The 143286-nt window shown below is 43.1% G+C and overlaps 8 protein-coding genes across 12 annotated transcripts in view; 6 read left to right on the forward strand and 2 right to left on the reverse strand.

The window, feature by feature from the left end:
* LOC137900310 (protocadherin alpha-C2-like) overlaps positions 1-1601 on the forward strand; it is a 4508-nt gene extending 2907 nt beyond the window's left edge. Inside the window, exons 2-3 of the mRNA XM_068744374.1 lie at positions 1207-1302; positions 1575-1601. Coding sequence (XP_068600475.1) covers positions 1207-1302; positions 1575-1601 — 123 coding nt within the window. The remainder of the gene's footprint in view (positions 1-1206; positions 1303-1574) is intronic.
* Positions 1602-10366: 8765 nt separating this feature from the next.
* Positions 10367-21466, forward strand: LOC137900795 (protocadherin alpha-C2-like). The gene is made up of 4 exons (XM_068744937.1): positions 10367-12910; positions 14807-14865; positions 16248-16333; positions 21114-21466. The coding sequence occupies exons 1-4, from the start codon at positions 10367-10369 to the stop codon at positions 21425-21427; spliced, it is 3003 nt and encodes a 1000-aa protein (XP_068601038.1). The 3' UTR covers positions 21428-21466.
* Positions 21467-43490: 22024 nt separating this feature from the next.
* hrh2b (histamine receptor H2b) lies at positions 43491-44728 on the forward strand. Its single transcript, XM_068744896.1, has 2 exons — positions 43491-44117; positions 44249-44728. Exons 1-2 carry the CDS (start codon positions 43491-43493, stop codon positions 44726-44728), a joined length of 1107 nt encoding a protein of 368 aa, XP_068600997.1.
* A 3975-nt stretch (positions 44729-48703) lies between these two features.
* Positions 48704-57397, forward strand: kcnip1b (Kv channel interacting protein 1 b). 4 transcript variants are annotated; one of them, XM_068744078.1, is made up of 8 exons: positions 48704-48791; positions 55151-55308; positions 55908-55977; positions 56066-56136; positions 56222-56329; positions 56417-56521; positions 56601-56663; positions 57350-57397. In XM_068744078.1, the coding sequence occupies exons 1-8, from the start codon at positions 48704-48706 to the stop codon at positions 57395-57397; spliced, it is 711 nt and encodes a 236-aa protein (XP_068600179.1). The 4 variants fall into 4 exon arrangements, with proteins under 4 accessions (XP_068600179.1, XP_068600181.1, XP_068600180.1 ...); XM_068744080.1 differs by having other exon boundaries at positions 55184-55308; XM_068744079.1 differs by lacking the exon at positions 48704-48791 and adding an exon at positions 52392-52449.
* Positions 57398-59481: 2084 nt separating this feature from the next.
* On the forward strand, positions 59482-62676 carry npm1a (nucleophosmin 1a). Of its 2 annotated transcripts, XM_068744429.1 has the most exons (11): positions 59482-59646; positions 60443-60522; positions 60611-60730; positions 60850-60943; positions 61082-61197; positions 61276-61370; positions 61502-61550; positions 61626-61706; positions 61845-61931; positions 62040-62114; positions 62247-62676. In XM_068744429.1, the coding sequence occupies exons 1-11, from the start codon at positions 59598-59600 to the stop codon at positions 62304-62306; spliced, it is 906 nt and encodes a 301-aa protein (XP_068600530.1). In that variant the 5' UTR covers positions 59482-59597; the 3' UTR covers positions 62307-62676. The 2 variants fall into 2 exon arrangements, with proteins under 2 accessions (XP_068600530.1, XP_068600529.1); XM_068744428.1 differs by having other exon boundaries at positions 61502-61706.
* A 1042-nt stretch (positions 62677-63718) lies between these two features.
* Positions 63719-66676, reverse strand: LOC137900666 (claudin-7-B-like). The gene is made up of 4 exons (XM_068744790.1): positions 66316-66676; positions 64939-65103; positions 64769-64853; positions 63719-64642 (listed from the first exon to the last, which is right to left on the reverse strand). Exons 1-4 carry the CDS (start codon positions 66536-66538, stop codon positions 64492-64494), a joined length of 624 nt encoding a protein of 207 aa, XP_068600891.1. The 5' UTR covers positions 66539-66676; the 3' UTR covers positions 63719-64491.
* A 7268-nt stretch (positions 66677-73944) lies between these two features.
* On the reverse strand, positions 73945-88058 carry fgf11b (fibroblast growth factor 11b). Its single transcript, XM_068744789.1, has 5 exons — positions 87866-88058; positions 79812-79922; positions 79012-79115; positions 74172-74370; positions 73945-74081 (listed from the first exon to the last, which is right to left on the reverse strand). The coding sequence occupies exons 1-5, from the start codon at positions 88056-88058 to the stop codon at positions 73945-73947; spliced, it is 744 nt and encodes a 247-aa protein (XP_068600890.1).
* A 24316-nt stretch (positions 88059-112374) lies between these two features.
* Positions 112375-134233, forward strand: nlgn2b (neuroligin 2b). Its single transcript, XM_068745033.1, has 8 exons — positions 112375-112891; positions 117592-117645; positions 121589-121738; positions 130268-130453; positions 131953-132218; positions 132305-132458; positions 132835-133201; positions 133318-134233. Exons 1-8 carry the CDS (start codon positions 112375-112377, stop codon positions 134231-134233), a joined length of 2610 nt encoding a protein of 869 aa, XP_068601134.1.
* Positions 134234-143286: the final 9053 nt, after the last annotated feature.

A 143286-nucleotide genomic window follows, 5' to 3' on the forward strand; every position in this document is an offset into this window, starting at 1 on the left:
CTGGTATCCTGTACATAATGCTGGGGGTCTGTCAAATCTCCAGCAGCTCTCCGCTGCACGGTCGTCTTTACTCGGTCCAGATGTTGTTTGCTTTTGTGCAGATGAGCCCAAGGGCTGTGCTGCAACAAGTAATCCGCTGACAGATTAAACAGTCTGATTGTGTGTGAATGCACAGGTGCATGGAGAGAGAGAGAGAGAGATTTCTGTCTGATGTTTCAAACCTACTGATGAATTTGTCTTTTTTTTTCTGTTTTTCAGTTCTCAAAATGAAAGGAAGTCCATTCTACAACTGGAGGTATGCTGGTTGCTAACTACATTCTGTGGAGCCACTGTCATTTTCTATCTTTTTTATTTGTCATGCATCCTTTTTTTGGGAGGGGAGGGGGATCAGAAGAAGTAGAAGTATATATATTGTTTTAGTTCCCAGTGCAGTGTAGTAACCCTTCGGCCAACACACCCTCCTAACTGGATAGAGCCTAATTCAATATCAGCGTCTGTTCCCAGTCTGACTTTGAATGTCTGAAATCTAACTTTGTTCCAGTGCAGTGCAGTACAGTGGGCATCTATATTTAAATTGGCTGGCCTCTCAATTGCAAAAACCTATCATCTTTTTTAGAGTGGAGATTAAGATAAAATTGGCTACTGGTCAGACTTTGCATTGTTGCACATCTGGATAGCTTGGCAGGGATTCTGGGCAAAGTGATGGCAGAGGCAGAAAAAAATGGATTATGGAAAGAACTGTCCTGAAAGTGTTCTCAGAATGTCCCTTGTCTGAGAGCAGTGACTGTATCAACTATCTCCACATCCTTACACACATATATATAATCATGTATTTTAAATTTGTAGAAAATGTTCCACACAAATTGTCTACTTTTTTTTCACTCCACAGATGTAATTCCAAATTACGTGATGCCTGCTTGTGCATGCTTTATTAACAATGTCTATCTATGCTTAATTTCTATACATCATGTTTTATATCAGATGTGTGTTATAAAAATTCAGAAACCTCAACAACACTGATTAGAAATGAATTGAAAAGCAAATTTGAACCTAAACAGAGACACAAGTTTTGGATGTTAAATGTCCCTGAAACCCAGTGGCATGCTAAAGATGGTGGCAGTAACCAGTTAACAATCCGCCGTTGCATGAGTGAGGCCTTTCTACAAGTTTATTTCGAGGTTGACTTCCCGTTTCGTCTAATTTTAGGTTCTGTCTCTTTGCAGGAACCCAGAAGAGAACTGTCCTGATACAATCATCTCTTCATCGGAGTCTCTGGCTGACACCGAGACTCTCAAAGCGGATGTAAAAACAGCCGTCCTCCCACGCTCCCTCTGCTCCGAGCTCATTCCAATCCCACATGCGCCAACAACCGATCACCTCTGCTTTCTGCATTCTTTATTTCTTCTAAGCATGAATCTGCATGGTTCTACAAAATGTACAAAATAATTGGCATTCGAATTGAAATAATTTATGATGAAATATATCTGGATATTTCTGCCGTTGCCTCACATCGGAAATAAGTCCCTTTTTTATGCTCTGAAATTCCTCAATGGACACTTTTGCCTTCTCTCCAGGGTTTATGCTATGTGCTGTCCTTCTAGAAACCATTTGTATATGTACCGTAAGTTGCCATCATGTCACCTTTTGTAAGGAAACATTTAAAACACGCCTATTTACAATACACACAAATCAGGGCGAATTTCTTCCAATGATCTGTCACTGAACTGCATCTGGTTAAGTTAGTGATTCAGGTTTTGCACTTTGTGTTATTTCTTTCCTAAAACAATAATATCTATGAAGTAACGAGTCCAGCCGGTCAGCAAGGATTAACTGGAAACATGCCCACGGTTTTGATTTTATTGTTTCGCCTTTTTTTTTACAGTGTTTGTTGTGCTCAACAGTGATGAATGTGTTAAGAATTGTAACAACAAAAAAAGAAAGAAAGAAAAAACGGGAGACGTGCTGTGTCTCTTCGTATTTGATTGTAGATAATGTAGTTCTATAGAAACGATGATTAGATCCAAGCAAAATAAGCAAAATAACTGAACATCAGGTGTGCAATTCAGACTTTATAAATATATGCGTGGATAAAAAAAACAACAACAACAATATCGCGTTCTATCAGAGTGGCAAAAAACACACAGTGATGTTAACCTTTATTTATTTAAAATACTGCCTCCTCTTGTTGGAATAAGTGAGTAATTGTTTGAGGAAGGTGTGCATTTTTATAAAGAGGTATTATGTTAAAAATTACAAGGGTCAAATATTAATTCTCTTTTCTTGTTAATAAGGTATTTACACACTTTAAGATATTATCTTTGCAGTTGTCAGACTGATAAAACTGTCAATTTAAATAGGAATTGCATTCATTGTAGACAGAGGAAATAATTGTAATAAATTGTAAAATATACAACGGCAGTGGACATTTAAAAAAAATATTTTGTCATGATAAATACTCTGTTTCATTTAAAACAAAATAAGGACATAAATTGTATTACCTTTGCCATGGTACAAGGAAAATATCAGGTGCAGGCAAAGTGTTGTTTTATGAATAGTAGTTTTTCTAAATTATTTACGTATTAAGTTTTAATGCTGCTTCTGTGAGCTTCTTCGATTTGTTTTGCATATTTGTAGTGTAGTGCATACCGTGTTGTTTCAATAGTCTGAATAAGTTCAAAAGAAAGTTAGTGTACTTTTCTTGACTTTGGAGGTAGCGCTGTTGCACTACAGTAAAGCCCAGTACCTCAATTTGTTAGAAATAAGAAGCTTAGGAGGATCACGTCTTAGGCTGTTAATGGTCAGAGCCCTTTGGTTGAGGTTAGAATGTTGGCTTATGTGAAGAGGAGAATTCAACATTAATTATAGATGCAGTATTCTAGTGCTGAGTCAACGAAGAAAAGACTATGCTAAACAAATTAGTTGCTTCAAAAGTATTATGCAGGTGACGGCACTAATTTTGATGCAACCACTGAGAAATGCAGCCCACTATTTCCAGATGCATTAAGCTACACACTCTGAGTCGGTGAAATCCAACCAATCTTTAACCCCGTCGCTGTTTCCTGGTGTTGGTGATGCACCGGTCTGCGCAGACGTAAACACAGCTGGCTGGCTGTTGAGTTAGTTAGCAAACAATTCCTGAACTGGTTGCTTCCAGCAGCGCTTAAAAAGAATACATTGCACATCCGATGAGCTCCTTGTGTGCCTTCTACATTTTAAAAGATGTATATGACTGTTGATGAATGAAATAATGGCATGTCATATAGTATCACAAATGACAGTTTTACCCCCCAAATGATAAAATACCTTGAATTACTGAAGTGTTTTTGGCTATGGGCTCAGCCCTTTTGACTCAGAGCAGATGCAATGCGAAGAACCAATACATGTATTTATTGCAACCTGAATTGCTTTATACTTTGTTGGTTTTTTTTATACTGTATTCTTTTTTGATATCTTCTGTATTCACTGTGATCGAATGGCTCGGGAGGTGTTTGTGCAAACTTAAATGTTTCTCATTTGTGCTCAAGATTCTGCTTTTCCTCTAATTTGACAGTCAGATTGCAAACTATACTTCAAGAGTTGCGTCATACCTAATCCAGTTCCATTCCACTTAGTGGGTCAAACTCAGTATGGGAGAGAATGGACTTGTTTTATTTTTTCATGTCGAGTTAATCGTCAGATTTTGATGTTGCATATGTGGCTTAAATGTTCTGCCTGATCATACTAGTTTGAATAAAGCTTTTTAATCTGTTGCGCTGTTGTGTCTGTAATTACAAAAAAATAAAAAAAATAAAAATACAGCAGTGACTTGTGGAATGTGACACACCCGCACATTTGTTCCAGTTTCACTCTTTAACGTACAGAACTATTTCTTGGGAATCAAAAAGCAAATGAGGGACATATTCATAGAAGCAGACAAATAAGAGCTTTGTCTGGATTAGTCAAAGCCTACAGCCAAATTGCTTGGTTTTGCTATTCACTATGACCTCACAGCCCTCTCAGTCTGCAGTCCTCTGACACTGATGTGCAAACGCCACATGAATTTATAAGAATATACAAGATATTTGAAGTGTACTGCACTGCCTACCTTAATAATAATTGCATGAAATGCATATATCTATACTAATTACTGCCAGTGACAAAAGGTAAATGATATTGGGTCAAATATAGTATGTGTAATTTAATTATCTTGATTAAATTAATTGAGATAAAAAACAAAAGTTAAGCAAAATGCATTTAATATGTAATAAAGGTGTAATAATCTGAATTTATGTTGCATATTAACAGTTTGGTGTATATGTGGCTGTCTGGTAGAACATGAGACAATAATTGATCAAATTGAAAATAGAGTTCTATAGCTACACCTCAGACTTAGTATTGTTGTGCTTCTGTGGATTCTGGGATATTACGGTCATTTCTTAGAAGCAATAAGATGTCTGATAGCAAGTTTGCCTTCATCTACATTACAAATAACTTTTTCCAATCAGATAGGCGGGGATATTTTATCAACTAAAATGAGTGACAGAGGAAGAATTCTGATGGAAATACCATAAACAGCTAATAAAGATGTAATAAGGTAAAAAGAAATTGAGATGTGACTTTTGAAGTAGTCATAGTTATATGATGTAGTAAACCAATGGTTAACCCTCATCTTACCAGCACTTTGCAACTGTGGTGCTGCCATACTAAAAGCCTTAAGGTTTTCTGGTTTCTTGTGCTTTAAATGGATTTGAAGTAGGTCAGAGGAATACGCATTGCACCTGTGGCTACATTCATCTGTGCTGAGTATTGCACAGTATGTAACTCTATGCCATCAATTCACATCCCTGGCGGCTTGCTTTCTCAGATCCAGCACTGTCCAGGATGCTAAAAGTGTTGCGCAACAAAGCTGCAATTTACTGCTGTGCAAACAGGACTGTGTTAAAAGATTTTTTAAAACTTTTTAGTAAATAGCGTTTTATTTTGAATGATAAAGACTTTGCCCTGCAGGGTGTTGTGCCAAATATTTTCTTCCCATAATAGTATTACCGTTAGTCTCCCCATGCATCATTTCAAGTGTTAATAATACATGCGACAGCTGTGACTAGGCATCATCATCTCTGATTTGTTCATCAATTAAACAACACGAGTCCTGCTAAATAAATTTTCGATAAGGTTTCATGTCCTCTACTAAGCCCTCTGTGTGCCGGCCCTGTTTCTTTGTTCGGTGCACACGAGGTTAGAATCTAGTCCCAAGAAAACCGGCCAGCCTCGAAAACCCAGTACATTTCATGCATGTTGTTACGGCTATACACAGCATGTATATGACCGGAGGATTGGGGGTCAGAATCAAGTCATTCAACATTCCGTTGGGGCAGGTTTTGAACCAGGAGATGCAGATTTGATCATTAAAACCAACCAAATGCAAGGGAGCGTATCTAGCAAAGTAGGTATATGAGGATTTCTATGAGGATATACACTACATAAATGTAGTATCGTGTCACATTTCTGTACTCTGGGCCTTTCAGATATTGCCTCTGGGCTGGATGTTTGCTGCAAAATGCAATTCAATAGACTTGACTTGCAGTGTGCAGCATTTCCACAACGCATTTCTGTCTGCCAATCAGAGCGAACAGCATTGGAAAAACGTTCTGGTCTCAACGGTGAACTAGCGAAAGCATTATCAGAAGATGATTTATAGCAAGGAAGAGCCATGCATTTAAGCGTCCCCTTATAAATCATCGGAATGTGTTTGTGCAGTGATGCACAGCTTTCAGATTCTACTTTCTGGGCTTCATCGTAAATCACTTTATAATCTTCACAATCAGAGGAGTGCTCTTGTTTGCACGGAGCTACTGTTGGACCGGCATATCGATTCGGTAAGTGTGCTGCGGAACTGAGGGTTGGCTGTTACATTATTGAGTGCTGGATTAGAATATTACAAATGCAGATTTCCAGAGATGGGTGCAAGCCGTTTAAAAACATTTTAACTAGATTATGCAGATGTGTTCAATCCGGTCTAGATAATCAGTGCAAACCCCAGCCGTTATGTCTTATTTGATGAGATCTTATAAGAGGGGATGTTTCAAAACTCTGATGTAATTTGGGCACGGCACGCAAATTCTTTCTGCTAGACAGGTTAATCTTGTCTATAAATGTGCAAATTATTGTCTTAAATCTTTCCACAGCTGTAGCCAAATCAGTTGTTTTCATTCGTAGCAAATAGACTTGCAACAATATCGGTCAAAAGTGTTCGAAAATCTGAGGGTGACCATTTGAATGAGTGAGTCAGGGCCAGGGAGAAGTCAGTGTGGCTGGCGCCCGTGCACAATGGGGTCATGAGTCGTAATACCTGGAGCCTCGGTCTTCACCAAGCTGCAAGGATAAGGCAAAAAAAAAAAAAACGTCTTCAGCACACGTCAAGTAGTATCAAGTCAGAGGAGGAAGTGATGTGTCACTTTTGTGGCCGGGCTGTGTGAAGTTAACGCCGTTATATCACTGCAGCAGACATGGATGTGAAAAGGTTGTCAAATTCTATATCTGCTCTTGTCTTGTTGCTTTTATCTTACATCTGTAACATCTTGTTTGGATGAGGCGATGCTAATGCAGATTAGAGAGAATTTATGCCTTCATTAGTGTAATATTTATGTATAGAAGTGTATGCATGAATAAGAAACAGGCCTGATATTCACCAGGGGAGCCAGGGATGGAAATAGTCCATGCCGATCTGCTGGTAGGGCTGTCAGAGAACCACGGTGGCTTTAAGAGCAGTGAGGCTTCAGCTCCATCTTGACTGATGCCTGTGAATTATTATTATTTTTTATGTCGGAATGCCGTTGCCTTTGGGTCACCACTCTACATATTATGGACCACTGCATAGATTCATAACTGTAATATGTCTGTCTAATCCTGTTCTTTCTGTCTTGTCATTCTGTCCCTCTCCGTCCTGCTCTGTCGTCTCTCTTTTTTTTATATGTATGTTTTTATTTTATTTATGTATTTATTTTTCTCTGTGTCACTGGCTCGCTCTGGTTCTCTCCCTTTTTCCTCAGCCAACCGGTCAAGGCAGATGGCCGCCCACAATGAGTTTTGGTTTCTGCTCAAGTTTTCTCTCTGCTAAAAGGACGCATTTCTTTGCCTCCATGTCCAAAATGTTTGCGCATGTGGGACAAGTAGGGTTCTAGAAGAACAGGTATGTCCCTCCTTTAGCTGAAAAGTGCCGTCCGATAACATGTTGTAGTGATCTGGCATTATACAAATAAAACTGAATTGAATTAAATATGTGATGCACAGATGCGCAGACAGTGATTTGCTTAAGGACATTGCAGCTGTCTTTGCAATCACAGCTCCAGCCTGCTGCCCAATAACCTCACACCACATTGAAATGCATATCCTGTGAATAACATTTTCTTTAAATAAATAATTTAAACTCCAAGGCTACATTAGTGCACTTTCCTTTGTCTTTGCTGCACCCAACAAGCTTTCCACAGACTTTTTTAATACGTTGGCAATGCAAGCATAGTTTTGTGTCGGCACAGAACATCCAATTTATTATGATGATCAAGGCTGGCAGTGAAACATTCATCAAATTGCAGTTGCTATGGAAACCCAGTTTTTTGCTGCAAAAAAAATGGCTCCCAAAACCAAGCAGGTGAACAATGAATAGTACATTGGTACTGTATATCATATTCTGTTTAAATTCATGGCTTTCAGTTGAGGGTCATATTTCTCCCACTCACATGAAATGTACTTATCCAGTATACCACCAGTGGGAATCGCCTGAATCCTTCAGCCACTTGGGGAAATTGAGAATGTGCTTTTTATAATTAGCTGCACCTGTTTTATTCCTATTCCTATTTTTCTGCCCCTTGTTTTCATTGTCTACTGCTGACATGTATTTCTATAGCTTTAAATTAAGCATGCATTATGAAGGAAATGATTGTGTTAAATTAGTGCATATTAGTTAAGATGATGCCACATAGATTATTCAAAAGGCCCCAGTATGGGTCAACTCCATCAGAGGCATTCACCCGTTCATCCATCCTGCTGAAGGCTATAAGGACAGCCGTGCCCTGCCAGATGTCGTGACCGACTTTGCTTTTCTGTCTTGGAGAGATTTCTCAGAGTCCTGCTTCAGCAAAAAAAGAGTCCCCTCAGTGTGAGAGTGAAATGCTTTCTTTATTTTTGGTGAGTTTGATGCTTTTACCAAGACGCAGTTTGCTACTGTCATTAGCTACGGATTATCTGTGGTGTGGTGTAACCCTCACTCTTTCCCTTTTGGTACATGAAACAATAATTGCTGATTCACCCGCTGCCAAAATGTCATCACTAAACTATGACCCACATTTTAAACAAGAGATCCATGTTATTGATTTCGTGTTGTTGTGGTCCAAATGGCCGTGACTTCTGGATTTGACACCAGCAAATAACGGTACTATAATAAATCCACCTTAGGTTTCATCATGAAGTTTAACTTAAAGAGTTTTTACATCCTAAGATCTCATGTCCATTTTCTTTAAGCGCTATAATTCGGCTTGTTTCTTGTACTTTCAAGTTGAATTTATTGTGATGTAGGACACAGACTGTGCAATATTTTTTTTATTTTCTATATCATATGACAAAGGGAATGTGACACAATAAAATACAACATTTACATTTAATACAGCACTTTTAGAGCTAAGTTTAGAACTCTGTCACATATAGGGATCTTGGAATTTAACAATTAGAGAGTGACCGTTATTTATTTATTTACTCAATATTATTTAATAATTTATATAATGAAGTTTTAGTGGTGCTTCGGGTACAGTTCAAAAGGAGGACGTTTGGAAGTTATCAAAGCTTTACAAGGCTTTTAGGTATAACCATATAACACACTTAGATAAGCATCCTTCACGTATTAAAGAACTTGCAAACTCATAGGTATAGAACGGTATCTATATTATAATAAGCCTTCTTTAATTTTCACCGCCAGCTAAGTTAATTCCTAGAATAAAGAAAAGGGGTTGTGCGTTTCCTGAAGAGTGCAAGTAGAATGGCTCTTAAAAGCCTGACTCTAATTCTATTGTAATTTTAATTTTGCATGGGCTGCATTCGGCGCACCATCCGCGTCTATGCTTCCTCCGCCCTATAGACTAACCATATATCATGTCTCTCTTCCAGCTATAGAGGAAACGAGACTTCTGCTCTGTGGTCCACCACGGGCATCTTAAATACGATTATGTGACCTGACAGTCTGAGGTCTCCCTCCCGCTGACAGTGTTCCGTGCGGAGGGAAGGTTGTGATTGTCAGTGCGATGCTCCCATTCTGCTGCGCCATGCCCAAACGCGCTCCATGCGCTAGGCTGCGCCGCACAATCGCTACCGGCAAATTCGCCATCCGTACCACTCCAGCACATGCAAAGGCGCGGGGGGGGGCATGAGCCAGTCTACATATGACCTGGTGTTTTTCCGCACATGTGCTATTTTGGTGGAGACGTTCATCTTGATTAGACTCCAATGCAGGTTGTCTTTGACCTTCGATTCGAAGCAACAGCATCCAGACACGTGACGCCGGTAAACCGAGCGTTTCGGTCACATCCCACCGTGCATGCGCCAATAATGTGTCGCGCAGCAATTCCGCTGTTGAATTAATGACGGGCACGTTGTTTTGTGTTGTGTTACCGTTACTTATTTTGGAGGTTCTTGTGCCTGTCGTCTTTACGCAGCCAGACCCTCCACCGACATTATGATGGAGGGATGAGAGGAAAGAAGAAAAGGGTGGGGAGCTGCGCCACAATGAAGATGAGTGAGCCGGAGTCTGGGTGCGCGCAAGGGTGGGATAACGAGTTCCAAATGTCAAGTCAGCTACATTAATTACTCAACTTCCGGTTAATGTTTACAAAATAACATAATAATATATATGCAGCAAAGTTTTAGGTTTTTAATTATGAAATACTTTGACTTATAGCATTATAAGCTTGGAGTGCTAAATACGTTCTTTCATTTTTTGACCTCTGTCAAGGGAAAAACTGAGATTGACGAGAAGTATAGCAATTTTATTCTGAAACATCACAAAGTTCCTTTCCGGTTTGGTTTTGTCATGTTTCGACTGCTTTGACTGATCTCACAGCTCCAGCGGCAGCGGAAACACGCCCGTCAGCAGCGCGCATTGGAGACACACACAAACACGCACACACACACACGGAAAAAAAAAAAAAATCACGGACAAAGGAAATATGGGCGCGCTGGAAAGAATTCACCTCAGCCGGGCAACACAATGGACGATCCGCTTCTGTTTCATTTACCGGGAGACCAATTAGCCCACCTTAATGAGGTGCTGGGACGGGAGATACTGCAAGCTGAAACGGCGGAGGGCTGCGTTTAATCCGTCTGCGGATCCTACGAGCTTGCGATGGCTGTGGCGGGGATATGCAACTGGATAGGGAACAATGTGCCTTTTTATTTTGTGATATTTTCCTTATTTTGTGGCCTTTCGTTTGGACAGTTGCGTTATTCCATTTCAGAAGAACTGGAAAATGGAGCGCTGGTCGGTGATCTGGCGCACGACTTGGGGCTGGATATTCGAAAGCTCAGTGCCAGAAAAATTAAGGTAACCGCCAACGGCGGCAAGCGCTATGTGATTGTCAACCCCAAAAATGGGAAATTGCTTGTCAATGAAAGGATCGACAGGGAGGCGCTGTGCGACTCGTCCATCACCTGCCTCATCAACCTGGAGGTGCTGGTTGAAAACCCCACTGAAGACCACCGCGTCGAGGTGGAGATTTTGGATGTCAACGACAATTCGCCGCAGTTCCCTAGAGATGAGTACCAACTGGAAATAATAGAATCTGCGTTACCGGGCTCTCGTTACCCGATTGAAAACGCCCAAGACCCAGACGTTGGGTCAAACTCAGTTCGTGTGTACCAGCTTAGCACAAATGATCATTTTGCGCTGGTGTCTAACAAACCGTCCATGAATACAAAGCACATCGAGCTCGTGCTCAAAAAGCCCCTTGATCGTGAGCAGACGCCTTATCACCAGTTAATCCTGAGTGCTGTGGACGGTGGGACGCCAGAGACATCGGGCACGGCTAAAATCAATATCCGTGTCCTGGACTCGAATGACAATAATCCCACATTCGACAACTCGGTGTACAAGGTGAAACTGCTGGAAAATTCTCCCAAAGACACTCTGGTGATTAAGCTGAATGCGGTTGATGTGGACGAGGGCACGAATGGGGAGGTGTATTACTCGTTCAGCAGCTACACCCCGGAGAGGGTGAGGCAGATGTTCAGCATGGACACTCATACCGGAGAAATACGAGTCCGGAACAATGTCGACTACGAAGAAACCAACTCCTACGAGATGTACATCCAGGCAATGGACAAGGGCCCCGGAGCCGTGGCGTCCCACTGCAAGGTGGTGGCGGAGGTGGTGGACGTGAATGACAATGTCCCTCAGATAGTGCTGTCGTCTCTGTCCAGCCCGGTGAGGGAGGACGCCCGCGCAGACACAGTCGTGGCCCTCATTAGCGTTACCGATCGAGACTCCGGAGCCAACAAGCAGGTGAGCTTAGAGATCCCAACTGGCCTTCCTTTCAAGATCAAGTCTTTCAGAAATTACTACACTCTGGTTACCTCAGCCTTCCTGGACCGTGAGACCACCGATGCCTACAATGTCACTCTGAGTGCCACAGACAGGGGGACCCCCCCTCTATCCTCGCAGAAGACCATACAGGTGGACGTGGCTGATGTTAACGACAACCCGCCACGATTTGAGCAGACTTCCTATACCGTCTACGTGGGTGAGAACAACGCCCTGGGGGCGTCTCTGTGCACTGTGAAAGCTCAAGACGCGGACATCAAAGAGAACGCGCGCATCACCTACACAGTGCTTAACGACAACAACCACGGCATCCCTGTCACCTCGTATGTGTCTGTGAAGGCCGACACAGGGGAGGCTTACGCCCTGCAAGCCTTCGACTATGAGTCACTGAGAGAGTTTCACTTCCAGGTCAAAGCCCAAGACGGGGGCATCCCCCCACTCAGCCGCGTTGCCACAGTCTACATCTACATAATGGATCAGAACGACCATTCCCCGCTGATCGTCAACCCTCCTCGTAACGGCACCCGGTCCTTGGAGACGGTGCAGAAGAATGCAGAGCCCGGTGCCTTGGTGACCAAAGTGGTGGCCTATGATGCCGATGCTGGCCCAAACGCCTGGCTGGTGTACGTCCTCGACACAGCCACCGACCTGGACTTGTTCAAGGTGCACGAACACACCGGCGAGATCAGAACAACTCGCAGGATCCAGGAGGACAACTACACCTCCTTTGCTCTAACCGTTGTCGTGAGGGACCATGGGCAGCCTGTCCTCTCCTCTACCGCCACCATCAACGTGGCTGTCATGGAGGTGCCTCCCAAAGCGGCCCCTGACCCCAAGAGAATCATCCGACCTCACAGCATGCTGCTTTTCTCCAATGTGACCCTCTACCTGATTGTGGCTTTGAGCGCCACCACCTTCGTTTTCCTCGTCACTGTGGTGGTGCTGGCTATCGTCCGCTGTCATGCCTACTGCACCCAGCCCGGGTCCTGCTCCCCTTGCTGTGTGTCACAGAAGCCCCCTCCAGACGGCGGGAGCAGCAGCGTGAGCGCTGGTGGGGGAGGCGGCGGTGGAGCTGGGGCGCAGCAACCCAACAGCAACGTGGTGCTTCGGAGAGACCTGAAAGTGGAGCCTCATTACATCGAAGTGCGCGGGAACGGTTCCCTAACAAAGACTTACTGCTACAAGACCTGCCTGACAGCCACCTCTGGCAGTGACACGTTCATGTTCTACAACACAGGACGTCCCATCAGCGGCACCTGGGGCAGCGGTGCCGACCGCTTCTTCACAAGTGGAAGCGGATTTGTCCGCAGACTGAGCATGCCTGATGCTTCGCTGCAAATGTGCCCAGAGGTGCGTCATTACTTTCCTGTGTTTACCTTTGTCTATGTAGCTGTGGGGCCCTGACTCATCGTGTTTACAATATTAATGGCTCTAATGAGGATAATGTTTCTAAAACGATATCAGACCCTTTTAATGTACGTGCTCAACATGGCTTTTTTGTTGCTGTTGTCATATTCATCCTGTGCTGCAAATGAATTTACTCTCGCAGGCCTCCTTCTACGCTGTGCTCAGGTCAAACCCCGAGCTCACGCTGTGAGTGTCAGCTCTGATGCTTTTCAGGGTCCCGTGTGGCTTCTGATGATTCAGAGATCTGTGTTGCAGTTTCACACTGAGAGCGTTAAATGCATGGCCTTCACTATCTGTGTTACGAGTAAGACTTACGCTGCAGCAGTTGGAGTTAAATTGCCGTGATTCAAATCCAGCAAGACTATTTCTTGCTGCCTCTGATGATGAGAGAGACACAATGCGGTAAACTATAGGTGGATTTATACAGATCGCCGTCATTGTCAGCCAGCACCATCAACGTGGTAAAACCAAACAAGCAAAGAGTGGAGATGACAACGATGCAGATAATCAGATGATAAAGATCAAAATGTTTTTTCCTTATATGAGCATACTTGCTTTTCTTAATTTGATGTTTTTATTTTCTTTTACGAGACAGAGGTCCATGACACTGTTTTATATCTTATTTTTTTTAAACCTGTCATTGAGGCAAAGGCTCATATGATTAAGAGAGTATCTCTGGGATGCATTATTTTAATTACCAGGTGCCAGCCGCTGGTACATTAGTTATGAGCGACTGTCTTAGCAAGTCGGGTGTAGCAGTGTAAATTAAATTAACCTTCAGCCTCTGTTCCTCGGCCCTGCAAATTAGATTTACTCCAAGAGGCTGGGTCTGCCAGCACAAAATAGTTCCCATCTGAACTGAACTGAGGAACGTAATGTGCCATCTTTATCCGGGACACTTGCGTCAAGGCTGCAAACCACATGGTGCTGGCAGAATTATCTTGAATCGCAATATTCATAGTTGTTTCTGGACGGTGCATGTGCAGCATCCATTCATGACGAACATAATTATGAAACAGCGAGACATAATTAATGGCCATGAAAGGCAGTCTCATTAAAAATGGGACTTTTGACCCCACAAAATGCACAGGGTTCTAATTACAGACAAATGAGCTAGAGTCCTATTATTCTTAACATGTTGACTCATCTTTATGCTATTAAAAATAATGATATTTAAAATGCATTTGAATATTTAGGCGAGTTGTTTTCATTTCCAAGCCTGGTTTTAGGCGAAGGATCGTCAAAAAGGTTGTTTATTAAAGATGATAAGAGAGAGAAGATGAAGTTACTAAAAATCTAAAATCTTATTATCTGATGCTTTACATTCCACCAGATATGACACCTTGTCCAAATGGCTGCTTTGCTCTTTGCAGGCCAGAGCCACAGGATGCAGCTGTCCTGCAGGCAATAATTTTCCACAAGTCCTCTGGGAGTTCTGAGCACTCAGCCCCGGTTCATCAAGAGCAAACAGATTTACTGAAGTTGCACTCAAAGACACACAACAGCAAAACAAACACACCCACATTTTTGAAAAGGGTCTAACTCTCCCAGATCTCACGTTTATACAGCGGAGTAATGATGAGGCTGTCCAAAAAAGGCATCAATAAAGCTCTCAGTTGTGGCCTTTTTAAAATTTATGTGTGTGTGTGTGTGTGTGTGCGCGCACATGCTCTTGCAAAGGACATGATTGCAGCGTTCCTATCACATCCAGAGCTGGGATGTGTATCATGATTAATTGATGAGACTTTGGCCCAGCCGGGCTCTACAATGTACGAGATCAAACTAACCTCTCTCCCTCTCTCTCTTTCTCTTTCTCTCATATACCTCATGCTCGCTCAGCCAAAAGCTCCAAATGCTGACTGGCGATATTCTGCATCTTTGAGGGCAGGGGTGCAGAGGTAAGCATTTTCCATACTAGGCTCATTTGCAACTTTTGATCATGACATAGAAGTTACACCTATTCATCCCGCCGTCTCCACCCAGGCTTTGCTGCAGGCCCTACTGGAATGTGCAGCTCACGTCAATTAATGCATAGAGCACCGTTCCTCTGCAGCGTAATGCAATATAGGCCATCGACATTCTGAGCGTCGCCTCCCCCAGTTACAGGCTTTACGCAGGATGCATGAAGGACAAATGAGCTATGACCTTTCTCAGATTATCAGATGTGCACGTGCTTCTGCGTGTGCACAGACAGACGCTCAGTGTGCGCATGTGTTTCAATGTTTCTGTGTGTATTTCTGTGGGTTTTTTTTTTTACAATTTATCCAGTGATGAGGTTCGGCAACAGAAAACAGAGGACATTTCAAACTCCAGTCATTGTTGTTAAAACACTGGATGCTAATTTAATACAATGTCGTAAAGGCGTTTAACATTACATGGCTTCCAACAACGCTTACCGTTCTGCTGTGAATTTGACTGCATCTCCATTTGATTTAATTTGATATTAATGTTGATTCATGTCATCATGATATGGATTAACATGAATCATAATTGCAATTTGCTGCTGGCGTCTCCGATATGGCAGGGGCTCTACGACACGCGGGGATACATTTGATCTCTGAGCCTCAACTGGAACGTATCACGCGACACACAGCAGGTAGCACCGACTTTACTGACCCACACTCCTGGTGCAGTTAATGGATGAAGAGAACAGCAGGCCCATCTATCCCATCTTATTCTCACACATTAAATCTGCACCTTTGATTATGTAATAGCAGAAAACCCTGCACTGCTCAGAGTGTAAATGTAAATGTTCACGATGAATCAGTGCTCAACAAAAGTGTGTTTGCAGTTTAAGGTCGATGCAGTGTGTGCTGCATTGCAGGGTAAGTCATCCTATACAGCAGGCTCTATATTCATTATGGATGTATAGGAGGGGGGGGGGGGATTCACCGCCTTGGCTAGAAACTGGATGTCTGCCTCTGGCTGTGTTTGTGTTCATCAAAGCTTTACACGAACTGAAGATTTAAGATCAGTTTTAATGATTCTATGCGACCGTACGTCCACACAGTATGCTTCTGTTAGTGAATATTATGACTGCCTTCCTTGTTTCAAATAACCATCTTCTTCTGTTTTCACTTTGCTTTGTTTCTTTAAAATCAAATCAGTAAAAAAAAAAAAGATTTACACAGAAATATCCCCCTGAGATATTAAAGAATGGATGTCCTTTAAATTGTGTTTTGTAACGCTGAAATTATAATAGCAAGGCCACACCTCATAGCACAGAGGTTCATTTTGGATTGCTGTTTCTCAGTTTTTCTGAATGTGTTCTGCCTTTCAGTGCGGTCCACATGGAGGAGTCCTCTGTGATGCAGGGTGCACAGGGGATGCTGGTCCAGAACTGGCCCACGGTGTCCAGCGCTGCAGGTGAGCAGAAGGTCGAGTCCAGTTCTTTAAATATGTTCATTTGAGCCATTGAAAAATGATTTGTTTGCCAGGACTGAGAAATGACGTTATAATCATGTAAATGATAGAGAAACACGGAGCTGTAATGATGAGGCTTAACGTTATACAACGAGCCGCCTGTTGAAATTAGAGTGAAAGGGCGTAACATTCTGAATGAACATTTCATTGGGATTATTTCAACAAATAAACAATGTTGTTGATGCTGGTCATTCTGGCGCTGTTCCTTCTTGGCATTCCCGACTGGCTCCTTCAGCCAATCCTCTTCCTCCCAGCTGTTGCAAGCTGCAGTGCTCTCAGTGTAAACAGCCCCAACAATTTTCCAGTGCTGGTAAACAGTATCCAATGATAAGAATTATACCAACAATGAAGGTTACCACAGAGCTTGCAAATGCATTTTCATTTTAAGTGTCACATTACCCACTTACACATTTGAATTAATTCATCCATTGCCTTAATCATCATCATCATCATCAATCCATGGCTTCCACCATGGATTAAAGAGAAGTGTCCATTGAATATCTACATCGTCTTGGGGTGATGCTCATGCATACGAAGCTTAATTTAGGTCCCTAATGCCTGAGGTCTTCGTGCAGAGCAGTGCTGTATCCGCCCCTTTTAAGCAGCTGGCAGCATGGAGGAGTTGCTAAAACATAAATGTTAAAAAAAGCAAGCAATTTCGAACAAGAAACTAGTCGTTCCGACTAGGTGGCAACATTTAAAACATGCAGCGACACAAGCGGAAGATGTTTGTGCTTGGAAACATTGTGTTCCTGAGGAGGATTATTAGAGAGACAAGCTGTTCCCGTTTTTGGCATTGGTGTGCAGAAATAATATGAGAGCAGCTCGATGCACAGCCGTAGGACTTGCAGGTTGGTCTACTTTGTTGGGGCTTCACTGTGTCACATTTAAATGTCCACAGTGAATTGCTATCATTATGAAGTTGTCCGTTATGCTGTGATGTGTCTAAAAGCGGCTCCCTCAAAACTGTGTTTATATAAGTGACCCTGGTCCAGATGAGGAGACATTTGTCTTACGCCAGAGGGAAAGAGACGTTATTATCAGTATGTCAAGAGACAGCAGTAAAAAAAAGAAAAAGGGAGAGATCCTGTGACATGAAGCAGTTTAGGGGTGTGTTTTGCTCCAGCAACATGTTTTTTTTCTCAATATGCTTTTTTTATTATTGCGAAATATAAAACCTGCACCTCTACTGAAACAAACTAGCAGTGATGGGGTTAATTTTCCTGCAGAAAAAACACTGATAAAGTCATAAATGATAACAACACACAATTGAAATCATTTTTGCAGCTTCTGTTTAGATTTTTCAAGAAAACTTTTCAAGCCTTCCAGGTTTAAGGGTTCAAAAGGCTAAAACAGAGGAAGGAAAGGAAGAGGACAAATAAATGGGGGGGGGGGGGGGTAAGAGGATTGGCAGATTCCTGCAGTAGTGTTGTTGCTAGGGAACACCATGTGACCTGTTGCCTGGCAACATTGTCTAACGGAGAGATTGCTGCAGCGACCGCACCCTCCATCAGTGGGAAGTGGGCGAAGGCAGTTTCTATGGCAACCAGTCACATCTCTGAATGGAAGATTTATAGACAGAGTGGGGAGCGGAAAACAGAAGGAGACTCGGCAAGGGCAGGTATTAAGAGGAAACAGGGTAGCAGGTAATTGAGGGGGAATCATCTAATAATGAGATGTGTCCCTTTAAAAAAAAAAATAAAAGCATTACACTGTCAGATTTGTGCTCCAAAGTGCCAGAGGGATTAATTTTAGAAGGAACTGTATCCTGGATGAGACAGGAAATAACATAGCCTCTTTTAAATGTAGGACACCAGGTTACATGAAACGGTGCTTCAGACACCCACATATCTACGGCAGGTGTCATAGCAACATCCTCACTGACCCGCTTACCAGCAGTTACACGATAATCCATCTCAAATGCATGTTTGCTATGAAATATAGGCTAATGTGAAGCAACTGCAGAGTTACAAATAATCCTCCGCGTTGGAGAAACCGTGGCACCAAGGAAGCAAAGTTCTGAGTCGTTGTATAGGCTCCTGCAGGCACTGGAGGGATCTGCTCTTTATGATTTATTTATTTATTCTTTTCCACATGCAGGCTTTGACACATGTATCATCTCAGATTAATACCTAAATCAGGATTCTAATTAACGGTGTCAGAGGTTTGGATTTGTCGCAGCCCATGCAGAGAGCCCTGGGATGTCCCAAGATGCCGAGACAATAATTCAATTTATTTGACTCTGCTCAGCCACTTGACATTTTGGCTCAGTTGGTCACGCAGAGGGATTTTTAACTCATCGAGCGCCAGCCGGACTGTTGAAGGGAAACATTTACATTGCGATAACAAAACAGGAATGAGTTTGCAGCTTTGCCAACTTTGCAAACCGACTCTACAATGATTTGTATCCTATACATCTACAAATTGTCCAGTACTCCGCTAAGTAGGTCATAGCTCAGAGTAACATTGATTCACACTCATATTGATCACATTAAGATATTGGTATCTTAAATTGTTTTATATTAATACCAAACCGTCCTGGATTAAATTTGAAATGTGTTTTCAGTTTACAAGGAAACATAAAAAAAAATTATATAAAAAAAGACTCTTTGTAGATGTTCAGTCAGCTGCTTTACACGACTGTCCAAAAATAGTATTCTCAGACTCTTCTGACAAACTGTCGAATCACCATCTTTTAAATAGCAGCATCAGGTAAAACTAAATGGTTATATAAAATGGAGGTGCGATGCAATGCAAACTGTTACTGGTCCAATAAGCTGTTCCACACTATTTTGCACATCTTTAAATCACAGGCTGTCTGTTCAGTTTATTTTAGGCATGGCTGTCCTCCTCCACAGGAGAAGCAGTCCTGTCCTCCTCACTGAGCCAGGGAGAGCGACTTGAATGGGACTCGTTTCAAATACCGGATCCTCTTCCCGTGTTTAATACCCAGATTAAATACAAACAGACAGACCGTACCATCAAATGTCATTATCCTAGGAACCAGACTAGTATTACAGTATTAAAGAGCTAACTCCGCTAATGATAAGATAAGATGATAACATCTGACACTGACTAATCATTAAACAAGCTAAATTACACAGGTCAATTAGCTGCACTTGGATTTTATTTTATTTTATTTTTTTTTAAGAACATGTCAAAAATTATGTAACATGAGAGGACATTATCTCAGACGAAAAAGCTACGTTGAATGTCAAAATCCTCGCCAGTCACGGCGAGACATCCTTTATTTATCGCGGTCTTTCACATGCTAATTTTTTAATGTCACTTAAAAATGAACACTTCTATTTTTGCAAGGGGAAAATAAATGTTTCATGCACGTCTGTGTTCATGTTACGGTGGGATGTTGCTACTCGTGTCTTGATATTAAAACCTTAAACTTAATACAAGTGAACAATAAAAAAAAAAAAAGACAAAGAAAGAAAGAACACAGTCCAGTCCAGTATGCTCCTTTGTGTTTAATAAATTAAACTGGAATTTTTGGGAGGAGATTGAAGATTTTTCATCCAAAAGGCTTCTTCAGTTCTGAATGGCTGGTGGGGAATTGTATAATATGCATTATGTATCTGTTAATTACAACACTGCTCCTTCACAGCATCACATTTACATCGTAAGACCTGATCAATGCTCTTTCGCTCACGGCTCCATCATGAGCTCGGTGGTTAAACTGAGCAGCAACGCACATTGATCCATCGTTCAAGGTGACAGAACCCACAACCTCTACGCTTCCTTATATCCGTGTGTATCTGACAATTGATGAGCTCATTGTTGCCACTCAGTTGGACGAAGTGTGAAAAATAGCTTACATCCCAATGGGATGGTCATTGAAACCATTTCGGTGCTCTAGTAATGCCATAAATAACCTACAAAGAAAAATCAAAGAGAATTTTTTTGCAAGGGCCTGTATTTGATCTAAATAAAATCCAGACTGAAAGTAGGTCATTGCAGAGGGAACTGGTGTGGGCCTGAGAGCACCGTGTCTGCAAAACCCACCCACCCCCATCTTCCTAACTGCCTCGATCCCTCCCTCTCCCTTATTCCTTTCTCTCCTTATCTCATCTAGTGTCTTCTTTCATTTTCATTCTGACATCTTCAACTTTTTGACCTTAATAGCTGCGTAATAGATGCGTCTCATTTTCCCTATGCACAATATTCTTTAATTGTCTTTTTTTTCTGACTTACTATGCATCTGTCACATCCAAGCCTCGTTTCTAAATGTTGAATCCCTGTCTCCGGCCTCCTGTGAGAGCGCCATTTAATCTGCTGCCATCATCCAAATACAAATGCGAATCATAATGCCAAGTTTAACATCCCTTTGGTCTAAAGGTTAGTGCCTTGGAGTGTTGCCTGAATTGCAGTCCTATAACAAATGTCTACTCCCTGTGGCTGTTGCTCCATTTGGAATTTCACTGCCCCCTTTTGCTTAATATGTCAGATTTCATGAGCATCTTAGAAGCCAAATAAATAAATCTGAAAAAGGGGGAAAGCATTGTCGGCATAAGAAGCAGATACTGAGAAATAAAGGTACCGGTAACCGGCTGCAGATGGTAGTTTCACATGTTACTATAGAAACATGACAGCTGTTGAGATTTTCTCATCTAATTGTTGGCAAGAAAAAGAACAAGCCATTTTCAGTTGGTGATCAAATACCGGTAAATAATATCAGACATGGTTTCCCTGTTTTTTCATCCTATCTGCGTAGACGGAGAGGGTGGAGGGGAGCTGTCCCCCCCAGTGGGTGCGGGAGTCAACAGCAACAGCTGGCACTTCAGATATGGTGCTGCACAAGGCTACTGCCCTCAGCAGCCCCTGAAGCCCGGGGAGATTCCTCCTGAAGCCTTCATCATCCCCGGATCGCCGGCCATCATTTCAATCCGACATGATGGCGGCCCCGTGGACGACAAAGGTGATTTCATAAGCTTTGGCAAGAAGGATGACGCCAAGAAGAAGAAGAAGAAGAAGAAAGACAAGAAGGACAAGAAGGAGAAAGGAAAGGATGATGGGGGTGATGACTAGAGAAAAAGGGGTGAAAACAGAGCCACAAACGAACCAATCACAGAGCCAGAAAAAAAATACATATTATAGAGCTGAGGGGGCCTCCTTGCATAGACATGGTACAGTTGCCAAATCCTCATTAGACCAGGTCTGACTACTCGATCTATATAAACTTGATTTAAAAAAATATATATCTTTCTTGGCTCATTTGGCCCATAATTTTGGACTGCAGAAGTCCAAAGTTTATGGTAAATGTCTAAATTTAAGCAGAAAGGCTTTTATTAGACCCCCCACCACCACACACACACTCACACACACGCGTATCTGAGCATTGTCAGCCAGGGTCACCCACATCTCGGTCTTTATGCAGTCCCCTTCCTTTTTGGCTCACCTAGTTGGAGGTCAAGCCAAATTAAATACATGAAACAGAGGCTTTTGTTTCCAGTAGTATGGAGGCCTTGTAGAAATTCAGAAAATGTGGTGTTTTTAAAAAATTAAAAAACGAAGAAATAAATAAATGAAATTGTAACAACATACAGTACGTATGCAATTAGCAGGATGAAGTTGCTTAGACAAGCAGGACCACACTCGAATGATTCGCTCTTTTTCAGTGTAACATGGCACATTGCTGCGGCTGAGGCCGAGGGCCTGGACGGGGTTGCACCAACTATGCGCAAGTTTGTTCCCAGGTTAGGATATACAGTAGATGCTCAATGACTGCCAGATCATTTGCAGTTTGCTAGTTACTAAATTAAACGAGGGGGGGGCTGTACAGCCGATGCTAGATGCTATAAACATAAGATTAAAGATTAGGAGCCAGTCAGTCCCCTGCTGATGGGTACAATAACACATGGACTTGTAGTTGACTAGATTTGCAAAGAAAAACTAATTGGAAGGAAGAATACAAAATATTTGACTCTTAAAGGACGTAATTAGTTTTACTTGTTTAAATCAATTCTCTACAAATCCTGCAAAAAATTCAGGCAGCTGCTGGTTTCACTCAGAAACGAAAGACCAGAGACCCAAATCATTGTTTCAGCCTGAAGGTGCATGAATTTAGTATCACATTTCCATTCAGGAAAAGCTGGTCTCGACGTTTTCATCTTAAAATTTTGAATGGGAACCAGACTGTGCCTGAAAAAACAAAACAGTAACCAGTCATTTGTAGAAAATAGGTGTAAACATCCAAAATATTTCTCCAGTCCTTTAAATTACAAAATTGCTCAAGATTAAAAATAAAGAAAAAAAAATACGTGCAAAAAACAAAAAAGAAAAATGTTCAAAAAGAACAAGTAAAACAGTTTGCTTTACTGTTAGTGAGTGCAATTGTGTAACTTTGTATCATTTGCACCTGCTTTATGGCTTGCTTAACTATTTAGTTGTTACTTAAGGTTACGTAAAAGACTCGTGGTGCCGCCGCTTCTGCTTTAGCGATGCTTGATTTGGGATCACTTCGGATCCCGCTGGGGAACCGAGACGTGCAAGCTGATGCAACCGGCCCCTGACCTTGTCTCTTGGAACATGGCGCAGGTCAATGGGGTCTTGATCCCATTGTGTAGCAGCACACTCGGTGTGAAACACATACACAGGACATGCACGTGACAACAATACACACACACACACACACACACACACACACGCTTCTGGAATCTCCAAGACTAAAGGCCAGGGTTGTTCTTGATATTGGAGTGTATTATATGAGCGGGACGCAGGAGCGATGCTTATTGCTTCATTTCTGTCCGAGCCGGATCCCTCTTCTTCTGTCTATGAATGTTAAGTAGTTGTTCTTCAAGCCCTGCACCGCTGCCTCGACTGCTTCAGTGCTTGTAGGATTTGCTTGCCCCCGCTGCCTGTTTTCTCCCTCCGCTCCCGTTCCTTCGATTCAACACGGTTTGATGACATCTTTCAAGTCGCCCTCCCTCATTGAACGCTTCCATTATAACACGCATATTTGTGTATTTTCATATTTACAAATATGAACATACACGCGACGTGCGCCCGCAATCGCACGTCTTTTACGTGGTTTCTCCCAGTGTCTCATCTGATCGCTTACTGCCGACGCCCCCGTCATCCCTCGCGTTGGTTCAGCGCATCGCTATGTAAGGATGTCTGACAGGTTAGCAGGAACTGAGATTCAGCCACGCTGGATCTGATGAGACGAGACGGCGAGGCGAGGCAGAGCTGCAGAAACGGCAGCCATTGTGATGTGTCGCATTGATAAAAAAAAAAAAAGAGTCCACGTTTGCAGCTCAGCAGAAGTGGAAAGAGGCCTGACCCAGAAGCATGGGGAATTCACTTAAGGTATAATGAAGGTCAGACCCTGTTGATGCTGGTTTTTTGTTGTTGAGAGGATGCCCAATATGTTACATGGTGAAACCAGAGCAAATGATACCAGCAAGTAATACATTAAATCCCTGCACATAAACAGTGTTGCAGTGATGGAAGTGTGAACTATGAGAAACCCTCAGCTTCTTTTTGCTCTGACATTGTGAAACCTGTTAGAGAAAGAGACAGTGGGAGCTGTTGGAATAGCATCAGCAGGATGAAGTGTGCCATAAACTCTCACATCTGTGTTCCTTTTCTCAGACCACCGTTACCAGTCACAGTTAGAGGTATATAAGTGCTGCTTTCAGGCTCTGTCCCTCTCATGACCCCCCCATCCTTCAGGTGTACTTATGTGCTATCGGATCACCAAGTGGCTGTTTGCATGTTATAAGCAAAGGAAACAGATACTATATAGATACTATTTATACATAGATATGGTTTTTTTCTTCCCCCCCCCCCCCCACTGGGAAATGCATATACGTCTGATTCTCAAAGACACGACATCTACAGAGAACGACATTCATACCCCCCCCCCCCAATGCTATTGGAACAGTATCCTGTGGAAAAATCCAACTTTTCAGATATACATAATGCTATTGTGTGTGTTACGTTATGAAATTTCACTTCTGTTTTTTTTTCCCCCTTATATTTTCCATCAATAGGAAAATCTACCCATCAACTGGTGTTGGGCTTCAAAATGATGATCAAACAAATACTATAGCTTTCCCTGTTCCAGTAGAATAAAAAGCAAAAGATAAAAAAAAAAGCCAAAACTCATAAAAAACTGTGAAAAAAAACTCGATGTATTCTCTGCTTGTGTATAGTGAATGTTCCTCGGTTTCTGGGTGTGGCAGTGGGCAGCACACGCCAGTGGACTGTGACAGTGTGGATCTCTTAATATGGTTGTTTTTTTTGTACACCTGCTTCATCATTGTAAAGGTGATAAATAGTGATTCTTATGATTTAATCAATCTGTAAATGTGTTTTGTTAATAAGTCACAAATAAAGTTTTTCTTAAATATCTTAATATTTTGGTTGTGGACTGACTTGATTCCAACTAAAGATGGTCTGAAGTGAGAGTTAGAAGAGCTTCTTCCTCTTTTTACGCTTCCTGTTTGCAGTTTAATTGTTGGTACTTTATTTATTTTTTATCAACTCTTCATCCAAAGGTGCAGCTTCCACAGCTGTCTTTCGGATTATTTATTTAACTGTTCATCAAATGTAAGTGAATGATGGAAGGTAATGTTTATTGCCATTCTATAGTATCAGAGTATCCAGGATACATGTAATAACCCAAAATCCCAGGAAGTAAACCATCAGTGACTTTTAATAAATAAATATATACAGTATATTTGTCCTCCTATAATTTTCCATCATGGAACAAAACATTCCTTCTTGCCATGTTAAACTATTTACCAAACTATTCATTCATGTTGGCATTAAAGCTCAATCACCTCGCTAACATCTCAAGTCCCACTCAAACAAATTAACGCTTTTGTTGTTTTTTGCAGGATCGACTTCTCACACTTTTAGAATACATTTGAAGAATTTTCGTTGTTACAGTTGCGTCGGAGGAGGGAGAGTGTTGACGTCTGAGCCAGAGGCTCCATCTGCCTGCAGACTGGGGAAGTGGTTCATTCGAACCGCCCTCCATCAGCAGCACTCAAAGGTTCACATGAACCTCGCTTGCAATAATCTCTGGTCACTTACTGCCACCTAGTGGTCCAACAGGACCACACTGAATGCAAGAGGCAATTAATGTATTCCCCCTTTATTTTTGCTTTAGCCTTTATGTTTGTCTAAGCAGCCGCAGTAGCAGCTGGATTAAATTAAATCACTGCATTAAATTATTGGTACATAAATATCCAAGATGAAAAAGCCCTGGTTTTCAGCGATAGAATTAAAATACTCTAATAATTAATCATACTATAGAGCACAGAGGCTAAATAAAGTTAGGCATTTTTCTATTGCCTCTTCATACAACTATTTTTTACTATTTTACATTTATTTTTTCTTTACAGATAATTGTTGTAAATATTCCTGCATTTTCCAGCTTTTCAAGCACAGTAATTTACACACGGTCCCTACCCAGTGATGCAAGTCACTTCCCCCTCTCTCTCTCTCTCTCTCTTTCCTTGCTCTCTTTTTCTCCACCCAGCTGTGGATCGGGATGCATCAGTGCTGGAGAGGAGGGTAGTGGCAGAAATTACAGAGGGGATGAGGGTGTGACAAAAAGAGAGAGAGAGAGAGGGGCAGGAGAGAGACACGATAGAGAAGAGAACATGTAAGATATAGCAGGACAGTGTGTGTGGGAGGACAGCATCCTGTAGCACACTGCTGTGTTGTGAGTCTGAAGTGAGCATGGAGCAGCAAAACACACAAACAAACAAAAAAAACAGGAGAAGACGCAAAGCGGGGCACAGCTTGGTTTAATGCCTGATCAGTAAAAGGTAGATTAATCCAGACTCAGAGCATAACAAAAGAGGAGCTCACCGAGGAGCACTGCTTTGCAGAACTGACCGGCTGCAGACGGCTTTGAGTTCGACTTCTACCACCAAAGGATTTAAAGCATGAAGGCAAAGTCAACCCAGACCTGCGAAGGGTGCAAATCAGGAGGTGGGAAACTGGCTCCTGAACTTGAGAAGCTGAGACGACTTGCTGGATCAGGCAAACGCTCAGGTATGTTCACTGGACAGAATCACTAATGCATAGAGGAACACAGTCCTGTTGAAGGGAGAATCACGGCGTATTAACGTATGAAGTTGTCACTTAGTGTTAGGTGGCAATTCTGACATCCGTGGACGAGGGCTGGTTGGGGAGGATGGAGGGAGCTTTTGTCAGGATATGTTTGCTTTAAATTCACGTCGGGTTAAACTTGCGAGGCACAAAAACGCCGTGTTCTTCAAGTAATCAAACGTCCTTAGACAAAGAGCTACAGAGTATCACCTTGGTTTTACATTCCACTCATTAAAATGATCTCTGCAGGCATTTGCACACATGCAAACACACAAAATGTGTGAAAGGATGATCCAGCTGAATGCATGCTCGGGGAGTCTGTGTTGTAGCAGCACTTTATACGTGATGGCTTCCTTCCAAGGTGAGACGAATTTGGAGGACAACACAGAGAAAACTGCTCGCCATGACAAACATTTCAATGAGGGAGAGTTCAACACTAGAGCTACGCTATCAGGTTTTATACAGACACCGAGAGGGTTGTCTGTGCCGTTGCGTTTGAAATGCTAATATAATATAGAAGACTTGTTGTGACAGCTTCCCCTTATTCTCTGCTTTAATAGATTCTCATTCCTATCGCTCGGTCAGTCACGCCACGTCGACATAGTTTAGAAACAAGGCCGTAAATCCCTTTGTCTTATCTCAACTTTGCAATTAAGGCCTGACAACTCCAGCTATCGTTAATTTCTGCAGTGTTTGGCGTACTTCCTTGTCTCGGTTGGAGCTCTGTTCGTTGTTTCGACGTATTCTGCTTACTCGTGGGTTTCTTTTACAGCATCAAACTCAAATGCCTTCCTCTGCAAACGTGTTCCTCTCTCACTTTCAGACTGATGTAATGGTGTGGAAACGCCACTGCTCTCTTGCTCGATCAGACTTCTGAGGATGGGGAGACGAGCAGCAGACCTGACAACTCCGGTTCCAGTTTTGGGTGTCCCCGCCCTGGTTGGAGTGCGTGGCTGGAGGACGACATCGGGTGACAGAACTCTGCTGCAGACGTGGGGACCTCAGTGTAGCGTCGGCATTCAGACGTCCCCGGGAATAGGCAGACCACCAGCCGCACAGCAAACAGAGTTAACCCTCTCCACGCCGTCAGACAGCGTTGCTCAAACGCCCAACAGCTGCATTGCTAAGGAAACGGAGTTCAAGGAGATATGGCGACTAACTGGAAGAGACAAGGAGAAGAGGGCAATTTTAAAACAGAAAAGTGGGGAATCGAGAACCAAAAAAGAAGTTACTTTCAAAGCTCATGAGTGCGAGACCGCCCAGGATGTGACCTGCAGCCAGAGGAACTGTAAAGGGAATTACTGCTATGCCAGGGCAATCAAGACCAACCCACGCTTTGCTGCGGATGCAAGTGGCGTCAGGCTTAAATTGAAATCCGCTACTCGCTACGCTAATGGCAGTGTGGTCGACTCAGAGGCGATGGGTGGAATTAGTGTCGATGGCGGTGACGCAGCGCCTGTTAACAGTGCAGCCTCTCATCGAAGATGCAAAACCCGAGTGGAAGGTCATTACGCCGAAGCGTGTGGGAAGGTGCTGCTTTTATCTGCTGCCCAAACCTTCAGCATGCCAAGAAAGCTATGCAGCCACTGCGGTGGGAGTCAGTCCGCCTCCGCTGGGGCCACGATGGGGAAGAAGAACTCTGCCGCTAATGGCTGCCTCGGTGAAAAGGGTCACACCTCGCTGGCTGCCACGCGGTTCCAGATGCCCCGTGGGGAGAAAAACCTCAAACCAAACTGTCGTGAAATCTCTGACAGAGACAGCAGGACGCACTTTACGGTGAATCCACGACTGATTTATCTTAGCGAAGAAGTCGAGTATCAAAAGAGTCAACACCCGGCATGCCCAGTACACTCTAGAAGCAATTTTATAACTGCAACATCCAGTCATCCCGCATCTGCCTTGGAGACAAAAACGATCACCATCACCAAAGCCACCATCGAAAAAAGCCAAGATGGTTCCAGTCCGAAAGGTCTTGCAAAACCACCACAGCATGGTGGTAAGATGACCCGGCCGGTGAGCCTCGTGCTGACTCCACAGACGGCCACAGCTACCAAATCAAACAACCCACATCCACACACTGATCCTAACCATGACTCAAGAACCCAGCGTGATGTCACTCTGACACCTCCTCGTTTGCACGTTCCTGTGGCTCTACCTGGAAGCACACCCATTGCTCAAACGCATAAAACGGTTAAGACCTTTGATGCCGACAGCCTGCCGGCTAAAGTTCTGCACATGATGCATGCGACACAAGCAAACGATACAACAAATACAACTACTAGCCCTCAAGTGAAAGTTGCATGCCCCACCGTGTCGCTGGCGGCTGAAGCATCAGACTACTGTCGTAAACTGGAAACGACGTCCCAACCCCCTCCTGTGAGTCCACAGTGCACTTCAGGTGATGCGGGTAATAAACCGAGAGAAAAGCAGTGCTCAAATATTGACAGGAAACAGCCCTCCAAAGCAAATGATATTGACATGGTTGTGAACTCAACTGGGTCGCCATGCCCTCCTCTCAGCACGTTGAATGCTAATGCAGATGGCATCGCACATAATAGCTCGAGGCATACATCTGTGGTGGCACAAATTCACCCAATTCAATCTAAATGCTCTAATTCCGAATCTATTCATGCGTCTGCGGCATCTCAAAAGACAAGCGGTGATGCAACAAAACCCCTCGACTCAGGGGCTCCCTTGCTTTCAAGTGCAGATCCCATATCTCCATGTCGCAGCGCTCGATGCGAAAGTATAGCCCTCAGGAACTCTGCCATTCTAAGACATTCCTCTCCCGCTGCTGCTGCTGCCTTTTCATCAACGCTGACAGGAAACCGAAGGCGTGTCTGCGTATCAGGTAAAACAGACACAACAGGGCAAAGCAGAGGGTGTAGCGAAGCGGCCCGCGAGGGTCGGCCTTATTATAAAGAAGGCACCGCTGCCAGCGACCCTAAATCAACCGCCATTCCCATTAGCCAGTCGTATGAGGATGAAGCCAAATCCGATGGTAATGTAATTAATGAATTAGTTGCATACGTGTCAAAAGAACACGAGAATTCTAATTTGTCACGGGTCACTAGCCGTCAGAATTATGTCTCCCTAATCAAGGCGAGCAGCTCTTGTCTGCCGGGTTGCAGAAACACAAATCAACACAGGCTCGCACATCATCGAGGATGCACCGAGGCGGGATGCACCGAGGCGGGACGCGGCATGGCGAGCCCACCACTAAAAAAAGGCCGGGGGACAGATCTGAATACAGAAAAACATGCCGGGGTTTTATCATTCAGGTGTCAGAACATTAAAGTTAAGCCCGGTGCAGACGACCAGACACCCTTTGTCCCAACACAAGGGAGGTCCGAGCCCCTTGTCTCCAGCTCACATGTGGATCCCATCAGCGAATCTTCAGCCCACAAAGTCACTTCACCACAAGGACACACTGTTCAAGAGACGTCTTTCACAGCGATGTCTCCTTTTAACAGCGAGGGAAAGCTTTTAGCGCACGCAGGCCCTGAATGTGAAGCCATACCGCCTTCACCAACGAAACCATCGCCGTCCCATCCGCGTCTCCGGTCCTGCAAGGAGGAGGAATTTGCTAGGCTGGATTCAAAGGTTGGCGTCGCTCGCCCTCAGCCGGGCCCAGAGGACGGCGGCCCGGCTCACTCCCACCCGGCTGGGGTCGGCCTGCTGTTGCCTCCTTCCCCTCAGTACTGCAGATCAGCAACACTACAGCAGAGGCTCGAGACTGTCGAGGCCAGCCTGGCAGCCAACAAGGACAGGATCACGACTCTGCTTAACGTTATCCATGACCTGGAGATGTGCCACACTCCAGCCAGCTGGTAAGAGTGTGTGTGTTTCTTACTTGTGTTTCATATAGGATTGCAGCATTTAATCCACATTGTTGATTAAACAATTAGCTTTTATTTTAAGCACAGCAGTAACCCAGCGGGGTGGATTTATTAACCTACTCTAAATCCGGTCCAGCAGAATTTTGGTTCAGGGAATTACTGAATGAATATCCTGCAGTGCTGATCTTTGGCCTTCCAGTGACTCGTCGTTTTGCATGAGTCGTCAGTGAATCTGTGATGATTTAAACAACAACAACAACAAAAAGGTTTATGTGTGTCTGCAGGCCTGCAAACACGAGTACTGTGTAGTACTGCACTGTAATAATGATCTGGTAAAATAATAAACTATGACAGATCCTGGTCATCTCCTATGATGCGGTGGAGTAAATACAGAGGTAATCTGTTTGTCTTTAATGAAACTGTTAATCCTAGAATTTAATATAATACATAAGGTGTATTTTTTATATATATATTCCATTTGAATGCAACAAATCATCAGTTTCTGCTGGAAATAAGCCCCACACAAGTGAAATTCATTACGATTTGTATATTTATTACATGATCTGAGCTGCAACTAAAATACTTCCTGTGATTTGTACCTTTAAACATGTTGCAAGTTTCCAAACAGGCCTGGAAACTGTTTCATTTCAAGAGGGCATGTCTCAGAGAGATTTATTTAGCCATATAACTCTTCTGAGACAGATAAAATTAAAACCACCTCTTGGCAATGTGTCCCTGTCAATCACTCTCCGGTGAGCTAATAAGTTGTGACTGCCTCTGAGGTCATGTTTCAGAATAACCAACTACTAATGAGCACCCGATGTCTGACAGGGTGCATTTCATACAGCTCCTTGCTGCCAATGGTCTGATTCGATACCAGACATAAAAGACGAGCGGAGAGGACATTAAATTGTGGATTGGGAGAGAGGAGACATTTTAACATTGCTCTTATATATCTGCTGTATGGAAAGTAATTCATTCTGTGTTATCCCAGTTGGCGCTGCTACAGAAGTGGACAGGACCTCAAGAACTGCTCAACATGTCAGAAGACTGCTTGTATTGTCTATAGGTGAGCAGCATTTTTTGTCTACGAGCAAAGTTTACTAGAGCTCGAATTCAGCTCTTGCACTAGATTTATTATGAATTTATGAGACAAGATTGTTTGCATTTAAAGCATTCCCATGAGAGACATTATGAGGATACTAAGAAAATGATCCATCCATCCATTTCCTTGTAAAACGAGACAACCTCAATCGTGCTTCATCTGCCTTGCCGGTGATGGCCGTTGCTGGAGACAGGCGAGAGGCGGGGTACACCCCGGACAGGTCCCCAGCTTATCGCATGGAGAAATAATTTAAATAAAAAGCAATATTTCAGAATGCATTGTTTTGAAAATATAAATGTGACAGGAAATATAATTTGATTCAGAACTACTTTGGCAGGCAAAATCCAACAGATGCATCAATGAAATCAAGGACAATTTCAGGAAGTGTCCTTTACATGAGACAAACAATTCAATTAGGCCTGGCCCATTTGTCATTTGCCTTTTGCTGGGCAGTTGTCTGCCAGACTGCTGCCTTCATTGCACTTTAAATTAACGACTCACTGTACGGGCGGCTTACCAAATGAAAATCCCCACACTGCTCATTTGTTTCTACTTCATATTAATACATAGGGAAATTACATTTTCCTCTCTGATCGAACCATAAATCTTTCTTGAGCTTCTGTGAAACATATGCAATGATAATACGCGACTTTATTCACAACAGAGCAGCTTAATGGAGATTCTCTGAGATTCAGGTTGGCAAAAGAACAGGTTGTGCTCGAGCAGCCTGCCTGATTGATTTATCATGATTAATTAAATGTCTGACTTTACTGACATTCTTCTTATCGCTTTTTATTTGCAGACGAGGTGGATAAATTTCACATAGAAATGAGATGCATTGCATGTCGAGGTGAGGTGCGAGAGGCTGTGGAAATTATGTAAAGAAGTCCTCTTGAAATGAGACTTTTGATATTTTCATCATTCATATTCCATCTTTCATGTCGGTTTGCACCCATTAGCTGAACCGTTGCATCAGATGAAGCCATTAAAAAAATTGATAATAAAAAACTATTGTCTCAGAAATACAGTATGTGGAAAGAGTTTATGAAAGGCCAAGAAAACGAAGTCTTCACATCATATGTGTTAAAATAAAAAAAAAGCCTCATTCCCTTCAAAGCAAAGTCTGAAACGTCTTTATCCTGAAATATTCCAAACAGTCCTCTTGATGTACTTATTTTCAAAACCTCTTTTGCATGACAAAAAGATGTTGCATAACTTGATTTGCTGACTGGAATCTGGTCCATAAAGGCCAAGCGGATGATAAGGAACTTCAAATAAGATGTGCCTTCAAGGAAAAAGAAAAGAAAAGGTGATATCCTGCCAGAAAGTCACCTCGCTGCATCCAATCAACTGCTGTGAACGACAGTCCTCCCACATGAAGACGACCACGGTCGCTAAGCAAAGCGTTGTCAAGTTTTAAAAAACGCAAATTGGATCTGAGACACAATTTCTATTCTTTGGCAAGAGCTGATTTTTTTTACATATTCTGTTGTGTCACATCTGTGTTTTCTTGGGTTTTAGTAATTTTGGCCTCCGTGTCTGTCTGTCCAGTGTGGAGTATGACTTCAGGCAGCAGGAAAGACGGTTCATGGAGGTTCTGAATCAATCAGCAAGAGGAAATGATGCTTTCTCCATGCATCAGCCGTTGAACTTTAGCCTGCTCAGAAAAGTCCTCATTAAGAACTTAAAAAAGTCAAAGATGAAAAGCAACAAACTGTATAAGACTCTTTTCAAATCCCTTCCCAGGAAAAGTGTTGAACTTGTGAAATGACGTGTTTGACAACCAATAACTTGCGTTCAGTAACCAGCAGCAGCCTTCCTCAAGGACTTTTACCATACCTTCCTTCCCCAGTTTTTGTTCCTTAGTCCCTTAATTTGAATTAGATGTTTAAATTATTTAGTGGCGTTCTGCTCCCCTGTGCACTATGAAAGTAAATCAGCAGGACTTTGCAATTGATCTTTGAGACTTTCAGCTACTATCAGTAAAATGTGTGTAATTCTATTGTTAATAGGGCTGTTTAAAATGTCTATGATGTAATCTGGGTGGTCAGATTTGTTTTTCTAATTACATGTATGAGAATTGCACTATTAAGATTAATGTACCATGAGTTCCAGTTGATGTTACATTTTGTCTCAACTGACCCCTTCCCTGCTTGCCTTCAGATAAAATGTGCAATACAAATCCATTTTGAAATGCAATTTTTTTTTTATTATCAATATTATGTGTTTGTAAACCTGTTTGTTTATCCATATTTCCAACTACTAAAATTCCCTTTGTACTCTTTATGAATGAAATAAAAAAACAAAATTCAGCCAAAATGTGCAGCATCGGTGTATTTTTACCTTTTTTGTAACTGAAAATCAGCCATGATGGTCGGGGGGAAAAATAGAAATATTCTTAATTCCTTTAACTACTGCGCTGATGGTCTCCAAATCCCCAAACAATCTGAACTTAATAAAAGGTTTCTGTACAAAACAATGGCAGGAAGAGTAATTCAAATTCAGAATGTTCACACACAAATCCATGCACACACTTGTGGATGGAAAAACACATTCTACGTTATACATACTCCACACACACACTGTCTGTCCAGTCTCTGCATTTTCCATTTCACTGTGTAAGTGTTTCATTACCAAATCAATTTATTGAGCCGCCTTCAGCCCCCATCTGACATTTGACACGACATTTATGCAAGCAAATGTAAGCAAATGTTTGCTATTTATAGACATTATAACAAGCGTGCGTAAAGAGCTGCAATAAAGACATGTGATTAAGCAGATGGAAGACAGGTGGTCACGGCGGTACAGGTGATGTGAATGAACTGATGGCCAAGGAGGAGATAGATCTGTGGAAACAGGAGATGTTATTCTGTGACATGGAAACTATAAAACTAGACTAGGCAGCCGCCGTGACAAATGTAGTCTTTTCTCAGCACAGGAAGCTCAAAAAATGGACAATAACAATCTTTTTATTTTTCTTTAAATTTGACATTCTTGGATGAATAAAGTTTCTACACAACAATGGTGAAATGCAGCACAAAAGCATACATAAACATGATTTATAAAATCTATCTATTAAAAATGGCTTCAATCAGCAAAAAGCATCATTGCAGATTCTAACCGTGTCTCAAATGACTCCCTGTGAAGTGAAAGTATTACCGGTATAGTAGCAATGTCAACACCACTGGAAAGTAACACCAGTCTGCAGTTCCATGGAGCTTTCAGCCTCTTTGAGCTCATTATTTTGGTTCACTGGTCTATCTGGTTGAGGCCCAGCAGCTCTGACCAGCCTTTGCATAAAAAGCCACAGGCAGCGCTGACAGCTCAAACTAGCTGGACACCACCTTTACGCAGAAAAATGTCAGAAAGCTAAAATGAAGGAGAGGCTGGTAAAGACTGCTGCACTTAATTAAGCCAAAAAGGATGCTGCGTTACATATATAATGTTATAGTCCAACTGAAAGCGCATTTGTCCAGGGGCTGATCTATAATAATACTGTAGCGATCACGGGGGCCGGTCACTGTGTGTGTGTGAGGCGCAATGCATCATGGGAGTGACTGGGTTGTGCTTTTGGCACCATGAGTGAGAGGGGTGTTGCGTTGAATGTCCTCAGCACAACATTCATTTGTGGTTAAGTCTTCCTGTGTTGCAGCAAAGGTACCTGCTGGCACAAGCTCAATTCCAGTGTGGTTCCTCTGCTTGAGCTTGCTACAGTACTTTTGTGTTTGTATTACGACTCTAACCTAGCTCTAATCCCTTTTCATTGATATTGCGAGATTTCAACGTTCCTACCCAGGGGGCTAATGGGGAGTATGAAGTAAATTGCATTAGGTTAGAGGAATTGCACATCACTGACTGACTTTTCTCAAAATAAATTTAAGCAAAATTCCAACACGCTCGCTGTGAGGCTATAATAATGACATTCAAATAACACGTTAATTGGCAATGTTAATCAATGTTTAGCGAGCATGCGTCGCTTTTCTGACTCTCGAATCACATACTTGTGTACATTTGATCCTGAATGTTTACCACACAGTCGGCTCAAATCGCTCACTGCTGCAGTGCACTTACTGGAAATGACAATAGTTGCAGGTATTTTACTAAAATGAGGGATTTAATGTGCTCATCATTTCCTGCTAAATGGTACATTGTTGGGGCCCCAAGGTGCACTGCTGTTTTTAGACCCCATTTTCACAAGCCTGAGACAATGACATCTTGCTACCTTTCACCTATAATGCACACTAAAATGATGCCATCTAGCTAACATGCTGGTTTGCTAACATGCTTGCTGTGGTAATGCCTGCTGCCATGGAGGGGTTTTTAATTGGCAAGCTTAATGTGACAATGCTAATGCTGAGCTAAAATGCTCCCTTTGCAAATGCATTGACTCTAAATAACATAGATTTGTTTGTTAGCAACAAGCACATCATGCAGGTGAGTCTGACGGTAATGCAATTCATTCATACTGTTTGTTTGTTTGTTTTGTTTTGATCTACCGAGATATTGGTGAACCTGAAAATGATGCATTCATATGTATCCAAAATTTCATTGACATTCAACCACTGACAGAAGGTACAGCATCGAAAGCATGTCTGTGTTTTAGAAATATCAGTCAACCGGACCAAAGTGGTGGAATGATAAATTCCAGTGCTCTGATAGGAGCTGCAATAAATAAGTCTGTGCACATTAGAAGTATGCTAAAACTACACACACACACACACCATCCTGAAAATGTCACAGGTTCTGATTTACATGTTTTAATATATTTCCTACAAGGTAAGAAGCTGCATTGGGAATTAATGATTTATTCATGCTTTACAATCCAGAGAAATATTAGCTCAACGCTTGATAGCATTTAATTTCACTCACAGCATCGAACAAGCCAGAAATGGTTCTTGTCTTTTAAAATTAATGAAAAACTGAAGAGATCTCTTTTTGACATTCATCAAAAGGTTTTAATTTGATTAAAATTGGACATTATTATACCTGCTGTAATCACCTCATGTGAGACAGTTTCAGAGAGGACACATTCATTTACACTGCTCCGCTTTGCTCGCAGGGAAACTTGCTGTGCACTGACACACATTTCTGAAATTCTGTGCAGATTGCCTTGTTATTCTTCTTTTTTCCAGTACAGTGAACAGTGACTTGCTTCAACTACAAGATGCTAATGACATCTCTAAATGTCATTAATAACATCAGACTGAGGTGAAACATCTCTGGTTTTCATCCAACCTTTACAAACTAGATCACTAATGGCTGCAATGTGTAATCTGCAAGCAATTAGTGTAAGAGTGTGTGTTTTCTACTGACTCTTGACAGTGTCGTCATGACAATGTGTCGCAGTCTGAAACACTCCACCAACTCCTAGCTTTGCTGTAATTTCCTGCTGAAGGAATAGAACTTTGTGGATTTCAGCAAAGTGTAGTCAGTTATCATTCGACCTAGATCTCAAACACAATCATAGTTTTATCAGGTACACCTTCATCATATGACCAATTTCTTCATCCAAATAATAAATAGTGTGTGTGTGAACCTGATATGAATTCAATATGTGATTAAACTGTGATTATATTGTGTGTGTACGCCTTTATTCGCGGGTTTGGGTGAGTTATTTTGTATGGAAGGATGATGAAGGATGGATAGACGGTCGACAGATTCCGACCGGTCAACAGATTCCAGTTCCCACGTCAGTACGTGTGTGTCTGTGTGTGTTTCGATAATATGCACAAAACATACAGTATAAACACTGCAAATTCTTCCCTCTTTTCGCTGTGGAAACATTCACAGACAAAAATGATGATTCATTATGACCAAAAACAAAAACAAAAAGAGGCCCAGGCAACGTTCCTTGGGAACAAGGAAGGCTGGAAGAGTGTGTATGGGTTTCACTCACCCTCCTCCTCCTCCTCGTCCTCTCAGGGTCAAGTGTCCTCCAGAGGAGCTTCTGAGGAGCGGTAATCCACTGAGATGCCAGAGACTGTCCTCCCTGAGGATGGAAATATGACAAAGCACATTTGAAGATAAAGGAGAAGATACCGGCTGAATTTATTTACAACATGACATGAAATTGCCTGGGGATTTGATGTGACCTTGAGCCAGGGTGTAATTTGTTTTATTAATCCTGCATAATCCATAATACCTTCCAGTTTGGACCCCAAATTATTTTTTCTTCCATTATGTTGAACCCCATATGGAGCCAAATCAATATCAATGATAAAGGGTTGCGGAAGCACAGATGACATCGCATATATCACACTGTCTTTGCACTGACTTATGTAGGAACCAAAATAGCACCTCCAAAGCTAGGAATGTCCTTTTAACAAAATGATGCGTCGATGTTCTTGTAAAACTGACAAATGGTAAGCAAAACATTCCCAAAATATATCCGCTAAAAACTTTCTCTCTGGCCCCATGAGGCCAATTCATTGGCTGTCAAGGATAATGACCACACGATGATACCACACACATGCAAGCAGAGAGAGAGTTAGTGTGGGATTAAATTCACATCAACAACTGAGGAGAATCCGCCCTAAACAATCCAAGACAGCAGCGAGAATGATAAATTTAATTTATTCTGGTTTTCCTGTTTGCTTCTGGATTATATATGCTCCCAGTCCACCTCCACCAATTGCATCAGTTCGCTCCCCTTATCTTCCATCCTGAAGCTAGAGGGTATCGTCTAAACGGAATAAGGTGCATCAGAATTTTACTTTAAAAGTTAGCCCAGAAATGTTGCAAGTATATTCTCAATTGAGGAGTTACATTTGTGTTGTTATGATGCATTGTAGTTCTGAAATTAATCACAGTGTTACCGAATCACTTTTCATTGCAATTTAATTTTCCATTTTCCAGACATTTCACTGATAGCCTGAAAATGTCAGTCACATTATATGATATCTCATCTGGATTTTTTGATTTCAGAGATGTTTTGATGGCAGCAGGTCAAACCAACGGCCTTGAAACCGTGACGAAAGCTCGTTAGTCAAAAACATCACTTCAGGCTCCGTCACATTTTGTTAGCACGTCGGTGTAAATGAGAATATCGCTGCTGGAAGGCATATTTAGTTCCTGTTCGTGGCAGAGAAGAATCATATTCTAAGGTGAGAAAAAAAAGATGTAGCCTGCTGTTTTGCACATAAAGCATACTCCACTCACACATACACATACACAGAAATTAATAATATCTACTTGCATAAAAGTGTTGAAGTATAATAAGCAAACTTTATTTCAAGTATCAAATGTGTTCAAAGCAAATTAATAGTCTATTTCATACTATACACATTATATTACTACCGCATTATTAATTATAATGCATCATTGATTTTAGTTTATATACTGAGATTATTAATGTAATAATATTTCAGACAGTCAAATTATTTACTTGCAGTTCTATAACTGTCTAACACTGCAGAAAAATAGATAATATTAATTTATTATATAAAGTGTTAAAATCTATTTTTAAGTGAATTAATTTAGTTTCAAAGGTTCCATCATAGGAAAACGTCTAATGCACTACACACCTCTGTCCAACAGGGGGTAGAAAAGATTCCGAGTGTTTCACCGGACTACATTCAATCCATTAACACATGAAGGTTGAAAAAGAGTTTCAATGGTTATTATGATGCTGATGGATGAATTAGAGTCACCTTTCTCACACTGACTAATGGATTTTGACAAGACTGAATTTCCTGACAGGATGTTCACGGTTGATCCAGTGGATCCAAACAAATTAATAACGTTTCAAATAAACTGCCGCCCTCGTCTCTTTGACATAAAATTGTCTGTAAATAGCTTGTTCTTTATTTTAGGAATTTCACTCTATCATATCTGTAGATCTAGTTAGTTATTTAATGTAATATTGTACAACAGGTTGAAGTGACTAAAGGAGCCTACCTGTTCTGGGCATGATCTGTTTGTGCTTGTGTATTCACCTCAAATTGCCTCTTCTGCCATAATGACATTGGGAGGAGATGTGCACCTAAATAGAATGGGTTCTTTTTCCTTTAATCAGTTTTGGCGGAAATCAGCCCGATAGTTTTTGTCTAAACCTGATCACAAACACATTGCTGGAAGTAAAGCAGTTCAACCTGCAGGGATTTATCTTGAGAACTGGATTGGCCCGGATTAAGGGCAGCATGGTGTGGGCTGGTAGCCGGAGAGGTGCAGATTCACCCTCCTCACCACTGCTGATGTGCCCCTGAGCAGGGCACCAAATCCCTAACTGCTCCCAGACCGTCACTCCCTCATCTAGCTCCACATTTGCATGTCTATAGGCCCTTTGTATGTGCTTTAGTCGGCACGTGTGAACATCTAAAGTAGGAAAAAGATTTTCCCCACTGAGAAATTGATAAAGTATAATAAATCTATTACTTTAAAGTTGTTAAAAAAATTTTTTTAGCTTTAACACCAATTTGTGACCTAATTTGAACAGTAATCACGAGAACACATACGTTGATCAAAGACCAAGAATCCCTTTTAATCGGCCCTGATCCTTCAATAAACTCATTGTACTGTAACCTTAATTTAACTGCTGAAAACTTGGTTTAACATTTAAATCTGATGGGTCAAGATTTTTATTTGCACCAAACAGAAACAGCATACATTCATAGATCACAAATCCATATATGGCTCGGATTTCTTTTTCGTAAAGATCCATAAATTATTCCCTGACAAATGAATGCTGGACGCAGATGGAACCAATCTTTATGACAGACAGAGCCATCACTTTATACATGAACAAACTATGTGAGTAATGGTTAGTCCACATGCAGGTTAACATTCACTTGTATACATAATCGCATGAGAGCAAAGGAGGGCGGAGATAGAGAGAGAAAGAGTGCGTGAGCGAGAGAGGTTAGTTTACACTTCCAGCAAAGCAGGATCAGGGAAGCAGAGGAGAGCATTTATGACCTCGGAAGCGAGTTGGGATCTGAAGACATTTGAGACAATCCATGTGAGGTGAGTCAGCAGACTCGGCACACTTTGGAAAAACTTCCTTTCTAGTCTAGAGGATCTGACATAACAGCGAGCAAGCCTTAAAGTCACAACAAGGAGGCTTCAAGCAAGGCTTGTTGTTCAGGCTGTTCAGCGTCGCTTAGTGATTGATTCATATCTGTCTCCTTTCACTTGTTACACATTCACATGATGTTACCGAGGATTTAGAGCCGGGCGGTTTAGTCTTGCTCAAGCAGCATGTTAGACAAAACACAGGCTCCTTATGTCCACTCTTCTCTGTGTCTGATGGATATTGGATCATTACTGCATGAGTCAGTTTGAAACAATTTGAATTACATGCTTTATTTTGCACGGAATAAAAGTGAAAACTTTCAGAAGTACCTGAATTACACACCATTCAGTCCACAAAACCACAAAGTTATTCCTCAAAACACATGAACTGCTGACGTTTGATGGAGGCAGCTCATGTCGAACAAGCTAATTGTGATGAAAATGTTCTCTCCTCAGTTTGTGGGGAAAATTGCAAGATGGAAGAGGACGAGTAAACGGACACAATATGGACAGTGTACATATTATTCACATGATTTGGTCATCCAATATGACGCTCATTGGTGTGATTTTATATAATCTACTGTTGACCCTTTATTCCGGTCCGGATGTTTTGTTATCACACTGTTCCATTAGGCCAGCTCGACTTCGTTTTAGCCGAGATACCATCTCTGTGTGCAGACACACTTCCACGGTTATAAATAGCCCTTCAGCAGGGAAACAATGCCTTACAGTTACACTGTCTGCAGCATAAACAGTGAGATATGCTGGATCAGAACTAGTGTTATTTATTAATGGTCAAGCATGTATGTGTGAAAATACAATAGTATATGAATACAATATTAGAGTAGTTTGTTTTAGTTATCTGCACGTCACAATCTCTTTATTGAGAGCACTTCAGAACAACAAACTATTGTTTGTTTGTTTGTTTTTTCAGGTTAGCCTGCCTGGAATTATTATGCAATGCACTGTAAAATGATCTTTGGTTCTTATCACTGTCCTCCGGGTGTTGTGTTACACCTGCTCACTTGCAGCACTGCGGCAGCTCAGACAGCAACGATGCAAAATGAAAATGAGTGCGACAAATGAGTGGCCACGAAAATGTAAAAATGAAGCACGCATGCGCTACATCTGCCTCAACCGAGTCACACAGATGTCAAAAATAGCTGGGCAGAATTCCACTTTTCATGCATTCTTTGTATGGGGCCCAAAGAAATGGGTCTGCAAGACTGCAAAAGTGCAGTACCTCACCGATTAAACTAATGGAATTTAAATATGATGAATTGAAATGAAAAGTTTTACAGTGTATACAAGTGCAGCCGAGCAGACACTGACACAGTCACCAGGGAAAGAGCAAACTATTATATTTAAAAATAAAAAATAAACCTTACCCCAGGGATTCTCTCAGTAGCGAGTATCTGGTTAAAGGTTCTGTAGCTACTTTTAGCTAAAAACCAGGTCCAAGTTTCATTTGTGGGTGACTTTTGTGTACAGATAGCAACGCGCTGCAGACATATCTTCTCAGTAATCAAATTAATTAACTTTCCATTCATGTTGATTTTTAAGTGACGCAGATGCAAAACAGAAATAAGTCCTTCATTATTAAATATTCAGAAATGACTTGCTCTTTTCAGTAACATGATAGTTGGTCCGATGGTCTCGATTATCAAACCATAATCATTTATTCATTCATTCATCTTCTTGACCGCGGTGGTCGCCAACCACCGGACCGCCCGGTACCGGTCCGGGAAGCATTTGTTACCAGGCCGCACAGAAAGAGTGAGTAATTTATACAATTTCCGTTGTATCGATTATTACCATCTAAAAGGAGTTTTATTTTGAAAAACGACTGGGTTTTCTCCAACATAACGTTCGCCTGTGGATACGTTACTAAAAAAACAGCCTTTTAATTAGGGGGGGGGGCGTACTTGGACTATTGCAAGTACATAATATAAAGTTTATTGGTAAGATTATATTCCTCTTTTTCAATTTAATTAATACTCATTTTCAATGTCTTGAAACATTTGTCAACGTGGCAAAAATGCATTTGCATTTGCATAAATTCTTATGTTGTTTTGTTGAACATGCAGAATTCTGTTCCTTTTTTTACCAGAAGATTTGTTTGCCTTGCTTTTTAGACCATAACGCTGTTTGTAAGATGTTGTCTCAATTTATCCAGACGGCGGCCCACAATGCATCACTGCCCACATTTCATTAAATGTGCTCGCTGTGTTCTAAATTTTCATGTCTCCAGGAGACAGCTTCCCAACCGCTCTCTGAATTTAACACTCCGTGTCCATTGCTTTTTTTATATACATAAATAGTTTACCTCTAAAACATCATTTTTGTCAAATCGGAGCAGAATTTGTAAATATGTAGAGTATCTTGGACTAAGACTCAAATAAAAGCAGACCAAAGCTCTAAATGTTGCTAATATATGTCGTAATTACCAAATACCTGAATAACTTCCCACAAAGAATTCAAACAAGCTTTGCTCCTTTATCTTTTAAACAATGTGTATTCAGTCTGTAACTTGACCTCCGGGAGGCAGAGGCTCAAAAGCAGAGCGATTATCCATTTAGCAGAAGGTCAGCGGTTTGAATCCCAGATTGTGCAGTTTGCATGTCAAAGTCCCAAAATTGTTCCGGGTAAGGCTTAACGGTTCGGGGCAGTTCCTTTGCTGTGTTATTATGAATGGTTAACCATTAAAATTCAGCCTCCCATCATGTTTTTGTGAATGAAGGAATACTGGTTTGTGTTATAAAGCATTTTGAGTGGCACTGAAAAGTGCTGCTTTTATAACTAACCCATATTCATTAAATATTAATCGGAAAATGTGCCGTGAAGACTTTCAAGCAATGCCCTTTGTTCTTGTTCACTAGGGAGGCATTAACACCAACGAGCCGACAGAGGCATGGCTGCGACGCGCTTCCCGCTCTGGGATCCACGTTTGATCCTCATTACCGTTAAGCTCGGGAGCCGAGGGAAGAATTACCTGAAGGGAAAGTGAAAAGGCAGTAGTTGAAACATTTTCCTAAAAAGTGGGCGAGCCAAGGCCACTATTAGGGTCATCATGATCTCCACGGCTGTTTGCTGGCTGTTCCTGGTGTCGTTCATCCTGGTGACCGTCGGCGGGAACGTGCTGGTGTGTTTGGCCGTGGGCTTCTGCCGGAGGCTTTGGCGCGTTGCTAACTGCCTCGTGGTATCGCTAGCAGTGACAGACCTGCTGTTAGGCCTGCTGGTGCTGCCCCTGTCTGCAACGTTGGAGCTGCGCAGCGGGAAGTGGCCCTTCGGGGGAGCCATGTGCAACATCTACATCTCCCTGGATGTGTTACTATGCACAGCCTCCATCCTGACCTTACTGGCGATCAGTGTGGACCGATACCTCGCCATCTCAGCTCCCCTCAGCTACTCCCGGAGAATCACGCCGCTCAGGGTGACGCTGGCCTTGACCGCCATCTGGATCTTGTCGCTGGCTGTGTCCTTTGTGCCCATTCACTTGGGCTGGAACACTGCAGACTACAGAGTGCAGCACATGGACTGGGTCATGGGAGAGGAGGAGGAGGAGGACGACGGACGCTACTGCAAGTTCGAATGGAGTAACAACTATGTTCTAGTTTACACCATTGGCTCGTTTTACGTGCCGCTGCTGCTCATATGCGGAATGTATCTCTGCATATTCCGAGTGGCACGAGAGCAGGTCAGTGCCGATTTTCATCTCGGATCACAAACCTTTGCAACGCTGAATTAAATCCTTGACTTCCAGAGCAGCGATTGTGACGTATCCTATGTCCTCTGACACTTTTGTCTTTTCTTGATCATTCTTTTCAGGTGCGGCGCATCCGTGCGGCCACGCCATTGTTTGCACGTGCGGCTTCGACTGCAGCCATCGCCCGAGAGCACAAAGCGACGGTGACCTTGGCAGCTGTACTGGGAGCCTTTATCGTCTGCTGGGTCCCCTACTTCACCTTTTTCACTTGTATGGGCATAAAACAAAAGGCAACCCCCCCTAATACGCTCCACTCTGTGGTCCTGTGGCTGGGCTATTTTAACTCCCTTCTTAACCCCATCCTGTATCCAGCGTTTAACAGGGATTTCCGCAGGGCCTATGCAGAGCTGCTTTGCTGCAAGCGACAAATTCACAGAAAACTGCTGCTCACTCATGACTCGTTGCAAAAGCGGTTATCCTTTACCAAAGGACAAAGGCTTCGCCAACAGTCTGAGAAGTTGAAATATGCAGCCAAGAAGGAAACCAGGGGGGAGATCCTCACGCTGGACCAGAGTAACAGCATCCCCGATGAGCCAAACTGACAAGCAGTCTGCTGTTGCACCGCTGGACTAGAAACAAAAGGCTCCGTGTGACGGCCGATGGAACTTCTGGCCCTCTTTTATAAATATCGCTGGCCATAATTTTCCTGATTTGATTCAGTTCAGTAAAATGCATCGCACAGAACTGTCTATTTACCAGACACGTGTAAAATTATCAGTAAAAATTAAGAGCGAGCCAAATTACCGGTAAGTGCATGGATGACTCGTTTTCAACAGATTCTTGGAGCCACGGATGGTTAAACGTTTACAAATGGTTTATTTTATCCCACCTCCTCTCAGCCTATGACAGACAATAAGTGACCTTCAACTGTATGAGCAACATATGGGAGGTTGGTAAGGGAAAGGTGAGGAACCGGAAGGAAGGAAGGAAGGTAGCTAGATAGATAACTTTAACTATTGATCATCATTATTTATGAACATTTATATACAAGTTGTCAAAATGTATAACATTCAAAGTCCACAAGAACCATACTGTTCCCAGCTGAACCTCACAACTTTAGTGCCCGTTAGTTATTTACACACAAAAATAAAATAATTCTGTCGATACCCAGAATCAACCACTCGAGGGCAACACAAAACACTCCACAGGCCATTTCAATACTATATCTGAAAAAGAAAGATCAATAATTACTAATTGCGCCAATATAAATACAAAATGACAAAAACATTCAAACCAGTATTTAAACTCTCAGATTGATAGCGAGTCCCTTGTATAATGTTCTCGTGTCTGCCTGTTGCTATGGATGAAAATGATCTCAGGATCCCCATCCTGTTGATCTGATCGCCCGTGAAGAGATTGAGGTCATCTCATAGAAGATGGATGGATGGATCAACAAGCATGCACTTGAAATCCAGGTTACCACTTTGACAACTAGAAGAAACACTCTCTGCGCCGTAGTTCCTCTCAGGTCAGGCTGTTTTCTGTAACAGTCACAGGTGGAGTTAGTAAAAGTTTAATAGCCGTAATTAACCCAGAAACGTGAAAGTGAATTCAGTTATGCTTGTTTTCTTTGACATCTGAGACTAATGTGTGACTAAATGAGAGAACGTCTTGGAAAGCATCCATTGACAGATAGAACACTTGCTTCTAACTGAAGTCCAAGAAAACTGTTGATGATGGCAATAATTATACAAAAAAGATCTCAAATAACAAAGTATTTTTTAGCAACACAAACTGCAGTACGGATCAGCGGCCACAAGATGGATCCCAAGGAGCTGTTCTGATCAGTCTTTGTCAGTGCAGCCTGTTCACTGCCGATCAATGCTGTTGATACTTAGGTAGCATGCTAACGTGCTAAAGACATGCATTCTTGCAATGACGGTTAAGCCACAAGGTTTGGATTAGCAATATCGGAATGAACAAAATCCTTAAAAGTATTACTACATAATTTCATGTGAATTTTCCACACCCCTACTTTAGTTTTGTAATTTCAATTATGTTAGCAAACAGGTGTTTGCATTTAGCTTTCAGCCAAACGTTACATTTCAACGTTATGCAAACAGTAGACATGGTGATTACTCAGTAGCTATACTGTTTATGTACAGCTTAAAGCTGATCTGCTTTCACCACTGCTCAAGTTTTGCCTGTTTCCACTTCAGCTAATTCACCGACACATCATTAAGAGAAGCGTCAGTATCACCATATAAACCCTTATCTCTCTGTGTTTCTGATAATCAAGCGGTGGCCGGTTTGCCATCGCCGGCCCGATATCTCAGCTTTGTGGCCTCCTACTGTTTTTGGCACTTTCTCCTCACTCCCTGCACAGAGGATGGCATGCAGAACTCCTATCTCGGGATCCAGCAGCGCGTTTGTGTGGGCATGCTCAGTACCAGGTCTTGGGGAGTGAGCATCTGAGTGTGGGAGGCAGCATAGTGCTGCTGCAAGGTTCAGTGGATTCCTGCGCCCACCAGCATTTAGCTGGACTGGTAAAACCCCGGAAATAGAAGACGTGAAGCTTCACCTGCCAGAATTATGAAAATCAATCAATGAATTAATCAATGCTGGGTCTTATTGTTTTTTTAATGCAAAGCAAGTCCGTATCAATAAAATTCTTACATTTTAAACATCTTGTGTCTCATCCTTTCTTTTATATCACCATGGTAGCACCATATAGCGTATCCCCAATCAGTGCCAAAGCAATCTCCTTGAGTTTGTTGCTATATCCATATCACCATGGATACCGGTGTTTGTCATTTAATTATAAGTCCATGATCCTGTGAAAAACAAATACACAGCATTTGTAATGTACGGGGTAACTGTAATTACATCATCCTACTCATGCATGTATTATTTTTTAAAGTGTATCTGTTGCTGCTATTTTTGCACCGATACTCCGTGAGTAAAGTGCTCCTCTCCCGGGACCTAAACAGGACTGTGTGAACAACCACCTCGAGTCGCTCGTCCCTTTCTCAGGATGTTTGTTTGTTATTCACAAGGGGGATTTATGATGCGTATGTGACAGAGACAACCTGAAATGCAATATAAATGTGCCTGTAAGATAATAAATAAAATCTATATCTATTAAATATGGACAAGACAGCGGACGACTGGGAGAAAACTAGACAGAGGAAGCGCTGTGTCGAGGTCTCGCTGAGGAATCTTTGAGTTCAGTGGAGTGAAATACAGCAAACTGCAGGCTTACGTAACCTTTTCATGATGGAGTAGGCCGGGTATTTGTGGGCCATTGCTTACGTATATGTGAATTTTGCACCAAGCGATTTGTGCTTGGATGCCTGATCACCATAGTGACAAAAAAATCAGCATCACAGATGTATTCGAAATATGGAACATGAACTTCCTGTGAGCTCACTGATGTGCAATGAACAGTTCTAAGTCGCAAAGAAAACAACTTGTAAAAAGTACAACAAAGCCCTAAATGTCTGATAAAGACAAAGTTGTTCTCCTGTAATGCAAACGAGTCTTTTACTGACGAATCACTTCAAGATGAGTTGCGACATCTTGCAACAAAGAAATACCACAACACTGACATAGTTTCTCTGTCATGGATTATGAGACTCTGTAGGGCTCTAAAAAAAAAAAAGTCGCACCGGCAAGATGGAGAGAGAGAAATCACAAATGTGAAAGAGGAGGAGTGAACGCAGAGGAGAAGAGAGGGAGGGAGCAGAGGTGGCTGCTGGAGCGTTCCGCAGTACAAATCCGCTACGAGTGCCAGGGCAGAGCTCCTCCACAGACCACAGCCGCAGGACTCCCACTGCAGCTGCAGTACCTCGCCAAAAAAAATACATGCAGTACATAAAGGAGGAGAAAGCGTGAGCTCACAAGACCACAGGAGAGAAGACCCGGCAAGGAGGAGGAAAGGGAGGAGGAGGAGGAGGTGAGCAGGACTGGACCACGCTATCTTCTTCTTGGATGAACAGAACTTGTGGGGCCGAGGCTCCTCTGCTTCTACTTTTGGAGCTCATTTAATAATTTAATCTCTGGCTTGCGCTGATATGTGGAACACGAGTTTCATTTTATTTAAAGTTTAAGACACACGTCTGGATTTCCTTTTTTTTTAGATCAACATTTTTCCTAATCTGACTGAAATCTAGCTCCGCTTCCATAGTTGCCACCGAGCATCACCACGGTGTGTGTGTGTGTGTGTGTGTGTTCAATTACTGAATGAGACCTGAGATAATAGTGGTTGACCGGTTCTTTGGTGTAACTGTGTGGAAGCCACCATGCTTGGCTCGGGTTTGCAGATGAATTATTATTTATATCAGGTCTTACTTTTTTTTTTTTCTCCAGAGTGATCTCCTCAAAGGAACTTAAGATGCCACAACACAAAAACTGCAGAGGAAGATTCTCCTCGCAATAACAATCAGTCCTAGTATCACCTCCAGGGAGGTTTCACAGACACAGACTCACATCCTGTCTTTAATTTGGAGGAAGCTTCTTTTTTTTAAGCCCCCCTTGGTGAAGCCCCCCACACCATCGGCCCCAGCCTCTACCCCAGGATGGCTGGCTGCTCCTGCCGCTGCAGGCAGGGGGTGCTCAAATTATTCCAGTCCCTGCAAAGATTGGTCTTTGGAACCCTCACAAAAGGTACCGTGGCTTTTTCATTCTAGTGCTGCAGCATTTAGATCCCCGCTTTAATGTGGTTCTGGTATTCTGGTCAAGGTTTGTGTCCTGAAGCAAAACCCTTCCCTTCGAAGTGTAGTCTTTAGTTTAACTACATCTCTACCTTTTTTTTCCAAGGATGTACAATTGTTCAAATGTACCATGCATGTCCGTAACGGGAGCCGCCTGCTGGTGATGGCCATGTGTTGAACATTGGAGACAGGGAAGGTGCGGTGCTCTGTACTGTAAGTGATGCTGTTTGGGTGGTGCTTACAGTATATTGACCCATCGGCTCAGATGAGGAAGACGAGGGTTGAGGATTTGCAGCGCAGTTACATATCGTATATATAAACCGATGAAACACAGAGGAATCTGAAATAAGTTTTTTTTGTTTGTTGATTTCTCCGTTTTTTTTGTCTCTTGTGGAAAAACTGGAAATTTCAAGTTTCAAATGAAACAATCCTGATTGAATTACCTCCATAGAGCAAATGTTCGATGAATTATAACGTTTTTTTAATTGTGTGTTTCTGTAAAGCCATGTAATAAAACATGCTAAGCATGTAATATGTGCTCCACCGTGCTTTGTTGGAACTAATACAGCCTGTTTATGACTGCACTGTGGGCTTCAAACTGTTTTGTGCACTGCAGTTGCATTTCTTTAGTGTCTGGAAGCTGCATGAGACAATATGTACAAACTATCCTTTTATATAACAAAAAGAATTATGCAAACAATTCCAAACCTACTTTCACAGAAAAGTGCAACTCCTCAAGTCCTCGCACCAATTGTAGAAGTGGGGGACACATCTGACATTTAGCCATTTAGCATGGTCTTGTGTGCAGAGGCAGTAACTAACTTTTCTTTACTTTCCACCCATGTCTGGTTTTTGGTCTGTCTTTATCTGTCAGTGTCAGTAATCTTGTCTATTTTGTCCTCAAAGCCTGAGTGGTTGTGAATCTCATTGTACATCTATGATCCCTTGACAGTGTGCGTTTGTGCACGTTTGCAGCTTTTGGCTCCCTTGTGCATCAGTGAAGGCAGCACGTGGCACTGACCTTTCGTAAAGGTTAAGATGCTTGTGCATTGGGCGGCACAGAGGACGTGCTTTTATTCTGTTCTTTAACTGAGCACTGCTCATTTTAATTCGGAGACTCTATTCAAAACTAAGTTATAAATTCTCTGCAAATTCTCTGTGGATGTGTAAATGTAATGATGAGGGGAATGAGCTGCGTTGTTGCTGTTTCTTTATATATACAGAGTCTGGTTCTATTGGAAGCAGCAGGAGTGGAAGTGGAAGATTGAACCCACATCCCCGGCGCCCTGCTGCTCCTGTCCCTTCTTATTACAAGTCACACATACGTCCTCTTAAGTGCATAACCTTGCTGCAAATGTTACATCATCCCACTCTGCAGAGACCCACCCGTTCTGATCTCTGGCCTGTGTTCTACAGTCATGCTTCTAATATGGCCAAGACATGCAGGCAGAGTTATCCCCCCCTATCATCGCCCTGCATTTGTTTCTCCTGAAAACTCCCCCCTTCTTTCAATCTGTCTCGCTCCTCTTCTGTTGCTCTAAGAGCAGCCAATTGGAGCTCACAGTGTGTCTCTCTGCTTTTAATTTTTAACATCACCTCACTCCTCATATTTATGTAACCATAGATTTATTTTTATCTTTGTGTCCTCTGTCTGTTTCACCTCTCCATCTTCATTGTCATTTTTTACTACTTTTGAAATTCAATCTTCATTTTTTTTTTGCATGATGTGTCTTATTGTTGTTTATATTTTGCATCCATCTTAATTATTTTACCTGCAATTTTAGTCTCATGCTAGTGCAGTCATGTGCAACCCGGTCTTGCAATGGGAGCCCAAGACTCGGTCTGTCATGCAATATTGCACTCTGCTGCCACCTGTTGTCCAAAGTATGACGCTACAATGACTTTTCCCAACAGCGTCTTATTTTCCGAGGCGTACCTCTCGGCCATAGCATGCTGGGATAGGCTCCATCACACTCGCGTGACTGATGTGAGTTGACGATGCAGATTTTTCCAGCAGTAAAAAGCTGCAAGCATCTTTAGTTTAGCGTCACATGGAATGTGAAATGGATGATAAACAGAAGGCAGGACGTCTTGTGAAATAGGAGTGTGCATTTATCAGAATTATGCATGAGTCTATGTTTAATTCATCAGCGCATGTTAAGTTCTTATTCCAGCTACACCTGGGCAGTCACAGTAACCTTAGCCCAGCCCCGTAGCAGGCAACGTGCACGCATGCAGATACACAACATCGCTTCCATTATACTGCCTGCATACGTCTGTGTAGTCCTCTGTTATTCAGCTGCACATAGCAGAGATTTCGAGGCTGCCATGAGTATTAGAGGAGTGAATATTCAACTCCTTCTTGCTCTATTTGTCACCGCTGTAACGCGTGAAAGTGGAGCGCAAACTTTCAAGCAACAAGAAAGCTGAAACGGCATTGAAAAATGGCAGAGCATGAATTTTTTAAAACTAGAGAGGTGTTGTGAAGCAAACGTCTCTCTCGCTCTCACGGATACACACACACACACACATGCAAAAATTCCGTGCTTCACTCCATCCCGTTGCAATGCCTCCCATGGATCAGTGCTGCAGAACAAATGCTCATAAAATCCTCTCTCAGGCATGTTTTTATTTGTTGGCTGCCTCATGCAACAGTGAATTATATCACCCAAAAAGACAAAGCATTTATAATATATATATATTTACTTCTGTTGCAACAAAACTGCTTGACATTTAATGCTTGGGGCACTTATAGCGAACAAACATCACTCACTTCCTCTACTTTCATTCTCCAGTGCACACAGTCTCATTTTCTTTTATCGAACATGTTCCATGAAAACTAATTGACACCATTAAACACTAATGTATTTCACAATGAAAGTATTCTCTGTTGCCTTCCAAATCACAACAAGAAAGAGAGACGGACTGAAAGAGCTGCAGCAGTGTGTGTGTGTGTGGGTGTGTGTCTGTGGTGTAAAAACACACACAAGTGGGCTTCACAGTTAACACACAGCATCTACTGGCTCATTATGTTAACAATACACCAGGGAGCAAAGCGCTAATTCAAGGCAGTATTTTATAGAATTCCGCATTAATGTTTGTTTGTGTGTGTGCATGTGTGTGTGTGTGTGTGTGTGTGTGTGTGTGTGTGTGTGTGAGGAGGGGGGGTCATGACAGCAAAAATGAAGCTGTGTCAGATAGATCTAAATAATTGGCCCCCGCCAACTCCCATCCAGGAGACTGGGAGCTGGAAAGAGGGGGAACGGCTGACATATGAGTGGAATGAGGCACAGAATGAGGGGAGTGGCGCAGAAAGGCATGGCTTGACATGTGTGTGCAGCGTGTGTGTGTGTGCGTGCAGCGAGTGTGTTTGGAGGAAGAGATCAGAACCAGCTCAAAGGAGAGAGTCGTCCCTCATTGACAGACCTGAAACCAGAGGAGGAGCAACGGGGCAGAGCTGTAGAGGCAGAAGGGGGGGGACAAGATCGGAGATTAAATACAGGACTATATAACTCTCTGGGTTGTTGACCAGGCTGGTTTCCACGGTGACAACATGGGTGCTGTGGTGGGCACTTTGACCATGCAGACCAAGCAACGGAGGCTGTCAAGAGGTATGTCAACATTAGTCAGGAAACGATGGAGAAAAGAGAGTGAAAGAAAGCTAGACGAGACTGAGAGAAAAATTAAGTAATAGCAGTAACATATAGTTCATAAAATGATGTCAGAAAACAGGAAGAATAGCGCAGTGAATGGAACTAAAGGGTATCTGCATGCAAAGTCCTTTAACCAATAAGAACCGATGCTGGTTTTATTGCTAAATATTTTATCCAAGATGTTTTTATTGTGATAAATATTCAGTCATATAAATAAACAGTAGCAGAACTGTGAAACACGTGTACTGTAATAATAATGGTGAGGTTACGTGTACCGCAAAGTGTCCTTGAAAATAATTGAGAGCTAAAAATCTCTGTCCCTAACTCTACAATCGTGTGTGTGTGAGTGCGTGCGTGTGTGTGTGTGTGTGTGTGTTGTGCTCATTGAACGTGAGCGCAGGAAAGCAAAAGAGGATTCATGTGAATCAACACGCAGCTCACATATCATACTTCTCGCTGCCGTATGCTTCAGAGCCTCGTTGTCATGGAGACTGGGTTATTGTGGGGATAAGAGGAGAGACCGAGCAGCTCTCACCCAGGATGAATGATGAATTTACAGCAGCATTAAATGCACAATAAAATACACAGAGCAGGTTTTTGTTTTTTATTCCTTAAGTACAGTACATTAAAGTTTATCTTGTGCTGCCAACACATAAGGGTTCATCAATTTAAGCCAGGGAAGAATAAGTATCACAACTGACGAGCGTGGCGAGTCAAAGCAGGTGACTGTGTCAACTCGTGGGTTTTAGACACTCCTGTAAATATATTTTGTCAGACGAGCTGTTCATCTTCATTTCTATAACTCAACCTGCTGCGAACTCTCAGACCTGCAGCATCTTCAGCACTGCTGGCCAGACGATCCTGCAGGAGTCGTCGTTGTCAACAAGACGGAGCAGCTGTTGGTCCATAAAAGCACTGTGTGACGCATACTTCTCCTAATTGCCCCCCCCCCCCCCTTGCTTTGCTGATGAATGATTGTTTAAGACCGCTCAAGCATCAACACCAGGCGTGTTTCTTCTGCACTAACTCTAAGCCTGCAGGCCGAGCTGTGATATTTAGTCTTCCTCCCCTCTATCAGTTATGACCCACTTTAAAAAACAGTATGTCCCCCATTGTACCCTGGAGATCAATACTAGGTGCCTGTCTTTTATTCTAATCTCATTTCTCCTCTGACGTATTGTGCAACTACGTTGTCCTTCCGCTCGCCTTTTTCTTCGCACTCCGCCACCTCCATTTGTCTCTCGTCCCGGTGTCTCACCCCTCCTCCGATGATCAACACCATCGCTGCCTGTTTCCTTTTCCTCACACTCGCTCGACATCATCTGCTTCTGATCGCACCATCACAAACGCAGTTTGGCAGAAACAATATTGCGCCTGCATTCAAGTGCAGCAGCGCCCTTCTCTGTTTATCGTCATGCCCTGAGATGCTTTTATTCATAAATGTGCAAATTATGTTTGACGCCTTTTTTTATATATATATATATAATTAGTTGATCGGGCTGTTCATCTTGCCATCTATCTATCACCCATGACAACAAGAGCCAGGCAGACTGTAGCAGGAGTTCAGAGGAAAATGGAGAGATATTAATAAATGAAAACATGCTCCATGTTGCTGGTAAATATTCTAACTATTCCACTCGCTAATAAAAATCTTGACGCCTCATAGAGGGACAATGTGCAGGGGAATTATGGAGTACCTTGTTGGTTTAATCAAACACTTTCCATCGACGAGGAAGGTTTCTGCCAATCTTCTTCAATTTTAGATTATCTTGAAGCAAATCGTTCATAAATAACAATGGAATCTATGTTGTTTAATCTCCATCTGCATCAATGCAGTCATGCGGCTGCTGATAGTTGAGACCTCTCTGCATGGAGTGCAACTGAAATCGATGAAAGAATGAGCAGGATCTAAATCAGGTTGATTGAAAGATTTTAATAAAATTTTATTTTAATGACGCTAAGATTCTCCTGGGAATGAATTACCTGTGGCAGGATATTCCACGCGAATGGTGTAAGGACCGGCTCGAGCCGGTGAGGGTTGAGGATCCATCTTGACGCCGCTGCTGAATCAATGAAATGAGTCATCGCTGGCGTTGAAAAGGAAAGAGAGTCAGAATTAATTTTATTCTCCTACTTTTAAAGTTTGTCTGAGCCAACTGACGCTGACTCAGCTGCAGTTCAAAGTGTGCGCTCGGTTTTTACGCTTCCTCGGGGCCTGCTGCTGCCAGCAAATCAAATAAAGACTTCTAGTGAGCATTGTTTTACTGTGTTCTTGTGGATATTTGCTCACGCCTGAGAAAAGAAAGCACTGATGTTCGTCAGCCACAGAGACAAACTCTTGCCTGCAGCGGAACCAGAACCCTTCCTATCATAACCGTCGTCCATCTTCAGGGCACCAGACACGCCTCCTTGCCTTTAATAAAATATCTCAACTCCTGAGAGGAAGGAAAGCCCAGCTCTTCATTTTTTATTTTTTATTTTTTCTACTTCCTTTCAGCTGCAATCTGCTTTATTATTCAGCTGCTCAGCAATTTTTCTGCTATGCTTCTTGCCAACTTGTACCTTTTTTAACATTTGCTGAGTTGCTTCTTTCCACTGAGTTAAAGTTGTGTCTCTTATTCCTAAAGATGAGGAGGAGACATCTTGGCATGACATTTAGCATATGTTTCTTTCTTTGTCTCCCTCCCCATAGATAAAGGAGACGACGAGCTCGAGATGACCATGGTGTGTCACAGGCCGGAGGGCCTCGAGCAGCTGGAAGCACAAAGTAACTTCACCAAACAGGAGCTGCAGATCCTCTATCGGGGCTTCAAGAATGTGATTACAAACTTCCTTCATCATTAGATTACTTTGCTGGATAGAACTATCATGACTGACACTTTTTTAAAGACTTTGATCACCCTTTATTTGCTCAGTCAAAGCAAATAAATGGCCACCCCACCTATGAATGAAACATTTGAGTCCATGTCAGACGCTATATTGTGGAGGTGCAGAAGAGGAGGACCAGATGAGTCAGGAGGAGGAGGAGGGTTTCTCACTATGAAGCATCATAAACTTTACCTGAATCAGTAACAAACAAAATGGAAGTATAGGGAGATGAAGCAGATGAAAAATGTTTCTGGAGTTGATGCCTCTTCGTTAGAATTCCTTCTGCGGAGTTTTAGGACAGGCTTTTTATATTCTAGGCAACCTACATCTGGGAATTCTCAAATAAGCAAAATCCATTTCCTATTTAGTTTAAATGCAGTTTGTAATGTGGCAGTAATTATAGGACTGTATGAATGTTGCACTATATGAAAATGCATTCTTGTGCTTTTCTCTTTCCAAATGCAAAGTTGCCAGAAGATGCAAATTCACAAAAAATAAAATAAATAAATAAGCCGGTGTCTCCCTAATTTCTCTTTTGTTTCTGACAGGAATGTCCGAGTGGTGTGGTAAACGAGGAAACGTTCAAACACATCTACGCACAGTTTTTTCCTCATGGAGGTAAAGTCTGACATTTTCATCTCTGCACCGCCGCGATGCTTTCAGACAACAGGAGAACTTTACACAATCATATCTGTGTGTGTTGCAGATGCAAGCATGTATGCACATTATCTCTTCAATGCGTTTGATACGGCAAGTAATGGCTCTATTAAGTTCAAGGTAAATATAATTGCAGTCTCTGTAGAAAACTGCTCGTTATTTACTGCAATCGGTGACCCAACTTCGTCTATCCTGTTGCGTCCAGGACTTTGTAACGGGTTTGTCGATCTTGCTGCGAGGCACGCTGAGAGAAAAGCTCGAGTGGACGTTTCACCTTTACGACATCAACAGAGATGGCTACATAAGCAGAGAGGTGAGAATGGACAGATTCATTGTACACGGCATTTAATTTAATTTACCACCTGTCTCACCACAATGTGTTTGTCCTCTCCCCTCTCAGGAAATGACGGAGATTGTGAGAGCCATCTACGACATGATGGGCAAATACACCTACCCTGCGCTAACGGGAGACGTCCCACAGCAGCATGTGGATGCCTTTTTTCAGGTTTATTTTTTAATAAATAAGAATAACGCCAAGGCAAGCAGCTTGTTGAAATTACATTACATTATATTTGTTTTCACAGAAAATGGATAAAAACAAGGATGGAGTGGTGACTTTAGAGGAGTTTATCAAAGCCTGCCAGGAGGTATGTATTGTCCTGCATGTATGTGTTACTGCATGCAATTGTATAAGTACAAGTATAAGTACAAGAGGAATAAATGAAGAGATCATGAAGGATGTTATTTTGAGATGTTCCTGAATAAACATGTTAAATGTCTGTAAATATCCATTTAAGATTTACATTAATTTGATACTTAATTGTTGACTTTTAAATAAAGCACAACGGCTCACTTCTAGCTTGTGGAGCAGTTAACTTGTAAGTGCGGTAATATCAAACCATTATTAGTTATCAATAATTAACTAGTATAAAAACAATTTATGGAGACTTTATTACCATTGACAATACTTTCAAAAAGTGCATGTGGCTATTTATGCTTATTTTTAAACATGTTTCATATCAAAAATAATTATATAAAGGTGTCTTATGTTCAGAAATGCAAATGATACCCGCATTCATAGTGAAAGTAGACTGAAACGTGAAAATGGATTTATATCGAAAGCCTCCAGAGATCAATATGTCTTCCAAAGATTTGAAATGCACTCATGCCCTGTTTAATGTGCAAATAAAATTGATATTATACCGGCATTGCTTTCATGTACCTTCTGCAGCACGGCAGACTGTGTACGACCACACTAGAATATGCGTGAGGACAATACATCGCTGGTTACTGGCATCATTCTGCTAGAAATACTTCTCCCCTCTGTCCTCAGGATGAAACCATGATGAGATCCATGCAGCTGTTTGAAAACGTGATGTAGGATTAGAGGGAATGGAGGAGACAAAACACGGGGAAGATGAGAGGGCTTGTTGTGAGAGTGTGTGTGTGTGTGTGTGTGTGGGAGTGTTCGCGTAGATGGGATACCGGAATGTGTAATACATCCAGTCTGCCCTCCTCTTCCTGTCTGGATATAGCCGGAAAGCCCCACAGTGACCCGACGGAGACCGGACTGGACTGGAACACTTTGATCACAAATCAAAGGGACTCATCCGACAGACTCGGACATAAAAGACATCCTTCTCAGTTCTGTCTCCAAAATGAAGAAGCATGCACATTAAAAGGCTGCTCCCTACCAGCGAAGAGCGATTGTTCAACCAGCAGAGCAGTTTTTTTTTTTGTTCTTTTAAAGACATGCATGCTTCTGCGGATGTTTGAATCACCTCCAAACATTTGTTAACATGAAAATGGGAATCTGGCCATAAAGACTTGTGCAGCTCTATCATGCATCGATTGATAGGTGGATTCAGCACACGTCATGTCTCTGTTTCATTCTTTGCGCTGACCTGGCCGTCACTTGTCTGCTTAGACTATCTGCTGCTGCGTATAGTCACGAGTCTCTTTTAAGCTTCTAGTAGAAAGTCAAACACTTTTGAGACACTTTTGGACACTTTTGTTTTTCTGTTCCTATTTGAACCTGAAAGAAAGAACAGGGTTGATTATTTTATATTTTCACCAGCGGCTTTTCTTCTTGTGATCAAATTGATGTTGTCAAAAATGTCAAACATTTTTTGGGTGTGAAAACTGCGCATACATTTTGGAATTCATGAAGTGCCCTCAAAAAACACAAATGTTGACTGATTAGTCAGAAAGAGACTTGTGATCATCCAACCTTTATCTTTATTTGCACAGGTAATGGTAGGTCAAGCTGTAACCCAGAGATACAGACAGTGATGACAGAGTAATATTTGCATGGCTTATTGCCAACTGGGAGTTTCTGGGCATCCTAATGAGATCCATTTATTTCTGCAGGGAAACATCATTGTACGTCAGATTTGTTACGTCGTTAGCCTAATAGCTTACTTGACTAAGTCTTAGGCAATACCTATTGATGATGGGCAATTACGCTATGAAGCTAATGATGTCCTCCATCAGCATTAGTCAATATTTGGCACCGCCTCCTCCATCCAAGCCAGATCTGTGATGTCACACTGATGTACAAGTACAGAGAACACAAGGTGACACTTGCAGACGGTGTTCTGTAAGTCAGTGTGTGCCTGAAAGCATTGCCATATAGAAATCTCAGCAGGATATAGCAGTTCCAGCACTAAAATATTAATCATCATTCTTTTTGCTACAGCTATTTTCTGCATCGTGCGTCAGCGTGAAATCAAAGCCTCCGCTCTGTGATGTCATGCTTTGGAGCAGATTTGAACAATCTAAAAAAATAAATAAATTCAAAGCCATAACAATAAATTCTTAAACTGAGTGGTGTTTTACGACTGCAATTGCTTTTTTCTCAACTACAACTGTTCTGTTTTGTTTGACCAGAGATTGCAGGTGAAGCATTGTTAGAAGCTAATTGTACAATATTGTGACGAATGGACTAATCCTTTCAAGACACCAGACTGAAAGGTCAATGATACATTTAATTGTTTTCTAAATTTGAATATTTTCTGAAATGTTTTCTTTGTGTTAATGTTAATATACACAACAGACTGGAGCGCCAGCTGTGACTGTTTGGAAATAGTAAATCGTTTTACATGGCAGGACCACATCAGGAATGACGTAAAAAGAGTGAATAAGAGTAACAGATGGTTTAATAAATATTTAGGTTAGGTAAATAAATCACATGACACAGTCTCCAGATCCCAACCAATACCTAATTTAGACATTGCTTAGCTTTAAATGTATATATATATGTATATATATATATTCATTTGTACAAATTAGTTGATGACTAAAGAGATTCCATTTTTTTTCTTTTTTTTTTTGTAATTTCCACTGTTTAGATTTGTTCTCAACGGAATACGTCATGGCTATTGGCTAATGGTGCGCTGCACATTGCCGAACAGTAGGAGTCGCTGTTTCCGGTCTACGTGTCTGTTGACTTCCGGTTCAGCATTGACAGAGAAGAAGAAAGGGAGCGGGAGCTCGCGTGTTCCGTAGCGTTAGTAGTAGCGTAGGTCGTCACTTTGTCACCTCGTTGAAGCAGCAGGTCCCTTTACGGTTACATTTTCAAGATGAACGATTTAGACGTGGGGCCGACGTCGCCACGGACATTTCTTTACGGTGAGATGTTTCTGCGGGCCGTTTCAGTTTGTTCAACTTTACGTGATTTTCATGTATAGCCGCTGATAATCAGGATTAGAAACCCGTTAAATTGATCTGTTGCGTAACAGTAATTGAACGTAAAGTTCCCGTCGTCATATTTTACAAGTTAAAGTATGATATTGCCATTTAGTCTGCGCGTGACCGCGGACTCCCCTGAATCAGTCGTACACGTGTTTGACTATCAACATGGCGGCGCCCGGGTTTCTAACGTGACTCTATCTTTTAAGCGTCCTCTATCTATACAATGAGAGGTTAGCATTTTGTCGTGTATTGTTATTTCGCTTCACTTGCCTGTGGATTTAAGGTTAGACCTGACATTTCTCTTTATTTTTCTTTAGCTCAGTCTGAAAGACGTGCGCGTTTGTTCTCGCGCGTACTCGCCGGAGGACCACGCTGGAACAGTTCCTAGCACACTTCCAGATTTTCACCGTTAGTAATTACCGCTGAATTAGTTATGACGTCACGCAGCATCTTTTTTTTTTTATCCTGTCATCTACTTTGGTAGATTTGAAGTGGAAATCGCTGTTTTACTGTTCTACTTTAAATGAATTGGACCTAAGGCATATGAGAATGTTCATATCGTAAGTCTGTATGGCTCCCTCTTCTGTAAATTTGAAGTATAGCACTTTGGGCCCCCATTTATTTCCTGATTCTATGATCAGTGGACTTACATTTTGACCATCCGGCTGTTCCTATTAGCATATTTTCCATTTTCCTAATCTGTTTTTATTTATTTAACTTTTTTTTCCACCAGGGTGTGTCCTGGAAGCCGGGAAGGAAGTCCTGTTCAATCCAGACGACGATGATTTTGCGCATCAGTTGGATCTGAGGATGGTGAGTGCTCTGTAGCCGCGTGTTCGTTACCACTAGCGCTAGAATCCATTGGCGTTCGCGGTTTTGACTGTTGCCCTGCGATTCCCAGGCCTGCGTCGACCCCAGCACGAAGGACGAACTTCACATGGTGGAGGTGGAAGGACAGGACGCAGAGGGCCAGAAAGTCAAGGCTGTGCTGGCCTCACTGAAGCCGTCTACTCTGCCGAGTGTAAGTGAAGTACTTCCCGCGTACATCTCGCCGTCGGGTTACGGCGCCTTCAGCCGCCCGTTAAACGTTGTGTAAACTGACGTTTACATCGTGAGAGCTGAAGTCTCGGCTTGTTGCAGGTGTGCCTCGGTGGTTTCTGGCTCGCGCCTCCGACGGTTCTGCGTCTGAAGGCAGGCTCTGGTCCGGTCCACATCAGTGGGCAGCACCTCATCGGTGGGTACAACGGAGGAAGCTGACGTTACGGCTGGCCAGGAAAACCATTCCTCACATTCATTATTCAGCCGTTCTCTATTGGCGTCATGAAATTAGTTCGGTTTTACTAACCATGTTCACGTTCCTGGTTTGTTAAAGCGTTGGAAGATGATGATTCTTTTGATGAGGATTCCGACGGTGAAGAAGAAGAAGAGGAGGAAGCTGTGACAACATCAAAGAAAAGACCTGCTCAGTCTCCAACTGCCAAGCCCCAGGTTAGTGGCGCATGCCGATGGCATTTTGAGTCTTAGACTTTTCCAAAGTCAAATGGCCACAACTTCTCTCTCCTGCAGAAAAAAATGAAAATTGAAATGGGAGGTGGTGGTGATGACGACGACGATGATGAGGAGGTGGAGGAGGATGACGACGATGATGAGGAGGAGGATGAGTATGTATTGTGGCAGACACTTGCCCTCCAGCTAGCATCAGTCCAAAATAACATCTAAAATTCCCCTGTGATAAATGTCACATTTTTGTTTGGATTTAGAGTGATGTTATTTTTAATCCACTATTTTTCAGTGATGATGAGGAGGAAGAGGAGATGCAGGAAGAACCGACACCAGTCAAGGCAAGCACCTGTTCTGTAGAATGTCGCTGGGTCCAGCGGAACGCGACGCTGGTAACGGCTCATTATTTGTTACAGGCCAAGCAGAAACCGTCCAAACCACAAACCCCTGCTCAAAATGGCAAGAGATCCAAACCGAGCACCCCGGCACAGAAGCAGGTGAGTTCATAAGCCGGGCGTTTCATTTGAGCCGCAGCAGGATCACGCTATTTAATCTGTGTTTTAGTAGTTCAAGGATTATGAATGCCTTTTTGACCAAGCGTTCTCTTTCTTAATGTCTAAACTCCGTCTTTATAGGAGAAGACTCCGAAAGGCAAAGGAGCTAAAAGTCCACAGCTTCCAGTTCCCGATATTAAAACCAAGCTGATGGAGGCGATGAAGAAGGTCGGCGTCCCTTTTGCTGTACTTATCATCTATATGTGACTGAAATTTACATGCATACAAAATGTAAAAATGAAATTTCTCTTTGACTGTAATTTTCTTCTTTTATAGGGAATATCATTACCTAAAGTCAAGCCCAAGTTTGAGAACTTGTTGAAGCAAAGCTATAAAGTCACAGAAGCAAAGGTAAAGGAAACGTTTGTAGCACTTCTACCCTGTTCAATTAGCACGTGCATATTAGAGTAGTGCACCCGACAAGGAGCTTGAATGTTAGATTCTTGCTGCAGCGTGTCAACCGTTTGTTTTTTTGTTTTTTAGGATGTCGCAGAGCTGTGGAGTTGGCGGCAGAGCATGAAGGAATCCACACAGTCTCCCTAGTTTTATCTTGTTTTATGACTCTTTTGTTCCTGAAACCAAACTCTGTGCCTCACACTTGATTCACACGTTATCCTGTTCCGAAGGAGTCCACAAGTTTCGTTTGGTGGTTTGTAACTTTTCGAAGCAAGATTGTGCAGCGCTATGAAATTCCCGTCTGCCGTAAATTTGATTGTGCTGCACTTATTGATGCATGGAAGTTCATTCCATTTTTGTTAGAATCAAGTGTACGTTTGTATTAAAGGGCGAACCGAAGAGTCATAAAGTGGACTTGTTGCAGTTGCCCATATCTGCTCATGTTGCTGTTGGCTGCAGATATGGCATTTTCTTACATTTTTATGTCGAACTGGATTAAAAGTACAAACCCTGAAAATTGTCTTGCGCCTTTTTGGCCACTAGATGGAGTGCTGATGTGAATTGACATTGATTCTCCTGCAATTCTATCCAGTTGTGGAAAAAACTTATTCCAGGTTTTTGACCCTTGTGTGGACTGAACATTCACTAAACCTATTAAAAGTATTTAATGGGATTATAAAATGAGATTAGCTGAAGGGGAAGACTCGAGCGTTGGTCACTTGTGCAGAGAGACTGTCTCATTTTGGAATGGATGGAGAATTGTCAATTTTAAGCTTGATTCAATGAAGTTCATATTTTGTGATTGGAAAAAACATGTCACAATAAGTCTCTTGCGCAGGACTAGTTTATCTGACAACTATCGATGCTGGTCACAGGCCTGCCCACGGCTTGTTTTTACCTTTGTTGGTCAATGACCACTTACAAGCACGTCCTTTAATATTAGCAGATAAAAAATAGTGCTTGACAGTGGAACAGCAGGAATATGTTATGATTTACTGTTCAAACCTTAAATGGGTGCGGGGAGGGGTAGCAAAAGGATGGATGCGTTGAGTGAACCTTTAGGATGAGTCGACCAGCCAGATAATTTAGCCACAAAGGAGGGATATTGCTTTTTGGATTAAACTTGAGAAAATAGTTTGAGTATGGCAGGCAGAAAACTATCATTAGACACCGCTGTGAAAAATAAAATCAAAATTTGGAAGACACAACATAAGAATTTACTCTGCATTTTGTAGGAATATATTCCACAGTGTGTCAAGGATTTATTTTACTATCTGAAAATATATAGTCATACATTGTGTAGTTTTCAGTTGAAGGCAATTGCCGATGCACACCACAGGGTGGCAATCAAACCAAAGCAACTTCCATTCTGTTCGCCATTATGCTACAGCAGGAAGCGTTAGTCCAGAGGAAGATGGCTTCCGTTCCCCGATATCAGATCTGTGCCTCAGCAGGAAAGTCAACTGCAGCTGGAGTCTCATCACATCTGATCAAAAACGTTTCAACATCCTGAAGCTGGAAAGAAATGTGGCCAAAGATGACAAGCCGCGAAATAGAATTCAAATTTATATTTTATTAACACAAAACATTGCAAAAAAAAATAAATCACAATTTGAGAAACAGATTTGCAAAAGGGCAGCGACAGCTACTGAGCCTTAAAACAAAAACAAAGAAACTGGGGCATTAAGCTTTTATACAGGCTACAGTTACACAATGCACCAAGCGCAAAACAAGTCGCTGTGTGACTGTAAAAGAGCATTGGCAATCTGAAGTTACTCCATAAATTGATTAAAACATGATCGTACACAGTGGTACTGGACTATTTGTCACATACATATAAATAAGGCACAGTTACATGGAAATAATGGAAGTAAATTACCTCTCGGGTGCCGTGTGTTTTATATCTATATATATGGATTCAGCCAGCGCGGTAACAAGTGGTGTAATGGCTGCCCAACGCCTCATCCGATTTCTATTCCGTCCACTCAAACACACACAACGTAGCATGCAGAATGTGAAAAAACTTATTCTACATGCAAATCAGTAGAATATCATGGATGCTCCACCTTAATTTTAAACGAGTGCATTTACAGGTATAAAATAAGTGGCCATTATACTACAAAGTGGGCACAGACTGTAGTTCCACAATGGGCGAAGCCAATCGTCTAACAAGTAAACAGATCTAGTTTAAAAATGTGATGTTTTTTGTAAATACATTACAGTAACATCACAGGGTAGCCCTGAAGAAAAGACGTTAAATTAAAAAAAAAGGTTCCGATCACCTCCCGGGAGTCGATCCGAGTTGAACTGATAAGAATGTTCACTCCCCTGCTCAAACGTAGTCCTTGTTGCTGGACGCTTTGGACATGGGGTACCTGGGGGCCTGTTTGTCTTTGGGGCAGGATGCCGCCAGCATCCCGCCTCCTATTACCGCCAGGAACGCCCCGGCCCAGGCAATGAACATGGCAGAACCGAACTCGTACCTGGAAGAGTCAGTCGGAGGGATTAAGGACGGATACAGGAAGGGGAGGTGCACGAGTAAATAAACCAGCCTATCAGAGCAGCTAAATTATTACGATTCACAAACGTGTGAACTCCAACACACTTACTTGGTATTGACTGGGGTGAAAGGGTTGTAGAAGGCTTGGATGATGTCATGAGCATACCAAGAGCAGGCAACAATCGCACACAGAGCTGTGGGAGGGCGACAAAACGTCACGTCAACCGTTCACCGAGAAGACAACAAAAAAAAAAGAAAGAAGGAAGGATGGTTCCTTACATCCAATCAGGATGATGATGCCTCCAGCCATGGCAATGCGGGACTTCTTCATTTTGTCATCTCCTCCACAGTTGGTGCACTTCATTCCCATACAGGCGACGCCCAGGCCAGCCAAGGTTACGATAATGCTCACAATCATGAGGGCGCGCGTTGCCTGGAGGGCACCTGGAAGCGTGCAGGGAAAGGGTTAACCCATTGTTGTATGTCCATTTACTTATTAACAAACTGCGCAGCGAGGCAAAGGGTGTGGCAACAGTATTTCCATTTCAAACTATACTGTGATTTCCATGGCAACAACACAATTTAAAGCCCGTTTTATAGAAACCACTGTGTGTGTGTGTGTGTGTGCGGGGGCGTGGGGGGGGGGGGGCGTTTAACAGAGCGGCTTCTGTCTCTCATGCCGCTCCCTTTAACAACCAGAAACTGGCTCCAACCGGAAGTGGGGGGTGGGGGAGGGGGGAATTTGTGGAAGGTTGCAAGTCAGAAACCGGTCCGACCAGGTTTCACGTTTCATTGTTGAAAAAAAAAAAAAGGAAGACACTCCCAATTTCAGGTGCTCGCATGCCGCCTTTCGGGCAGGTGGACGCCGCATAGTTTGAGACAACCGTTTCTTTTTAGAATGAAGAATGTGGTTCTTCATTCCCCCCCCCCCCCCCCCCCCCCCCAAACAGTTATTCCCCAAATAGAAGGTATTTGCAGGTACTTCTATTATTTGTGCGCTCGCTCCATATCTAACCGCAGTTTAAAAGTCACACAACTTAAAGCCGCGTTGCTTTGTGTCCGTGTTTGAAGAGGCGATAAGGTGCATTGTGCTGCAGATATTATATCAAACGCGTTGATAAGTAAAGTAAATAAACTCACACAATATTAAAATTTGTGAACTTTTTGACCCATTTTGCATTTTGGGGGCCCTCAAAAGAGCGTATCTATGGAGTGTTTGTCAGTTAAAGCCTGAGGGCTGACCTTTCAACCAGACTCTCCTGAAGCCAGCAGCCATGCTGCCGCGGTCGAGCCGCAGCTTTATGATACCAGATTAAAGGTCATAAATATGCCTTTTAGCAATAAACGGTAACTGCTGAATTTTCCGTAATAAGTACTCAATATTTATGAATACTTATTTTTGGGGTTGAAACAATGCTTTCTCTGTATACCCGTTAGAGAAACTGGTACCTGTTGACCGAGCGGTGGTGCGTTCAGGTGTTTAACGTGAAACGACCACTGCGCCGGAACCCAAATCATTCCCATTGGAATTTAATCCAGAGTGGAAACGGCAAAGAACGCGCGGTTTAAACCGAACAGCGGCCTCTGAGAGAATGAAGGCAGAGTTAATAAGTGACCGAACCGGTTAACCGGTTACCGGGCTTTTACGCGACTCACTGTTGAGCTGCAGGATCGAGTCGTAGACTTTGCACTGGATCTGTCCGGTGCTCTGGAAGGCGCAGGACATCCAGAGCCCCTCGTACATGGCGATGGCCGTGATGATGTTGTCCCCGGCGTAGGAAGACATCTTCCACTGAGGCAGGATCGTGCCAATAATCAATCCGATGACGCCGACGAGGCCCAGGACGAAGCCCAACAACTGCAAACCCTTGTTGGCCATTTCAAAAAAAGCAAAACGACGACGTCCGCCCGATGAAGGTCCGAACTCCTCTCTTCTCCCCACCTGACAGGTGCAAGCTATGCGTCTTCTTCGGTGGTATCTATCTGCGTCCTTGTCTCTGGATATATTGTTGATCAATGGCTATGCTAAAACTACTAAACTCCGCCAGTGGTTCTTCGCGCACCTGTTGCTCAACCGCACCTTGAATTGGGAGGGACGAGCGGGAGCGAGCTTTTTAGGCGGTTTCTGTGACAGGTGGGGCGGGGCGCGCGCACGTTTCGACGCAGCCGGAGGACCGCCTGGAGTTTCATGACGTCATCGTTACCCGATTGAGTCAAAGGGTGCAACAACAAGCCCATTGGACGAACAAGCGCGTTATAACACAATACGTTACACTGGCATCGTTGCGGGTTCGATAGTTATTCAAGTAAAAACTCACACACACACACGCGCACGCACACACACGCACTATACAGTTTAGTGTCGAGAGTGTTCCAAAAACGTGAAGTTGAAGTTGGAAGTGTTAAAAATGAAGAGGAAGTTCCACACAATAAAAGCATTATTGACTAACAAGCATGTCAGATGGCACTTTGTAACACAATCACAATTCATGATTGTGTCACCTGGAGGGCCACGCCCCTTGCGCCGCCTATCCCCGTGTCACCTGGAGGGCCACGCCCCCTGCACGCGGATGAAGGCCATTAATAGCCATTAAAAATGTCGGCAAACTCCTCAATCATACAGCTTGGTTTCCAAAACCGTCAGGACTTCATCTGCAAAATGACATTTTAAGCGAGACACTCTGCGACGTGCAAATTCTGCGTTACGCTGCTCACAGAAAAGAAAAGAAAAAGCATCGAGAACAGGTAAAGTAACGTTAACACAGCTACACTGGGAAAGTTACAATCAGAACACGTCAACAGCCCGTTCTGAGACAATGAGCGGAAACTTTTTTTATGGCTTCTCAGTAGAATTAATACTTCAGTGTCTGGATTTCTCTGTTTGTTGTGGTGAAAGTTGTTGTTAAAGTGGGTCGGGAACCGGAGGGTCACTGGTTCAAGTCCCGGCCCAGAAAAAAAACACTGGTGGTTGGAGAGAGGCCAGTCTATCTCCAGGCGAGTCCAGGGCATTGCTGAGGTGTCTTTGAGCAGGGCATCAACCCTCTTAACCGTCACTCTGCAGTCACATAAAGTCAGAGCCACCATGTTGGATTTTTAGCCTTGACATTTAGGTTTCCCAATTAATTATGTATCCCATAAAGCATCCGACATGTACGCGTGATGGTAAAATGTAAAATCGCATGTTACTATAACAAATGCTGTGCGTAGGAATTTGTTTTGAATTGAACTTCTGTTGTTCTTTTACGTGGAAGGCTGGAAGGAACCGCTTTAGAATGATGCTTTAATGAGCAGCAGCCAAATCTAACACAAATCAAAGCGCATGTGTGCAAACAACAACAAAACTATTTCCTCCGCCCAAATTCTGTCTCCCGCGTGGATTCCAGAGGTTGCACAGTGGCGTCTAAATATACAATCGTGACTGTCATCTTTCAGGTTTACTATGAGAGCGACGCAACAGGGTGCGTTTCCAGACGACTCTGTGAGTCATCTTCTGCTGAGGATGATTCTCTTTTTTTTTTTTTTTTCTGTTTTGAAGTTTCTTTCCTTGTGAACTCAGTGACTCGCCTGGGGAGAAACGGATGAGCGATGCGATTGAAGCGGGTTTATTGTGTTTCTCGGGGCCCTTCCGCTGTTGGGTCAACAGGTAAAGTTATACTGTATTGACCAAAGGAAAAAAAAAAATAAGGGGGAAGTTAGAACCTTTTCTGCCGAAGTGACTCGCGTGCTGCTTGTGCGCATTTTTAATTCCATGCAATAAAGGCGACAGTTATTGGAAGCTCTCACCGAAATTTGTGACGGCTGAAGGTGAATCCTTCTGAAAAAGGATTCACCTCCCCCCCCGCCTTTGATCAGGTGTTTTTCCACCAGGGACCTGTCGCCTGAAATCCTTTAACCCTGATTGTAAACGTTCTACTTTGATTTTATGGCGAAGTCTTTCTCGAGTGTCGTTACTGGGGGCTGGATGGGCGAGCTGTAGCTCCCTGGCGCCGTGCTGCCACCTGGCTGTTGCTGCGATTCAAGCTGAAGCTACAGACGTGCTAAATTTAAAGCGGAGAGACGGATGCTATGGAGTTTGTGAACCAGACTGACCCCACTTTGTTGTTGTTGTTTTTTGTGATTAGAATTAATATAATTCCAATCAGAAGCCAGGGATGGTACTGCTGTTTTCCTATGCAATTTTTTCCAATGGGTGAACAAATGAAATAAAGTTTTTTTTGATATTGATCCACCACTTATTGCTGGTCCATGGATACCAGCTTGGAAGCCACTGGTCTCGACGCTTCATTTCTTAAATCCTATGGGACAAACATGCTGCTTACAGTGCTAATGAGGTATAATAGGAAAGATATCAAAGGGCACAGCTTACAATCATACAAATATGTTATTTATTGAATAATATTCCAGAATAAGTCATCTCCTTTCGAATCATGTCGGAGTTGTCGTAGAAATGTACACAGGCCTGATGGCAAACACGGAGACAGGGTGGATGTGTTTGAGCCAGCCATCCCATAATGAGCTGAAGAACAGTGACATTTGCATGCTTTGCAGAATAATTCCCACTTGAAGATGGACATTATTGCAGACCACTGGTTGCCTCGGTTAGTTTGGCATCCTGTTGGGTAGTCCCCTTTCCTCGAGTGCAGGCGAGTTATTGTCATTGCATATTGCTGGTCTTTATTCCTGTTTGCTGCTTCTCAAAGCGGTCAAAAAAACAAAACGTGTGTCCGTTTCTGATGCTTGATTTGGCTCTTAATGAGTCCATTGTGAGCCTAAACTCCCGGAGACACTCGAGAGGCGCCTGAGGATTCAGGCCTTTTCTCCACATAACAAAAGGCCCATTTCTTTTCATTATGGCTTTTTTTTTTTTAATTATTATTCTTTTAAAGTGTTAGTTTTCTTTTTCAGTCATTCGGAAGACAGGAAGATCGGAGATAAGCCAGGAGTTTATGATCGTATAGGAGAGAGGACACTTTCTGGAAGACCTGCGTGTCCGTTGACTTTGAGTTCGTTGCTACGTACGACAGGAAGCACGTTGGCTTTAGCTGTTGTCTTCTTCCTGTTTTCATTTGGATACGCGACGTCTTTTCCAAATGCAAAAACTCCAAGTCACGTTTGGATTCAGTCTGGGTCAGGTTCACGTCAAGACCAGACGTCAGTGTAGAAACCAAACTTCCAAACCAGCAACTTCTTCCTCTTGAGGAGCTTGTTTTATAAAAACAAACCATGACAGAGTAGAACTTATAGACAATAAAAAAAATACACATTTAAGCACCTAAAGAGGCCGTCAGCTGTGGACAATTTGTACTTCCTGACTGTTCACTGTTACCTGGACAGTACACTTATGCCATCCGGGCAGGCTTTGTTCACGCTGCTATATTGTAGAGCGATCAATAGGAGCGTTCCCATCCTTCACGTATTTGTTATTCTTCAAAGAGGCTATTGAAACTGTTAATAACAAAGTATTTTGATGATGGATTGATCAGTTTAATCTTGTTTTGTTTTCCTTCCAAGCAAATGTCAAACACTTACTCGTCTTAAATATTAGGATCTTCTTTTGTCAGTTTTCTATTTCAGTTGTGGAAATAAACTACGAGGTTTTGGCTTTTTGGAGAACTGAATGGACAAAAAGAACATTCTATAGGACATGAAATGGTAATGAGCAGTTCACCTTTTTTTGTGTGGAAGTTTTACAGACTCAACTATAAATCTAGCTAACCGAGAAAGTATTGAAAATAACCAGGAGTCACAATCTTTACATAAAAAGAATAAATATGCAAAAGCAAAAAGCTCTAAAGTACAAAATAAATTGCTTCAAGGTGTTTATTTATGAAGGCTTATTCCATTAGAACTATCAAACGGTGTTGCTGTCAAGGCTCGACCTTTTTGAAGCACGCATTTTTAAATCAATTACAACAAATTGGCTGATTGATTTGTCCTGTAATTTAAGGACTGATTTAGATTTCCATTTTTGCGCCGCCTGGATTTTATTTTGAGAAAAACAGAAATATATTTCATGATTTGAATGCACTGTTTTGTCTATTTAGCACATATAATTATATAACAGAATATAATTACTGTCAGATTCTGTGTCAAACTGCGAGGCCAATAACTGAGCGGAGTAAAGCAGCTTTGACTGCGACTGGGCTGATGTTCAGGGGGATTCCACCGAGAAACCGGAGTGTTTCTTTGTGCCCTAATCCGCTTTGCTTCTTCAAAACCAAGTGTCTCCATTAGAGGGAGCCAGATACACAGAGTTCCCCTGCAAAGGTGCACAGCTCAGCATGCGTATTGTTCAGAACAGATTTGCACAGCAATATTTGGGACAATACACTGATGCCGACTGTAAATGAGTACAGCATGTGAGAACGAAAGGCTGCAATGGTCTGGGCTTCTGTTCCTCAGATTCACAATAGAACCAGCGTATCAGATAGCATTTGTGGATTTTAAAACGGATGGCGTTAAAAAGAAAAGATGAAATCCAGGACACAGACTTTATAGAAAACGTTCAACGAAACGATGCTCTGAATAGCCTCCAGGGAACATTTCAATGCATGAAGGAAAATGACTGTTATAGTATTAAACTGTTTCAAATGCTTTAAGCATAGTTTCCCTGGATTTTAAATCTCTCGTTCATGGGGCGCATAAACTATATCTGTGTTTTTTATTTTCCATTTTATCACCTTGCTATTAGCTGTGCGTCAAAAATGTGTTTTTGAAGGAAAACACTGCCCTCAATGATGCCGATGATCCTCTGACCGCCTGCTCTCTATTCTAGCACTTTCTAAGGATCTTTCTCCACCAGAACTCTGAAATGTCTTTTTACATGCAGCTCTACTTTCTGTTGCCTTCATGGTACTTGCGTTTCTCTGAACATCCCAACATCCTCCGCTAAACATTCACCGTCAAACATGCCGCTCACATCGTCTCGTCACATCTTCTACTTTGTTCCTAACGCCACGTTCCACCTTAACCTCCTACGCTCCCGTCTGCCTACTTGCAGTGTCTACTTCAAGCGACTTCCGGTTTCCTTCTCCGCCATTCTGAACATCAGGGCTGAGCGCTTTATGGAAAAGACGTATATGGGAGGTTTTTGTGTCTTTCTGATTCTGACATTCGTGTCTGTTTGAGAGCAACACTTCTGTTCTGTCGCCGTCTGCTTTGTGAAGCAGGTCCGGAACAAAACGAATCAGTTAGTCTAGTAACGATGATGGAATGCAATGACTTGGTACTCTTTAGTTACCCACATTGGGTTTGGACAGTTAGACATTTGAGAACATGTAGAACCCTATAACAAATTACGAATTGATTAATTCATTATTAATGATTAGCAAAAGTAACAACTATGGGGAAGTTTACAATCATTATGAGCTCTGATGGGAGTAAAAGGCAAAATATAAAAGTCTGAATACAGTTGTGAGTTTGGGATGCAGATTTGTTTCAGAACAACATTTTGAATGAATGAGAAAAGGCCCGCTATTTTATTTCATTGACACAATGTCATTAAAAATAATGCCGTGGCTTATAGGAGAGAAGAGCTTCTTTGTTTCCAGTACCCTGACAGAAGCCCTCATGATTTGCATCCCTATAGACAATTCATGGCAAAGAAAAAACAGTGTCATTATCTCTTTTGGCATGCAGGGCTCCCTCGTTGCTTTACAACACCAAGCTGGGTTTTTCTTTTTTGTTTTTTACTTGTGATCAACTTTGAATAGTGAACAAGCTCCCAGAGGCAATAAACAAGCTGAATACCGAATGGATTCTGGCAGCTAAAATTGGATTGTAGCATTGTGCGCTTCCTGTTCTGTGTATACAGTAAATGGTAAAGCTCACAGTTAGAAACCAAACTAGGCTGTCATAAAACTCATCAGGAAGAGGGGAAACTGGCGTGTACAGTAAAATGATAATATAGAAGCTTGTATGAAAAACATCCAGACAAAAATGTCCAAAATTGCACTGACTAACATTCTCTCTGGGAAAGCTAAAGAAATAAGACTTGGTGGAAAAAAAATGCAAAGCCTTCGAGAATCTTTATCTTCCTTTCATGTTACGCTCGCGTTAAAATAAAATCTTCAATTTATCAAGCGTATCAAAGACAGCAACAGCATCATCCATCCATCCATCGACAGGCTCTCATTCACAAACAGACTCTGAGAGCACATCCGTACTGCAGCACACAGGCTTTAAAGCGCAGCCGCATGGAGGCATTCACTCGGATGACTGCATTTCTGCGGCCGATTCTTCCAAGGTGATTTGATAAAGCTAGCAAGTGGATAAGCTGTTCAACATCCTCCGAATGACAAGCGCTGCAGCTCAGAGGCTCCGCTGGCTTTGGTGTTTGGCTTCAACCCTGCTTTTATGCCGACAGCGGACGCTGAGTGGAACGACGGGCCGAGGCTGATCTCAGAACCACGGCGGATTTCGAACATGAGCCCAGCCGTTCATTTTGTAATCAAGCTAACACAATAGAATAAGTCCATCGCCTGGTAGAGAATAAGGGGCGATGGGTGTGGCTTGAATGTTTAAACCCCATTTGGCTCAACTCCCAGGAAGAAGTTTTATTTTATTTTATTGCATATACAAGCAGCACCTCTCTTGTGGGCTTCAAAATCTTTTATGATTATTTTATTATTTTCTTCTTAAAAACCATTAGGACCTATTTTTTTCCTACATCATCACCTTCTTGCTGTTTGAATTTATGTTTTGAGGAAGCTATTACCACCACCATAATCCTTTATTATAGGTGAAGTTTCTGCATCTGGGCAGTCGTTGATTTAAATTTGTACCACGGGATCAGATAAAATAGTCACAAAAATATAAAATCAAAGCGAGGAACAACTGAAAGTTTGAATTTCATCAACTCCTCTTCGTCTGGAGAGCGGCCGCGCCCCCACACACATTCTGCTGCGCCCGTCTCCCTGAGCTGACTCTGGATTCCTGCTATCGTCTCTCTGACCTTTAGTTGACCTTGGTGATTATCTTAGCTGGGCGGCAGATGGAAGGTCTTCAGGGCTCATGAGGAGAGCTCGACGGAGAGGATTATGATGCAGAGTCAGCAGTGGAAATGCGTGAGTGGTGAATAGACTGGTTGACGGGGTGGGGTGGGGGGGTGGCTCCTCTCAGGATTTCTTGGTTTCTGATGGAATCCCTCAGCGTTTTGCAGCGCACTCTAGGGACGTGGTGGCCGGCGAGCCCCCCCCCCCCCATCCAGCCACCCTCAATGCATAATGGGTGGTTGTGCTCCCGTGTGTCTCTGCTGCCCTTCGTCCCACCCCGAGGTCTCCAGCGCTATGAGGCATCAGTCTTGGGAGCGTCTTTCCTTCCGTTCTTTAGGGACGGTGAATCTGACGTCCTCACCGTCTTCCGAGGAGGACTCACCGGTTCGCCGGTGAGCTCGTGTAACGACGGCTCCTTATACATGGCAACTGTTTGACAAAGATATAAGGTGTCGGTAAACTTAGAAGGATTTGTCTGCTCATATCTAATGTATTCATTATTTCTTCACGGATACAAACCTTCTATAACTTTAGGCAGGAAGTGCGCCGCTCCTTTGGTCTTCTTCACCCTGTTGCCCTTCATGATCTGGCCGTCGCGGTTGATGCCGATGTACCAGCAGCGGCCGGACTGGGTCTGGCGATACAGCATGGAGGAATATGTGACGTAGTAGTTCTCGAACACGCTCTCCTTGAACTTACACTCCGGGGTGAAGTGCTCCTGGGGAAAAAAAAAAAAGGGGGGGAAATGCTTCATATTTGCCCCCTACCCCAAAAAAAAGAAAATCACGCGCAAAACCGTGACATTTGAACATCTTTGAACATGATTGCAGTGGCTGCATGGATTATAATACATCAAAACAAGCACTAAAGAAATGGATTAGGTGAGTGTTCCCTGAGGGAGACGAGGGCTCAAATTATATCTGGACTTTGTTTCTTTGAAAGCATGATTATCCCACTCCTTTGGGGGCAGCAAGACGTGGATGGATGGCATACATGGAGAAGTAATATTAGCATCTCTGCTGTACGCGACACAGAGCCTCAGGCCCAGGGCGGGAATAGATGAAAAACACCGTCACTGACACACTGGTGACAAATATACTGTCTAAAACATTCATCGCGTTCGTCAAAATGCAGTTTCAGAGGCATCCGGAGTTCAGAAAACCAACTGAACTGAGCATGGCGTTTATAGTTTGGAATGTTTGGAGCTAATGAATGGGTGGATACAAATGGAGGCGCAAATTCGGGATTTTCTTTTTCTTTCTAATAAACATTGCAAAACAGTTAGTTTGTTTGTTCTGGAAAGAGAAGCCATCAGCTCAACCGCTGTGATGTCACCAGTGATAACCCGTCATCAATCACTCCTGGGAAATTATAATCCTATGTGTATATAATTAATGATGGAGCCAACATTTTTAGTATTTCATTCCAGAAAGTCTGGAGGGAAAAAGAATTCCGAGCGTGCGGAAAAGTAAATCGTGAAAATCCAAAGAGAAGCCTCTCGTGGTGATCATTCGTGGAAATATCGCAATGGTTGATATCCAAATCACTACCTGATACGATATGTTGATTTAATTGCTCCCATCTCTGATTCTAACCTTGAGGTAACCTCCACCTCGGCGGAGCCGCAGAAACCGCCCAGGGTGCACTGACTGAGGATATTGCTCAAGCTGCTGCCGGATTTACCTGCGCAGATGAGTAATTGTTGAGAACGTGTTGATGGTTGCACATTTTTTATGAGAGATGGGGGAGCGGGGAGTACTTCTGACTAAATGGTGGGTGCCTCATGGACTGCAAATTACAAATAAATCTCTCTCTTCAACAGGGACTTGCTGAGTGACTCGTTCATTTCCCTGCGATGTGTTCGAAGCCAAAAGAATACATTTAAATGAAGGCAGACGAGGAAGGTAAAAATGTAGAGTCCGTGCCGAGAATCCTTAAAATGAAAAGAACATTGATTCTTCATGCAAATGGACGACAGGAAGCTTAACTCTGCACACACTGGGACACCGTCAGCTAAGGACAATGGAGTGTGAATAATGAGACACACTCACAGAACCAAGTTTTCCCTCTCTGCATATAATCAGGAAATAAGAAATGGCTTTTCCTGCACAAGCACCGCCTGGTAATGCAGCTCTACTTCTGAAATGCAACACATTTTTGTATACCTGACATGCGTTCCCCAATTGAGACAGCAGGGGTCACAGTGTGACACAGGCTTCCCCCACTTATTGACCATCCCATCATGCTCCCAGTGTACGGTAATCTATAACAAACTGGGAGATGTGCCCAGCTGCAGTAATCCCACCATCCAGTGTCCTGCATCACAGCAGCAGGAAACCCACTCTAATGACAGCGTGTAATGGAAAACTCATTTACAACAATCCTCTGCCAGGCACAGACACATGCAGGTAACATATATATATATATATATATATATATATATATATATACACACAGATGTAGACGCCCTATGACACACCACGTTATATAAGTCAATAGGGCATAGACACGCTTATTAAGAGGAGCTTTAGACAGGATGAGACTGGCAGTTAATAGTGTCTCGCACCGCACATGTACGTTCTGTCTCTAATGCTTTGCCTGATGGGAGGCCTGATGCTCGCACAAGAGGAGCAGAGTGGATGCTGTAACGCTGACCGGCAGCTGGAAGGGGAGCGGGGCGTAGAAGCCGACATCACGTCTTTGACACGCAATGGGATGTGTCTGAGGTCTGGAATCACTCTGCTTCTCGTCTTTGTGTATCATCATCACCTTAGAGCTGCATTTTCATGCATCTCCAGGTTCCTGTTGGAAAGAGAGCTACCCCCCCCCCAAAAAAAGTCAATCGGTGCAAACATTTAGCTTTCTTTATTGGCCGCTTTGGCAAAGTGTCACTTTGATTCTTCGTTCCCTCTATGAAGAGGGAAAGAGACTGAGATTTGCTGCTGCTCAAAGCAGCAGTGAAACTGACCGCTGCAAAATGAGAGCGGGTTCTTTCTCAGGCAAAAGCAACACAATTAGTGAGCATGAGGCAGCACCTCCGAGAAGATGAGGACGGAAGGTTGCTGGAAGGGAGCCACCCATTGCTCCGTTGAGTCGCAGCTTTAAGTGATAACCTTGTTCATTGTAAAATGAAATTATCCTTTGTCGGTGTCGCACCTCCTCTCGGCACACGTTGAAATGTGAAGGCATGCCAGAACACAAACGCTCTGCATAAAGGGGCCGTGTCATGCCACCTGCACCCCCCCCCCCCCCCCTGCAAGCAAATGACTACATCAGATGCAGTAAGATGGAGGTTGTAAAAACAGAAGTGCGTGATATGTCGACGGACGACAGCTGCTCGATTGCACGCCGCCGAGATCAACACATTCCCGTTAGTGGGTGAGTGTGTGTGAGGACATTCTGTTGAAAGAGGTCAGTGTGAGGTGCGGTAACGGCTATTGACTGGTGCACAGGAAATCCCTTCTCCTCTCTGTTCACAGGAGCAAAGCAAACGGAGTCTAATGCATGCTAATCAGGGGCTGGGAGGAGAACGGGCGGCGGCGCCTTTGCTGAAATTCATCTTATTACATTTGACTTGTAAAGATGAAGCTCTCAACCTTAAAGCTCGTGCACCGTGCAGCTGCCTTTGAACGCCATTTACAATATGTGCTTTTGAAAACCCATGCACAAAACAAGAGAGCAATAGCTGCAGGCCTCTGAAATCAATGACAAACGTTGTTTTTTTACACACATGTCGGATTGACGCCATTACCACCGGGGCTCCCTGCTCGAAGGCGTCTCTTTATGGCCTCCGAGTGGCTAATGGAGAAATGCTTGGGGCTGATCCAGGCTTGGGACTAAGAGCGCCTGCAGCACGGTGGATAAACACATTTTGTTTCTCCCATTCTTCCTGCTGAGTGCTTTTCGCACAGCAGGTACGAGAAGTTGTTTACCTGTTGGAGGTGAGTTATTGGCAGAAGTGCAGCGAATGAGCTGCAGCTCCTCATCTAACACCTCCGTCCTTTCTGTTTGTGCCAATTTCCTCACTGATCGCTGCTTTGACTCGCGAGTAATCCACTAAGTCGCAATACAAGTCCCCTGTTATTTTGTTATTTAAGGGCTTAGTATGAATCACAAATATGAAGCTCTGGTGGAAGTGGAGTCGGGAAGAATTTTTTTCCTGCCCCCCCCTCCCCCTTGTCATTCACACATCGGGAGTCTTTCTGCTGTCAATGTCTGAGGCCGTCAACTGAGATAGCAACAGCTCATCAGCTGGTCTGTGCAGCGGCACATCCTCGTGCTGCTGCCTTTCTAAATAATAAAAAAGTAAAAAAAAACTGAACTGATGGATGCCAACACCGACTAAATGAACACTTTTCATACTAAGAACATTTCACAAGGACTCTCCAAGGGACCGATCGATAATTGAAATACAACATGTGCCGTTCTTATTGATGGCTTTCCGCTCAATTTCCATCGATTTCCATTTATGAGAATTAGTTGATAACCGCTGCTATTTTATCAGATAATAGTCTAATTAAAAAGATACTTTCAGGGCTTATGAAGGGCAGCACTGATTAGATAAGACGAGACGCCCCCTACAACGCGCTAATCATTGTTGTGATGCATCCTACGGTCCTTGAGCCCAGAGTAAAGCTGAAAGCCGTCAGATTCGTCCTGTTTTTTCATAGTAGTCTAAAAATACATACATTTGTAGAAAACCTCTCCTTCAACGGTTCAAGTATGCAAAATGTTTGAGATGTGTGCAGCTGGGTGAGGTGAATGTGTAAAGCGGTGGAAATACTGATGACTATATCATTGCTTCTGTTTGTTAGCAGGATTCTGCAAACGGTAAATGAAGATTGGCACATTATTTTTTTTCCCAAAAGATGGACCCAAGGATACGATGGAAGTGAGTAAATTATCAGAAAGCATTGAGTGTTGTCTGGCCTCCTAAAAACACCTAGTACCTCAGTAACATTTACAATATGTATACAATTTGAGTAAAGCTGCACACGGTTTGTCAAACTGTTTTTCCACTACCCAATTCTCACCATCTTCACTTTCTCGGTCGTCCATTTGCACAACTAGGAAACGCAACTTCTATTTCTCATCAGGCTCTGCGAATCCCAAAATACTGCTTGTGCACCAAGCAACCAGTTTATCCTGTCCTTCAGTCCTGTCGGCATGCAAGGAGATTTAGATGGTCAGCGATGTCAAGCTGTGGGGACTCGTGCATGAATGTGAACAGCGTCTGGTTTAAATTCTTTACCCTGTTTCACCTGCAACCAAGCAGGTTGTCTCATTCTGTCAGTTTTTAGTTTTATTTTATGGTTTTTTAAATCTGTGCACATGTGACTGATGTCTAGGATATACTTACCGAGGTATAGAGATAACCTTCACTGTTCATTGCAAGATATAGCCCAGTCTTTGCCCCTTGGATGGCCACAATCCGCAGTCCCACTGGAATTAGGTTGAACTGTGCTAAGTTGGGGAAAAGTAAGAGAGAAAAAGACAAATGAAGTGAAAGTACTATATAATTTAGCAGTGGATTCTGCTTTTCTGTATTCAAAGTAGCAATATAAGAAGTAGTACGTGTACAATCTATGAAGCAGCGAGAAAATCACAGGCAGCAGACGACAAACCTCTGACTTCAGAATGAGGGAAACTCATTTTTCCTCATTAACGTCTCCAAAAATATTTCCCAATAGGCACATTACCATTTCACTTTGACATTAATTAGTGGTAATTTGGTTAGCTAGCTTTCCTTACTCTGGTCACGTGATCAACCAAATGGAACTTCTGCTGCTCTGCACTGTACATGTTTAGACTATAATAGCAGCATCCATCATTCAGCTAAATATAATCCATATAAAAGACCACAATTACCGACAACTGATAGGAACTTACAGCAAAGACTGCAAAAATCATAGTGTCTAATTGGATTAACACTCGAAGGTATATTTGTAATTTTGCGTAGCTGGCTTTTAGGAACGAAATCATCTGCCAATTTAAATTGTTAAACTTTGTGAGGCAGTTTTCAGGGATGTTCCTCCTCTTGGTAGATTAAAATACTTTGACCTATAAAACTGCAGGCTTTGCATGCATTGCAGGGCCTAGATGCAGATCATTTGATTAGTGACACAGGCAAAGACGAGTTAGCTTTAGACACACACTCACAAAATGAGCTGCTTTCATCCCTTGTGCCGTCCACAGTGCCGTCAGGCTGCATCTGCAGGTAGTATCCATGCTGGCTGTATAGCCGGGTGACAATGCCCTTCAGCTGGGGCTCTAGCAAGAGAGGGCAGCAAAACATCACTGTATCAGACAGACCAGAGGCCCGAGAGCAGAAAAACGTCCAAGGATGTATAAGACACAACCCGCAGAACCTCTAAAGTCTTTGTGTGTTTTTCAGCCTTTTATCTTGTTACACCAGATTTTGTTTTTGCAACGTCGGGCATTTTCCCGAATTATAAAGGACTTTTATTTTGTGAAAGGATGTGGCTGTGCAGGCAAAGCTAAATAACCATAACCGAGTCCAGTTTTCCCATACAAAGATAATGACACCAGCGTGTGAAAAATGTCTGCGTGAACATTTTAGCATTTATCTTAAAGCCTAACCCAAAATTTAAAAAGGCAGTTTAGGCTTTTATAAATCTGACCTAATTAGTCAATACTCCAGGTACATTTTTTAACTAATTGATCTAAGACTCAGAAGTCGTGACAATAATCGATTTGCAAGTGCATGTCAGCTGGTAATTTAACTAACCAATTAAAATAAAAGCTCAAGCTAATGTGTTTTAGAGGCTGCGGCCATCAGAAGATGGCTCAAAGTGAAAGGTCACCCGTCTTCCACAAAATCAAATTGTGAGTGCGGTGGAGACGCTGGATGTTTCACGAGGAGTCCCTGCAGCCGACTTTGGGTTAAAGAAGCAGACTCTTATCCGCAGCTCTCAGACGTTACCAGCGAATTCCACAAAGGCGCCTCCTGAGCTCTGTGGTCCATTGCTACACACCACAGTTTATGCGGAGCCTCTGAAGGCCGCAATCCAGGTCTTCATCAGACAAGCACTGCAAGGAAAAGAGTGGCTGAGGATGAAGGGATGAGATCAGTAGGACAAGATCCCACAGGAAATGTGCTAGGGTTGGGGTAGCATCAATGAAAGTGTGACCTGCTCCCATTATTACCATCAAGCGTCTGCAGCACTCCTCGTCCTTTCTCTTTCGAAGCTGCTTGTCAAATCATTTCATTGTCTCTTCTCTCTTTCTGGCCTCCCTTCCCTTTTCACATCCTTTGAGCTACGTATGTCTTCATCCCGCCTAATTACCTCATGCATCATCCAATCAGAGCAGGGAAGCTGCTCGTTACTTGTCTTGGGAGACGAGAGGGCAAAAGAGAAATGAGAGAGGACAGAAGTCAGCAGAGGGACAGCAGAGGAATGGAGTGATGACACACAGAGAGAGAGAGAGAGAGCATTTGGGCAGGGATTCAATAAATGACGTGAGCAATCAAAAGTCCTACGTTTGATGTCGGGGTCTGTAACACTAATGCTTCACTCAGCCGAAACGTGGAACTTCACACACCACGGCTTACATAATCATGATTCAGAAATAAAGGCTTTCACTGCAAGGTGGACTCACGTTCCATCATTACCACGCAAATACAGAAACACTGGAGCTCTTTTTTCCTGATGGATTTTACTTCCACTCTATTACTGTATTCTCACGCTTTATGGATGGATCGTTTGTGTAGTCACTGACAAGTACCCACATGCAGTGCTGCGTTTGCTTGCATTCAGCACACCCCAGACTTTCTTGACTTGGATTCATTGTGCGGCTCACACTAGTTCTGGATCTGGTTCAAGACGGGCAGACGGGCAGATAGTGATGAAATCACCGCATGTAATTATCTAACTCAAAAAGGTCTGAGTTATTCGTAAAAGTTACTTTCTGCTTTCCTGGCTGTGTCGGCGTGGATCTACTGTACTAAAGCGCCTCATCTGCTTCTAGCAGTGAAGTGCTTCCAGGCTCTTAACAACATGCAAATGAACAAAACTGCATAATCACAACACTGACTCGACTCGGTGTCATCAAATACAAGAGAGGCACGAATGTCCCCTTGTGTATCCTACCAGCTGCTGCTGTTTCACTGTCCTGACAGCGACTGTGTCTGCATAATGCACACACACACACACACACACACATCAGCATGCAGCATGCAAATTTCATCCAACATTAAAAGTTAAAGGTTTAAAATATTATTTTCAATATTTTCTGTGCGCTTATTCTTTCGACATCCTGACCTTTCAATAAATCATGAAGAGCAAAATGGTAATTTAATAAAGTAACCAAAAATAAACAGATTTATCATTAAGAAAGTGCAAAATTGGAGCAAAAGGTGTAGAATGAAAAACAAAATCCCATATTTTCGCTGATAGAAATCAGCCTTGTGGAACTGCCTCCACCTATGCCAGGGAGGCATCCTGCAGCCTTGACTGTCCCTGCCTGGGCATTTCCTGCAGCGAGGGCATTTGTGACTGTATTCATCCCTCCTGGGACACACACAGGCTTGAGCGACAGAAAGCATCCACTGATCCGGGTCAGTGGAATGCGAGTCAAAGAGGACTCCCTGTTTATTTACATCACGCCGAGGTGTTGTCAGCATCAGCAGGCCCGTTTCCATCTGACCGCTCCAGAACTGGCACCTTGCATTTGACGAGGGGGGATATAAAATCTTTTGCCATAAAGGATTTGACTTTTAGTGCTACAGCATAACTTACTGTCCCTTTTGACTGTGCAGAAAAAAGCAAATGCTCGCATTAGCACATTTTATTGCAGTTATTATAGGCATCGATGGAATTCTTCTTTTCTTTTTTTATGCAACAAGGAGTGCACGTGAAATTGTACTTTATTTTAACACTTTCAGACGGCGCTAAATTAATTATGAAGCAATCTTTAGCAGTTTTGTAAAAGCTGGATTCACGAGAGAATTGTGTTTATTTGCCTACACAGGGACGCCCCCTCTTCAAATTACATTTAGCGCTGATGATCATTTTTGAAAATCGGGCAGGGGAGGCTGGAGCCTGGTGTTATAGTAGGCTGGAGCTATTCACGCTGCAATAACGTGTGTGTGTCTGTATAAATGAGGTCGACGCACATAAGAGCCCAAGGTAATCTCTTCATGCATCGCGGCTGCCATCAAGGACACTTAAACCGGTCGCTGGAATGTAATTGCCCTGAAATATAGGCGGTGGCTCCAGTTTATCACTAATCACTGTCGTGTACGGCTCGGTGTTGGTTATCATTACGCTAATGTATTTATCTAACTTGATTTGAGCTCACTATGTCGCTTGCTGATCTCCCTCTAGCCGAGCTCCTCTTGATAAGGTTGGACATAATTACTGCGGGCCTGCATGACTGAACAGCCAAGGGCAAGTCCTTCTTCTGAAGCGGAACAACGGGGGGTTCCATCCCTTGCATTCTCACGTATCCCTTTCTCTCCACGCCTCTACCACTGGGTTACATGCATGTCATGCACGGCACATACAGCGTGTGCACGTGCACCGGCATGTGCTGGAGTCTTCATCTCGTGTAAGCGTTTTTCTGCTTCTAATAAAAGGAGATCATAGTTCTGTTTTTTTTTTTTTTTCCTTTCTAAACTGGGACATGAGCTCTACAGTGCTGGTGGTAATTATCAACCTTGTGGGACGACATCAAGGGGGGGGGGGGGGGGGGGGGGAGAGAAGGAGAGGAGCAAGGGAGGGAATTTCTGAAAGCGAATTGATAACATGGATTGAGGAAGGGTTTGCATTTGTCAAAAAAAAAAAGGCGGGGTAAAACCCGGACGGGTAAAGGGTAGTGATGGAGAGATGTTAAAATGCAGAGTATAGGACACGTATAGCAGGACACGGGCGATGCTAAAGGAGGAATATCAGCTGAAGCGCCAACAAAGGCCTCTTAATTTACATTTCAAGGCTTCATAAATCATTTCATGGGACAATGGAAGCAGTTCACATGAGCGAGACGGCGTTATTGCTACTTATTAACGGTGCTGACGGGAGCATGTCAGACATGAGCAGCAGCAAACGGGACTCGCGCTGCTTCCCTGACACGCATTCAGTCTCCACATATGCCCTTCATTAGCGCTATGACACATGCCAGGAGAGTCGGTGTGAGACTGCAGCAGCACGCTGTCGTCTCACAGCTTTATCCATAGCATTGTAGCACGTGGTTGCCTTTCTGCCGTTTGAATCTCCAATTGCTCGACGGCGCTTTGATTCGAGCTGCATGGGAAAAACACCGGCTCGGCATCTCAACTCACCTTTGGTAATCCCCCCCCCCACCCCACCGACCCTCCAGCAAGGACCCAAAGAGGCACTTTGATACAAGCAGAACAAACATTCCCACGGGGCGACCAACTTGCCAGATCCTATAGCTGCGATTGTCTCACAAGTAAACAAACAACTAAAGCAAAACGACCGGGGCGACGGGGCAGCGTAGGATTACGAATTTGAACTCGCATCGATGCAGCACTTTGATGTCGTCGTCACATGGAAAGCCTTTCCCACACGAGAAGAAGAAAATAGAGAGCGCGCAACATGGGTGGAGGGAATCCACCGTGGGTGTCGGCAGGTTTAGCTGCGTAGAAAGGTGCAGAAAGAGGCTTAAATGTAAATGTATGCAAACATGCATGTCACTAAGCACAAAGGGGGGCACAAAAGCCGCCATCCGGTACTCTTTACGAGAACGCGTGAACGTAACACACAGCGAAGGCAAAGGCAAAGATTTGAAATCAGTGTGTTCTGCAGACTTCTTTGGCCGTTGTCTGGGAGTTTAAAAAAACAGCATTTGAATGACTTTAGTATTTTACTCTACTTGGGTCATGAATAAAGGCCTTATTACTGTGCTCTGAAATAAAGGTGCTGCATCCCTCGGTCTGTTCCCCACCTGATTTAATCGCTAGTGTTATCAAACAAACAAAAATGTGTTTTTTTTGCAGCGCTCGCCTTCAATCTTTAAACTGCCTCACCACGTTGCTTTCTCATCAACATGTGGTGCTCTGTGAAAACAATGTATCTCGCATATCTTTTGCAATTTGGAATGAATTGATTGATTAGAAAAACTTAATGATTTGGTTGTCTTCCTGGTCTTTTTAGATGAGATCTTCCGAGATCTTCTTGAAGCACGTCTCCCATTCATGCACCCCTTCCTCTCCACTTGTCTTCTCGTCATTACCTCTATAAGTGCCCTCCATCCTCACTGACTTGTTCTTGTTAGAGGCAAGTTCAATCTGTCCTTGTCAGCTTTAATCAAAGCAAGCACAGATTGATTTAGCAGGTGTGTGTGTGGGAGGTTAAGGCAGGACAAAAGCAAATAAAGTGTGCTCTTTGTACACACATACCTCCACATCCTTTCTTTAAAATAAGACTCACGGCCATTGTCAGCGGCTCAACGGCTTTACACAAGCAACCTCAAAAGTCTTACTGCAATAATACTCAAAGAAAAGTCACTGATCCCACCTGATCCCTTCATGCCCACTGGTGCTATTCCCACGGTGTCTAATGGGAGCCTAAACCCTAGAATTAAACAGGAAACCGTTTGAAACCGTTAAAATATACATTGATTAATCGCTAAACAGTTTTTTACTTTAAAACATTCTATCAAAATTTAGCTAGAAATTTATTCTTGTTTCATTTTGTGGCTTAATCAGACATAGATGTTCAGTATAGAAATTAGATCACATGCTTTTACATATCTGCTTCCCAACCCGCATCGTTTGATACCATTTGTTACCCAATGTTGAAGGATCCTTCTGATGAAACGAGAGTCGATGGAGGCTGGAACCCCCCCCAGAAACTCAATAGCAGTAAACCACAAATCTGTCCCGTCCTGATGTCGACAAAGAAATAGCTGTTGCCGTTTGGAAAACTTCCAATCATATCCTGAGTTTGAAAAATAAAAAATGTACAAAACGCAGCGTTTCATTTTGATTAGTGCATATATTATTATACATCAATTATTTTTGGCACCGAGACGTCAACAAAGATTGATCCCTTCCATTTAAACATGAATTATTATTTTTATAACACTTTGGCAGATTTTAGTCTTGGTTTAAATAATGGATGAGTTGAGTGAGGCTCAAGATGAGACAGAACACGCTTGCGTACAGCATCGTGTACCTTTGATTACCTCTTTATCCACCCCCCACCCCCCATCGATGCCACCCGCCTCCACCTTCTGAGCGTTGTCTTCGACTTCAGTCACATCTTGACTTTTCTTTTTACACTCTCTGTGTACCTCTGCAGTCTCCGTGACCCCTGCCACCGTCGGTAAAGTTCTGAGGAGATGCTACCTAACACTGCATTGTCTGATCAGGTGTTGTGGAGTAAGCAGCTTTGCGGCCCTGATCTCCCGGGGTCAGCTTAATGCTATCCTCCGCTGGATCTCTGCTTGTAACCCGGCTTGTCCTCCGACTCTCTGCTTATTTGATCTAAGAGAAAGGGTACAAAGGTGTGATAGAGGAGGGGCGAGTAGCTTGATACCCCTCCCCTTTTCAAGTCAGATGCCACCTTGAAGAAACTAAGAGGCTGATTATTGATTAATCACGATACATTAATGAGCTGAATTGGATCTGAAAGGAGGTCGGCTTGGCAGTGCAGATTACTGACAGTGGGCGAGTTTATGTTTTGGTCAGGCCATAGTTTTTAAGGGGAATAGGAGAGGACTGTCCAGGAAACCAAGAGGAAGGTGATGAAGAGGTGCAATCATTCTGTTCATGGATCTCATTTGGCGTGAGCTTTGCAGCAACAAAGCCGGGTTTGAGTTAGTCCTGTCATTTGAGCATGCCGTTGCTTTATGACGGTCGTAAATATAGCTTGTGTGTGCTGGCGTGATGCTACTATGACAACTGACACAAACTCCCCTCCGGTCAAGATCATACATTCCTGCGACGGGTGTGGGGGAACGTTTAGCCAAACAAATCAGAATAGGGACATAGTAGGAACGCTGTCGCCATAGTAGGCTGAGTAGATTTTCTTAAACTGCTGCTGGGACTATCAATTGAAGCTTTTTCATTTAGCTTGTTCATTACTTTGTAAAATCACATGAGCTGTGAAACATGATTCCGCAGTAAAGTTGACACACAAGTACTTCTATCGATCGATCAATCAGTCAGTCAGTCACGCTTCATCAGGCACAAAGCTCCGCTCATCCCCCATCTCTTTTCAGTCTGATGAGATGCAGCCTTTCGCTCTCTGCAGTCCAAATTCGACGTCAGCCATGACAGTGTGTGTTTGTTCAGCGTCATTTCTGCAATATGCATCATTTAACCAAAGCATAGCAAATGTACTTAATTGTGCATGAAAAAGGCGAAACATTTCAGATTCAAGGATTAAATAATGCAGCAGCCTAACAGCTACATGCAAGGAGAAATTGTGCTTTTCATTTTCATGCATTCATGCAATAATTCTTTTTTGGGGGGGAAGAAAAAAGCATTTGCTGATGAGAATACACAGGGGTTTATATTATCATAAACATTAAATGTTGAACATGGTAAGATGGTGTATAATTCCTGATTAGGTCACACTATAATAACACTCACTGCCCCCACAAGCACAACGTCTAGGAGAGATTGTATGCTTGAAATTGACTAAATTTGAATTTGGCACACATTCCTTTTCATTGACAAATTCCTCACTGGTTAAGAGAGGATGTGTTACTGGCACCACATCCGATAGTTCTCCATTCACAGTGCTGAAGCGTCGTTTTCAAAGAGAGAGCGCATCAAAGAGCCTCACCAGCAGTATGTTTTAAAGCCGAGCGGTGCAGGTGTGACTCAGAATGAACTTTTTACAATTATTGTGACATGACGATTCTTATTCAACAGATTAGTGTGTTAATACAAATCAACCACATTCCGTTTGTAAATTGTAAACTATATAAAAACTGTATGTTACATTTATATCTTTTTTGTTTCGAGATCAAACCTCAATCATCCAAAGTTCTGCAGAAGTAGAAGCTGAAAAGCACTAATTTATTCATCCAATGTTAAATAAAATTTACATTTCTTAAAGATTTTTTTTATTTTGTTTAGTATTTTATTAATGATAAGAAATTGAAAAACAAATCATTTTGCACAATTTTCAGTCCGCTCATAATTTTTTTTTAACCAAAATTAATTCAACTAATAAAATATCCCAAAATATAAGGGATGAGAGGAATAAGCAGCGACTCACCTGGCCTTTTCTCGTTTCGACCTTTTCGACCCCCACACAGCCGCACTTTGGAGATCAGGACCAGGATCTGTTTCTGGCACAGGGACTTGTTGCTCTTTGGGCAGGGCTTTCGCTTGTTGGCTACCGGCCTGTTAGGTTGCTCTTCCTTTACTGCCCGTTTCTGTCTAATGAGAGAGCTGGCAAGGGCTGCCATCTTTCCCCCCTCTCACCTTTGGGAGGGGGGTGTCTTCTCCCGAGTACCCCCCTTTGTTGGTTTGACTTTTACTTTCCTCCCAAAAATAAATAAAATCTAAAGGTATAGATATATATATTTTTAAATCCCCTTGAGAAGCCCCAACAATGGAGGTAGGGGGTCGGGTAGCAGAGAAGAGTTTAGTTTGAGGGTTCCGTCAGGAAGAAATCCGAGTTCACCTGCAGTCAAAATTAAAGCCCCGACTGCCCCAAAAATGAAAATTTATAAAGGATAAGACAAAAAAATGTCATCACATTTTCGCTTTCAAAATCAAAATTCTTAAAGTTAGACTGTCTGACTTTTTGTCTGGTTTAGACATGGTTAGACGTATTCTCCCCATCGTCCCTACTCATCTCTCACATCAAAATATGACTCAGGAGCCAAGTCCAAAAAGATCCCATCGCAAAAGAACTAGCCTACACGATACCAAAAAAAAGCTTAAAATATTTGACATATAAAAACACTTTTACTGAGGAAAAGTGAAACCAATTTGAATGCTCGGAAGCTGTTAAAAACATGAGAGATTTCAAACTGTTTGTCACCATTTGTGCAGTCCATGGAGGTCCAACTTTGCCTCCCATTTAAATATGGCAGCATGGAATGGCGAGCCGAGGGTCCGAGCGATAATCCGGCAGGCTTAAATCCAGAGGTAGCGCAGCAGGCGGGACGCTGATGGTCTGTGTGGGAATGACGCCTGGAGCGGAGCAGAGACATGGACACAGACAGATAGAGAATCCTCTTCTGCCTCTGCGATGGCAACGCTCTCTTCCCACAGTCCTCGCTGAACACCCCCTCCCGCCTCCACCTCCCTCCTCCTCCCATCCAAAGTCAGCGAGTGGATGTGAGAGGATGTGTGTGTGAATTCCAGCAGCCACCATCAGCAGAGGTGACATTCATCAGAGAGAGGGGGAGAGGAAAACTGAGCAAGGAGAAATGAGGGAGGGAGAGGTGATCGAGGCTGTGATGGGTGAGACGGAGCATTTAATGGGGAACATGGAAATTGTGAGAGATGTGAGCGACAGTCACTTGAGGAAGAAAAATAGAAAATCAATTACAATTATATTTACAACAACTCTTGAAAATTATTTTGATTGTTCTGCTGGGAGAGAGAGAGAGAGAGAGAGAGAGAGCTTAAGGTGTCGATTGTGACAGTCTCCTCAAGAGCAATAGCGTCACAATCCGTTGCCTCCCCTTCACATGCGTTCACATCAGCACATTTTTTATAGTGGAATCTCCCCCTCTGACACGCTCTCACGCATTAGCAGTCTCCAGTCGCTCTGTGATAAACTTCCTTCAGCTCCGGGAGGCGAAACGAAAGCAAAAAAAAACATGAAGTCACTTTGGCATTTAGTCTCTGACATATCTGACTGCTGGCTTACGCTAACCCCGACAGAGAAACATGAGCTTGGACAGATTGACTTAGACAGCAAACCCTTCAACACACACACACACACACACACACACGCATGCCCTCCCTGAGTTCATCCACCTGCAAAATATAACCATACAAAAACAATGACATATATTGCAGATCGTGTTTATGCAGCTCCCTCATTTGTTCTGATTGATTGTTTGATGATGAATATATTTTCCATTGAGATCAAACATAAAAGCAACTCATGCTGACATACGTATGCACACAATAACATGCTGCCCTGCAGTCAAGCATTTCTGATCTCACGGCGTTGCAACAAACACCGTTTATGCATTTCCTTTCCCCAGAACACAAACGGATCCAAGACAAACTGTGTTTGGAGCAAGTCAAACATTTACCATTTGCATGAGAGGAAAGTCTCAAAGGGTCCTCCTCAGGCAGGCATATGTGCGTGTAAATGATTCCTGCAGGGCATACCTTCGGCTGACACTGACACGTGTGTTAGCTTGATAAATTAGGGCTGTCAGAAATGGGCACAGCGATCATGAAGGATAACGTAATGTAAAAACAGCGTGAACATTCCTGATCTGGCTCTGCAGATGCGGATCGGATAAATCAACTTTCCAATCTTAACCTTGTGGTGGAAGCAACTTAAAACATTTAAATTTGATTCAAATGGTTTCTAATAATGACACGTAAGGTCACCGTTTATCAGGGCTTGATTGACAGGTGGCAGTGGGGGGGGGGGGGGGGGGCACGGTGTGGGTGGAGAACAGCGAACCACAGAAGAGATAATGTCGTTTGTATTGACAAGGAAGCAGAAAAGATATTCCCTCCTTGTTCTAATCATTTGTTCCCACTGCAGTCTCCGAGCGTCCTCGGCCACGCAGTCGCGGGCTGCGACTCAATCTCCTAATGGACATCCCATTACACCAACGCCAGGGGATGTCCTCCCGTTTGCGGTCTCTTGTCAGAAGTACAGTACATGCCAAGAGACACCAGAAGAAAGCCAAGTGGGGGGGGGGGGGGGGGGGGGGGCGGTTCTTGGGATAGTAGACAGCCTCAAGGTCAGGGTGTGTTTCCATCATTTTGATGACTTTTCCTGCGGAAAGCAGAAACGTAAGGAGTAAAATGTCCTCATGTCCTCAGGAGAGCTGCCACCTGTACGATCACGCCCCAGCTAGCAATTAGCATCAGTCATTGCAGGACATTAGATTACCATCTTCAGCCTGCTCCCAATTAATACCGATTAATGATTAATTAATTAAGTGTTTCTTCATCCAAGGCAGCGCTAGGGAGTACATTTACTCAAATATTGCACTTAGGTACAATGTTCAGGTTTTTTTTTTTGTCTCTACATTATGCCATCCTATACTTCTACCCAGCTACATTTCCGTGGGTATTAAAATTATGCTCTGGCATAAACTCAGCCAAGAAGACTGAAGCCCAGGCCGAAGACTTTTGAGCGTCAAGGCCAAGGTCCCGAGCGAAACATCAAAAATCCGTCAAAATATATAAATATATTGTAAAATTAAATAAACAATTTTAGCATTTTCTGCTGTCTTTTTTATTCATTAACAAACTAGTAAACAAGTAATCATAACAAAATTGATTAGATTCAGCCCCCCCCCCCGACACAAACAGTCGTCCCGGAGCAAACGTCTGTCTTCGTAAGCACATTGTCGCATACAAACATGGAGAAAGTCAGAAAGAGTTCAGCACATCAAACACAAATGGCCTAGTTCTGTCTCTCTCTCTCTCTCTGTCTCTCTCTGCTTTAGTCTCCTCTCAGCTCATCACGCTGTCCACAGATGACAGGAGGTATTCTACGTTAATCCCACCCCCATTATGCCAACATGTGGAATCTGAAGCCTGCCTCTTGCATGCAGAAATAATATTTCCTACATCCCCGACCCATGGGTGAGCTGCTCATTAAGGTTGAGCACAACGTGTCATCCTCGGCTTCATTCTTTTCTTCTTTTTTTTTTCTGTTCAGATCAGTCCCTGCTAATTAAGTTCTAATAATGAGGATTACTCGCCGGGTGATAGCGCTGCAGACTCTTTTGTTCCCCTTCTGTATACGGAGGAAGTTTGCGCTCTCCGAGTGGTTTTCTAATTTTCTGTTTATTACACATGTTGAGATATTTCCTATCTGAATATCTCTCTCACCCCAGCCAGTAAAAAACAGAAGCTCCACCCATTTTAGGCCATGGATCTGTTTGAGGTTTATGCCTGTTAAAATGCAGCTTTTCTCCGTGCCCTGGCTCATGGATGATCGTTGTAGCTCTGTAGAATAATGAGCTGGTCTCGACTTGCTCTTCTTGGAGAGTGCCCTGATATAATTTACGATGTCATTTGTGATGCGTTTCGTGTGTCTCGTTTCCAGTTGCTGGATTCAGTGTCATGCAAAAAGTAATCCTCAACGTGATTACTTCAAGCCAGCGATGGTCTCTGGAGTTGTTTTCTTTTTCTCTTCCGCAAAGTTCACCCGTCATTCCTGAAATGTAAATGAATACCGAAATAAATCGACGCCAGATTTGGTTGACCTGTCGTTTGACGGATTAACGTGGAAACGAAATGTCTGGATGCATGCTAATAATGCAATCGTATTGTTAACATGCATTTGTGCGTATATGAAGTGGATCCTCAGAGATGAGAAATTGATGCGGAAAAAAAAATTAAAATCAGGTCACACAAGGGGGTTTTGAGACTGACTCTATGAATTCAATCTAAATATTGATTCTGCAATTCTGGAGGTCTGTCAAGTGGTTCCATCAGTCTATTTGGCAATTCTCTACTTAAGACGCTGTGCAGATTGCAAGAGAGTCAAATTCAGAACAGCAGAATAGATTAAAAACCCATTAATTTCTCTGATGAAAAGACACGAATGTCCATCATTCATGAACATGTTAGAAGAAACCTGAAAGCAAAGACACACTCAGCTTTATTTTCCATTCTCGCGGCCTGATGCAGAAATGCAGGTTGGATGGTGGGATGTCCTCGGAGTTGTCAGATGGGCTCCTCCCATCGCCGGTGTTCTCTTGAATAATGATCATTACACCTCCAATCATCATCATACGTGATATTTAATGCCAACCAGTCAATCCCCGCCCATGACTTTAGAGTGCTTTAGCCTTTCTCTTCACCTTTACTTCATCAGTGCTGTGGTCATTTCATTCAAACCCATTTTATTGGAATCTCATCAGCTGGCCTTCGTGGGGAGGGGGGGGGGGCTCTTTGATGTTCAGGAGCTCTGCTTGCAAGACGGCCTTGGGAAACTGCAGTGGGAACCAGTGGGAAACTGCAGTGGATTAATGGATACTGCAGTCAGGCCTCTTGCTTGGAGGCTTGCTCGCGCTATTACGAGCAGACCATGCAGACCTTTGCTATTTTCATCCATTAGACTGAGACTTATCTGGATATTTCAGATAGTACTACAGTAAAGTGTACGGCGTCTGCAACTCGCAGCCCCAGTAATCTTTGGATTTGCATCCATGCCGTCTCTGGCCCGGTGCCTTTGAGCCCAAACCGTACTTTAATCCACCAACTCTGTCCTCTCAGTTCCTGTGTGGGACAGCCAAATCCTTGTTTACCCCCGACCCTCATCTGTCGCCACCCTTAATCCCGTCTCTCAACAGAAGCTCTGACACGACCTGCAATTAAAATATTAATACGATACCTTTTTGGCCATCATTAGATATGCTAAAATATCATTCAGTATCCCACTGACTGGATGCGTGGTGAGTGCACACTTAGACCCATGCACGTCCATGCACATTGCAAACCAAGCGGGACAGAGGAAGAGAAGACGTCCGAAGCAGAGTGGAGAATGGACATCTAAGAGAGTGAATGCTGACTGATGAGAAGGAAAAACCGATTCCTCATTCCCCCCCCCCCTTGACTCTTTAATCCATTGGCTGAATCAACTTCAGAGAGAGAGATAAAGTGAGAAGGCTGCTTGACTTTTATCTGGAGCCACAGGGCCCGATGCTTCTCAATCTGTTGTTTGGTGATTTGCATGTTTTGGGGAATTTGTCTGTAAGCTAAAATGTGTAAAGAAAGAGATGAACAGAAGAAGCATGAATGTGATGAGATGCGGGAAAGGAAACACCAAATCCCCACCGTGGAGCTTATTGTCCCTTCCTGGTTGTATGTATCCCAGGACACGGGAGAGGAGCACCAAGTCTTTTTTCGACATGAAATTGGAGACAAATAGCAGACGTAGCATTAGCATTGTTCACGGCGAACAGGAGTTGGTTGTTCGAGGCTCTTTTAGCTTCTAAGACGGTGTCGAGTGGCTCACTTGGGGGAACGTCCGGCCAAACGGATGCAGCATTTCAGTGACAGAGTCCGAGATGCTGTGTTAGGGGTGCGTGGAAGGGGCTGGGCAGTGCTTATATAACTTGTGCTGTAGTAAGAGTGAGGCAAACCAACCCACGGCCCACAGGAGACAGTGTTTTGTGAAGGGGGGGGTTACAGCAGAGAGCATTCCAGAGGCATAATCTTCTTATCCATGGGGCAGATTGGTGCGCTGCGTGATGTGCAGCATATGCACATGCACATGCATGCCCGTGCACATGCATGCCCGTGCATGTGACTATATGTTCACGTAAAAGAGGCTGGTTTGCTCCTCCTCTTCCTTTGTCCTGCACATCCTCCCTTCTTCGTCTTCCCTGTGTTTGACCCTCACTTTCTCCATTTCATCACCCGCCGGATCAAGATTCCCCTGATCTGGTTTTTGTCATTAGTCCCTCTTTTCCTCTGTGGCGATTTGTTCTCCCCCCCCCCCCCCCCCCCCCCCCCCCGTGATCAGAAGATGAAAGTGACCCAACTGATGCAGGAGGCGGAATGAGGAGAGGATTCTCCCGAGATTGACGGCCTTCCTTTGCCCCCCTGGCCATGGTGGGAATTTGTGCGAGAAGCAGAGGAGGGGTGGTGGGGGTAGATTGGTGATGGAAGGGCAAAGGGGCCGAGGGGTTGCTTTGGTCCAGATTCTGCTGATGGTTGGGGAAATTGCATCCTCTAATTTCACCTGCAACTCCATGAGACAAAGGCCTGGGGGAGAGGATGGGATAAGAAAGTATTTTATAGTGATAAGGGCGAAAAAGGCGGGGGGTGGTTGAAAGAGTGAGAGAAGATGGGCGTAGGGGGAAGGAGGGAGGACGTAACACGAGAAGCGAGGCTTGAAACCAGTCAGGGAAAACCGAGAAAGAGGATGGGAAAAGAACGGAAGCCACTCGGAAGAGCGGCTCTGCTAAACCAGTCCATGTCCTCAAGGATCACAATCCAGGTTTGTAGCACACACATCTGTGTACACACACTTACCCACCCGTACCTCCACTCCTCATCTTAACACCTCACTAAAGCGCCGCTCGCCTTGCCCGGTCCCCGTGTATCCTCCCATCTTCCCCTTCGATCCCGGTTTCCCCTCACCTCCCTGACAGCCTTACTCCCCGACCGTGACTATCTCCCGCTGACAGAGCCTCTGCAGGATTAGAGGAAGACGAGGAGGGAGCGCGTGCAGTCAGCCAGCACCTCCTGCTGTACGTGTGACGCCACTGTCGGTCACAGAAATGCCGCGCCCTTGAAAAACACAAGGGCATTTCTGGATTCAGACATTTAATTCTTTCTAAAAAAAAAAATGGACGTGACGTTACATGATGGAAGACAGAAGAAGAAGAAGAATTCTTAAGAATTCCGCCTCTCAAATCTGTTGACTTTGTGCTGCAGTGTGTGGAATGTTTATTGGAGGCTTACAGAAAGATGAGCTGTCAGCTGTTTTCCTGACGGCTTTTTAAGTGAAAAGATTGAACATTTCTCGGCCTTTTAAATCTGAGGATTTGGATCTTATCTCTGTTCCAAATTAGTGTGGAAATTGAATATTTCTATGTTGCCGTCTTAGCTGCACAAAACAAGCAATTTAAATACGCTAGCTTGTGTTCGTCTCATGTTTTTTTAGGTGACTAATCAGTAATTATTGATATATTTTTTTAGAAAAGACAAATAAAAGAAACACAGAATGACAGATGTCTGCATGTCTATGGGGTGAAACGTTAGCGTCTGCGCTTCATTGGACTATGGTACTGATCGGCGTCGGGCGATCTAATGAATTCAGGGAGCGGAGAGAGTTTGAGAGGAGACAGAATGAGAAGCTGAACTTGGCAAAGCTACAATGTTTCACTGCGGCGGTTTTAAATCCTCGAACATGATTTCCCCTCATCCTATTAAAGACATAGCTCGGGATAGAAGACTGGAAAGTACACACAGAAGGGAGGGCACTCAAAGTGAGAGGAAGAGAAAAGCGAGCAAGAGCGAGACGGATTAAATGGATGTTAAATATAGGGAGCTAAATCGTCACTCCAGTCCCATATCGATCTGCAAGCTTCTGGATGTTCTCCATCTTTTCTTGCAGATGAGACAATCATGGATGATATCACAGTTTCTTTGTAGAAGGAAGGAATTGGCACCATCTGTCCTTTTTGTCCCATAATTTTAGCCACATTCCCGGTTGCCCAGCAACCATCTGTCATCTGACTTCCACACCCATTTACACACCTACTCTGACTCATATCATCTTCTTTTTAGTTACCTGGCCAACACTCACCTGTTTTCACTTTACTTCAATTGTGTAGCCCTGAAGCTACACAATTAACAATTCGCAGTCTCTCCTCATTTTTTGTTTTTTTGTTATCAGAGGCGGAGGTTTTCATGGAAATGTTAGGAATTTTACCAGGAACAATTGAATACATTTTGGTGATGATCCAGAAGAGATCCTTGATTCTGGATCATTCTAATTCATTCTTTTTTTATACAGTTTTTACTTCATGCAGTTCTTTAACGTGTTCCTGGAGATGTTGTTCTCTTCTATTTTTTCGGCTGCACTTGATTTGTTCAGTCAAATTGTCTGCGGTTTTCTAGGAACACAGAGGTCGTGCATGGTTTCTGAAAAAACAATGAATGCACACTTGGAAATAGCTTTCACACCCACACGTAAAGATGCAATATCAACATCTGTCCAGTAGAGGGGGCTGTTCAACAACTCATTCATTCATAAATTCATTCATACATTTTCTTCTGCGACAATCCCGTGTCTATTTTTTATTTTTATTTTTTGCATCACCCCTCGTTGCATCGGTGATAGTTTATTAGGAGGAAATCTTATACTATTTCAAAGTATGCAGAATTCAGTGTTCCCTTTCAGAAACAGATTTGTTTAACAGGAATGATTTAAAACAAATAAACCCCACTGCATTTCAGCTTTCATGACCCAAAGGTGCAGGAACAGCCTTGATTTATGAAACGATGCTCATGCAGTACAACCACCATGATGAATGGAAGCCGAGCCAAGCTGTGGCTCAAACACTCAGCGCTCTCCTACGAGGGTCCGGGTGATGATGAAACTCTAGATTAAAAAAAAAAGCCTCCAACAGACAACCGGACACAATCACTCACACTTTCTGATGGATAAAAAAAAAAAAGTTCTGACCAATCAGGGCTAAAAGATAAGATGTCCCCATCTCATTCATATTGTCGGTAAGAGTTGCAGAGTTGGCACCTTTTATGGATGACAGTAAACACTATCAGCCTTTTTGTAATGGCCAAAAGTATTTAGTCGGATTTTCTTCATTTCATTGTCTCCTCTAGAAATGCTGAAAGTGGGCCCTCAACCTCACGTCCTGGATATCAGACTGCTTCGTCGGTATATACGTTCCGACATGGTCGGCTGCAGGATGTGGGCCTCAAAGAGAACACCCTGGCTCCGTTTCTTTTCATCCTCCATGCTGCAGGCTTCCTCCACAACTCACCCACCTGCAGAAGTTCTGGGAACATCGACCTAAACCCAGACGTCTTGCAACGCCCCTGGTTATTTATTATGTTTTGTCGTTTTGGAACGCACAGATGTCTCTCGCAAAAAAGAAAATCTTGGAGCAAGTCCTCATCAAAAAACAATCACATGCAGCAAATCCCTGCCCTGCGTCTCTCACATGATTATTTCAGCACAGCAAGTTCCCGTTAATTGAATTTCGCGTCGCACCTCCTCGTCATGACAACGAGCTGTGAGAGAGAGACAGAGAGAGAGACAGAGAGAGACAGAGAGAGAGAGAGACAGGCTTTGACATCCTATTACTGGAAGCATTTCTCTGCTGTTCTGATACCACGTCAGGCTCAAGGGACGCTCAGGCAGAGCGCGCCTATATACTTTCCATTAGGAGCGTCACACACACACACGCGCGCACGCACACCCCCCCCCCCCCCCCCCCCCCCTCCCAAGCGAAGCCAAGACCAGCGCGCCACGGAAACGCGCAAAGGAGAGCTTGGACGGCAGCTTTTTGCGGGGTGTCTGCGCGCTATTTGACGTTTTGAAGGCCCTCACGGCGCAGCGACGCAGGACACGGTGGACTATTAGAAGCATGGACAGACGGGGGGACGCAGGACAGACCGCTGCGTTGAGGCGCGATGCTGTAGCGTTACGCATATACTGAACTGGGAGCCCCCCCCCCCCCCCCCCCCCCTCTCTCCTCCGCCACTGCATCTCAACATTACTAAAGTGAAATATCAGTGGAAAAAGAAACAGACCCGGGGTGCTGTCATAGAGGGACGCGTAGAGGGACGCGTGGAGGAGGAGGAGGAGGAGGAGGAGGAGGAGGAGGAGGAGGAGGAGGGGGAGGGGGGGGGGGGGCAGTATGAGGTGTGCTTTTTTTGGATAAGCTGGAGAAAGACAGACACGGAGAAGGTGCACCGATGTGCCAAAGCCTGCGACGCGCTACCCTCCTGAGAAATAAGTGCGCGCAGGGAAGGGATGCCTTCGTTCTGACGCGCGTCCACATACCGGCAGAGGACAGAGAAGAAGAGGAGCCCTGTTTAGATGGACGGGCCATCATCATCATCATCATCATCGTCATCATCGTCGTCCTTTTAGGTAAGCCGTATATGTTCTAACGTGACTGGAGCGCGCCTGTCTGTCGCGCGTTTTATGTGTCCGCAGCATGTACGCTTTTGGTGACTTCGCACATTGCGCACGTTACCCATCTTGACGCACTGTCACAAATTGGGGGGGGGGCGGGGGGAGATCTCAATGTGAATGCTGCGTGAATGTTGCGTGAATGCTGCGTGAATGCTACGTGCGTGAATGCTACGTGCGTGAATGCCGCGTGAGTCCTGCGTGAGTCCTGCGTGAGTCCTGCGTGCCACTTTGTTGTTGCCGCCGCGGTTCTGCCTTCCATTGGCCTGTTGATGAATCACATCTTTACGCGATCGCTCCACTTTGTGCATCCGCGGCGTCACCAGCCGTCCATTCTGACCGTTCCGCTAACGAGACGCGTGTACGTGCGCGTGATTGAATTGGAACCAGCTCGTCACGCATGTGACCGTCAATCAAACGGACTCAATTGGGCTGCGACGTCGTCCTGGTAACCCCTTGGTCGTGAACGCGCGTCACTGTTTGCTTTAATGCTTTAAAGCATTTATTGATCACCGCGTAAGTGTTTCCACTTAATTAGACGCGCGTGCCGCGCTAATCACGGCGGGCCTTGAACTCAGAGGATGTCCTCTGCCCCCCCCCCCCCACACACACACACACACACCGCAGCCCTGAGACGCGCCACACTAACGCAGACACACTGAGGATGCAGATGGGATTGTGAATTAAATGCGCACATGCACTGATGATCCGGGCCAGACGCCATTAATATTCAGCGGCGCTCAGTTAATGGCAGACAACAGGACCTCTGTTCTGACAGGTCGGATGAGAAATGGTATGTTTTCATTATTAAGTAACCCCCCCCCATACACACACACACACACACACACGCACGCACACACACGCAAACAGTTGCTGTGGAGGAGTGACATTTAAAATCCATTGGAAAGCCAATAAAGCAATTTTGTAGACTTCGGCTGAATTCGGTTTTACTCTTGTTCAGGTATTGGAAATAGCTGTGATTGATTTCTTCGGCTGCATGGCGTCACGTCAGCCCGGTTATATTCTAGAATAGAATAGAATAGAATGAAGATGTTCAAGCTGTCATCACTTTGAGTAAATCAATTCATTTTTTATTCAGATTTGTCTTCTGTTATGGGTGAACAAAGAATGAAACTGAACCCAATATTTAATGTCGCTTTTGATCATTTGAACAGGCATATAGCAGTGACATCACGCCCGCTGAAATTAGCCCATCGTAAGCTATATTGAATAAGATGTTGTTGTCTCCAGACCGCTGCATCTGTCTTCATGGGATAGTAGCTTTGCAACTTTTACAGTATCGTAATCATGGTTGTTTTTCCATTAAACCTTTTGTCAAGGTTTAATTTCTGGATTGATTATCTTATAATGGGTCTAAGGCTTAGACCCAATCTTCATTTAGAGCTTTTTTTTTATGGGGCATGCCTGTTTTCCTCTTATTTTATTTTCTGATTTACCACAGGCACAATGCACGGATCATTTGCAGAACATGAATTCATCGCTTTATTCAGCTCTTCAGTGATGAAGCGCCGTGGATGAAAACTCTTAATGCATTTGAACATTTTATGTTAGACATAACTTAATGCATGTTAGCTGCCTCCCCTGCTGGCTGCCGCTGCTCCATGGAGATCGATGGCTTCGCTGCAGAACCACTAGAACCGTATAGGCTGTTTAAAAGTTCAGTAATGAATGATGGCGAACTTAAATGTCCTTTGATTGTTCATTTTGCTGCAGACATTTGAAAAAAATGAAATCATCAATCATTGAAAAGTGTGTTTAATGGTCTTTATTTGTATAAAAAACCGTGACTGTGCAGGGATCTCTTATGAATGTCCTTTTTCCTTTAGTGGAAATAATAGCATCTCAGTTCTTATAAATCCGGTCTCTTGGAGAGTCTTCTGTAAAACAAGCTGTGCTCAAGTAAAAGCAAACCCAAGTTGTTCAGCTTCATTTTCCTTTCATCACAAGATGGTCTCCCGGCAACCACGCATTCACATTTAAAAGTGTGAAAACGTAGATTCACATTTAATTTAGCATTGCTGCACTGAATGCGTGGTTTTCATGTCAGAACATCAGATCCGGGCTGTGTCCTTCGCAGAGAGGAGGTCTGAGAGCTTCCTGCAGGTATCAGAAATCTATCAAGTATTTTAAGCCAGTGGAAGTTTGAATTAAGGGAATAATATGTCATCTATACTCGGTTGTGTCTGTGCAGCATCTGCACGAGCGAAAGGCAATACAAATGGAACTAAAAAAAAAATCTAGGAAAGCAAGCTGTGACATGCTGCAAGGCAGAAGGAATTGATTGAAAATGTTGCGATGGTAATCTTTTTTTTTGTGTGTCAATCATGAAGCAGGAGAATCTAGGCTGAATTCATAAATGGCATGAAAATGCATCCCATGCCGCCTTACATTTGAGCAGCTTGGAGGCTTGGCGGCCGCTACTTGTCCATACATCATCTCGCCATCTGAGCAAGCCTGGTTTCTTACTGTGTTATACAGCATCTTTGCGTAAGTCATTCACTGTGGTCCGGGTTAATGGCGTAGCTGCTGCAATGTCGGCATGGTGATTTCCATTTCTGTGTGAGGATGTCAAGTCAGAGAGACCAAAGGTTAAAATGACCCAGCTCTCAGCCATGTCTAAAAAAAAAAGGCTGGGAAAAGCGGGAGAATAGCTTGACCCGACCCAGAATCGGCGTGGAAAGTTAATGCTGTATAGAAATGCCATGGTTACCATAATGTATAACATCCTTTGAGGGAAAAACAAAAAGCCATTCCTGAGATGAGTAAAAAAAAACTAAAAACTGTCTTGAGAAGTACGGGGCACATGCCTGTTTCGGCGGGACACGTGACCTTTCCTGAATTTCATAGTTCCTCCGTTCAGTTTCATCAGACATGAACCATTAAGCAGATGTAACATTTAATATTTAATGTGTTTTGGCAGCGATGCACAAGCTCGAGCTGCCGTTCAAACACGGCAACGTATCCTTTAGAAAGCAGCGGTTTAGGGTATCATCGATTCACCTTGCCTGACATGGAACATGCATTAGGCAGCTGGTGCTCTTTGGAGAGGTGCAGGCCGTGTTGACATGAATGGCTGATGTCGCCAACGCAACGAAATGAGGAGGTGGCCCATTCACGATCAGTTAAATGTCATAGTTTCAACATTTCCAGATGGGAACTTGATACTGTCTGTATGAAGTTAGCTAATGCTATTTCCGCTGGATTGGGACACGGTGAGGAATTTTAATACCCGCCCACATCAGAGGTATGGGGGAGAAAAGGAAATGTCAATCGGTGTGTCACCCATCCCGGAAAAGTATCACGGCTTCACAAATACAATTATTACGATTGCAATCGATCATTCGAACGAATAATGACTGGGAGACGTTACGCCCTTAAAGCCGTGGCTAAGGACAACTAAGAGAAGTGCTGAAATGAATGTGCTTTATAAAGCCCCCGGCCTGAGAAGGCTTTTCAAATTATGCTTGACATTGAGAATGTCGGCCGTATTGATTTTTGTATTTAAAAGAGCATTTCTGCAAAAGTTGATGTCTTGCCTGTAGAAAAGTAAATCCTGTACGATTTTATTTTATTAAGTAAGACTCCTGCTGACCCTTTAATTAATTTACTTTCAAATAAATTGTCTGTTTAAGCCTTCAAGGAACCTGTTGTCATATTTTCAAACTAAATCAAGCAAGATATGTTTATATATATATATATAATGTATTCATCTCAGCTGCTAAAACATCTAAATATACCTTATTTCCCCATCAGTTTTGATTTGAAGTTGGTTTGTGTTTGGGAAGTTTGGTTGGATTCCATTTTTCACCATTTTCTCACGCCTTAATGATTCCTTAATACTCGCAAGTCAGTCTGCAGGTTTCCTAACAGAGTCAGCCGGGATAAAACTGGTTTACCTGGATCGGGGATGTATCCTCGGAAAAAGAAATGTTTCTCATACACTTTTAAATTGGTTAATTTACAGTATTTCCCATGACCTATTTAACAAATTCCTTTTCCGACCGCATATGAAATTCTAATTAAGCACAGAATGCTATTATATAAGAGAGGCAGCATGATATTTGTGCTATATTACAGTGAGTCTGTAATGGGATGGAATTTCAGACACGAGCGTGAACATAAATCAAGACAGAGCTGAACAGGATTACTGCAAGAGAAAATCCAAAATAATACAATAAAAATTCTCACTGCACTAGGGTTTCTTTCTTTCTTCCTTCATTTGATTCGATTTTGTTAACATAATCAAAGCCCCAGACTTTTGAAGTAGATAAGTGGGGCTGCAACCTTCAATGCAGATTAGATAGAATTTCAAACGTGTTTCTTGGTAAACTGTGTGATTCCCGAAGAGGATGATGAAGTTGTGCTTTCTCTCTCTCTCTCTCTCTCTCTCTCCCAGGCTCATTTCTTAAACTGCTGTTGCGCTAGCCTGCTAACAATCCTGGCTCGCAATAATTCTCTTCATTTCTCCTGTGCTGGATAAATTACTCCCCTTAGGAATTTTGCTTTCGGTACTGTGTACACATTTAAATTTAATAAAGTTACTGCAGCGCTCTTCATATTGTTAGCTTGCAAACTGTCAGATCTTGTCAGTTAATGTGTGGGGAGAAGTCTTTAAGATAAGTAGCTTGGTTTATGCAGAACTGTTTCCAACAGGAAATAATGTCTACCGGTAATTGCAAGTTGTTTTGAAGCTGGAATAACAATCTTGTATTTTATTTTATTTTGTTATATCAACTGGCTGCACAGATTAATTGTATCTATACCTATCTATATTTTTAAGTGTAAGTCAAAATTGCAATTAGTTTTTTGCAAATTTTTCTTCCCTAGCCTTGCCATGTCCGGAAAATATTTTTTTAAATATAGTGGTGGAACCAGGAAGTGCAGATGTGGACACAGGAAAAGAGGTCAGCTAAGAAGAAGTGGGACATTGAGAGGACAGAAGAGAGTAAACAGGACTACAGGGAGATGAGACGCAAGTCAAAGGTAGGTGGCAAAGGTCAAACAGAGGGCAGGTATGTATGCCAGGTTAGATAGGAAAGAGGGGCAGAATGTTGGTGTTGGGGAGGACGATGCAAAGGACAGGGTGAAGTGGAGAACGTTGATTTGCTGTGGCGACCCCTGATGGAACAAGCCGAAAGTACAGTTGTAGTAGTAGTAGTTGTTGTAAACGTCATTAATAATGGCTGCTTTAAAGCGCCTTTAACAGCAAGGCCAATTGTAGTAAACAATTCAACTGTGCCATGAGCAAGGTGCTGTGGACAGCCCCAGACCACTGCTGCACGTCATCACCTGAGCATTTGGGGTTCGGGGGTACTCGCTATGATTTACAACATTATAAAGAAAATAGATTTCCAGATGTGCCGGTTTTTAAAGGTGCTCAGAGAATCTGTCGTGTTTGTGACCTCGCAGCAGAAGCGGCTACACGAACGCTCGCAGGAGCGCGAGCTCGTCAGCGCTTATCAACACGAGCTAATTGCTTTGTCTTAATCTGATGATGATCAGCTGACAGCGCCGTAGAGGAATCCACGGGCCTTCCTCAACCAACAGGACGCTCCATCTCACCACATTTTGCCTTTTTGTTTTATTTTATATTTGTTAGTGTTAATGAGGCTTGCTTGATTTCTTCTTTGAGCATTCACTGGTAGCTTAGATAGAAAAAAAAAAACCGTTGCTCATTAATTATGCAGGAATGTAACCTTTATGCAACACTGACATCAGATGAAATGCAATGAAACACCCAGACATAGAATCACATGTAGTAAACTATATCTAAAAGACCGTATTTAGATATCCCGTCTTTTGTTCAGCTGGCCTTAGAGCAGTATCTTTGGAGTACAGGAAAACCTCTCAACACTTTTGGGCATATACAAATCATTTTGGCAGAAAATACATGCCACACAGCGAGCCGCACTGATCTACTTAAGATAACTTTTACACGCCGTCAATGCAGCCCATCTGTCCTTTCGCTAAACGTGACAGTCCTCTTAAGCCAACATTTAAAATTCAGCAGCTGTCGTCGTGTTGTGACGGCTTAGGTAGCGATGCAGAGTAAATTGCGTGTGTGTGTGTGTGTGTATGTGTGTGTGCGTGTGTGTGTGTGTGTGCACCAGATGATGATCCTGTGTGGGGACCATAAAACAGGTCCGTGCTCCAGGACATGTTGCTGGACTCTGGTTAGGACTGTCATGAACACAGCTTTCTTTAGCGTGACTTGTGGATGGATGTGTGAGCCATTAAAACGATTGCTCGTCGTCAAAGATAGTACACGTCATAGTTTTTCAGTGGCTTTTCCCAATTATATCATTTAGAGAACAGGGCAGCCATTGGTCAACTGGTTCACTGTGTGTCTGGGTGACCATTTATTTTTATCTTTTAATTGCAATTATTTTGTTTAAACCTGCCAGCAACCGCTTTTTTTAAAAGATGAGCTTCAGGACAACACAGATTTTTTTGGGGGGCAAGTGTTCTCTTGACTGTTCTTCATTTTAACTATTATTAACTATTATTATTATTAACTTCATGTTATTTAGCCTTTTGAAAATGGAATTGTCCCAGAAGTGCAGATACTTGTGCAAAGGAAGCTGGTGGATCTAGTCCTACCTCCCTCCCTGCTTAACTGCCATTGGTTTTGATCCTCTTTACCTTCGATAAGCCATCTTTCCCTCCCTCCTCTTTTTGACCTCTTACTTATTTAATGTATCTTTGCAAATGCACAATTTCTCCTGCTTTCTTCTTCTTAGGACTCCTTTTATGCAGGTGGAGCTTGCAACTACACACGGAAATGACTTTACAGTACAGCCATCTTCGGGCAAACAGGCGAATGAACACCTTAAGTATAACTTTAGAACAAGCGAAATGAAACTCAACGATACAAGCGACTCCCTGGCCACAGCCCCAGTCAGAAATCTTAATGGTCCCCAGTTTTCTTTTCTTTTTTCTGGAGTGTTTTAAATGTATGGCCACCATGTTTATGACTTAATGCAGCTTGGCTTGTCTTTTGTCACACCATTAGTGATCAAATTTAAGACATTTTAATTCTTGAAATGTTTTGGTGGACACAATGTCCTTGAACAAGGGACAATAAATGAGGATAATCTAGAGAACAAGGCCGCTGAAGATAAATAAAAAATAATATATTAAGCCCTAAAAATAGCACACATGGCATCTCAAAATTAATCAAAGGTTTATTGGGGCATATTGTTGAATACCAAATGATTTCATTTGATTGATGATTTCAATTATTTCAATCCAACGTAGCCTCTCCATTTCTGTTACTACACATCCTATCCAGACGTCATCTCATCAAAGGGGGCGGGGCCAGCCATGCCAGAATGTGGGCCATCGCAGCTGCTAATGGATTTATCAGACTTTCACTTCACCAGTGAAATTGGTTATAACACATCTACATCAGGAACACGAGCCAGTAAATGATTACAAATGGTATAACACGCTGGGTGTCGAGGCTGCAAGCATGTGATTTACTGCAGGGCTTTGTCTTGATGTCATCACCACTCCGTGGTCACATTCAAAGCACTCGTTCCACGGCTGCATTCAGACGTTCCTGTCAGCCTGAGATCCTTTTGTTCTTCTCAGTCTGGAGTCCAGAATAAAGTGGACTGCAGTCTTGCTATAGGGGCTTATTCAGCCTCAAATGTTCCTGCCTGAGGAATATGGGCTAGTTAATTCTGTGTTACCCTGTAAACCTTTGAAATTTTACTCCTCTAGATATATTTTTACACACTGTCTTTATCTTTGCACCCATTTTTTTTATTCCCTCCATTTTATTTTTAATTTTTTTGCAGAACGCAGATTTGAAAAGGATTATCGTCGGCATCATAATTAATATTTGAATACGTGGCGAGACAATTACTTTGCCATGGCTAAGTCAATGTTCTCTATTTAACTTATTGGGCCATTTTATTCTAGAATTAGCTTTTAAGCCTGAGGCAAAGCAGCTGTCAGGCTGCTCCCTCAAACTGTGTGTAGAGCCCCACAGACACCAATACACACACACAAACACAGATAGCATTTCAGCTAGATCATCGCTAATTAGTGTGTCACCAGACTGCACACACTACTTGGCTTCATTATGACACATTCTCCCACTCACAGCTACCGAACACAGTTAAGCAAACAGATAAATAAAAAAAGGTAAAAGCCCCCTAGAGGCAGCGACGTTCATCTACTGAACTCTCAGTGTCTGGCCAGGAGCTGTCAAGATATGTTGCCCGGTTTGCATGCTGATGAGGATGATTTGGAGATAAGAGGGTTTTCCATGTGATCTACAGGTGTTAAAGAGAAAGATCGGTGCCCGACCAACGGCAACATATTGATTTTCTGGTCCAGCAGTGAAAGACGGTGGCTGCTTCATTATCCGTCCCGCTGCTTTATCCTGGACCGATGCCTCATTAAGACCCTTTTAATTCATTTCTACTTATTCATTTGGTAATTTTCCTAATTTTGACTCGTGCTGATGTTGGGCTGAGTGTGGTGTCGCGTAAAAAAAAAATAGTCTCATTTAATAATTATTTCCGTCGAGGCGGGGATTATTTTATGCCGTACGTCCGTTCGTTAGCAAGATAACTCAAAAGGTTCTGGACGGATCTTGATAAGACTTTCAGGATATGTTGGGAATGTTACCAGGAACAGATGATTACATTTTGTTGATGATCCAGAAGAGATCCTCATCACCGAATTTCATTTGGATAGGATCCAGAATTAAGTTTGGAAAAATATTACATTTTAACATTGAAAATCCCATTTATGGATTAAAAATTCTGTTAAGAATATACATACTCTGATTCACTTTTACTTTTCATGGTTGGTGTATAAAGATACCAGAAACAATTTAGAACCTTTTGATGATGATCCAGATCACCATGTGGACAGGTCTGTGCTCCTTGTCCAGGAAGCTACCGTTTTTTGTGCTGTTTGATATCAGTTGATGGGTTAATGAGAGTGAAACAGTTATTTTGTCATGGAAAATATCCCTTTTTTTTGTCTGTTGAGGCTTGGATGGCAGCGGCAGCGGCGTGTCAGATTGAGCTGGTCTCTGGGTCCAGAGAGCTTTAGCTTTCGGTAATAGAATAAACTGTGGGACGAAGCTGCCTTCATCAGCCCGTACAGCTAAATGAATGTCTCTCAATAATTATAGGGTCAACATGAAATTTACCCAAGCACTTAGAAGCTAAAATAATTATTTTCTTTAAACAATTCACTTTTAAGTAAACGGTTTATTTAGCATTTGTAAGTAGTTCACACATTTGAAAATGATTCTGATTCAGAGGATGGCAATGAAATGATAAAAGGGTGCTCTGACATCCAGGTAGGATTTGATCTGGAAAAAATAAAATGTGTTGTCCATCTTACTAAATTTAAAACAACTCAACAAACGGGACTCTTTTTCCCCTTCAACAGGAATCCAAAAATACTGCCAGTGAATTTTTAACAAATGAGTTCATTTCAAAGCCTCTTCCTGCATGAGAATACTATAATAAATCGAGATTACAGTGTGCTGTGTTAATAGTGCCATTACGTCTCCCACAGTGGAGAGCAGCCTCTCTGATGCATCGTTAGCTCCAGGCGAAGCCATTGTTGTTCAAGACGCTGAGCAGGTGCAGCGTGTTTGAGTGATTTTCCTCACCTCGCTGCTGGTTGAAGTTGTTTAATGCTGCACTGTGTGCTGATCAGCCAGACTCATTTCATTCACGCTGCGCTCCGTTAAATTTAGCCTCCTGGAGACGGCGTGGAAAGTATCCCCTGCGTACTTTGTGCAACCTTTGGCTCGAACGTAGTTGTTTTTGACGTGAAATGGAAGCATATGGAAACAACCGCTGCCATTTCAAATGAAGCACAAGATGCCAGTATCGGTTATTTGTTGATATATACATCCGTAAAATATTCAGATGTATCTTTTACATTCTGTAATCAATTTACTTGTGACTGCAATCGTGCGTACCTACTTGTTAAAATAAGTCCCGTTTTTTCAGCATTTTGAAATTTGTGATTTGATGCTGAATTGTCCCATCATCCATCTAAGAATTGATTTTTTTTCCAACCCACTTCTACTGTAGCTCAGAGCAATTTTTTTTTTTCTTCAAGTGAATAACAAGGAAAACATGTTCCTGTGATCGGTGTATGCCCCCCAAACAGATTGTGACGGAGTTTGGTAAAAAAAAAAAAAGGAATTCCACGACAACCTGCCTGATTAATATGTTTGATGTTCTTATTAGCGACACGAAGACGCAGCTGTAACAGGAGTCGGCAGTGATTGAAGATGAGATGAATATCCTCTCTGAAGGCTCAGCAGTGATCCTATTACAATAACGCTAACATGGTTTAGAGCTCAGTTGACATAAAGTCTTTTTTTCCTCGCCTTGTTTTCAGGGTCTTCACTCTCATGGTCATATAGATAAACAAAAAATATTTAGAAAACCAACTATGTTCTCATTAAAAGACACTTTTGGGATCCCAAATGAACTGCAGGCTTCATGGGACGAGCTTTTATTTGAGGTGACTGGTCAGTTCTCAAAGCAAATGAATCACAAATTATTCCATTTTACAAGAATACTGGTGGCTAACGGACAAGGCGGATTCTCAGAAGACATGAAACATGCATGTATTATTTCTATTTAATTCTCGTGGATGTTCTCTTTCCTGCAAGCCATTGATGAACTGCATGCTGATTTTACCTTCGAAGTCACTGCATCCAAACTCTAAATGCCACCATTGATCTGTTTTTTTGGATTGGATATCAATAATCGGTTGATGTCTCCCAGGCAATGCTGTTTGCGGGGAAAATCCAACATGCAGTCACCAGGCCAGCGTTTTCTTTTTTAATGAGCGTACTGACAGTAGATAGCAGATGCCCGAGTGTAATCAAAAACCCAGCACACTGTTTGGAGCTTGCTTAACTGCTTGTCCTCCGCAGTTGCTGAATAGCGACAAGCAATTTGACAGCTGAAGTAGCGTTTCAGCACCTGAAGTGGAAACGAAGCAATAAACGCCGACATCATCATCCTGCAAAAGTTTTCACCAACCGCTTTGAATGCACTCATGAAAGCGTCCCACTAGCTGTGGGAAGTTAGCGTCTCAGCAGCAGCACCGTTTTGACAAAACAAAACATTTAAAGCAGATAAAAAGCAACCCGGTGATTTGTGTGTTCCTTTATATAATTGTACGCGTGCATGTTCACGCTCAATTCCATTTCAGATCATGGATGATTGACGCGAACAGATGTCAGCGATGTTACATCTGATGTCTCATTGGATTTCCTACAATGTGCTGCTGAGCAGTGAATGCAGGGAGGCAAGAATTACAGAGAGCAACCTGCAAGAGGAAGACATTCAACCCGCAACGATGCAATCCCAGCCATTGTGGACATAATCCTTCAAATTACAGTGTGCGTGTTGAACATACTCTAATCTTGGCCTTGTATTGCGTATGTATTGAGATAATACAAGCACAGCTGGATAGTTTAGAACCAGAATGCATGTAAGGGAGTCTGTTATTTATGAGAGAGGCGGGGTGGTGCAAAACAACAACAACAAAAATCAATCAGTGGGAGGAACTTCTGTTTTATCTCAGGGAACTTATTTCTGTTTTAATATGATTATTTTTTTTATTGCTATTCTGTAGGTTTGCATTCATAGCACAATCGAGGCTGTAAATATTTGGACATTTCTGCATTTTATTTCGGTTATCTCCAAGGATTATTTTCTCTTTTAGCAGGTTACAAAAATAATTATAATTTAACAAATACATTTTGGTTTGTTGTACATTTTATAAAGTTTTATATATATAATGTTACAATGCCTATTATTTCATTTATATTCATAATTATTTTGTTTACCTTTGAGGGACTTGTTTGTGCTGTAGAAGAAATGAGTGGCATCTTTTTCATTTCTATATTACTGGCAAAACTTCTAATACATTTGTAGTCAAATCTTTATCACACGTTAGCACAACGGAACAAATGTGACCATTTTAAATGTTTGATGTTTTAGGGAAAGCCGAACTCCGCTTGGGGTCTTATAGAAATTGCCTCTGGCAGTAGGTCTATAGCCAGACATTAGATTATTGTTGAGTTTCAACATCTAAATCAGCAAAAAACACAAAAGTGCCCCCCGTGAATTTTGAACTGTCACTCTAAAAGTCATCGTCTGGCTAAATTAAAAACAAAAAGATGACAAGCAGCTTTGAAACTTGCTCACGTCTCAGTCATGTCGGTTCTTTTTCCGAATAAGCCCAGTGTCTTTGTTAAATCACACGGCATCCATTCTGCTGAGAGTCATGTACTGTGTGTAACGCACACTAATCGTCTTTGTTGCATTTTAAGCTTGACTACGGGTGCATACTGATTTCTGATGAGAATTCAGGGTGTCCTTCGACATCTCACCTCCTCTTTAGAAGCAACATGGAGCCACTCCGAGGGGCTTTAACGGGCTGAATATTTGATTATTTAGACAACTTGTTCCTGTTTTGTCCCCGTGAAGCCTCGAGCTGAGAATCCTGTAATGTAGCACGCCATCTTTCTGCTGCTGCAGTGGAGTGTGGCTATTGCTGGGTCGAGTGTGGAAGGATGAGACGGCATTCAACCAACTGTTAGCACCACATAAAGCCTTTATCACACCTAAACGACTCCGTCTCCCAAAGCCAGAATGAGATAAGCACTGTGCATTCATCTGTAATGATGTGGAAGCGAGACCCAACTGAAGTGAGTTGAGAGGGGAAGGCCTAATTCTCACACAGGGTGCAGGGCTAATGGGGTTTTGCTCATTTGTACCCCAAAATGGTGCGGGAACAAGTCTTCATTTATTTTGTTCTTTCTGTTGCATCAAGTTTATTGCGAGACGAGTGTTTTAAACACACAAAATGTTTTCATTATTTGGAAGATTGAAACTGCCAACAGGGGCCGCATTGCCCCACGGTCAATCAGTCTCATTTGGGTTTAGAAGCAGAATTCTAATTTGACCATGTTTTCTTTTCTTTTTTTTTGCATGCTGAACTTTGTTAATCACATGACAGATGTTTGTCACAATTTAAGGGCAAACATAAACTTATCAGAGTACAGTAGTTCTGGAAGCATTACATAATAGTGGACAGGAAGCGACCACATAAGGAATAACCTGCAGGAATGTCATCAGTGAAGAAATGGCATTACACTTGTTTGTTATTATTACTAATTGTTTGCTATTTTAGGACTTTATTTTTTAAGAGTAAAGTATCACGTGACCATGAAGACTCCACAGGGGATTGTTACATTGGAGAAAATCTGGCAATTTTTCAAAATAAAACACCTGTCAGACTCTAATAATCAATACAACGGAAATTATACAAATTATTTATTCTTTCTGTGCGGCCCGATAACAAATGTCTCATGGACCGGTACCGGTTGTAAGTACGGGTGGTCGTAGATCGCGCAGGTCCTAACTCGGATAGTACGTGTGTTAGTAAATAAAAGCATTTCACTCTACAACTTTGTGTAGTGAGACACGGAAAAAAATGACATCGCTATTTTCAGGTAAAGCAGATCTAAATGACTGATATAATCCCTGGTGTCGGTTGGGGTAGGCAGAATAATAAATGCTTACCGTGGGTTCATATGTGCCACAGAGGAGTCCTCTGCAGTCAAGTGTCATTATTCCAAACACTTATCTTAACTCAAATCATCTTTTCCACGTTGTCCTCTTGTGTCTTTTTAAACAAACTGACTAACGCAAAAACAAAAAACTGTTTGTCTTCCAGATGTAATTGGCCTCCTGACTGCAGCTCTGGACCCATCAGGATGTCCAAAGAGGAAGGCGGATGAGACCACAGAGCCAAACTGAGAATGCTACCTGCCTCCCTGCCTCCCCGTGACACCCACAACAAGTTAACCTGTCTCGTTTTGCGTTTATTATCTCCCGCAACCCACTGATATGACTGAAAAAGCTTTGATTTTGGACATGTTGCTTTTTCCTCTCGTTGCCGCTAGCCACCAAGGCTATGGTGGGAAGCGTCACTGTTTTTCTCAGCAGGTCATTAATCACTTTCTGCTCTTGCTTTTGGGACTTGTGCTGCACCTCACCTTTTCTTCGTGCGAACGGGTTGACCTAAAACACCCTATAGTATCCACCGGCTACGGGAAGATACGTGGCATCAGGAGGGAGCTCAACAACGAGATCTTGGGCCCTGTGGAACAGTTCTTAGGTGTGCCATACGCCACCGCTCCTATTGGGGAGCGTCGCTTCCAACCTCCTGAAGCGCCGGGCTCTTGGCAAGAGATTCGGAACGCCACCCAGTTTGCCCCGGTGTGTCCGCAGAATGTCCACGGGGTATTACCGGAGATCATGCTACCGGTGTGGTTCACGGACAACCTGGATGCTGCAGCAACGTACGTTCAGAACCAGAGCGAGGACTGCCTTTACCTGAACATCTACGTGCCAACTGAAGATGGTGAGATAAAACTCTCATAAAAGATACACATGAGACAGGACATGCCTTTGAGAATGATTCACAGTGTAGAACTGAAATCCCTGATTGATTATTATTATGAGTTCCTACTAAAATATATCATCTTTAAAATTGTGAAACAGCCAAGCAGTGTTAAAAGATTTCAGCCGTGGTCAGCAGCACTATACATGGTAGCAGATTAGCGCATTAGCCTTCAAGCTCCTGTGAGCTTTAGAGAATATATTAAATGGCTTTTTTTTTTAAGTATCAATAATTCATTCAAATCATTGTCCACATTTCAATGACTCCAGTTAATTGGCGAACTAAAATTCTCATTGTATTATATACATTGTGCTATTGTTTTATTGAATTTGACAAAGACACCGAATAACCACCAAGTGCTTTAATTAACTGTTATAATAATATAAATGACAGTAAATGACTAAAGCTCTGCTTGGATACAAATGCACGTTCATGTGGTTGGTCTGGAATTATGTTTTCTACACAAGTACTGAGGTTTCCATTGCCAGGATATGCTGCACTGGTTAGAATGGGAAATCTGCTTGTGGCAGATTGTTGAAAAACAACATTGTCAGAGTAGAAGTAGAAATTTTATTACTGTAAATATCTAGTTGAGAATTATTTAGAGGAAAAAAAACAAACATAAAAAATGAACACAGATACTACAGGTAATAGCATCAAGGCTTATGATACAACGTCCGAATGTCTGATTAATGGGCTGACCTGGCTATACAAAGCAGTGCTGCTGCTGCTGCTGCTCATATTGTGCATGAAGTTGTTGTATTTCAACACAAAATCTGAATCCATGTTTCCTGAGCAAACAAAAAAACAACACACTGTAGGTTAATGGAAAATGTACGGCTTTGTTACATCCAAAGATGCTGTGAAGAAGCTATTATAAGCAGAGACTGACAGAAGAGACTAATAAATCTAATATTATTGTGTATGAAAGAGTGTGTGTGTGTGTGTGTGTGTGTGTGAGTTTGTGTGCTTATGTATGCTGTACAGTCCATATGTCACATGGATGTAGAGCCTCCTGTCTAATTCCTAGAGGAGAAGATGTGCAAATGAGTGAGACTGATTTTACACGTAGTCCTGTTTGCTTGTCAGAGTCTCTCACTTATTGTCAGGGGTCACTGGTTACACGAGGCTGATTCTGTCCCTGAGGACGTTTTTCCTTGCGTGTGAGTGAGAAACCGAGACTGAAAGAGACTGAAGCACCTCTGAAATCAAACACACTAGATATTCCACGTAGCTGCTTGTCACAATCCCACTAATATTTTACAGCCTGTCAGACGTCAGATTATGTCAGAGTACTACCAGAGGTATTTTGCTGCAGCATAAATTCTTGACTGGGTTTTAAACAACAAAAATAAAAGTTTCTGTGGAGAAAAACAGCTCATGAAATTCTTATCAGCCTCGACTCTACTTTATATTTGATGCAGCTGCTGGTGTTTTTAGACGCTAAAGGTTGCGAGCATGGCTCTCTAAATAGGACTTATGAGATCACGTTGGTGGTGGGTGGATGGAAACGTACATCCCGATGATGTCAGAGTTCACCTGTGTACCCTCTGAACTATCTGAATAACACAAGCCTTGTAGCAAAGAATATTGCACCACTGATTGCCGACCTGTTTTTTTTTTATTGATCAACCCTGGGAACACTTTCCTCTGCTACAAATGAACCACATCTTATTTTAAGGCCAAACGCACACCCATGGGTGAAAGTACATTTGCTGCTTCCACAATGTGGCCACTGAGTGGAAACAAAAATTATATTCTACCATCAGACATGTCCCTGCTTGACATATCTGATCCAGATGTGGAAATGCGTGATTTTGTGGACAGAAAGAAATCCACAGCGCTCCACGTTTTGCATTTGTTTCTCTCTTTCCTCCAAGAAATCGTCCCTGCCTCGTCTGCTCTCAGCTCCATCTTTATGCAGATGGCTGTAGAAGGGGTCACTGTTCTGAATGCAAATGAGTCCCATGCCCTTCCCAGGCCACCATGTCGCCTGCTCCTTCTTCCTCTCAAATCAAATTGAAACACATTTTTAGAGTAACGTAAATAACACAAGGGCTCTTGTAGATTGAATATTATTATTATTTTTTACTCTCTATCTTCCTTCTCTCTTAGTCCCTAACTCATTCCCTATTGCCGTACCCTATCCTGTGTTGCCAGACTTGTAGACAAGAGCACCGTCTCAATGCATTCCTATATCCTCAGGACACTACTCAGCCAAGGGCCTGTGATACTTCACTTTTATTGCTGCTAGAGCAGCCATTTACCACACTCTTTATTAAAAACCATATTTCAGGAGGCAGGACAGTGGCTGTAAGGATGGAGCTGGATGCTGAGGGCACGTGACAGCTACATGTGCTGGAAGCAGCTGCCTGAATGCAGGGGCTTGAACCAAAGTTGTGCCTGACACCTCGTCAAGCAGACAGGCCACTATCGGCATGACATACTGCAGCTTCATCCCATTTGCTGCACTGAGGAAATGGAGAGGGACAGGAGACAGCTTGCACCCTGGCCACTAGCTCACTGAACCAAAGAGAAATGCTGTTGACTGAGGGACGGGGCTGCATTAGGTCAAACAGTGCTGGGACAATCCATGCCAAATGCGCCAGTGCATTTCAGTGTCCAGTGTCCAGTGGCCCATTTCATCACGTGACAACCTGCTGGCAGGCTCCTCTGCATAGGCAGATGGGAGATTATTTTCTTTTAACATTAAATGTCTGAGTGTTTCCTTTAAGCTGCATCCCAATATTATTCTTGTTTAATCCACTAAGTACCTAAGATTCTGACATTAGCGCTTACTTTCAACACAAGAACCAGATCTTTCCTCATGTAACAGATTTGGTTCTGATTCAGATTCACTCAAATAGGATTAACTTTTTTCCATAATTCCCAACTCTCAATTGTGACATTTCATGATTTTCATGAATTAAACTTTTTAGCATTCAGCTTAAAGTGCAGACTTGCCTTAGACGGAGAAAATAATAACCCTAAAAGAAAGAATTACACAAAGTATGTCAACTTTTCTTTGATTTACACAAAGATGAAAAGAGACGCAACAAACTCGTGAAATGTTATGATAAAGTCTGACGGTCACTTAAAAAGCGTGACTATCTAAGCGAAGCTTATGCTCCATGTATGTTAGCTCAGTTTCAGAGATTAGAAAACAAATACAATCAGAGTCTCCATTAAGCATCAAGGTGCGGTTTTAGAGTGGCGCTAAGTAGCGGGGAATTGCTGAAGAGACATAGAACTAATGCGCCTTTTCGTCCATTACCGGTCTCTCTAATTGTTTGCTCTGAGCCCAGGACAAACCATTGTACCATCTTCCTCCATGGCAGGAAGTGCTTTCCGGGTCCGACTCCTTTATGGGGGCGCTGCGTGGAGGATGCGGCAAACCCATTCAGCATTGATCCTTTTCCATTTAGAAGAAGATAAACATTTTATATGAGGAAACCATTTTCATACACATGGAGGCCTGGATTGCAGCATCGTTATAGTTGAGAGTGGGGATGCTCTGATTCTCCTTTGCATTCATTCAATATATATATATATTCATTTGTGTGTGTGTGTGCCATCACTTTACTGGGAATGTCTCAGTGGAATTGTAGAAGCAGCCATAACATCAGTATTCTGGCAGAGTGATGAATCATTTCTGCAACTCAAAGTAGAGTATTCTTCAAAGAGGAAGACTGAAAAACAGTTTTCCATGCCGAGCTGGTCGTGGGCTGCCGGGTGGGCAAACGTCATGTTTCAGCCTGTTATCATGAGGGCGCTGTTAGCATGCGTTGTGTAGCCCACAACACTATTATAATGTGAGTGTGTGTTTAATGGCTTCCACTAAGACGTGCCCATGTAGAGTGTTACTGAGAGCAGCATAACACACACACACACAGTGGTAATTGTGGGCTGATAGAAAGCGCCACTGATGGAAACCACCGAAAAACAAATTAATGGGATCCTTATCAGCTAAGACGTACAGAGGTTGACGTGCCAGGTCATTGGTCGGTGTGTGTGGTAAATGCTTCTTATTGGCTGTGCCCTGTGGAGCATTTAACGGCTCTTACCATTAAAGCTTAATGCGGAACTCCTCCTTTGACCTTGATGAGGTGAATCCCGTCACATGCCTTAGCAGGTAGTGTAAATATATATATTTTTTTTTAAAGCTGCATTTTTATGAATTCAATAGCATATAATTACATTTGCGTGAGTGTGTGCATCGTCGATGTTTCATGTCGGCAGTCCAGCCTCTTTGGATCGGGCGGGACCGTTCACCTCGGGACTGCAGCACCGTGATGAGCGAGAGAACAAGATACAGAGTATCTTGGCATTCCTTTGCCTCCTCTGACCAAAAAAAAGAGTGATGGCCTGATTCTGCTCATTGATTTCTGCCCTACAAAGCAGCAGTGTGTCAGGACTGATTTGGAGAAGGGTCGAGGAGAAGTGGCCCCCGGGGTCATTTACGAGGCAGTCCTTGACGAGATCCCGAGCAGTTAAAACAGATGAGTTTGGGGCTATCTCTTCAGGAAACAGTGTGTAGTCCTTGTAAACATTTTGTCTGCAGCCGCACACGCTCACTTGGAACACAACAGATCAGAGAGGCTCATCTTTAAATGCAATCTTTTTGAATTTTGTCTTTTGTCTGTCCTCCCTCTGAAACTCAGGTCCGCTCACAAAAAAGCAAGACGAGTCTACGATGAACAGACCGAGGGATGAAGGTATTTTAATTGCATGTTATTGTTTATTTTGTCACCTCGGGCTCCATTTTTCAAGCTCTGCACCAACTGTTTGTGTTTGCGTCTGTATTAATGATCATCTTAGACTCATGACTCCAGGAGCATGGCCCATTGTTAGCTCCTTTTATTAGCACAGAAATCTGTTATTCTGTCTCACAGGCATGCTCGTATAGCTAACATGCACGAGAGGCTACATACAAAAAGCAGCTGATTTCCTGCATTCCCCCCTTTTGAGATGATGCATTCTCACTCTCAGTACACGCCTGGGCAGATAATTTACTTTCCCCTCCTGGTTGCTGTGTGGCGGATCCGCCAGATGCTGATGTTCTCAATATGCAGCGTGATGCATCACCAAAAATCAATATGCAGTCCTTTTCACCGGCACCTTTATCCACGCACCGTGGTCTGGATGAAATCATCTGCTATTGTGCTTCATCAAGACAACCGGGCTTCCAGAAATTATTTCAAAACAAGACAAATTGGAGGGGGGGGGGGGGGATTTCTGCCATAGTTGTGTATTTTCAAGTTCACTGCATTCAAATGGAAGGAGTCTCATTACTCTTTACTGACACAGCCATAATCTGTGCAGACTGTGTTTGCATCTGTTTCCGCACACATCCCCAGACGTGCTGCACATTACATAGCATGGTGCACACGCAGAATGCATTCCATTCGCATTTGCATGTACATCTATTGGACATGTGCAAATCTGCATCTGAGTGCATGTGCTCTAATTTGTGCATGTGTGTGTGTGTGTGTGTGTTTTGTATTTTGGGCTCTGTGCTATTTGGGTATTGAATTCTCTCTCCTTTGTATCTCTAATTGCTATGGTTTAAAGAGAGACAGATGTAGCTAATCCAATTGTGTGGTTTCTTAACAGTGGAAACAGAAGGAAGGATTCATGCAGGATTGCAGAGGAGAGGAGCAGAATGTTAGAACAGAGATGGGGAAAAAAAGGGAGAAGCCGAGCCGAGCACTGCAAGAGCACAGGGGAGGGCAATGAGGGGGGGGGGGGGAGTTGAAAAATAGTCATAATGAAGACAAGTGCATGATGAAATGACATTTTAGAGCTTTGAAATTGAAAGAGATGTGGAGACGGGAGATTGGGAGGGTGGATGAGGAAGAGACTGGTCGAGGTTGACATTTCCGCCAGTACCTGATGAATCTTGGCAGGACTGGGAGAGTTCGGCCAGTGCTCATCTAATCGCTCACGTGTGGATAGGACACGCGTTCCCCAAACCTCTTTGGGAGATACTATTAATAGCTGATCGTTACTTGAAAGGCTCGTTTGTTTGAATGTGCATCACTTGTGCATAAATTTGGCTAAAGGCAAAAGGTTTTTTTTTCATAAATCTTTTACGCCCAAATCAATTGATATTTCCATCAGAGAGGGAGTAGGAGAGAATCGGAGTTACGGGAAAGAAAATGGACGGTTTCTATCAGGGGGTAAGACGTCGCATTGAGAACAGATTTAAGGAGGGGGGTGGATATTGAAGAGGATAGTTTTAGGTTAGGTTGAAAAGAGGGAAGTGAATAATGAGCCTGCGATTTGGAGGCAGCCGGGAGAGACAGTGATCTCCTTGTTGGCCATAGGCCTTAGATTTGGGCTGAGTGAAACAGTGTCACCCTGCGACCCTGCACCCCTAATCCCCCACCCCTCTAATTATGATTAGCCTCATGGCCACATTTCCCTCACTACAACAAACCCCAAACCTTTATTTTTGATGTCCTTTATGGGTGTATCTTTTTTTTTATAATTTGATCCACAGAAATGATTATCTTTTTGCAAGAGAGGAGAGCCAGTGTTGGTATTTTAGACGACCAAAATGACACGTTTTATTTTTATATCTGCCAGATTAAGCCTAAAATGTTGTCAGAATAAAAGCATACCGGTAATGAACTGGACTGCAGGGTTTCTTCTTTTATTCCACTTGGAGCTTTTCCAATCTTCCTATTAAGTCTGAATGAGCTTCTTATCTTTTATTTCAAAATTAATGGCTTTTTTGTTCCATCTATTTGAATTCTTTTTTCATTTTGGCTTACTGGACTTTATTAGACTTAAAAAATATATTTATGGAATTATCTTTCTGAATTTGAAGGAGTTTGTCACTTTTTAGATTTGTTTGTTTCCCTACTTTTTTTCACAGTTTTTCAGAATAGAATAGAATAGTTCTTTATTGACCTTACACACAGTGATGCAATGAAATTAAATACATTTTGGTGTCATTTTTGGAGCACATCTGGCAAACTGTGTCTCCTTTCTTTGACAAATTGTCCCGTGAAAATTTCAATTTCACATTCTTGATATTTATTTCAAAGTGACTGCTCAACTAAAGGTCCTTAAATTCATGCAAATGCACTACATATGACTTTGCATGGGGTGGCAGAATTTGTCATCTCCTGATCGCTCTTGTTATCATTGTCCATCATCCAGTGTGTTGAGTTATCGGAGAGTAATTCTAAATCTGTGCAGAATTCTTTTAATTTTCATCAGGTACGCTCCCATCTTCGATCTCTGTAGAATGTTCATTTAAAAGTACTAATTGGGCCTTAAAATGGCAGCATTTTCTTTTCTCTGAGGGCTTCATTTAAGACGGTGTGTTATTTGGAGTTGGGCTGATATGTCACTCTCCGATACTGTCCTGCTAATGCTGGGGTAATTGAACTCGTTTGCATGTCCTCAGGGAAATCATTCGATGTTCAGAATTCACTCCCCAATAGATGAAGAGGTGGAAAGATGCTTTTCGAGATCTAAAACATTTTTTTCCCCCCCATCATCTAGTCCACTCACGTGATACGTACATGCTCACAAAGACGTACGTGTGTCATCTCACCGCTCTCGCTTGTGCGTTTGCATGACCGCGACTGTCAGTGACACAACCGAACGCATGTGCAACCTGAGATTCAGGTGGTGATGCAGGCGGGTGTCCAAATACGTGAGTAGAATTTGTTACCAAGGCAACAGGCATTCAGTGAGTCGGTGCAATGGGATGGCTGGTGCAGTTCTATTAGCGAGAAGCAGTTTCCATAGCGACTGAGCATCGCAGCTGCCTATGCAAGAGTTTGTGTGTGTCTCTGAATACGGTGTGAAATCTGTGTGAACTTGAGTGTTCATTAGCGTAGCTCACAATGTATGACCTGTTTTTGATGTCATTTCTCCCCCTTTTCTTAATCCTTGCTATGTGTTTTTACGGATTGAACTTCCCCTTCATGTCTGGGCTCCTGTCGTCTCTCTAATGCCGCCCTGCGTTCATCTCTTTCCTGTCTCTATCTTCATCCTTTCCTCTCTCGCTCTATCTCTGAGTGCTGAACCCCATCAGGGTAAACAGATGCTGTGGCTGTTATTTATGTTTCCACTTGGTCAGGCTTTCATACAAATTATCCACAGGCCCTGCACAGTGCAGACGCTCGGCCTAAATGGGCTGCATTGGCAGCTCCCACAGCCTGCACACTCAGACCGTACCACGTACACCACGAAGGGGGGGGGCTTTCCAGAGGTCGATGGCATGGATCATATCAACACACTGATAGACGCAAAGACACCAATAACAGAGAGGGCATCGGAACTGGCTGCAAAATTTGCTCCTCCACACACAATTTGGGAAGGTACCATCAGTGCAGCCGGACGGGGGGAAACAGACGTCACAGAATAAAACCCTGAGCATTAGCCCAGAGGGACACACTTTAAATTCTTGCTGGCAAGCTAAAGACATTTCACTGAAAAATATTTCATGCATATCTTTTTTTTTTTTTTAATGAATCCCTAAGAGGTTAGAAAAAAAAAGTTAAATAAATCCAGAGCTGTCATTTTACACAGGCTACTTGTTGCTTGTGGACAAAGAGGTACCACAGGAAGTCCTTAAAAGGTGTGAATGTGTGTGCTCCAGATCACAGAATGAAGTGCGTCTTTGTTTGTGTCGCGCAGATATCCGGGATCGGCGTAAGAAGCCGGTGATGCTGTTCATCCATGGGGGCTCCTACATGGAGGGCTCTGGCAACATGTTTGATGGCAGCGTCCTCGCCGCCTATGGAAATGTCATCGTGGTCACCATGAACTATCGGCTCGGTGTGCTCGGTGAGTTTGGTGTGTCACATTCTGCCGGCATCAGGCAGGATGTGGGGGGGGGGGGGGGGTCTGATGTCGCTGTTTAGAGATTATGTTTGACATGTGTCCAGTCCCTTCGTTTCAGAAAGCTGTTCGGAAAGGTGACACAATACACTCGCAGAGCCGACTGTATCTGACATGGACAATGTGATTCATGCCCTCTCAATTTATAAATGAGGTACACAACAGAAACCCAAGAGTACTGTATATTCATCTTATATTGCTTTATTCTTCACTGATTCCACTCGGAATATGACGTTCCACTGTCATGGCATCTTATTTGACGCCAAGCAGCTCATTCCCCTCATAATTAGATTTACACCATCCGCATGTTGATCTGGATCATCATCTAAATCGTTATTGGATTCTTTATGACTTTATCACTATGACTGAAAACATGTCCACACACAATAACAGCCTTTTTGCAAATGGTTTTTTTTTCTTCTCTTTTTCTCAGACATGATTTCTGCTATCAAAGTAGCCCAGACCAGCTTGTTACTGGGCAGTATAGGATATTACAAAAAAGAACAAATATTTATTTACTGTGTGAACGTAGTTTGCATATGATAATTCTATGATAAATTATTTTTAAATGTGATTCAGTAGAAACAGAAGCAGCCATACGTCAGAGACACCCCCACCGCCACCACTTGCTGTGTGGGTTCGGGGGGGGGGGGGGGGTGCAGTGTTTGTTCATGCTGTTGGAGACTTTGCGGCGCATACTTGGCCTGTGAATGAGGGATGAGCTGTGTACCCAGCCCCTCGTGCTGCTGGATATCAGTGGAGTCATTTTTGGGAGGTGTTTGCACACAGACTGTCATGGCGGTTGCCAGATTGGGTAATCAGATCTTGTTTATTGCATCACGCCTGTTTCAACATATCAGAATAATGATAAACAGAGAAATGGGAGCCGATCAGAACGCTGTCCAAGAGTTGCAGCAAGCATTAGCAGAGGGTAACCTGATCCAGATCGCTATTGACACTGCCAATGGGGAAGCATGAGGCACAAGGGCAAACGGAGAGTTTATAAAATGAGGACTTGCTCATTGTCAGCTTATGTGTATCATTAAGGCTGCGATATTCTGTGAGATTTATGGAGTATGCTGTTAAATTACAGGCTGATCAAGTCACTCTTTGTTTGTTCCTTCTCCACCTTGCTTCCAAACTGTAACCTGCCGATATGCGTCGGAAATATTCTTTGTGATTCATGGAATTGATGCTGAGCGTGCGCTCAAGCCTTGCACATTATGTTTATTGCACCAGGCCTACTCAAAAGATACACAGAGGTGGCGTGCAATGCTGCTGGCTGATCATGAAGGGAAACGCAGTGTCCTTGATTCCCTGAGCATTGTTGAATATTTTGACATGTGGGCGAATGTGCGTTCTTCATCTCCTGCTCTGTCAGATGTGCTTTAACTGGCTTACTGTACTGAGGTATTAATCCTTGTGGTTGTCGTTTGTGTAGCATAAACATGCATTCTTTCCCATGTGCATGTGACTTTATCTAAATGCATGTGTGCGCCACTCGATTGTGTGCCTAGTGTGAAATATATTTGTGAATAATGCACAGAACGTCTGAATGTTTTTAAAAGTACCCCATCGCTGACACATCACTGGAATCGAAGTGAGATACGAAAGCGTACCGTGTTTTAATGGTTTTATGTTTTAAATACTGTCCTGTGCTTACGCCCTCAGGAACGGCCCCACAGCAGCCTCATTTCATACGGTGCCTGCGCCTTTAAGAGAGTGATAAGGAGTCAGGAGTTATGGAAGAGGAGAGAAAGGAGGCAATAGAGACAGATGAGAGAGAGAGGGGTTCGTACAAAGAGAGCGAAGGGGGGAGAAACAGGATGAGGTGAGGCGGGAAAGTCTAAAAATAAATCACGTCTTTCTTTTTTTAATTCACAGGGATGCAAAGTATTCATTCAAAGAAATGATGCCGCAGCGTTACCATGCTGTCCTCGCGCGTTACGCCTTATTTCCCTCAAGCCGGGTCCATGCATGTGTAACTCCTGCAGCAACTGTTTCCATATTAGTGTCTAATATATTCTGTCGTTGTGAAGCAAAATGGGAGAAGAAGATGTCTGCTGCACACAGCCTGGCTGAGAGGCTCGATGACAGGCGAGAGTCCAGATTTCTGTTTCAGCTCTCCTTCTCCTACCTTCATTTCCAGGCCCAAGGAGCCTTCTGATTTGTGCTGCATTGCCATCTGTTCAGACTAATTAACTAATGAACTAATTAATGAACTCTGGGGAAAGGCCCGCCATCGTGGGCTTTGAGAGCGAGAACATATCTCACCTCAGGAAGAGAGATGAAACGCTTCTTCTGGAATCATTTCTCTGCACTTCCTACCCAGTTTCAGCTTTTTACTTGGAAGTAAGAAAAGCCTCCTCCACACCGCTTTTCTTTAACTCCTTGCCTTGTTAAAATGTTGCCTTTATTCGGTTACCTTCCTGCCAAAATGATCTTGTCATATTTGCAGTGCTTGGTGAAAATACACTGAGTTACTCTGAACTCTTAGCTGAAAGACTCCCTTTTTGATGAGCTCACAACAAATTGCTTTTTCCATTGCTGTTTGCCGGTGTTCTCGGAATTAGTCGTGATCGTACGTCCACACAAATCGATCAATACTCTTTGTTCCCTTCAGGTCTTCAAAATGTCCTCTAGAACTATTGGGCTCTTTAGCCATTAAATGCTTCACTTCACTGTCTGCCATTTGATGGAATTAATCAGACCGTGTGGGGAAAAAAGGAAGACGAAAACACTTAAGAATGAACCAAAACATTAAAGTAGCAGTAAATAATGAGCTAAAAGGTGCTAAATGGTAGCTGATAGCCGATCCACGCGTGTTTGTTGGATCGTCAAAAGGATGACACATCCCATCCTTCCCACAGAACTCATGAACAGGATGGGATATGGTCCAGGCAAGATCCCAGATAATTGGAGTGCAGAATTAGCTGAAGGAGCAGATGCAGGAATGTTAATAACTTTTCTGGGGATTGCAAGTGAATTTGTTTCCGACTCAGACCCGTTTGAAGTAAGACTTATATCGCAGTATATGTACCGTATGACTGCATTCCCATGTATCCTGACTGGCAACCAATCAATAAAATATATCTAAATATAAATTTGTGATTGTGACATAGTGCTAAACATGATTCAATGTGTTTTTAATGCGTTTGTACAGACCCCTACACACCACAACAAATTCATCACAAGTTATCTAATAATGCTACCCAGGGTGTCGGTTCAAACGCCGCTGCCTGTTGTTCACAAAAAAACATATTTTCAGACCTGACCAAAAACATGATTTGTGCCAGGACAGATTCTGTCTTTTAATTTTCATCTTGCTCCCTAAACACAGATGAAAAACACACCTCCCACACAGTCGTCCCACTCGACAAGCAGCTGCTAACTCTTCTTTTCCCACAGCACAGACAGAAGTTTTGCTCGTGGCTTGTTTTGACTCTGAATATGTTCCTGTTCAAAGCAATAATTAGGATCTATAAATCAAAAGGCGCTGTGCATCCTGGACAAGTCAGCCGTTCCTCACGTGTGTGTGTGCCAACGGGTCATTTATTTCTGTCATTTGAACCCAGAAACGTCTTCCTGTGGGGCGCAGCTGTGCTCCCCACTATGCCAGAGTGTTGCCCCTATTTTGAGACTTTATTTTTGTTTGATGATGTTGACTTTCAAATTTTTGCAATCCCCTTCATGGAATTATTAGATGTCTTTTTTTTCCCTTTCTTTTCGATATAAAAAGACTGAAGCGACTGAACTCTTACAGAATAACTTTAATCATGGTCGACGTTCATCAAAACCAATCTGTGGAAAGTAATCATATGCCTCACAAGTAACGTGCCGGTGGAAGATGTCTAAAAAGGATCACTGCTATAATATCCACATTAAATCAAATTTAATAAATGCCCTGCAAGAAATGTACACGCGCACAATAATTTGCTAAGATATACGGCTTGTAATTATCACATGCTACATTGAAGGCTATCCCTGTGATTAAAGGCGCCATCAGCCTCTTATTTAAGGGTTTTGCATTCCATTTGTTCAGTGTTTAGTTTTCACTGACTGTACCTTCATTTTGAAACGAGACTTGTTTTGAAAAGCTATATGAAATATGTTTGTGTCCGTCAGTGTGAAGATTGAAGTATTGCTTTTCGAATTTTCATGACAGCCTAGTTTTTTATTGCACGACTTGGCTCCGGCTGGATAGACGTCTGAGAGTAAAAAAAAAAAGAAGTGAGTGAGATAAGTAAGGTAATGAAAACAATGACACTGAAAGCCTATGGGTGGTGCGGCGAAATAACATTAGTTCAGCAGGAGAAAGTGCACCCGCAGTATAATTTCATTTCCGGGCGTACTTGATATGACTGACGCATACTTGAAGCGGACATGCCGGCAGGTTAACTTTATAGTGCCAACGAGGAGTCGTAATAGATTTATGAAGAATGTTGACAATCCAACAAGAATGTCCAGCAGCAGCTCTCTGAACCGAAGGAGGGGAACAATCACACAAGACAAAAGGCTTCGGATTTTAGCCGGCAAAATGAGAATGAAATAGAAGAAAAAAAATAATCTTGTCTTGATTGAGGCTGCATGCTTGTTTACTTAGATTATTGTTAGAAGGTGAAAACTGCACATTTCATGCCTATTGAAGGATTTAATCACTTCAGTACACGAGTGTTTGTATTGACACAGGTGCCTTCGGAAATGTCGCCGATTCAGATGTTGAATTAGGAGCACGTTCTGCATAGGGCACAGAGAAAGGTTGCATTCATCCGCTGTGGCATTCATACGTTCACACACACACACACACACACACACACACACACACACAGCGGTTAATCTCCAAGGTTGCGGCTCAGTGGCGAATGATCAAATCCACTCTGTCGCGAACAGATTCTTTCGTCTCGTGTGCAGGAGGCATTCGCCATCTGCTGTATGTGTGTGGTGGTCTTTTTTTTTTTCCTGCATTGTATTAGCACCTCTATTTTTCCTTGATTACCGTGGTTACGCTCACAGAGGCTGCTGTTTCTTCTCTTCGGTCACCTGTTCTTTGTCTATAGAAAGCCCAGATTGTCCCTGAGATGTAGTTTTTCCCTTTCTATCGTCGTTCCCTGTGTGACGTCAGAGAGAAATTATTCATGTCCTTCAATATGTTCTTTCACCTCTCTTTCATCCGGGGTCTAACGGTAGCTTTGGGCCATATTTATATTAATTTCTGTTTTACATTTTCATTTTTTTCCTCTCTCCCTTCTAATGCCCCCCCCCCCCCGCCCCCCCATATCTGTTCCTTTGTCGTCACCTCTTCTTCTTCTTTCTTCTCCAGCCACAGAAATGCGTTCAGAAACCCAATGCGGGTATTCTGTTCGGCGCTCAGAATTACGTGTTCCTTTCTCATTTCAGTTCTGTGAATTTGTGAACGGAGGGGGGGGGGGGGGGGGGCAAGCTTGTTTTTTACGGAGATGGTCAGCAAAGTACCGGATAAAGTTATTCCATCTAGTTTAGCATGAATACTGCGCAAAGTACTCCAATCAATCTCTTCCTAATGCTAATTCTAATCCTAATTTCCTCTATCAATGCGAGTTCTACACAAGACACATTGTGCTTAAAGGAGAATTCATCGTGCTGCAGATGCAATGCCGTATCAATATTGCTTTTACCGTGACTCATCCCATCATTGCAGAGACACAGCGAGTGCTCAGACCTCTGTTTAGCATTCTGTGGTCGTGTGTCTTAAGCTTTTGTGATCTAAAAAAAAACGTGCTCTTTTGAAAGACTCTTCTAATAATGACAGCAAAGTATTTCAGCGTTATTATCAGTCGAGCTGTGGGGGGGGGGGGCTTTATCTAGGACACTGTGTTGCATACTCTGTTTAAATTTCCCTCCATCGCCATTGGTTCCCTCCTGCTCTGTTTTCTGTCATCTCCTGCTTGTACCTTTACTTAGGGGTTGATGACTTTTCTCTCTCGGCTGCTTGGCTGTTACCCAAAGCAAGTGTTGAATATTCATGAGGATGGCCTCATAAACTGCTTCTCTAAGCGCTAAAGTCAGTAGGAAGCCCAACTCAGCAGCATGATAATCTTGCGCTCGGCTGTGTACATGCGGTCGCTTTTTTTTGTGTGTGATTGTGTGTGTTTTTTAAGCTGCCGTGTATTTACGTACATCTTTTTGTGTACTTGAATATATGGAAGGATTGGAATGTGTGGATTCTTTTTTTGTGTGTGTGTCTGTGCCTGTCAATATCACTTTGCCTGAAGCTCTGGACAGTTGCCAGGCAACCGTGGCAGGCAGCTCAGCATCCGGCCAGGCAGCCACCGAGGGGACATTTCCTCATACCTATGGCTTTGATAAGCCGCACAGGTCAGTGCTGATACGTCGCCAGGGCAGCGTCGGATCAAATTGAGAGCCAGTCAATGATGTCAGGATAATTCAATTACACAGTAATATGCAACTATATTATGATTACTGGGACTCGTCTTTTTTTTCCCAAGCAATATTTCTGTTATAGCGATGTGATTTAAAGTGACAGTATGTCTATGTTTTTAATAATCCAGCCATCGCTAGATTGCAACTTTATGGAATCAGAGAGCAGCTGTGGCTCCTATTAAATCTTTTAATCTTGTTATCTCTGTGTCATAATTCAATCAAGCGGTGGTTCCTTGTGGTTATTATTTCATTATCAGGTGTTAAGAAGAAACAGTGTTTTTTTTTTGCCAGATTAACTTTGCGGTTGCACTTTAGGCTCAAAGCTCAATTCTGGGACGACGAGCCAAAGTTGCTGCGTTTTGAATGCGACATCCGGGTCGCCGGGTCAAAGCACCGCGAGGAACGGTTGGAGGCTCGTGTACGTCACACCAGCTTTTGTAGAGTGGTCAATATCATTATCATTACAGCTGCTACAATCATCATCATCATCATCATCATCAACACTTACAGTATGGTCGTCAACGATAAACCTTAATTTGAAGTCGAACACACTTGAGCACTCGCCCTCTCTGACCATCTGTCTACATCCTCGCCGCCCGCCCTTTTCAATATGCTGCTTAACTCACTCATTTAAATGTCTGCAGCAGAACTCAAGGTACACCTTGGCTTGTTTTGCTTATCCCTCCCAAAAAAAAACAGTTTTTTTTTTTTTTTTAAGCATAATGGTGTTTTCTGCCATCTAGGGGCCACACAGATTGCTGCTCAGATCGATGGATGCTTTCAGTTTATTGTCTGGCCCAGATGTTTTGGTTCAAAAAAAAGCATATTGAACTTCTCTTTATTGTTACCTGTATCCAGAGCTCCTCATTGATTTACAGGCAAAAAATCATCCGGAATGCTTGTTTTGTATCCATGCCTGTTTTCCAAACCTTTGTTATTCGGTCCGTGATTTAAAAAAAAAAAAGTGTAAAGAAATCTCAACAATTATTTTATATTAATGTGTTTTGTGTGCTTTTTTTTTTTTTTTACTATTCCAGATTGTGAAAGCAAAGATGGAAAAAGCTGTACAACTAGGAAGTCCTCTTAAAAAAAACATCATTCAAGGTGGTTGCAGCAATAGGGATGAAACGTTTAATGGATGATCAATAAGAAAGGCTATCTACTTGTTATTATTTGGTGCTTCCTGACATCATAATAGGAAAATTGTCAGCTTAAGTGTGAAAATTCATGCAAAAGAAGCAAAACAGTTTGTTTTTTTAAATGGAGTAAATCGTGATGGGTGCAGATGCTTCTTGTTTTGTTTTTCGTCTTTCACGCCAGTGGCCATTACTCTGAGGATTGTGCCGTTTACTAAAAAAATATTGTAGTTGTTTCCTGGGCATTGAGTCATCCCAGCAGTCAAAGATTTACATAATGTGTTCCGATCATGTCATTTGCTGTAAATGGCTGTTGTGAGACCAAAGGATCGTGTGTTAACCGGGGACAGCTCGTGCATTTCAGGACAAAAGCTGAGCGTCCCCATAAGGAGCAGGTAATTTTTGAATAAGTGGTTCGGTTCAGTCTCCAGGAAATTAATGTCAGTCTATGTAATTTCCCAAAAGTGACCTAACTGGTTTTGTTTGTGTGTGTTTGAGTGCGACATTTTGCACGGTTTATTTCATCCTGCTGTGGGCGTGCACATACTTTGTAAATGTGTGCCCTAGAAGTAGGTGAAACACGCCTTCTGTTGCTCCCCTCTCTCCCGTTCTCTGTTCTCTTAACTGCATTGTATTTCCAGTGTGGGCATTAAAAATGAGTAATTTGGCAAAGCTGTCTGTGAAATCTCTGCAGACTTCCAATGAGTCGGACGCCAAAACGTTTCCTGACAATTACAAGATGCCTTCTTCAGCCTAAGTGGGATATATATATATATTGTTTTAACTTTAAAGAAGGGCAATAGAACCTCTTGATTAAATTATCCTGTGCTCCTGAATCTGTGCCCTGTTCCTATTTCTGCACATAATCTGTGTGCCCTTTCATTTGACCCGTCTGTGTTTGCTCTAATTTGCCCTGCAGGGTTTCTGAGCACAGGGGACCAGTCTGCTAAGGGGAACTTTGGCTTGTTGGACCAGATCCAGGCTCTGCGCTGGCTCAACGAAAACATCGGCCACTTTGGAGGAGACCCAGAGAGGATCACCATCTTTGGCTCCGGAGCTGGTGCTGCCTGTGTGAACCTCCTCATCCTCTCTCACCACTCGGAAGGTAAAGTTCCTGCACTGTCACTGTCACATCAGCCGCTTGAGAGCATTCAAATAATACAAATATTGCGTTTAGGCAATATCCAAAAAATGAGTTGTCTTTTTTTTTTCTTAGTGTTTTAGACAATCAGGGATTAAGTAGTGAACCAGTGGTTTGAAAACACAGAGTGATTTTTGGTTCTGCTTTGCAGTTGCATCGTTTAATCCTTTAGAAGTTTTTAGGACCGGCCAATGAGTGGGCTTCGTTGTGAAATGTCCTCTTAACTTATTTGGCATCGTTTCCACATTTGACATTTTTGACTGCAGATAAAGGACAGAAGCGTGGGAGAGCTTCCTTTACCCACCAAACTCTGGCCAGAAAGTGATTTTAACGGCACGACTTGATTTTACTTTTATTTGCTTATCCGATTGGCCAAGGTAAACCCTTGCTTGCTCTTTTGTTAGTATTTTAAAGGGGGTTTTAATATTGTGATTTCCCATTAAAATGCCTTGTAAAAAACGAAATAATTGCAGCACCCTTGGTTCGTCCTCAATCTGGGACTCATCTAAAATGCAAATTATTTAAGACTGTACTGAAGGCTGTACTAAATTTTCATTCTTTGTAACATAAAAATACCACACTTGTGGTATTTAGCAATTATTGTGTATATTACACCAACAATGTTTTTTTCATGTATTTGGTATCGTGCCGGATAATTTTGGTCTTTACCAGCTTTTGTTGCAAGACAGAGAACATCTGCATCATCATTATTACGAGCTGCCAGCACAGATTTGTCCCCCCTCCAAAAAAAAAAAAAACAATATCCTTTCTCCGACCCCCATTTTAATGTCGGGGCTGTAAAAATATCAAATGTAGGAAAAGTTGCCGGCTGAACTGCTTTTAAAGGGACTGTGTGTTTGTGCAGAGGAGAGATGAGATGAGGAGAAGTCGCTGGAGCTGCAGCTGAGAGGCTTCTTAATTGATTTCACAGGGAGAGGAGCGGGGGCGGCACACATGCAGAATATGGGGGGGCTTAATTATTAATGACAGAGTCTGCAGATAAAACAGAGGGACACCGAGCCACTGTCACGTCGTCGCAGTGCAAGTGGTGCAACAGTGCCGGCATTTTCCCGTCTTTCTCACCCGAGCCAAGGCGACCATCAAGCCCCCCCCCCCCCCTGCTGTGCGAGGCGTTGTCACCATTTTTCTTGCTGCTGTCTCTCGTTGCATGTAATGGAAGTGCTTCATTTTCCGCCCTAATGTTGGTAAAGATTTTCTCCAGCTATCAGAGCAACAAAATATCGGCTTCATTCCTGCATCCGATGTGACGCTCTACATTTGGCTCTCCTCCGATGTATGCATTATTTACTTTGCACCGTTCGGCCTTGAGCGTTCCATCATGTGCTAGCAAAAGCGTGTCAGAGCAAAAAAAAGTGCTGTACAGCGAGAGGATTAGGGATTGCGTATTGTCTTTTGAATCCACAACGTTCCTGCCCCCCCCCCCCCCCCCCCCCTCCGTGTAGGTCTGTTCCAGAGGGCCATCGCTCAGAGCGGCTCGGCCATATCCAGCTGGGCAGTCAATTACCGACCCATCATGTACGCCAAAATCCTGGCGAAGAAAGTCGGCTGCACTCTGGTGAACATGACTGAGCTGGTGAACTGCCTGAGGAAGAAGAGCTTCCGGGAGTTAGTGGACCAAGACATCCAGCCCGCGCGTTACCACATCGCATTTGGACCCGTGGTAGATGGGGACGTGGTACCCGATGACCCCGAGATCCTCATGCAGCAGGTCTGGGCTGTTTGGTTGTCTCGCATCGACTCTGTGCGTATACCGCACTGCTTGCGTCACGCTGCGCGTGTTTGTCATCACACCAGGGCGAGTTCCTGAATTATGACATCTTGCTGGGCGTCAATCAGGGAGAGGGTCTGAAATTTGTGGATGACAGCGAAGGAGAAGACGGAATATCAGCGGCCTCGTTCGACTACACGATCTCAAACTTTGTGGACAATCTGTACGGCTACCCTGATGGTCAGACCCTGTCTTACTTTAAAACGATCAAACAGTAGAAAAGCTGTAAACTTTCTTTTTTCCGCATAATGAAAATTCAAACTATGAGTAAGGCGGGGTTTTTTTTTTTACAGATGTACTTCAACGTAAAAGCGGTTTGTTAAGAGTCTTGCATAAAATATTAATGGAGAATATACATTTTTTTTTTTTAAAAGCTATGACATTTGTTTTGTAATCCTTTGTGTTGTACAAGTATAGTGAAACAGGAAACTGCATATATTTACAAAACTTTTTAAAATAAATGCATGGATCTAATTCTTTAATCCTTTCCTTTGCTGCTGCAGTCAAACACGCAATCGCTGCTTTCACACTAATGTCCCCGCTTGTTCCCTGCAAGGCACAGATATCCTCCGGGAGACCATTAAGTTCATGTACACCGACTGGGCCGACAGGGACAACAGCGACATGCGTCGCAAAACCCTCCTGGCTCTGTTCACGGATCACCAGTGGGTCGCCCCGGCCGTCGCCACCGCCAAACTGCACGCCGAGTTCCAGTCGCCTGTCTTCTTCTACACCTTCCACCATCACTGTCAGACCGAGACCAGGCCGGAGTGGGCGGATGCGGCTCACGGAGATGAGATCCCCTATGTGTTCGGCATTCCCATGGTGGGAGCCACGGACCTGTTTCCCTGTAACTTCTCCAAGAACGACGTGATGCTGAGCGCCGTCGTCATGACATACTGGACCAATTTTGCAAAGACGGGGTTAGTGTGACGCAGCATTCAGGAATTTCTAATCTAATAAACTAGAAATCGTCGATGTGCTGCGTTTACATACATGCTTGTTTGTTTGTTTGTTTGTTTTTTCACTCATTCCCCAGGGATCCCAACCTGCCGGTTCCTCAGGACACCACCTTCATCCACACCAAGCCGAACCGCTTCGAGGAGGTCATCTGGACCAAGTTCAGCTCCAAAGACAAGCAGTACTTGCACATCGGCCTGAAGCCTCGTGTCAGAGACAACTACCGGGCCAACAAGGTGGCCTTCTGGCTGGAGTTGGTGCCTCATCTCCACAGCCTCAACAAAAACACCAGCCCGATCACAGTTCACCATCCTCCTGAAGGCACCAACCCCCACGTCCCCGACGCCGGATCCACGCCCGCTGTAGTCCCCGCCTACTGGCCTGATCCCGACCCCAATGGTTCAGAGATACCGCGCTACACCCCGTTCCCCAGTGAGACGAGGGATTACTCCACTGAGCTCAGCGTGACAGTCGCAGTGGGCGCCTCGCTTCTTTTCCTCAACGTGCTAGCCTTCGCCGCTCTTTACTACAAACGCGATAAGCGCCACGAACTCATGCAAAGGCGCCACCGCCGGCTGTCGCCGCAGCGCGGCGCCACGATGGGCATGGGCGTCGGCATGGGAGTGGTCGGGGCCCCGCCACACAACGACCTGGCGCTGAGTCAGGAGGAGGAGCTGATGTCGCTGCAGCTGAAGCAGCAGAGAGTGGAGCTGGAGCACGGCACGCCCCTCCCCTCCCGCGGCATTCACGGTGACCTTGAACCTCTGCGGCCTCCCGTGTGCCCACCTGACTACACGCTGGCCCTGCGGCGGGCGCCGGAGGACGTGCCCCTGATGACGGCAAACACCATCACCATGATCCCCAGCACCATCAGCGGCATGCAGCCGATCCACCCCTTCAACACTTACCCCCCCGTGCCGGCGCCCTCCACCACGCCCGTCCCCAGCCACAGCAACAATGCCCTGCCACACCAACACTCCACCACGCGTGTATAGGACCAGGCACAACCCCACTCTGGCCTCACAGACGCACCACGCAAACTGCCCCCCCCCCCTCCGCTCTTCTTCACTCCAGCTTTGTCTTTTCTCATTAAGCCCTCCATAAAGCTGCAGTTTGTAAGATTTCAAGCGGTGACATGCTTCTCAAATGTAATCATGAATCAAGAAGGAGTTGCTCCTTTGCCGAACGCCCCGACATCGCGGGCGCATCCTGCTTCGCTCTGTTGCGGCGCCTGTGAAATCTCTTGCTTAGGCGAGCCACCAAGCGCAGCTTTAAGCCCGTCGGTATTGAGCTGATCACGGTCGTGCATCCTATAAGTGTGAGCTTGGTTGTTTTTTGCGCATGTGTTGTTGTATCTGTGTAAAAACGATGTTTGGCATAGATGAAGAAATGCATCCATTCCCATTCATTTAGTGGAATGATAATGCGCCGGCAGCTTTTCGTACGAGGCAGCATACGCCCCGGCAAGCTGTCCGTCATAAAGTTCTTGAAACTTACAAATTGCAGCTTTAAGGGCCCAATCTGGAAGTGAAATTTTGGCACGCCGGCGCCGAGCAGCTATGTTCCAGCAGCTGTCTCTCGCTGTGTGTTCTGATTTTAGAGACTTTAGTGGAGTGTGAAATGTATTCACCGGAGGTTCTATATGTGAGTTTTCCATTGATTTTTTTTTTTTTTTTTTACACTTGATAATCTGCTGTTGACAAACTTTATGTAGCTGTTTTCAGTTGTGACATAAGTAGAATCTAAAGTCCTGCTTTTTTTGCTGCCTCTTATATATATTAACAAACGCTGCTTTTGAAACACTTCCAGATTGGGGCTTCGACTGTCGGGCGGTAAAAAGAAATAACTCTGTGGGACGCAACCTGGAAGTCAGGCTGCTTCATTTGGCTTCTAATCACGCCCACCACTTTATTTGTTTCTCACTCATTACTTCTGTCTGAACCCCCATTTCCAGGTCATTTAACTGCTTGGCTCTTTTTCGCCGCCTCACGCTCATCTCCTCGCCGCGTCAGCGCCTCTCGTAGCTCTTTTTATTAAACCATCGACAAATCCCATCTCCAGCCTCACCCCCCCTCTTCTCGCAATCACTCCTAGACTCTCTCTTCTTTTTGGAGTCTTTTATACAATGTAAATGATGTATTATTAATAAATTGTAAGGATATGAATGAAAAAAAAAAAAGATATTCTGATATCTCGTTTTTACCAGCATTCTTGGTGCCAAGTACTGTGATAAAGCTCCTCCTTCGCTGGCGTCCAGCGGACGGCCCGGAGAAGTCCATCCTGACTGTCTAACGTAAAGGAATTACCATCATAAAAAAAGTGCCAACCTCCTTCATCTTTCTTTTTGATCCACACTCTTCTTCTTCTTCTTTATTATGCTCAATGTTGCACTGTGGCTGGTCTCTTCTTCAAAAGGGAAAATCAGATTCAATATATCCTCATTAAAAAAATAAGAATATAATGTTTTATTAACTGCTTTGCTGTCTGGGATATTTGCATGATTTTTTTTTTATTATTAGGAGTGTGGACAGATATGTTTGTTTGTCACCTTAAAGATTTGTCTTGTTCGCCATTGATTCCATTTCTTTTGCACACCTTTTTTTTTTTATTATTATTTTTTTTTTCAGTATCAGCTGCACTTTGTGGTACTTCAAAAAAAACACATTAAACTATTAAGAGATGAATATTGTGTAAAACTATTATAACAGAGAATAAATATTTCCTCTTTATTTTTGCTCACCCTCTAACCTTTCAGAAAGACTTGATGAATTCCTCTTTTATTTCCTCCCTCATTTTATTTTTATTTTTTTTCTGAGCCACTGAGTCTCACCTGAACTTAGCGGGGGGGGTTTTATTAGTCACAAAAAAAAGGAAACTGCTCTTTTTACATGACTAGTCTGAGGAAGGTTTTTGTCTGCGACTGACGTCGGCCTCATGCTTCACGTGTTTGAAGACTGCCTGCAGTTACCTTCTCGTCTGCTCTCCATGTTTCACGCTCCCCTCTGCAAGGTTGCAGAAAGGGTGAGATCGATTTACGATGAGAAAGCCCTGTATATGCGCGTTTTCACATCTTTCGCACAACTCCACGCAGAGACGGGTCACACTCTGGACAATTACAACAACAAAAAAACAGTGACGTAGGACAACAGTGGACAAATGGTGATTTGATGGCAATAACGAAATAGCCCGTTGTTGATGCACGGAGGATGCATTCGAAAAACCCGAGTTAAAAAAAAAAAAAGATCTTTAATGACAGTCATTAATCAAAAACAAACCACAAAGGCAAGGCGAGCGGAAGTCCTTCCACCTTGTCATGTCCTGCACCCTGTCCGCTTTAGGACACTCTGGAGCCAGACTGCCATCCCTCACACTGGACTGGAGCAAAGCGGCGAGGATAAAAACGAACAAAAACCCACCACCCAAAAAACAAACTGTACATTTTTTTTGGAATTGTAGGAGAACAAACTGGAATTTGTAAATATTATGTTTGTTGTTTGGTTTGAGTGAATGGCCGGATCTTTTCTTTGTGACAACAGGTGCAAGTTTTGATGACATCCAGAGCTCATGCGTATGTTTGATTCTCCTTTAGTTCCTAGATCTCAAGGGCAAACTCTAAGTGGTTATGGGCACATGAGGTCATCTGTTAACATAAATGAATCAAAAAAAGAAAATTTTAAAAATCACAGCGTTGTTGAGGTCAGTTTAAATACAAGAAGAGATGCTTTCTGCTCAGGTTAGCCTTGATTCTGTGATGTCAGGATACTTTCACTGCATTCAGTGTACAACTGCCTAAAGCGTCGAGTAGCACCCGCCGTACGAGGGGCGGCTGTTTGAGTGAAATGAGCCCTTCTATTGGTTGAAAAGCCAGAGAACAGATGAAGGAGGAGAAAATGGGGATGACTTGAGAAATGTGGCAGAAAATACAAGACGGTGCCGATGTTTGAAATGATTTCAGAATGAACCACAGATCTAGGAGCTGCACTTGTGAGACTGTCAGGTCAGGATTGTTGTCGTCTTGGGCATCGTAGAGTACGACCCTTTTTCTTGTCTTTCAGGCTCTAATCACGGTCGTCGTTTTGCTATCTTGTATTTACATTTCTGTTCATGAGATTATTGGCCCGGCTTTAAATTTGAGTTGTCTACGCTTCCAGAAAAACATCATAATTGCGGTAGTATTTCGTTTTTGTTTTTTGTTTTTTTAAAAACAGCTGCTTGGACAGCCAACAGATAATGGAAGCACACTCAAAAAGTTAAAAATTTTACATGTTTACATTAATGTTGGCTTAAAATAAAGTAAAAAAATACACCAAAACCCCCTAAAATAAACCCATTACAAAGATCCAAATGCTTCATATTGCAACATTTACTGGGGGAACAGGAAGGCTTGCACCTGCTTGTTTCCTTTAGTCTGATTCAGTAAACTGCTTATAGCTGGAGAGTCATGTGAGAGAGAGAGAGAGAGGAACGACCGGACGGATTTGAGAGAATTAAAGTTCATATTTTTATTTCAAATAGAGGCTATTACACACTGTATGTTGTGTATCTGAACAGGAAAGCATTAAAAGACATTCTTAAACAAATGCGTTGCCATGTTTTGTCATCCTGTCGGAGAAGCGACACGTTGCCGAATTCGATGTCCTCGCTTCACAAGTAGGCCCCCACGCCAGCTGGAGCAGCTCCTGACGTTCTTCTCACTCACTTCTCGTGATGTTATTTTCACCCTTGTTACCACCAGGGAGTCAGTTATGTTCCTGCAAGCGTGTGTAGCTATTAGGAGGATATCTCGGAAGGCCCCCCGTGCAGGTCTTTCTGATCAAAGAGTCATATTTTGTGGTGTCATGTGACTATTACTGTTGGGTGCAAGAATAGGCTGGAGGAAAGTGTGATAAGAATATACATTTTGTTGCGCTAAGATGACAAAGCTGATTAAATTTAAACACCTAACATGTCAGACAAAGTCATTTTTGTTGACTTTAATATACTGGAATATATATATATATACCCGAATATATCATTTTAATAGCATGGAAAATTACAGGATTAAAACTATTTGGGTCAAACAAGATCCTAAAATAATCCATCACAGTTGTTGTGTTTAATATGCACCCAGAAGAAGTTATTAATAATATGATCAGATTGACACAAGTTATCATTTGCCAATAGCTCCATCTCTGGTAATCAGTTTTGCTGCTGCATTTTAGCAGCTATCAAGCATTCATAATTATTATTTTTTTAAGCAAATAGCCTCCTCAAGCTCAGCTTCACACAGTTTAGTATTCTAAACTACACAAACTGAGTTCTGATTCTAGGAAATTGTTGAGTGAGCCAAAGGATTTGAATTTTAAATCCTGAAATAACTTGGCTGCAGCATTGTCATGAAGGAAACGGTCCCCTAAGCCATGTTTATTCAGCTGTTGTACGTAATAAATCAATAGGACACTGGTACATGCTTGTCCTGCTGGCGTGTTTGCTTGAATGCGCTGCTTTCCATTCATTCAATGCAGCTCGTTAAATACTTTCATTATTTGGATACAGTTATAATATAAAAGAAACGAATGGAAAATCAGCACTTTTAGACCAAATCACACCTCTTTGAAGTCACATTTTAAGCTATAATCAATGACTAATTAATTGCTTAATGCAACTTTGCCGTTGCGAGTATCACGTGCCAAGAGCTGACCTTGCATAAGCATGCAACGTCTAGACAGTGTTGGTGGTACAGAGGAAGGGGTGATGGGGAGAGGCAGTTGTCATAGACGATCTGAAGGTTCTGATACACATGTGCGTCACTTCATCACTGAGGAATATCGGTTCTCTTGATGAAGAGGAAGAAATTGTTTTATTGTGTTTGTGGAAATTGCTTTCATATAATTCTGCTGAGTGTGATTAAATATCCAACACTGAAAAGGGATAATTAAAATTGTGCTATCACCACAACGGTTCAATGCAAAACTGTCTAGGGGGGGGGGCACATTAGAAGGATCTGCGGCCACGTGGCCTATAACACCAGTAACTGCGATGCATTCTGTGTTCTAAGTGCTTTACTCGCACGTCAGCTTAGTAAAGCAGGACTCTAACACATAGAGAATGTGACGATAATGATTAGCACGGACGTGTAAATTGAGGAAAATCATCCAGAATTTAATTTAAAATTGAAGGAAGTTAACTTGCAATGAAGCACGATGAGTATTTCATAGCAAATGGTTCCATGTTCTGCCAAAAAATGGGTGCTTGACCTATTTTGGCAGCTCGCTGGGCATGCAGAGGAATTAATCCCATCTGAATCTCCTTTCCTGTATCCAAAGTCTTCAGTCCTCTGGAACTCGGACTCATTATGCAAATTCTCCTTCTTTTTACTGGACACATTACCGACTGCCATTTGAAGGCCGCGGTGGCACGGCACAGGCGTCCCTCTCTGCCGACTGTGGAGGAAGATCGTGGTCATGTGTTGCCTGTTGCCACGCACGAAAAGAGATCAATCACCAACAAACTGAAAAGTATAGCCAGCAATCAAACAGACATTTAAAATATATATATGCTTGTATTTATGAAATAGCATGAAGCTTTTAATAGTCCAAAATCGATTCTAATGAACACATTTGGAGCAGAGAGCTGATAGAGTCTGTGAAGGAGGATGTAAACTTATTCAATCGTGGCCAGGGTTTCTGCTTCCATCCCGTAAAACCCTCCAAAAGTCAGTCTTATGTAAATAGGAACTGTTTGTCAGATTAGCTGGAACGACAATCGTTCAACGCCCTCGTAAGTCGATTGAGGTGACGGAGGGTCGTTATTCATCGAGGGACCAGCTTGCCCCTCTGATCTCATCTTGAGTTATGACGATCATAACTTATGCAACTGTGGCTGCTGATGCAGTTACGTGAACAGACATTTTTCCAGCTGTCAGCATTTTCACCAATTAAAAACCAGACCAAGTGTGGCCCTGGTTCATCTCGGTGGAAGGGGGGGGGGGGGGGCATTACGCTGCTGTTGAATTTAATGCCATCAGCTCTTTAATAGAAAATGTGATTTAAGGTTATGACTGTCCATGTGACAGATTTGAGTTTTTTTTGCCATGGGGTGAGATAAAAATGTCAAGTAAACCTTCTTTATAAATATAATTATAATAAATCCTGCGGTATTTCAGTGATCATCATACAAGCTTGGAACATTGGTCCATAAGAATCAAATTTAGTGTCTATTTGACCTGGAATAAATCCAGTAGACGAGTATGAATGTGCCTGGTCATGAAAATTATACAAACCTACTTTGTACCTGTTTTCTACTGTCTTTAGAATTGTCCTCATCCTGAAAGGCTCGTCAGTATTCAATCATTCAATTATACATCTTTACCACTGGGGGTCAGTATAGGCTTGTTTTTCACTTGTTCCCAATCCCCCTGTTCCATAATGAAAAGTCCATAAAAACGTGTAACACGTTCAGAAACTGAAAAGTGTGGCAGTGCCAGCCCGCAGACAAAGGGTTTCGAGTCTGGACTCGGAGAATCCGAGTCCGCAACTATGACCGGAAGAGAAAGAAGATAGTCCAACTATAAATAAATAAAATGGTCCCTGCTGCGTCATTACACCTTTAAAAATAACAGAACAAGAAGCGCACTTGATTTCTATCCTCTTTATTTCCTCCTTTCTTCTCTTTTTTCAATGTAACTGTATTTGCACTGACTTGACTGAGCAACTTAATGTTTACACTTTTTCTGTAACCAATTTTGCAATCCAGTCTTCATGTGAAACAGACTGATTTGTACACTACACTTTCTTTGATAACAAGAAAGTGTAGTGTATATATATTTTGTACTGATAAATATTGTACTGTATATATATATATTTTTTAAAGCTCACTTCTTCCTCAACTACAGGAGCTAGTTTCTCGTCGCTGGACCACCAGGGGGCTCAATTCACCAAACACACTGTCCCCTCTTAGTTCTGCACCAAAGCCCGCTGATTGGTCCAAATTAACCACATGGGGGGGCTGAGAATTGACCAATGGAGTTGGGGCTGATGAGGGGCTGTTGCTAAGGCGCTTCAGTCTGCCTCCACCGTCTCCCTCTTAGATTCGGCTGCCTCTTCTTCCTCCTCCTCCTCCTCCTCCTCCTCGGCTTCTCCTCTCTCCGTCTTTACGTCTCGGTTCTGCCGGTTCCGTTTCGGTCACGGACCGGTGAGAAGCGCGGAGGGGCGAGCCGGTAGTCCCGCATCGTGAACCATAAGGCCTGGCTTTAGTTTAGACCCGCCCCTCCTGAACCTGCTGTAGCCCCACCCCCTTTGACATTTGAGCTCATCCAACGTCAGCCCCCCCCCCCCCCAGCTCGAACCTTTTTCCTCATTAATTATATATATATATATATATTAACAGCATGATAATGAGCACGAAACGCGTGTAAGACCCCGCATTCTAAATGTTTCGGTGGGTTTTTTTCGGGGGGGGGGGGGGGGTAGATTCTTTCACCGCCATGTCGGAATTTAAAATATCTCTTCTACTGTACAGGCTTCGTTCCAACTCTCGCACACACACACACAGAGGAGAAAGAGCCCCTCCATACCTCTGTCTGCTGCGACCCCCCCGCTTCACGTACCTCACTGCAACCCGTGACGGAGGAGAGATCCTCCCTTCTGATTGGCAGCTGGCTCGGGGCCCCGCCCCGCCGGTCTCTTTGCACATGGATCGGGGTTTGCTGCGAGAGCCTGAGCGCTGAGAGTGGAGTGGAAACAGGAAGAGGAGGAGAGGGGGGGGGGGAGAAAGGAGACAGAGGAGAGAGGAGAGAGGATCGGGTGAGACAAGGTGGTGAAGGAGAGGAAGAGAGGAAGAGAGGGAGAGAGAAAGAGAGGAAGAGAGAAAGAGAGGGAGACGAGGGACGAGTGGACCAAAAAGGAGCAACACACAAATGAGGTAAAAGATGACAGCAGAGGAGCAGCTCCGTGTTTCATTTGCGCGCGCCTGGATGTTGAAGTGTGTGCGTGTGCGTGTGCGTGTGCGTGTTGGTTCTCCTCTTTTCGTGTTTTTCTTTTGTATTTTCTCTGTTCCAATGCTCAATACAATCTGTGTTGGCTGAACACCCTGCAGTGTGTGTGTGTGTGTGTGTGTGTGTCTGCAGACTGCACGTTCATGCATGAAGCCCCCTCTGCACAGCACACGCACACATAGACATACATGCATGCGCACGTGAAACGCTCACATGCAGAGACACGGTGCAGGAGCAAGGGATGATGAATGTAGTGAAGAGGAGCTGTGCAGCTCACATCCGGGCTCCGTGTAACTGTTGAGTCTCGGTGCGTGTGCGCGTGGGAGGCGTGCGTGCAGCACTCCGACGGTGTGACCATCAGTCTCCTTTTAACTGTGTCACGTACAGTACCGGCTCCACTTCTCTGCCTGTTTAATCACATTTAAGCCTATTTTTAATCTATTTATTTATTTATTTTGTTGTGATTTTATTTCCGCTCAAAAGACCAAAATGTTTCGACTTGAAGCGAAAATAAACAAGCGAGTATTATTTGCTGGCTGTCGCTCACGCACACCATGCGTGCGGTGTGTGTGTGTGTGTGTGTGCGCGCGCGCGCGCGCGTGCGGGCGTTCAGCTGATTATGGCTGACAGTCGGACGTGCGGTTCTGGGTTACTGTTCCTCCCCAGCAGGCTGACGTGCGCGTCCACGCAGACACACGCGCCTCTCAGCGCTTTATTTGAACCTGTTTATTGTCTTTGTTCAAATATGCAGCTTTTGCTTGCAGAAGGACCCCCCCCTATTTCTGGTTCTTGACCTTGCCTTGGAACATTCCAGCCCCCCCCCCCCTGTACTTTATGGAGCATACACCGGCTGCTATTGTAGAATAGAAGTGAAGCAGGGGGGGGGGGTATTTTTAGAAAAGTGATTGATATTTGGCTCATACTGTACTTTCTTTCCCGGTGACTGGGGGGGGGGGGGGGGGGGGCTGCTTGAATCCAATAGAAACCGTGCATGCGATGCGTTCAGGGTCTGCCTGTACAACGTCGCCTCTCACCTCCTGTTTCCTCTCCATCGGCTCCTGCTCCTCCTCCTCC

Source organism: Brachionichthys hirsutus, chromosome 10 (assembly GCF_040956055.1).
Source record: "Brachionichthys hirsutus isolate HB-005 chromosome 10, CSIRO-AGI_Bhir_v1, whole genome shotgun sequence".
Classification (NCBI taxonomy): Eukaryota; Metazoa; Chordata; class Actinopteri; order Lophiiformes; family Brachionichthyidae; genus Brachionichthys; species Brachionichthys hirsutus.

Coding starts and splice junctions, on each gene's coding strand:
- LOC137900795 (XM_068744937.1), top strand. CDS start 10,367: ATGGCTGTGGCGGGGATATGCAACTGGATAGGGAACAATGTGCCTTTT. Junction 12,911..14,806: donor CGCTGCAAATGTGCCCAGAG/GTGCGTCATTAC, acceptor ATGCTCGCTCAG/CCAAAAGCTCCAAATGCTGA. Junction 14,866..16,247: donor TTGAGGGCAGGGGTGCAGAG/GTAAGCATTTTC, acceptor TCTGCCTTTCAG/TGCGGTCCACATGGAGGAGT.
- hrh2b (XM_068744896.1), top strand. CDS start 43,491: ATGATCTCCACGGCTGTTTGCTGGCTGTTCCTGGTGTCGTTCATCCTG. Junction 44,118..44,248: donor TCCGAGTGGCACGAGAGCAG/GTCAGTGCCGAT, acceptor CATTCTTTTCAG/GTGCGGCGCATCCGTGCGGC.
- kcnip1b (XM_068744078.1), top strand. CDS start 48,704: ATGGCTGGCTGCTCCTGCCGCTGCAGGCAGGGGGTGCTCAAATTATTC. Junction 55,309..55,907: donor TCTATCGGGGCTTCAAGAAT/GTGATTACAAAC, acceptor TGTTTCTGACAG/GAATGTCCGAGTGGTGTGGT. Junction 56,137..56,221: donor ATGGCTCTATTAAGTTCAAG/GTAAATATAATT, acceptor TGTTGCGTCCAG/GACTTTGTAACGGGTTTGTC.
- npm1a (XM_068744428.1), top strand. CDS start 59,598: ATGAACGATTTAGACGTGGGGCCGACGTCGCCACGGACATTTCTTTAC. Junction 60,944..61,081: donor CAGTGGGCAGCACCTCATCG/GTGGGTACAACG, acceptor GGTTTGTTAAAG/CGTTGGAAGATGATGATTCT. Junction 62,115..62,246: donor ATAAAGTCACAGAAGCAAAG/GTAAAGGAAACG, acceptor TTTGTTTTTTAG/GATGTCGCAGAGCTGTGGAG.
- LOC137900666 (XM_068744790.1), bottom strand. CDS start 66,538: ATGGCCAACAAGGGTTTGCAGTTGTTGGGCTTCGTCCTGGGCCTCGTC. Junction 65,104..66,315: donor CTCGATCCTGCAGCTCAACA/GTGAGTCGCGTA, acceptor GCACGCTTCCAG/GTGCCCTCCAGGCAACGCGC. Junction 64,643..64,768: donor TTCACCCCAGTCAATACCAA/GTAAGTGTGTTG, acceptor TGACTCTTCCAG/GTACGAGTTCGGTTCTGCCA.
- fgf11b (XM_068744789.1), bottom strand. CDS start 88,058: ATGGCAGCCCTTGCCAGCTCTCTCATTAGACAGAAACGGGCAGTAAAG. Junction 74,371..79,011: donor AAGGTTATCTCTATACCTCG/GTAAGTATATCC, acceptor TTTTTTCCCCAG/GAGCACTTCACCCCGGAGTG. Junction 74,082..74,171: donor CCTGCCTAAAGTTATAGAAG/GTTTGTATCCGT, acceptor TTTGTCAAACAG/TTGCCATGTATAAGGAGCCG.
- nlgn2b (XM_068745033.1), top strand. CDS start 112,375: ATGACTGAAAAAGCTTTGATTTTGGACATGTTGCTTTTTCCTCTCGTT. Junction 121,739..130,267: donor CTATCGGCTCGGTGTGCTCG/GTGAGTTTGGTG, acceptor TTTGCCCTGCAG/GGTTTCTGAGCACAGGGGAC. Junction 130,454..131,952: donor CCTCTCTCACCACTCGGAAG/GTAAAGTTCCTG, acceptor CCCTCCGTGTAG/GTCTGTTCCAGAGGGCCATC.